Source organism: Staurois parvus, unplaced genomic scaffold (assembly GCF_062004578.1).
Source record: "Staurois parvus isolate SC_StPar_1 unplaced genomic scaffold, SC_StPar_1.0 ptg000652l, whole genome shotgun sequence".
NCBI lineage: Eukaryota > Metazoa > Chordata > Amphibia > Anura > Ranidae > Staurois > Staurois parvus.
In genome coordinates, this window is record NW_028318448.1 from 2,662,041 (window position 1) to 2,806,219 (window position 144,179).

Sequence of the window (144,179 nt, forward strand, 5' to 3'; positions counted from 1 at the left end):
TGCTGGGAGATAAGGGGGGGGTAAGCGTAGGGACTAAATGCAGGTGCTGGCAGGTGCCAGGGCTGATCCCGCTAACGCTGCATTTTTGTGGACGCTATACTAATGTGAACGCCGGTATAGTGCTGATCTGATCAAATATATTGATCCATTCCGACACTATATCTATGGAGGTTTATTGTGCATGAGCGTGCTCCTGGAAATCAAGGGGTTAAATGTGATGACTGGTGTACTGACGGGCAATCTGATGCTATCTGGGAGGGGCGTGAAAACCACGGAAGCGCAAATCATGTATATATATATATATATATATATATATATATATATATATATATGTGTGATTTTGCGCACCCATACCACCCTGTAGCAGTATTTCTGCTATAGGGAAGTCAGGAAGCGTTTACAGAAGCAGTTTGTGTTACGTCAATGCATTGCTTTAACTGACAAATGCGCGGTCATGCAACACTGCAACCAAATTAAATTTACGTCCTTTTTTTCCCACAAATTGAGCTTTCTTTCGGTGGTATTTAATCGCCTGTGCATTTTTTAATTTTTTGCGCTATAAAAAAAAAGGTTGACAATTTTGAGAAAAAAAACAATATTTTGGACTTTTTGATATAAAACATGTCCAGTAAAAAAATTTAAAAATCAAATTTCGTCATAAATTTCGGCCAAAATGTATTCTGCAACATGTCTTTGCTAAAAACAAATCCCAATACGTGTAAATTAATTGGTTTACGTGAAAGTTATAGCATCTACAAATGACAGGAAAGATACTGGGATTTTTTTTTTATACTAATAATGGCAGCAATCAGCGATTTATGATAGTGATCAGCGACTTATGGCGGGACTGCGGCGGACATTTTGACACTGGGGTCAGAACTGACTTGGGGTCACTGATATCCCCAGTGACACCAATACAGTGATCAGTGCAAAAAAAGAAAACACTGACACTGTACTAATGGCACTGGGGAGGAAGAAGTTAACTTTTTTTTAGGCACTGAAAGGGTTAACTGTGTGAGAGGAGTGTTTTAATAGGGGGCAAGGGTGTGTACTTCACAGGAGCATGCTGATCCCGAGAGATAAACTCAGCTCTCAGGATCAGTGTGCTCGGAACTGACAGGGAGCAGAGCTGCATTGTAAACAATGCAGCTATGCTCTGTGTCACTGTTTGCCGGCAAATGTAATGACCTGCCAGGACCTGGTGATTGACACCTGCGGCCACGATCGGCGCACGGGTAGGGCGGATGCGCGCCTATGGCATGCCCCCTACCTGTTTTGCAATATCACGTTTTAAAACGTGATCTTGCCTAGCAGTGCCACCTTGTGGCCATTTTTCTATAGTGGCTGGATGACAAGCAGTTAAAATACTCATAATAAAGGCTTTTTTTTTCTTGGAAAATAGGTGCAGGTACTCTCCCCTTCCAAGTCACTCTTTGTCTCTGCCCTATACCCACCTCCGAGCACCTTCTCTAGGTTACACCAACTGACCACGTCTCAATACTGCCCATTTTAGAAAATATAGAACCAAGTATTATTTTGTGGTGCTATGTAATTTGTATAAAATGTGTTTGTGATATCAAGAAAAGCAGTAAAAAATGTGCGGCCAGCAACAATATATCCCCCAGCCACAATAGCTTTTCCCCAGCAACAAAGACCCCCCCAGTAACAGGAGACTCTTGTAGCAACCCCCAGTAACAATAGATCCACCCAGCAACAACAGACACCTGACTGTAACAATAGATCTCCCAGCAGTCAGCATCAATAGACCCTCCAGCAGCCAGCAACAATAGACCCCTCCCAGCAACATAAGACCCCCCAGCAACAATAGATCCTGCCAGAAACAATAGACCTTCCCAGAAACAATAGATCCCTCCACAACAATAGATCCCCAAGCAGCCAGCAACAATAGACCCTCTAGCACATCCCAAGACCTCTTGCCTTTACATAATTCAGTACTGTAGATGACAGAACTTTGTTCCTCCAAATTCCCACTTTAAAAAGCCCTGCTCATAATACATTCATGTGTTCAAGTGCAAGGCAATCAAGTGGTTTACACTGTAACATAGTATAGAAAATGCAATGATTGTCAATTTAGAAGAAATTAATCTAAAAGCACTCTGACCCAACCTCTGCAGTAAGGGTCAATTCACAATATCTCACTGACCTGTGTTTTACTGCACTGGTAGAACAACAACAGGTCAAAACATGGACACATATCAAAATATTTTATATGTGTTCTGTTTACACCACAATGCTGATCTTACCTGCATTGCATCATGCCATTATTTAAAAAAAAATCAATTTAACATTCAATAAGCTGCTTTCAGAATAAATAATAGAACTAGTGGAAATATAGGGGTTGATTTACTAAAACTGGACAGTGCAAATTCTGGTGCAGCTATGTATGGTATCAGCTTCTAACTTCAGCTTGCTCAATTAAGCTTTGACAAAAAAAAACAAAAAAAAAACTGGAAGCTGATTGGTTTCTATGCATATCTGCACCAGGTTTTGCACTCTCCAATTTTAGTAAATCAACCCCGATATATCATAAAGTACTTGCATGCAAACCATTGCTCCTCAAACTTGTATTAACACTTGTTGCTAGACAGATACAGTGGTTGCTCTGTTGGTAAATTAAAATACAATATAAAAAAGTTTGCATGCACTGCTTACTGCAGCCATGTATTGTTAAATTGCCTGTCATAAAAGCAGCAAATGTGAAACCAGTCACTGACAGGTGTGCAAGGTTGAACAAACAGTGTTAAACAAACTACAATAATTACAATAAAGCCTTGGGCAAAATGTTAACTGTCAGCTAGCCATTGTTAGTATTTTCACATTTTGTTCAAACAACCCCTTTAGGAAAAAGTTCTCAATACATTTGTTTGCACAAGCTCAATGCCATGTATTTATTCTGATAACTCAAACACCTAGGAGGCAATTTACCAATAGGCATACATTTTACTCTGGCAAGCCAAACCTCTACTAACATTGGCAATCTCAAGACAAATTTATATAGAGGGTAGCCTAAAATAAAATTCAATTTGCTCCTAATATGAATCAGTAGGAGCTAGACTACAGCATTTACTTTGTAATCTCTGTGGATTGATGTAAACCAGTCACAGCTCATTTAAAAAAATTACCACCAATGTGATGATAATGAAGTTAAGTGTTCATACAATTAAATTCCTGAAAAGTAGCTAAATACACAGTTGAAATACATTTGGGGGCTGTTTTGCGCGTAAAAAATGATTTTTAAAGCCCAGCTCAGGGAAACTAGAAAATTATTACTTGCAGTGGGGTTATGCCTGCATTGCAGGGGTAATTTCTCATTTAGGTTTAGGACTTGTTAAAGTAGATTTATTTACCTGATCCTCTGCTCCTCAACTTTGCTAGACTGGTACCCACAACATCTTCTCTCCCATGTTCCAGCAGTCAAAGGTCTTGATGTCATCAAGACCAATGAATGTGAGACAATATGGGTCAGTCCACTGCCAGAGTGCAGGGAGTACCGCCTACCAGGGGAACAATGGATCAGGTAAGAAAAAGGGCTTTTACTCTTCATTAGACGAAACAAGCAATTATCCCTTGCAGTGTGGGCACAGCCCCATTGCAAGGGATAACTCTCTAGTTTCCTGGAGTTGGGTTTTAATTCTGTAAATTGTTAATCACAATAATTAGAGAATATATATAAAAATACAGATATTGAGGTATCCAAGTAAATCAGTGGTCTCCAAACTGTGGCCCTTTGCTTCCCTTGAAGCTATATTTCATCCACTGACACCAACAATGGGGAATAATTCCCACCACTGACACTAAAAATTATTTTCAATGGCCACAGTCCAGCCCCCCTAAAGTCTTAAGGACATTAATCTGGCCCTTTGTTTAGAAAGTTTGGAGACCCCTGAAATAAATTGTAGGAAAGAAAATGTGAAATTACAGCAAGTCATCAAAAACAGCTGCTAGTACATATTGTAGTTTTGTTCATATGGAGTCTTGTTGTTACTGGACAAAGCATCACTTTTTATTTTCCTCCACTTTTAAAAAAATAACTAAATACTGTAGAATTTTTTGTTAAAGAAAGCTTTTGCTCAGCACACCGCCTTTGTACTCCAAATGTATGGCTTGTCATAATACTGATAACCTGCAATGATGAATCAATTGCTTTGGCAATGTGCCTGCTCATGGGTTTGCCTTGGATAAACCAAAACATATAAACAAACAAAAAACAAAGTGCTGAGCACTAATGTAAGATGCAAAATGTATTTTGTTACACAGCTGAACTGTATTTATATTCATCTTTCTTTGTTTGAACATTTGCAGTTTCTTTACCAGTTGTTAACTGCTCCTGAACCATTTGGGTTCATAGTACTCAGATTAGTTAGAACAACATTTTCTGAGATTCTTGAAACATTATCGAAGTTGCTGACTTGCGTAGTCAGTGATTTCCTGCTTTCAGTGCTAGCTCTTCCTCGAATAAGGGGATCATCTTGATTTTTGTGGACACCAATGCAACAGCATGAAAAAGCTGCTTTGAATTCCTCCCTAAATTTACCTGTTGAGAAAAAAAGGATCTTAAATATATTCTTATTACTGAGCAATTCAAGTGCCCTAAATGGGTAGTTGTGATTAACCAAAGGAATTATTTCAGTTACTGTAGTGAACCTGTGCTTACTTCAAGCATTCAGAGGCTGCCATGGGATTTTTAGTTACATTCTTCTGCACATGACTGGGTGTCTGGAGTACACACTTAACTGGCCATGTAGTAAATAATATTATTTAAAGCTTCTGCTGTCAGAGCCACTTTTGCTTTTTTTGCATATAATAATCATTTTAGGCCAAAAGATTAGTTAAGCCCTTTTTTCTGAAAACAAAGACCCTGCTTTCTTATGTTACACAATTTTAACAGTTTATCAAGTGTAAATGTTCAGTAAAAAAAATACCTCAGTTAATGTAATTTACTAACAATTTTTTTTTTTGTAAACTACACTATATTTCTAAAAGTATTGGGACACCTGTGTTTACACACATGAACTTTAATGGCATCCCATTCCCACTCTTAGTGTGTTGGGTTCAGTATTGAGTTGGTCCATCCTTTGCAGCTATAAAAGCTTCAACTCTTCTGAAACGGCTGTCCTCAAGGTTTAGGAGTGTGCCTATGGTAATGTGTGACCATTCTTCCAGAAGCTCATTTGTGAGGCCAGGCACCGATGTTGGACGAGAAGGCTTGGCTCGCAGTCTCTGCTCTAAATCATCCTAAAAGTGTTCTACTGAGTTGAGGTCAGGACTCTGTGCCAGCCAGTCAAGTTCCTCCACCCAAAACTCACTCATCCATGTCTTTATGGACCTTGCTTTGTGCACTGGTGCTCAGTCATGTTGGAACAGGAGGGGTCATCCCCAAACTGTTCCCACAAAGTTGGGACCCTGAAATTGTCCAAAATGTCTTGGTATGCTGACGTCTTAAGAGTTCCCTTCACTGGAACTAAGGGGCCAAGCCCAACCCCTGATAAACAACCCCACACCATAATCTACCCTCCATCAAACTTGACACTTGGCACAATACAGTCAGCCAAGTACTGTTCTCCTGGCAACCACCAAACCCAGTCACGTCCATCGAGTTGACAGATAGAGAAGCGTGATTTTTCACTTCAGAGAACAGGTCTCCATTGCTCTAGAGTCCAGTGACAGCGTGCTTTACACCACTGCATGCAATGCTTTGCATTGCACTTGGTGATATAAGGCTTGGATATAGCTGCTGAGCCATGGAAACCCATTCATGAAGCTCTCCAGACACTGTTGTGCTAATCTGAAGGCCACACAAAATGTGGAGGTCTTTAGCTATTGACTCTGCAGACAGTTGATGACTTCTGCGTACTGTGTGCTTCAGCATGCACTGACCTCACTCTGTCATTGAATCTGTTGTTCCTAGTTGCTTCCACTTTGTTATAATACCTCTAACAGTTGACTGTGGAATATTTAGGAGCAAGAAAATTTCACAGATAGACTTATTGCACAGGTGGCAACCTATCACCTTTCACAAATGTTTGTAGAAGCAGTCTGCATGCCTAGGTGCTTGATTTAAAACACCGGTGACCATCAAGGTGATTGGAAAACTTGAATACAATGAATACAATGATTTGGAGGGGTGTCCCAATACTTTTTGTAATATAGTGTATGTAGGCCACCCCCTAAAGAGATGCTGGTAGATTGAGTAATTTCTTTCCTCCATTAAAGCACACACATCCAGGCACACAGCATTTTAGCACTCTTTATCTGTCTCAAAAAATAGTCTAGGGTTTTTTTTGTGTTTTTATTGTGGATGAACTTGGATAGGGATAAGGAGCATGGGATACCCAGGACCTGTAAAACTGTACAACCTGAGAACTGCTTAACTTTCAGCTCTGCACAATTCCTGGCTGTGTACAGTTTTGCTCAACTTCTGGTTGCACTGCACAACTCCTGGCTGTATTGCACAACTGTGAGCTGTACTACACAGTGTTTCGCTACACTTTCACAAAGTAATGTCCCACAGGATCTCTAAGTTGTCTGTGACCTGCACTCCTCCCAGAGTCGCAGAGCACCACCCTTTCACACTTGCAGCACTGAGGTTTTTTACTCAGCCACAAGATCTGGACAACTTAGGCTTTCTCCCGGCTCCCAGCTTCCTTCTGGTTCTACCCCTTGAGCTTTTTCATCACCCAGCTGGATCCTAGAATGGACTGGCAACAAAGCCCTCCAGCTATGCCTATCTGGGACCTTGGTGTCTTTAGGCTGGCTTCCTTCCAAACCTCTGCCCAGGTGGCAGTGCTCCTGCACAGATGTCTTTTCCTGCAGGATAGGACCCAGGAACACTCTCTATTGCTGCTCAGGTCTTAGACTATTATGGGCTCTCCCACCACCATCTGGGAACACCCCCCTGCTTTCCACTATGTTTTCAGAAATCTCTAGAAGACAGGGCAAAGCAACAAAGCAGTAGCCTGTGAAACATTGAGCAGCCCTAAGCAATCCACACCTGCTCCACTGATTACAGTGGAACTGAATTTAATTTTCCTAGCAGCCTACTCTAAACTAGGAGGATGCTACAAATATAAACAATTAGGTTTTTTCCAAGGAAATAGTGTAGCACCCTCCTAGATAGGTGCTAGGCTGGTTAGGTAAATTAGTTATTTTGGCTCTCCTGTAATCAGTGAACAAATCAGCAGCTGACTATTTATGTTGTCCCAGCCAATCCCTGGGGGAGGGTGTCCAGATGGTGGCTGGGAGTGAGCATAAATTGTCTAGGGCCTGGAACTGCCCTGTTCTTCCCCAATAGGAGAGGTTCCCAGATAGAAGGGCTACTGCCCTTCCTGGCAGTCCACCCGAAGTTCCTGCTTGTCTCATCAAGGTCCCAGCTGTGCACAGCTGGGGAGACTATTCTGCCAATTCTTTGAGAGTTGGAGGAGGATCTTTTCTGTAGGCTCCACTGAGGAAACTGTCTGCATATGTTTGAGAGAGGTATCCTAGTGACTGTTTTTGCTGTTAACTCCTGGTGCACTAAATTTAAGGCCTGCCTAACCTGAAACATTGCTAGCACTGGTGTCCTAGTACTGTCCACTTTATATCCTACTGCTCAAAGGACTGTTCTGAGAAGTAGAAATGACAAGTGTCTTCACATTCTTGTTCAGTGTTCTGGAGTATTCCATAGCTTCCCTAAGCCCCATCCAAGTGAATCTGCAATAAAACTTAACGAGGCAACCCTTAGACTGAGCCAAAGAAATGAATGTTGCTGTTTGCCTGGCTGCCATTTCACTAGTGGGAGAAGAACCTGGGACACAAATCAGCACCCCTTTCAGGGGTTAGTGCTACAATAGATAGATACCCAACTTGTCAAGTACTTGTCTGCTGCAGAGTCCACAGACAATACTGGTGACCAGGAGGGATAAGGTTCAGGTCATTTTTTTTATTTTTGCTTTGGTGAATGTCCCCCGTGGCAGTTCTCAGCCACTTTGCCTTTTTGACAATATCAAGGCCTGTAACTGGCCATAAGTTAGTGCCAAGATTTCTTCCCCATAGATTCTATAGGGTTTCATGCAGAGTTTGGGTTTTCCAGGTTTCAGGTTGGATTTGACAAGTGTTATATATGCTGAATTTAAAATGATTGTAAAGTTATAATTTTAAAAAACAAACATGTCTTACCTACTCTGTGCAATGGTTTTGAAATTAGCAGCCCCGCCAATGCCCCTGATTCCTCCTCTTTTCCGTGTGCCAATAAAGGAAGTCACTTCCTATGGTGGCACATGTGCAAGCTTTATCCCGAGCTGGGCTGTGTGTGTCAATAAAGACACACAGTGCAACTTGGTCCCGCCCTTGCTTCCTCATCACTAGATTACATTGACAATAGCTCCTGCTGCTCTCACTGAGTTCAGTAAGGAGGGAGAGAGAGAAAGCAGTCCTACTGCTGTCAGGCACAGTGCTGGATCAAGATTGGGCTCAGGTAAATATTTGAGGGGGCTGGGGGTTGCTGAAAATAGAAGGTTTTATAGCTTAATACAGAGAATGCATTACGTTAAAAAAACAAACAAAACCATTCAGCTTTTACAACCACTTTAACTTGATTTCAAAAACATTTTAGGTGAGCTTATTCGGTATTTACTATATTTGCTGTTGGTCTATGTCCTTTTCTACATTGCTCTTTTATTTATTAAATAAACTTGACACTGATATGCAAATTCTTCATCCTTTGTCTTTCATCTTCTAGTCATCCATTGTCATCTCCATTTTGACAAAATCTGTATTATGTTTTATACACTTAAATGAACATGAATAGACAGGAATAAAATAGTCTTACCACTTAGGAAATTGTATATTATGGGATTTGCAGCACTATTGGCATACACCAGCCAATGAGAAAATGTAAACCAGGCATATACTGTTTCTCTGTCATTTGTGTGGTCAAACATTCCAAATACTCTGCAAATAAAAGATGGCAAAGTATTACATCAATGCAAATTATTCAAGAGTTAAATTATCCAGTTAGTATTTGAACATAAAAAGGTGGAGGATAATCACACATGTACATTTGCTAAATATTTGTTGTTCACTTTTTAGTTTTATGTTTGCCAGGCTGTGCATGTTCTATAAATTTTTCAACCATTTCTTAAACTAGATTCAGTTCTTAAATGGTTATAGTTTTTAACTTCTTTTTAATCATTTTTTTAAATGTATGTTCCTTTTCCAGATATTATCATCCTGGAAAAATAGGCATATGGGCTAGGATCCCAAAAGCAAGAAGATATCATGTGGCTTTTTGCTATGTTGATACCAGACCATAAGAATAAGGGTGCAAGATTTTCATTCTGTGTCATGTCCCAGAACAATAAGTTGACAAAGGAGGAGGAGATTTATGTGGTGCCTACTTGCCTTCTCTTGGAAGGCAAGTAGTTTGCAAGGATTTACCTGGGAAACTGGTTTTAGGGGTTTTTTTTAAACCTGTAACAGGTTCATATGCACCTGGGTAACAAAATGAGCGCGATACACAGAAATAGTTAAAAAAAAGTTCATCTTCTTTCATTTTAAATATAATTTACAAAATCCAGGTCTCCTCTTCTTTCTTCAATATTTAAAATACTTCTCTTGACGGATTCCCCTCACTTTTCAACCATGGTTTGGAAAATCCTTAATACAGAATTCAGAGCTAACAGCACTTTACAATATAAAGGGAGACCATACAGTTGCCATACAGTTCAATACAGAAGGATTAGAAGAGCCCTGTTCATGGAGCATACAATCTAACAGGGAGGGAGAGAAAGTACAAAAGGTAATAGCTGTGGGGGGTGGGTTGAAGGAGGTGATCAATGAACAGTTTTTAGGTGGAGATGAGGTAGGCTTCCCTGAACAGGTTTTTAGAAATCACGTAATGGTGGGAGAGAACCAGACAGATTGGAATGGGGAGATCCAGAGGGTAGGAGAGATTCTAGAGAAGCTCTGGAAGTGAGCAGGTGAAGAGCAAGCTTGAGAGAAGGAGGTCTTGGGAGCAGCAGAGTGGACAGTTTGGATGATATGTCGAGATGGGGTTGGTGATGTAGCTGCACACAATGTTGTGGGTGGCTTTGTATGTCATAGTCAATATTCTGAATTATATACTCTAGGCTAGTGGGAGCCAGTGAAGGGACTGGCATAGAGAAACAGCAGCCACAGTTTGGTTAGTAAGTTAAAGTCTAGCAGCTTCATTCCTGAATTACTGAAGGAGGGATAGTTTTTGTAGAAGTAGGCCAGTGAGGAGAGAGTTGCAGTAATCAGGGCGGGAGATAACCAGGGAGTTAATTCATGGTTTTGTGGTTTCGTTAGTTAAGAATTTTGGAAATGTTATGAAGGTTAAAGTGGCAAAATTTTGACAATGATTGAATGTGGGGCCAGAAGGAGAAGCCAGAATCTAGGATTACACTCAGTACTATGGCATTTGTAGAAAGCCAATAATTGTGCTTTTAAAACATTGTCTATGGAAAATATTGGGTACTGACACGTGTCACTATTTCATGGGTGCACACAATATTAAAGCCTGACATGTAGGGTATCTATCTACTCAGCACAACCTCATATTTTGTATTTTACCAAAAGATTGTGTAGTACTGTATGTGCCCTAAAATTCACGCTAGTGTATTTTTTACTGAAGGATTGGAAGGGTCCTGTTCATGGAGCTTACAATATAAAAGAGAGGAAGAGGAGGTACAAAAGATAACAGCTGTGGAAGGTGGGCTGATGGAGGTGATCAATGTCCATTTTTTAGGTGGAGATAAGGTAGGCTTCCCTGAATAAGTTTTTAGGAATTGCCTAAGGGTGGATGGGGTAGGGGATAGCCAGACAGATTGGGGTAGGGAGTTTCAGAGGATGGGAGAAGTTCTGGAGAGGTCCTGGAGGTGAGTATGGAAGGAGGTGATAAGGGAACTAGAGAAAAGGATGTATTGGGAGCAAGGGAGTGAGGTCTGCTTTCATAAAATATGTATAATATGGGGGTTTTACATTATCTGTTGGTCTAAAATAATTTTTTTAACAAATTGAAAAATTGCTCTGGCACTGAAAGGGGTAAGGTTAAAATAAACAAATAAAAATACAAATTATAAAAAAGAATATCTATATCTATATATTTATGAATCATTTTAACAAGCTTAAAAACACTTCATGTGGTTTGTGATTAAATTTTCTAGATGATGCTATACCTACATGACCTGACTATAATACATAAATTAAAATATAATGATGAAAGCCTAGGAAAAGGAAAATTACACTGTCAAATCTTCCTTTGACCAGGAAATTTTCATTGGATTATATGGGATGGGTTGCTGTAAAAAAGAGCTTGGAAAGAGTCCATGGGGTCACCACTAGAGATGAGCGAAGTATTCAAAAATTTGATTCGGCTGATTCGGCGAATTCGAGGAATAAATTTGATTCGATGCGAATATATTCGCTGCGAATTTAACTTATAAAAGGGTGTTTCTAGGCTTCAGAGAGCCTTCATATTAGTGCAGAACACTGTACCTTTAATTTAAATGCCCTTGGAGTCTGCTGGGGAAGAGAAATAATACTGTCAGTCAGTATGACATGCAGATGAGTGCAGTCGATCTTAGAATCACCGCACACTTCACTCATTTGGGCAGTCACGGGGCCAAAACCAGAGTGTGGAGCCACAGTGTGGCGGTGGAGGCAGCAGCAATGGGAGGCCATACAGCACCCTATGACAAAAATGGAACCCACCAGCAGTGTGAGGAGACCTGAAAGTGGCACGTGGCAGAGTGTGGCGATGGAGACAGCAGCAATGGGAGGCCGTACAGGGACCCATGACACACTCTGGACCTGGCAGCAGCATTAGGAGGCGGTACAGGGGCCCATGGCAGATTACAGGCCTGGCAGCAGCAATGGGAGGCCCGTAATCTGCCAGCACCCTATGACAAAAAATGGAACACACCAGCAGTGTGAGGAGACCTGAAAGTGGCACGTGGCAGAGTGTGGCGATGGAGACAGCAGCAATGGGAGGCCGTACAGGGACCCATGACACACTCTGGACCTGGCAGCAGCATGAGGAGGCGGTACGGGGGCCCATGGCAGATTACGGGCCTGGCAGCAGCAATGGGAGGCCCGTAATCTGCCAGCACCCTATGACAAAAAATGGAACACACCAGCAGTGTGAGGAGACCTGAAAGTGGCACATGTTTGGGGCATGATTCATGGCGGATTTAGTCAGTTGTGTCAGGAACTGGTGTCTGAGGATGGACGTTGGTGCAGAAAGGCAGAGACCAACTGACTACATAGGTGGTTTTTATAGTACGTTATTTTGGCCTCCCTCTCAGCAGGTGTGAAAAAGGCCACCATTTTTGAACGGTAGCGAGGATCCAACAAGGTGGACAGCCAAAAGTCATCCCTCTGTCTGATGGTTATCATTCGGCTGTCGCTACGCAAGCAACCGAGCATGCTATGGGCCATTTGTGCCAAGGAATGCGAGGGACTCCCTGCCTCCATCTCCACAGCATACTGCCACGGTGCGTCTGGGTCCTCTGTCTCCTCCTCCTCCTCCTCTACCAGATGCTCCTGCTCCATGTGGCGTTGAGATCTGTGCGCCACGTCTACCGCACCCTGACCAGCCATTGTTAACAGCATTTGTTCCAGGACGTGCAACAGAGGAATGACGTCGTTCATCCCATAGTCCTGTCGACTCACGAATAGCGTGGCCTCCTCAAAGGGCCTGAGCAAGCGGCAGGTGTCACGCATGAGCTGCCAATGGCTGACATCTAAGTTACACAGGGGAGTACCTTTATCCGCTTGTAACATCAGGAAATCGGGGATGGCCTTTCGCTGTTCGTAAAGGCGGTCTAACATGTGTAGGGTTGAATTCCACCTTGTTGCAACGTCGCAGATCAGGCGATGCTGTGGAATTCCGTTCTGCCGCTGCAGCTCAAGGAGGGTGTGCTTTGCGATGTAGGAATGGCTGAAATGCATGCAAAGTTTACGTGACATTTTAAGGATGTCTTGCAGTGGGATGGTGGATTTTAGGAACCGCTTGACAACCAGATTGAACACGTGAGCCATGCATGGCGCATGGCACAACCTTCCTTGACGCAGAGCAGACACCATGTTCTTTCCGTTGTCGGTCAACATGGTTCCGATTTTCAGTTTGCGCGGAGACAGCCATCTGTCGATTTCTCTGTTCATTACACTCAGAAGTTCCTCCCCTGTGTGACTATGTTCGCCAAGGCATACCAGGTGCAGCACAGAGTGACACCGTTGCGCCCTGCACATGTGATATGCCGGTCGGGTAATGGGACTTGGCACGGGGGTGGCGGCTGAGGACACGGCGGAAGAAGAGGTGGTAGAGGCGGACATCTTTTGTGGACCAAGGACGTGCAAACGTGGAGGCAAAAGCGGCGTGACCTGTCCAAGTTGCTGGTGCGGCTGTGCCGGCACCACGTTCACCCAGTGGGCCGTAAATGACATGTACTGTCCCTGACCGTAGTTACAGCTCCACACGTCGGCGCTGCCGTGCACTTTGGCAGAGACCGACATGCTCAAAGACTGGCCCACCATCTCTTCTACATGTGAATGCAGGGCTGGCACTGCCTTTTTGGCGAAGAAATGCCGGCTTGGCACTCTCCACCGCGGCGCGGCACAAGCCATCATTTCTCGGAAAGGTGCTGAGTCCACCACTTGGAAAGGGAGGGACTGCAGCACCAGCAACTTGGACAGGAGGACGTTCAGCTTTTGCACCGTCGGGTGCGTGCTCGCAAACTGTTGTCTCTTGGAAACGGATTCCAAGAAAGACTGCTGACGGAATCCGTGAAGAGGAGTAGCAGGAGAAGGAGCATCTGAACGAGCGGAAGATGCCAACGAGCGACAACTCCCCTCAGCAGAGGTGTTGGAGCCTTGACTGGCTGATAGAGGGCGATTGACGTCGGGTGATGGAGCAAGTAACGGAGCGGGTGATGGAGCGGGGGCTGGGGCAGGCAGAACCGCCGTATCTTTATCACGGTTTTCCCAGGCCACCAAATGGCGACGCTGCATATGCTGCCGCAACGCTGTAGTCCCAACATGGGCCCCCTGGCCACGCTTGACTTTCTGGCCACATAGTCGACATACGGCTACGTTTACTTCCTCGGGCGGCTTGACGAAAAATTGCCACACCGCCGAGTAGGAAACTTTGCCCCCGATACTCCTCACTGGCTGACTGCTACTTCCTCCGTGCACACCGGCACCACTACTGGCCGTGGTGGTAGGCCGCAGTGGAGCTGGTGCTCTACTCCGTGGCCGTTTGCCTCCACTGACACTGCTGCGACCCTGCTGCCTCCTGGGCAACCCACCGACTGTTTTGCTCGCTGCCAAGCTGCCACCCTCTTCTCCTGATGATGCGGAAGCAATAGCCTGATGACGACGAGGCTGCCAAGTGCGATCAGCCTCATCATCATCAATTAGGGTCTCCGCCTCACTACTAGCCCCCTCGGCTGCGTGTGGGTCAGGAGACAGACCTGTTTCTAGCCCGGCTACCGAGCCACTCTCCTCGCCACTACCAATCGATGACGGCAGGGTTGTCGGTGGAGACACGACCGCTGGATGACACCGGGAGCACTGGCCTCTGGCTGCAACTAGTGCTGCCTCGACCCCTTCCTCTGCTGCCACGTCTGCTCACTCCTAAAACATTGCCTCCTCTGCCACTCCTCTGTCACTCCTCTGCATGTTGTCTGACATACTCTTTAATTCAACGATTCTGTGTCCCTGAGTAACAATTCTGTGTCCCTGAGTAACAATTCTGTGTCTGTCCCTGAGTAACAATTCTGTGTCCCTGAGTAACAATTCTGTGTCCCTCAGTAACAATTCTGTGTCTCACAGTAACAATTCTGTGTCCCTCAGTAACAAATCTGTGTCCCTCAGTAACAATTCTGTGTCTGTCCCTGAGTAATAATTCTGTGTCTGTCCCTGAGTAACAATTCTGTGTCCCTCAGTAACAATTCTGTGTCCCTCAGTAACAATTCTGTGTCTGTCCCTGAGTAACAATTCTGTGTCCCTCAGTAACAATTCTGTGTCCCTGAGTAACAATTCTGTGTCCCTGAGTAACAATTCTGTGTCCCTCAGTAACAATTCTGTGTCCCTCAGTAACAATTCTGTGTCTGTCCCTGAGTAACAATTCTGTGTCCCTGAGTAACAATTCTTTGTCCCTCAGTAACAATTCTGTGTCCCTCAGTAACAATTCTGTGTCCCTCAGTAACAATTCTGTGTCCCTGAGTAACAATTCTGTGTCCCTGAGTAACAATTCTGTGTCCCTCAGTAATAATTCTGGTCCCTGAGTAACAATTCTGTGTCCCTCAGTAACAATTCTGTGTCTGTCCCTGAGTAACAATTCTGTGTCCCTGAGTAACAATTCTGTGTCCCTCAGTAACGATTCTGTGTCTGTCCCTGAGTAACAATTCTGTGTCTCTGAGTAACAATTCTGTGTCCCTGAGTAACAATTCTGTGTCCCTCAGTAACAATTCTGTGTCTGTCCCTGAGTAACAATTCTGTGTCCCTGAGTAACAATTCTGTGTCCCTCAGTAACAATTCTGTGTCTCACAGTAACAATTCTGTGTCCCTCAGTAACAAATCTGTGTCCCTCAGTAACAATTCTGTGTCTGTCCCTGAGTAATAATTCTGTGTCTGTCCCTGAATAACAATTCTGTGTCCCTCAGTAACAATTCTGTGTCCCTCAGTAACAATTCTGTGTCTGTCCCTGAGTAACAATTCTGTGTCCCTCAGTAACAATTCTGTGTCCCTGAGTAACAATTCTGTGTCCCTCAGTAACAATTCTGTGTCCCTCAGTAACAATTCTGTGTCCCTCAGTAACAATTCTGTGTCTGTCCCTGAGTAACAATTCTGTGTCCCTGAGTAACAATTCTTTGTCCCTCAGTAACAATTCTGTGTCCCTCAGTAACAATTCTGTGTCCCTCAGTAACAATTCTGTGTCCCTGAGTAACAATTCTGTGTCCCTGAGTAACAATTCTGTGTCCCTCAGTAACAATTCTGTGTCCCTGAGTAACAATTCTGTGTCCCTCAGTAACAATTCTGTGTCTGTCCCTGAGTAACAATTCTGTGTCCCTCAGTAACAATTCTGTGTCCCTCAGTAACAATTCTGTGTCCCTGAGTAACAATTCTGTGTCCCTGAGTAACAATTCTGTGTCCCTCAGTAACAATTCTGTGTCTGTCCCTGAGTAACAATTCTGTGTCCCTCAGTAACAATTCTGTGTCTGTCCCTGAGTAACAATTCTGTGTCCCTCAGTAACAATTCTGTGTCCCTCAGTAACAATTCTGTGTCCCTGAGTAACAATTCTGTGTCCCTGAGTAACAATTCTGTGTCCCTCAGTAACAATTCTGTGTCCCTCAGTAACAATTCTGTGTCTGTCCCTGAGTAACAATTCTGTGTCCCTCAGTAACAATTCTGTGTCCCTCAGTAACAATTCTGTGTCTGTCCCTGAGTAACAATTCTGTGTCCCTCAGTAACAATTCTGTGTCCCTCAGTAACAATTCTGTGTCCCTCAGTAACAATTCTGTGTACCTCAGTAACAATTCTGTGTCCCTCAGTAACAATTCTGTGTCTGTCCCTGAGTAACAATTCTGTGTCTGTCCCTGAGTAACAATTCTGTGTCTGTCCCTGAGTAACAATTATGTGTCTGTCCCTGAGTAACAATTCTGTGTCCCTCAGTAACAATTCTGTGTCCCTCAGTAACAATTCTGTGTCTGTCCCTGAGTAACAATTCTGTGTCCCTCAGTAACAATTCTGTGTCCCTCAGTAACAATTATGTGTCCCTCAGTAACAATTCTGTGTCCCTCAGTAACAATTCTGTGTCTGTCCCTGAGTAACAGTTCTGTGTCTGTCCCTGAGTAACAATTCTGTGTCCCTCAGTAACAATTCTGTGTCCCTCAGTAACAATTCTGTGTCCCTCAGTAACAATTCTGTGTCTGTCCCTGAGTAACAATTCTGTGTCTGTCCCTGAGTAACAATTCTGTGTCCCTCAGTAACAATTCTGTGTCCCTCAGTAACAATTCTGTGTCCCTCAGTAACAATTCTGTGTCTGTCCCTGAGTAACAATTCTGTGTCCCTCAGTAACAATTCTGTGTCCCTCAGTAACAATTCTGTGTCCCTCAGTAACAATTCTGTGTCTGTCCCTGAGTAACAATTCTGTGTCTGTCCCTCAGTAACAATTCTGTGTCCCTCAGTAACAATTCTGTGTCCCTCAGTAACAATTCTGTGTCTGTCCCTGTGTAACAATTCTGTGTCTGTCCCTGAGTAACAATTCTGTGTCCCTCAGTAACAATTCTGTGTCCCTCAGTAACAATTCTGTGTCTGTCTCTGAGTAACAATTCTGTGTCTGTCCCTGAGTAACAATTCTGTGTCTGTCCCTTAGTAACAATTCTGTGTCCCTCAGTAACAATTCTGTGTCCCTCAGTAACAATTCTGTGTCTGTCCCTGAGTAACAATTCTGTGTCTGTCCCTGAGTAACAATTCTGTGTCTGTCCCTGAGTAACAATTCTGTGTCCCTCAGTAACAATTCTGTGTCCCTCAGTAACAATTCTGTGTCTGTTCCTGAGTAACAATTCTGTGTCCCTCAGTAACAATTCTGTGTCCCTCAGTAACAATTCTGTGTCCCTCAGTACCAATTCTGTGTCTGTCCCTGAGTAACAATTCTGTGTCTGTCCCTGAGTAACAATTCTGTGTCTGTCCCTGAGTAACAATTCTGTGTCTGTCCCTGAGTAACAATTCTGTGTCCCTCAGTAACAATTCTGTGTCTGTCCCTGAGTAACAATTCTGTGTCCCTAAGTAACGTTTCTGTGGCCCTAAGTAACGGTTCTGTGTCCCTAAGTAACGATTCTGTGGCCCTAAGTAACGTTTCTGTGGCCCTAAGTAACGATTCTGTGGCCCTAAGTAACGTTTCTGTGGCCCTAAGTAACGTTTCTGTGGCCCTAAGTAACGATTCTGTGGCCCTAAGTAACGTTTCTGTGGCCCTAAGTAACGTTTCTGTGGCCCTAAGTAACATTTCTGTGGCCCTAAGTAACGATTCTGTGGCCCTAAGTAACGTTTCTGTGGCCCTAAGTAACGGTTCTGTGGCCCTAAGTAATGTTTCTGTGTCCCTAAGTAACGTTTCTGTGGCCCTAAGTAACGTTTCTGTGTCCCTAACTCTCTCCCTCAATACAGCCAGGTCTGCCTCTCTTGAATGACTGGAGGCAAATGGAGAATTCTAAAATGGCTGCAATTTATAGCTCGACCATTACACAGTGCTGGCTGGCTGGCTGCTGATTGGCTAATGCGATCACATGTCATGAATGAATGCATTATGGGTCAGCGCGCCTTGTCTGCGCGCCTTCCCAGAGATCCCCGCTCCGTCGCCGCACATGTCGCCGCCATTTTTGGAAAAATTTCGATTCGCGCATCCGAAGTCTGCTAATTTTCGGATTCGTCGCGAATCGAAATTTTCCTAATATTCGAAACGAATTCCACTTCGCCAAGTTCGATTTGCTCATCTCTAGTCACCACATAGTGTTCGTGGCAGCACTGGACACAATATAGTCAGCAATCATGTGATTTGTGAGCTGCCTGTGAGTGCTTTCTGCAACTGATGCTATCATCAGGAAATGCAGCAAATTACACAGCACCCTCGTCAAAGTGCAGACACTTGTGATCATTCTGAGCACAACTCCTGGAGTTTGGGAGGGTTTAAATGTTCCCTTTGAAGCTTGTATTATTTATTTTTCCTCCTAACCACCAGCACCCCATTTGTCCTCCTCTTTGTATTCCTCCTCTGCTAGTCATGGGGTGATTGGGGACATTTTATCTTCTGCTGCAGCAGCACACACATTAAAATAACCATATGGACTGGTCACATTAGTAAAGTTCAACACCTAATACGTCCAATAGGAAGTACGACTATCTCTCCTTTTAGCATTGTCTTTCTTATTTTTGACGGTCCTCATTTAGAGAAGGACAATTGGCTGTTGGATTCTATGTTAAGATTTTCCTGGCACTTACCTTTCCCCCAGCCTTAGAATTTCCCTTCACCATTTGCTGCTGCCCTCCCTTTTTCCTGTATCGTGGAAGGGTGGGCAGCCTATGACCTTACATTTTCCCCTGCAATTATGCCTCCAGTGCAATGACTATAATTAAATAAATATATATGTAGCGCAACCCTCTTGAGGTCCACTGTGTGTCTGGATCCCTCTAAGCTTTGCACAGCCAGAAAACCCACATTTTTCACAGTTGCATCCACAGTCCGTGAACAGTCTATGAGCTTGGTTTTTGTCATTTTTATTAGGGGATATATAGTGAGGAACAGAAGTATTTGAACACCCTGCGATTTTGCAAGTTCTCCCACTTAGAAATCATGGAGGGGTCTGAAATTCACTTTGTAGGTGCATTCCCACTCTGAGAGACAGAATTAAAAAAAAATCAGGAAAATCACATTGTATGATTTTTAAAGAATTTATTTGTCTTGCACTGCTGAACATAAGTATTTGAACACCTAAGAAACAACAAGAATTCTGGTTCTCAAAGACCTGTTACTGTGCCTTTAAAAAGTCCACCTCTACTCCACTCATTAATTTAACTTAGTAGCACCTCTCTGAGCTCTTTAAAGACACCTGTCCACCCCACAGTCAGTCAGACGCCAACTACTACCATGGGCAAGACCAAAGAGCTGTCAAAAGACACCAGAGACAAAATTGTGGACCTCCACAAGGCTGGAAAGGGCTACGGGGCAATTACCAAGCAGCTTGGTGAAAATAGATCAACCGTTGGAGCAATTGTTAGAAAATGGAAGAGGATAAAGACGACTGTCAGTCTCCCTCGGATAAAAATAGTTTCAGAGGTTAAAAACTGGTGTATCTTAGAGATGTTGCGGAGGTGAAGTGTACAAGATTTGGACAGTGATTGGATTTGGGGCTGAAAGGACTGATGGGAGTCTAGGATTACACCTAATACCCTGGCATGAGGGGTGGAACTAATGGTTATATTATTGATCTTGATGGAGAAGTCAGGGGAGGGGGCACAGGCTGGTGGGAATAGTATGAGCTCAGTTTTAGAAAGATTGAGTTTGAGGAAGTGGAGTGACATCCATGCCGATATGTCACTTAGTAGGTTAGTAATGTGAGAGGAGACTGAAGGGGTGAGGTGAAGAGTAGAAAGATAGATTTGTGTGTCATCAGCATAGAGATGGTACTTAAAGCCATGGGAGTTTATCAAGTGACCAAGGGAGGAGGTATAAATGGAGAAGAGAAGGGGTCCAAGGACAGAACCTTGATGCATCCCACAGAAAGAGGAAGTGGAGAGAAGGAAACAGAGTTATAGGTAATGCTGAAGGAGCTGCAAAAGGTAGGAGGAGAACCAGGAGAGAGCAGAGTCTCGAGGGTCAAGATAGTGGGGTTTTTTGAGGAGGAGGAGATGGTCAACAGTATCTAAAGCCGCAGAGAGGTCAAGTAGTAAGAGTACAGAGTAGTGGCCATTGGTTTTAGCAGTTAGTAAATCATTAGTGAGTTTTAGTACAGCAGTTTCAGTGGAGTGTAGTGAGCAAAAGCCATATTGTAAAGGGTCAAGAAGGTTGTTGTCAGTGAGGTAAGAGCTCAGGCGATTGTAGACTAAGCATTCTAAGAGTTTAGAGGTAAATGGGAGCAGGGAGACGGTTCTTAAGTTGTTCAGGGTAGCCTTACTTATTCATGTAGGGGGAAGCTGGTATCTGGGAGCTCCCAAAAAGGTGCTACCCATGGCGAAGGCATGTGGTGCCTGGTATAGCTCAGGAGGGGGCACACGCTCAAGCCCCCCTTTCCTGCATGCCAAAATTAAGGGACTAGTGTGAATTTTAAGGGGGACTTCCCATTTTTTTTTTTTTTTATTTGTATTGGGATTCCACTTGAAATCCATACTAGACTGCAAGGGTCTGTATAATTTCCTGGAGGAGTTCAGACTTTTTTTTACTTTTTTGCATGGAGTATCCCCTTGACCCCCTCATGATCCAGGGTAAAATAACTCAGGCTAAATTTTGCAATTACATGTGTTAGTAACTGTATACATCATTGCAACTACTTAGTATATCCAGGTGGATTATACCTTGTTTGCTCAGGACAAATTGGGCTTTCTATTGGTGGCAAATGGTAACAGATATTTCCTATTTTTTTTTTTTAACTTTTATTATTATTATCGTTATTATTATTATTAGAAGTAGTAGTAGTAGTGGTATCAAAGGAAAACTTTTCTTAATGTAGCTGAATATTTACGACAATACCATAACTTACCACCAAAAAACAACCCAAAATAAATTATTTTACTCCTGAGTATTGCATATTATTTGTTGTTTCTACCCATGGTAAGGCCCAGAAACTATAGTGTACATTTTGTTTTTTGTATCCTACCTAAAAACCCCTAATACTGATAATATTGTAATATTTCCCATCCCTTTAATTCATGTATGACATTTTGGAGCTGACATGAAAGTTCCTCAAGCTCCAGAAATTAGGCCTTACAATTTGTTCTTCTATATTCTATTAGGCACCCAACTTAAGATTGTTGTTTTCAGGCTGCATTGTGTTTTATATGCATCCCCAATCATTGTAATTGATTAATATGCTTGTTTTATCAGTTAGTAAATAGATATTTATCCAAGATACACTATACCTTTTCAGAATATTTAGGATACTGATTGGTAAGTAGCAAATTGCAAACACTAGAAGAACAACCATAAGCATTCGAGCAGTTTTTCTTCTGGCCCGAATCTGTTTTATCTCAGCAGCCACTGCATTAATTCTTGGTTTACATGTTGGTTGTCCTTGACCTCTAGATTGCATTGGACATTGCAAGGGCTTCCACTTCCTCTGAACAATAGATGACGTTCCAGGAATCTGTTATGTAAAGCACACATACATGTTGATAAGTTAAAAATAGATTATCCAGTGGCAAAAAAACTTTACTGGTGTAAGCATGAAAAAATAGAATTTATTATAAATATAATCATCATTGTCATTCCATTTACCGTATTTTATTAAATTAAGTAGCTGAAGGTAAACATTCTTTTAAATAATTTACAGTACAGTTCACACTAAGTACAGCTCACACAAAAAAGAAAAGAAGGGGTAAGAGATAAAATTAGGAACTTAAAGAGAAGGGGAAACAGACAATATATTAATGAATTTAAAAATAGGGAATTATTGACAGCTGCAGCTGCTTCCCTTTCTGTTGTGCTATGCGGAAATAAATGTGTTGCATCTATTTACACTCAGTTTTGGAGCTTTGACAATCTCACAATCTGCAAATATTCTGCAAGAAATGAAAGGGGTACCCTTCTATAGCCCACATTCCCTGTAGTGTCAATATAATAGAGGCGGGAGCAAAGCATCCATTCAGTTCCCCCTCATGAATGATACAGCAATACATTAAATATAGACAAATAGAGGATTCTACATAAAATCAGCCTAGATAAAAACTCATTGGGATTAACCATGCTGTTAAATTAAGGAACATTGCTGAATCCTAATTATGAAAAGTAACCATCTAACAATGGCTGTTTTGCAGAAATGTCATTAGACTATACTTCTTTCAAAGTGGCATACTGTAATTCTAACAACTTTCAATCATGCATGTTCATATATATGGCTTTCATCTTGTACTCCTTTCAAAAATGGATGTTAGTGGTGGGAATGCTACATAAACCATATGCAGATCAATAACACAGTTAAGGAGTTATCAGGCTGGTTCTTCATAAATAGTTCACCTTAGATTCTTTTGCATTCCACTGTTCTCACCAAAGCTGTACTTATTCTGAAATAGCATCATTCATTCTATTTGATTTCTAACACTGGTCTTAAAGTAGTACTAACCCCCAAAACAAACATTTATTATATTGCAGCTTACCAGTTCTTAGATATGATGGCTGCTTTCATTTTCCTTTTTAGGCTTTATTTCTTATATTTTCATCTGGTGATCTGGCCAGTAAAAGTCTGTTGTTTTTCAAAAGAACAAGCTCTCCAGCGGAATATATCAGTTACAGGGATGAGACAAACTATTTACCACTTTCAAGGGTTCTAACAATGATCAGCTTTTATGTATCTATGTAGAACCTTTATCCCAAAAGGAAAAAAATGTTTGTCATATCTGCTTATAAAATGTGAGCTGTAGTTCAGCTTCAGTTTGTTTAGTGTATCTAAATCTGCTGTGCCACTATGCTCCTTCATCCAAGAGGATAATACAGGAGGTGGGTTAATGGCCAAATCACCAAGTAAAAAATGAGAGAAAAAGCCTAAGAAAATAAAAATGATGCTGCCACCACATCTACTGATTCGTAACTGCAATATATTACATTGTTGGTTTTGTGTTTAATACCACTTTAATTTTTTTTTTACCTCTTGCTGTTTTTTTCCTGCAACTCATAATGAGGAAAACACATAGTAATAATAATAATGATAATGATTATTATTAATAATAGTACTAGTAGTAGTAGTAACAGTAGCCATAGTAGAAGAAACCTTTCAACATATTAAGCCTTTTACTAAGTCAAAAATACTGTTTCTAGAATTTTCTCAACCTTTCTAATGAAAGCCACCTAGTCTTAATCAATGAACTCTTACAGAGTTTGCTAAAAAAAGATTTAGAATGACTGGATAGCAAAGCCATTTTCATTTTCATTTTTTTAATGTGTAAAGTGTGTGCGTGTGTGTGTGTTTTACAATAAAAGCAAAAAGCTAAGGCACTTTTGTTATTTTGATGACCCACGACTGGTTAGCACAGCCATGTTTAGTTTCTAAATGTGTAAATTGTGTGTCTGTGCGACTATATATATATATATATATATATATATATATATATATATATATATATATGTCCTCTCAGAATTGTGCCGGAAGTGCACACCGTGCACGCTCCCAGCACAGTTACCTGAGCCTAACGGAAAGCTCCCGATTGCTAATTGCATCTGTCAGGGATCCTCTCGATCCTCGCCGCGATGGTCCCGGCGCAGGCGCAGTGTGCCGCCCTGTGCAGGGACTCGAGCACTAGGTCCGGGCCGGCCGCGGCGTTCGAGTTCGCGCATGCGCAGTAGAAGCCGCGGCCGCCCGCTGGGCACCAATGGCAGCGCAGGGCGGGATATTTAAACGACCCTGAGCTGTCATTCAGTGCCTTCTGGTCTTACCTGTATCCTGTATCTGCGAACCTGTGTATTGTAAGTTGCTGACCCGGATTGTACCTGACCTTGCTGTATTTCTCCTGCCCTGACCCTTGCTTTGCCTGACCTCTCTCCTGAATGCCCCCTATTGGATTTGACCTGCTGTTGCTGACCTGGCGTGTGACCCGACCATTCTATGCCCGCTGCCTTGTACCTTGCCGTCCTCTCTGTTACCGACCCGGCCCGTCTGACCTTGCTCATCCATCCATCCATCCATCCCGTGCAGTGGGGTCTGCTGACCTCCTCATATCAGACTCTTCCCCGTGGGAGCCCTTGGCGCATACCACTACCACTGACGGACGCACCCAGTAGCCACGACCTGGTCTCAGGGGGCTCCAAGTCCATCCCCACCATCAGGGGCCCTGGTGAACAAGCACCCTGGGACTTAGACTCCGTGCGCTGGGGACGCCTATTCAGTGGAGTGCTAGTGGTACCGCCAGGCGGTCCCTTACAGTACCAGAAGGCCATGACTGAGTCTAGAGGAGGGCCCTCGCCGCTTGAGGAGATCTGCAGGCACCTGTCTAACTTGACACAGGCCGTATCGGCCCTGCAGGACAGATGTCAGCAGATTGAGAATCACTTCCAGACCTGCACTATATCCGTTTCTGCCCCACAGGCCGCGGTCCCCGCACCCCCGGCCGTAGCAGCCCCTGTGCCGGTTTCTGGGGCATCCGCCCCACTCCCGGCGGCCGAACCCCGAGTACCCTTACCGGAACGTTTTCACGGGGACCGCACACGCTTCAGGTCATTCCGTGAGTCCTGTCTTCTCTATTTTGAGTTGCAACCACGAACCTTTGTGACTGAATCCGTGAAGGTGGGGTTCGTCATCTCCCTCCTGCAGGGTGAACCCCAAGACTAGGCCCACCGACTGCGGGGAAAAAATGACCCTCACCTCAGTTCGGTTGACAATTTTTTTGACGCAATGGCCATCCTATACGATGACCCACAGCGGGCAGCTTCTGCTGAAGCTACTTTGTACACGCTCGGGCAAGGCCGCCGAGCGGCGGAGGAGTACGCGTCTGAATTTAGGCGCTGGATGGGGGACACACGCTGGAACGAGTTTGCTCTCCTGCATCAGTTCCGTATAGGCCTACCAGAAGGCCTGAAAAATGAGCTCGCCCGGGTGGAGGTGCCTGAGACTTTAGAGGACTTAATTGCACTGACTATTAAGATTGACCGTAGACTGCGGGAACGCAGGTTTGAGAGGTCCGGCCAGGGTCATGGAAATCCCTGGGGGTCATTTCAAGGTCCCAGTCAAGCACCTAGGCCAAACATCCAGAACCGGCCACCTGGAGATATCCCTGAACCTATGCAACTCGGCCTGGCACGGCCTAAACTATCTCCAGAGGAACATCAGCGCAGACGATCCCAGAACCTGTGCCTCTACTGTGGTGAAGCTGGTCACATGGTACGATCCTGCCCGCAGAAACTGAGTAAGTGCACCTCTTCTTCCTTGTCCATTGGCAATGTTAGTCCATCCCAATACTTAGTGGTGCCCCTTTCCTTTCAGCTTCCGGAAAGGACCGTGGAAGTATCGGCCATAGTTGATTCGGGGGCATGCAGCTGCTTCTTGGACATTAATTTTGCTCACCAGCAGGGTATTCCTCTCCAATTGAAACAGAAGGGGTTCAATATTTATTTGGCCGACGGTTCCCGGATAAAATCAGGGGTAGTGAACCAGGAAACCCCCTCCATCGCCACTGTCATTGCCGGCCAGCACCAGGAACTGCTCCGCCTGGATGCTATAGCTTCACCCCTCTTCCCAGTCATTTTGGGGCTCCCATGGTTACGGGCCCATAACCCCCAAATTGACTGGGAGACCGGAGTAATTTCGTTCCCTTCTCCATACTGTCGGGTATACTGCCGCACTTCGGGCCCGGGGGTCCCCCAAATCCTCCTGTGCTCTGAGGGGGAAACCGAATTAAAACAGGTAATCCCAGCAGCCTACCATGAGTTTCTAGATGTGTTCAGCAAGCGGGGAGCTGATACTCTACCCCCCCACCGCCCTTATGACTGTCCCGTTGACCTGTTACCCGGTTCAGAAATTCCTTTTGGGCGAATCTTCCCCCTTTCAGAGCTCGAATTGGGGGCCCTGAAGGAATATATCGAGGACAGCCTCCAGAAGGGGTTCATCCGCCCCTCCACTTCACCGGCGGGGGCGGGAATTTTCTTTGTTGAAAAAAAGGACAAAACCTTGAGGCCGTGTATCGATTACAGGGAGTTGAACAGGGTCACGATAAAGAACCGTTACCCACTGCCGTTAGTACCAGAGTTATTCCAAAGTTTAAAAACAGCAGTGGTTTTTACAAAGCTGGATTTGAGGGGAGCATACAACTTGGTTCGCATAAGGGAGGGGGACGAGTGGAAGACGGCCTTCCGCACCCGCTTCGGCCATTTTGAATATTTGGTCATGCCGTTCGGGTTGTGTAAGGCTCCGGCCACGTTTCAACACTTTGTGAATGATATTTTTAGGGACTTCCTGGATGTCTTTGTTATCGTCTATTTAGACGACATTTTGATTTTCTCCCCTTCCTTGGGGGAACACAGAATACATGTAGCGAGGGTATTGGGACGATTGCGGCAGCATGGGTTGTACGCCAAGGCAGAGAAATGTTGTTTCGAACAATCCAGCATTACTTTCTTGGGCCTGATTATCTCCACCGCGGGGGTCGCGATGGATCCCCAGAAAGTCGCTGCAATACTGGATTGGCCTGAACCCACGGACAGAAAAGGCGTCCAACGATTTATTGGTTTTGCAAATTTTTACCGAAAGTTCATCAAGAACTTCTCGGGTCTGGTCTCCCCCATTACTCAGCTAACCAAGCTGGGAACCCGGTTCAGATGGACACCAGAAGCTCAGGAAGCTTTTGAAGCCTTGAAGAAGTTGTTCACCTCGGCACCCATTTTGGGTCACCCAGACACCGCCCTGCCCTACATCCTGGAAGTGGATGCATCGGAGAATGCGGTAGGTTCCATCCTCTCCCAGCGGAAAGGCACCAAGGAATTGCTCCATCCTGTAGCATTCTTCTCACGGAAGCTTACCCCAGCAGAGAAGAATTATGATATCGGTGATCGAGAGCTACTGGCGATCAAAACGGCATTAGAGGAATGGAGGTACCTGCTGGAAGGTGCTGTGCACCCCATCTTAATATTTACTGATCACAAAAACCTAGAATATCTGAGAACCGCCAAGCATCTACGCCCGCGACAGGCAAGATGGGCACTATTCTTTTCTAGATTCAACTTCCACATTACGTACCGGCCTGGATGAAAGAACACTAAGCCAGATGCGTTATCACGTATGTACGAGGACGCCAAGGAGATCCCAGTACCCGACACCAACCTGTCCTCGGGTAACTTCTTGGCCCTTCAGTCGGACCTTCGTTCCAAGATAATGGAGGCATCCACAACCGTCTCTACCCCAGCCGGAGGGCTCCTCCAGAACAAGGGGGGACTCCTATGGAGGGAAGATCGGATTGTGGTGCCGGAGGAAGCCCGAACCCTGGTCTTGGGCCATTGCCATGACCATCCGATGGCGGGGAACTTTGGCCCAGAAAAGACCCTGGAACTTCTCCGACGCTCCTTCTGGTGGCTGGACATGGCTAAAGATTGTAAGGGCTATGTAAGGTCCTGTATCACCTGCCAAAAGAACAAGCCATCCAGAAACAAAGTTTGGGGTCTGCTGCGACCCTTACCGATTCCTGAACGGCCTTGGCAAAAGATCTCGTTAGACTTTATAGTCGAGCTTCCGCCATCACTAGACCACACGGCAATCCTGGTGGTCGTGGACCGCTTGTCCAAGATGGCCCACTTCATCCCGTTGAAGAAAACCCCCTCGGCAGCCGAGACTGCGTGAGTTTTCATTCGTGAGGTAGTAAGGCTGCATGGGGTCCCCGAAGACATTGTCTCGGACCGAGGGGTCCAGTTCACGTCAAGATTTTGGAGGGCACTGTGCAAAGCCCTGGACATCAAATTGTCCCTTTCCTCTGCATTCCACCCTCAAACTAATGGTCAAACCGAAAGGACCAATCAGACCCTGGAGCAATACTTGAGATGCTACACTTCGTTTACTCAAGATGACTGGATGCCACTTCTCCCCCTAGCGGAATTCGCGTACAACAACGCCCGTCACTCAGCGACGGGACAGTCCCCGTTCTTTGCCAAGTATGGTTTTCACCCCGTCTTCCTCCTGGATTTGGTCCCGGAATGCCCAGTACCAGCAACGCAAGATGTAGTAACGTTTTTCTCCACGAACAATAAGAAGCTTCAAGAGGCCATCAGTCGGGCCCAGGAAGACTACAGGAAGGCATTCAACAGGAAACGGAGGGGAGATCTGGTGTTGCGGCCTGGGGAGAAGGTTTGGCTAGCGACGTCCAATTTAAAGATGCTTTGTCCGTCGAAGAAATTGGGACCCAAGTTTATAGGCCCCTTCTGCATTAAACGGATGGTCAACGAAGCGGCCTACGAACTCGTCCTTCCTGACACACTCAAAATCCACCCAGTCTTCCATGTGTCCCTGCTGAAGCCAATAATCCCAGATGCCTTCCCTGACCGAGAATCGAGACCCCCGGAAGCCATAACGGTCGAGGGAGAAGAAGAATTTGAGGTGGAATCAATCCTAAAGTGCCGAAGGAGGGGGGGCCAGGCCCAATTCCTAATCAAATGGAAGGGCTATGGCCCTGAGGACAATTCTTGGGAACCAGCCCAGAATGTCCATGCACCTAGACTTGTCCGGAGGTTCTTTCGCGATCACCCGTGGTGGAGAGATCGGGTGGGCATCCGGAGGTTGCCCGTAGGGGGGGGGCAATGTCAGGGATCCTCTCGATCCCCGCCGCGATGGTCCCGGCGCAGGCGCAGTGTGACTCGAGCACTAGGTCCGGGCCGGCCGCGGCGTTCGAGTTCGCGCATGCGCAGTAGAAGCCGCGGCCGCCCGCTGGGCACCAATGGCAGCGCAGGGCGGGATATTTAAATGACCCTGAGCTGTCATTCAGTGCCTTCTGGTCTTACCTGTATCCTGTATCTGCGAACCTGTGTATTGTAAGTTGCTGACCCGGATTGTACCTGACCTTGCTGTATTTCTCCTGCCCTGACCCTTGCTTTGCCTGACCTCTCTCCTGAATGCCCCCTATTGGATTTGACCTGCTGTTGCTGACCTGGCGTGTGACCCGACCATTCTATGCCCGCTGCCTTGTACCTTGCCGTCCTCTCTGTTACCGACCCGGCCCGTCTGACCTTGCTCATCCATCCATCCATCCCGTGCAGTGGGGTCTGCTGACCTCCTCATATCAGACTCTTCCCCGTGGGAGCCCTTGGCGCATACCACTACCACTGACGGACGCACCCAGTAGCCACGACCTGGTCTCAGGGGGCTCCAAGTCCATCCCCACCATCAGGGGCCCTGGTGAACAAGCACCCTGGGACTTAGACTCCGTGCGCTGGGGACGCCTATTCAGTGGAGTGCTAGTGGTACCGCCAGGCGGTCCCTTACAGCATCCATGTGACTGCTGTGACAGTCTATCACAGCGAGGAAAGAATGTCACCAGCACACCAAGATTCTCCAATATGGGTCCAAAGCTTTAATAAGCAATCACATAGTTACAGCAAGAACAACCTTTCGGAGTTTCACAGGACCCCTTCATCAGGTATATGGCAAGTTGTGTTAACACAGAGAAACTAATTTAAAAAAATCCACCAATCAGTGCAAACAGAACATGCGCACCACAGGACTTACACTCAAGACAGCCAGTAGACAGTGCCATAGAAACATTAGGAATGAGACCAGCAGCTACCATGGGTCATGAGCGTTATATGCTCCTGACAGTATATACTGTTTACATTTGTTGCATTGTTTTGCATTAGCATTTAGTAAAAATCTGTGTTTAGTAATTCCTTAAATAGCATTTTAAAATGATAGGTGATCTATTCCCTGTTGATGGATTTAATAAAGTTTTATTTCATTATTGAATTGTATTGCACAATAAAATGTCACAGGTTTAACAGGAATATATTGTCATCCTGGGTCCAAGCTATTATAATAACAGGTTTTCATTTGAATACATCTTATCAAAAATCATAATGTCTAGAATTGTGGAATCCCTGGGGTGTTTTGTACAGAGCATGCTAAGTTGTTAGTAATGGAAGAAAAAATGTGAACATGGTATGTGATTTGTATTATTTGCTTTGTGCATCTGTGTTTCAATAAATACTACAAAGGAGATAAACATCTATTCTAACTTCCAAACATCTATTCTGTTTAGCATCAAAAACTATGTTAGCTTGAAATTCAAATACTCAAATAGGTTTTTCCAGACAAAAACACGACAGCATGCACTTGGGTGTAGCTCTGCCCCCTATTCACTTACAGAACCGGTTATATCTACTATAATATGATTAAGAAGGTATTATCTGCATACACAGAAAAGCTTTTCTACCATTTCTTCTAATGGAAGAAATTAAAGAATGGATCTCTTTCAAATAGGTTTGCTAAACTGTATCTATTCAAAGATGAAGATGAAACTTACTGTTTTGGTTTTAGTCGGTGTACCAGTAATCAGACTAGCCAGACACAAAACCCCACCAATGGATGATGCAATATCTTTTAGCAATGCCTGGGACAGAGAATGGATATGGAGCTAAAAAAGATTTATACTACTTTAGATAGTGCATCTAGGCCAGCACTGTCACTCATTTCTATAGCCATGGCAATTTATGTCTGTGTGGAAAAAGTAGAAACTGACCTTTTGGCTGCTGATTAAATCACTGGGTCACTGGGTCAAATTAAGATGGCCGGTGACTCCACTGGAGAGGCAGCTATAGATGCAATATGCTGTTCCCCTAGAGCCATGTTCTAGTCTGTTATGGCCAGAGGATCCTCATGGCTTAAGGCATGGACTGAAAACACCTCAAACTGGTACAGAATTCTGTTTGTTCCTCCCTGTTCAGTAATGTGCTGGAGTAAGGGGGCAAGTTGGGAATAATTCCTGATGCAAATACAGCAAAGGACAGAAAGCAAGGAAACAAAATATTTACTAATGGTAAGTCTTATAGGCCTGGGAAGGCTATAGCAGAGAAATGAACAATCATCTTTTCTTTGTCTAAATCTAAGTCCACTCCTTCCCACCAAGAGCAGCAAACCCCTTCTGAGTGTTTCTCTCCCCAAATTTGCGTAGTAAGTGCCAGGTTGTGGGAATTCACAAAAGTTTATGCAGAGCATGTTTAGGATCCATGGGTTCTGTCAATAGTTCAAGAAGGCCATTGTTGGGTTTTTTCTTCTCCTCCAATCCATTTAATTCCCACCAATGTTTCTCTGGGCAAGCAAAAGCTCCAGGCAAAAGCACCATATGCAGTATATCCAAACGTTGTTGGAAAGAAAGCCTTCTATACATGTATTTCCCATTCAGAAACATTTCAAGGTTTCTATTATTTCTTATTCATAAGCAAGAAGAAACAAATCAGGAAATATAATATACAGTTGTGCTCAAAAGATTTCCTACCCTGGGAAAAATCATGACATTTTAGCATTGACATTGAAAATATGACAGATTATGCCAAAAAAACCTTTATTAAAGAATAGTGATCATATGAAGCCATTTATTGTCACATAGTTGTTTGGCTCCTTTTTAAATCATAATTATAACAGAAATCACCAAATGGCCCTGATCAAAAGTTTACATACCCTGGAATGTTTGGCATTGGTACAGACAATCAAGGTGCTGCACACAGGTTAAAATGGCAATTAAAGGTTAATTTCACACATCTGTGGCTTTTTAAATTGCAATTAGTGTATGCATATATTAGTCAATGAGTTTGTTAGTTCTCATGTGGATGCACTAAGAAGAATAGATACTGAGCAGTGGGGAGCAGAAAAGAACTGTCAAAAGATCTGCGTAACAAGGTAATGGAACGTTATAAAGATAGACAATTATAGAAAAAGATATGGAAAGCTTTGAATATGCCAGTCAGTACTGTTCAATCAATTATTAAGAAATTGCAGATTCAAGGATTTCTTGATACCAAGCCAAGGTGAGCTAGACCATGAGAGATTGCAGCCACAGCTGCCTAAAGAATTGTTTGGGATACAAATAAAAACTCACAGGTAATCTTGGGAGAAAAGCAGGCTGCTCTGGACAAAGATGGTGTGGTTGTTTTTAAGGAGCATAATACGACAATACTTGAACAAAAATGAGCTGCATGGTTGACTTGCCAGAAAGAAGCCTCAACTGCACCAATGCAACAAAGTGTCTCAGATGTCTGTGTTATGAGCTGTAAACTACCTTATTGCCGCCATTTTCCAAGCAGGGTAGTTCCAAGACCTTTCCCCCTGCACTGTTCAAATCTCTGCAGATCTTTTAATCTGAGTGAGGACATCTTTCCTCTAGCATTCCTTGTTTAAACATATGATTCACCACATCCGTTAAATTTGGGAGGAATGACCTCCTCTTTTAAAAGGTCAGGATAGCTGTTCATCATTCCTTTTGGTATTAGAAAGGGGCTTTCAGCATCCACCAAGACACTTGCATCATGGCTGGTCAAGGTAATTCAGAGGTTTTATATGGTGAAAGATGGATCCAATAATTAATCTCAAGGCCCACTCTACCAGAGTCCACAAGGGCAGAATTCAGAGGTGTATTTCCAGAATTAATCTGCAGGGCAGCAACCTCCATGTATGGCACAATTCTAGCCTATTACAGTATTGACCACAGTGGAAATTGATTTTTCAGTTGTAAATTAAGCTAATGATATGTTTGTTGAATAAAATACTTAATCATTACCCCTGCAGGGTTTTGCACTGAGCATAGTTATGACGAGACAAATCATCTTATCTTATCTTAAGGAGAAATACCTTATTATCATTGTAACGCAAATTACAATGAAATTCTATAAAAACTCCACACATATGAGAACATACAACATCCTGAACATACACTCATGGGAACATTATGCCCCCATATAAAAACCTAAAAGGAGCACCTACCACAACAACAAGCCAAGTCACTTAAAGCTAGATAATATTATTAGAAATTACCATTTAGGGCCTTGGAAAGAAACTTTCCTTGATTGGGTTTGTCCTCACCTTTATATTTCTGAACCTCCTGCCAGGTGGCAGTAATTTAAAAAGATAGTTTCCAGGGTGGGACAGGTCATTTACTATTTTGCCTTTCCTGCTAACACAATAGGGCTTGTAATTTTTGTTTAAAGAAACTAACCTAAAGCCCACAAGCTTCTGCGCAGCTTTTATTATTTTCTGAACAGCAGTGTGCAGTTGGAATACCAGCCTAAAAGAATGAGAATACTGCCTTTTGGTGGGTGTTTCATTTATAGTATAACCAGTCCTGTGGTTAGGTTGGGTAGAGGGTGGAACTATACCCATGTGTATACTGTCATTAGGGATAGGCCTCAGGTTCAGACAAAACCCCTTTCTGCTTAAATATGACAACTTTCACAGAGCACCAGTACCAGCAGCCACCAACTTCCTAACAACCATGACTTATCCCCCTGCATATTCACTTGTCAGCTGAGCATTCTCCAGTGACAGCTGAAATGTAATCAAGGGGACAAGGGATGACTGACATTGCTAACCAAATAAGTTTTGTCAATATTTGGTCATGCCATCTCAAACTTACCCTGTCTTTGTTGAGATTTCAACTGTCAGCAGGGAAACTGTCATTTGTAGGAACAGGGAGCTGATGCATTATGTGGGTCTTATTGGGATTTTGTTTCACTGGGCGTTGGGCACTGTTCATCATGATTGATGAGGATCTGCATTGCTGGACAATGCAAGTGATGACAGCTTTACATTGCGAGTGAATGAAAGTATGCACATATGCGGCCTCACAGCAGGTGGGTATTGATGCCAAGAGGCATGTGCTCCTGAAACAGTTACCGGTCCCTACTTGGGATCAGGAGTTTGTGACTACTGTGACAGCCAATCACAATGGTCACATGTTCATAAACCCCGCCCTGCCTCCCTGCATCAGAAACCCCTTAAAGTGCTGGGAGGCCCAGCATTAAGAGGTTAATTTACTTGGGGTTCTTAAAACACTTTCTAAACTATCTATGTTCTTATTGAATATGGGATTTGATGCTTTACCCTATTTTATACATGTGGCCTTTTATGAGGCTATTATCATCACTAATTATTATATATTTTTTTAACACATCCCATGATTGTGTTTGCTTTTTGCTTTTTTATCACTGTTTTGCCCACCTGGATCAAATGTAATGTATTGAAGTAAATGGGAGCCCAAAAAAAGTTAATGATCATTTTCTATGCTAATAGGCAAGGGATTGTGAAATAGCAGGGGGTGGGCACTGCCTTGGAGACCCTCTTATTGATGAGGACAAGGGCATCTTCACCACAACCGTGGACCCATGGTTGTGGGAATCTATGAGCTTATCAGAATTTGGGTGCCGCCTTTAAAATAATTTTAAAAATGGGGCCCCCAAATACTGCCCTTCCACCACATGAATGTGAAAAGAGTGCATAGTACCGCTGCCCATTAACAAAAAAAGGGGAGTGAAAAATAAACACACATGCTGGCCAGAGTGAATGAAAGAGCAGCGCTTCCTGGACTGGATTGTCGTGGGACTGGGACATGGAGCCAGGTAAGATACAGCAGCCCCCCGCCCGCCCCTGTAATTAGTGTCCTTTCCTCGCGGCAAATACGCCCCTGCTGGCAGGCCGGATAAATGGCCGTAGTTTAAGGAGCCCTGGATTAGACCATTGTAATATGCATGTACATTGTATTATGTTTGGAGTGATTGGGTGGTTTATGCAGAAAATACAGTATATGCTTATATATACATGAAAAAGTCTAAAAATCTAGCGAAATGACTGATGAAAATAGATATATTTTACTAAATGTAACATTTCTGTCTTTTTATCCTTATTTTGGCTTCTATGCATTACTGTTGCAAGACCACTGATCCATAAAGGTAAAATCTACTCCAAATTAGCTAATATATCTTTACATTCCTTCAATATTGCATGCCTGGACCACTACTTACTTAACCGATTTTTTTCCTTTAGTGAATTGACTTTAAAGCCGTCTTATGCAGTATTTCTGGAAACTTTTTGGTTTCACATTTTTGTCATCGCTTGCAATATTTGGGAAAAATGTGTCAGATCACCTAAATGCCGCTTACAATCTGCTTTAGTGGATGGAACCCAATGCATCTTATTCAAGAGGAGAGAAAGTTCAAAGGCCGCCTGTACAGTTACTGACCACAGGCTATCGCAGCAATCATGTGATCGAAAGCTAGTCCTTTGACTTATTTTTGCACTGAAAGCTCATCACTGATATTAAATGCATTTTGTTAAAATAAGGATTTTACACTAATCTGTTTTCTTTTCTTTATAGAAACATTACCTTTTCAATAGACACATATTTAAAAATAACAAAATCTCACCTGCCGACACCACAATTTTCGAAAAATTTGCAAATAGGCTAAAATCATCAGACATAACGGAACCATATAAGTTATGAAGAAGAAACATATGTGATAAACTTTGGAGTAAATTTCACCTAAAAAAAAAAAGTGAAATATACATAAGTTCAGGGGAGAAAACATATAAGGGTCTATTTATAAATGTTTTCACCCAAGATTCACACAATATTAACCTTTGATTCACACATTTGCCTATTGCATTCTATTAGAAAAATGTGTGAAACTTGAGTGAACGTTGTGTGAATTCTAAGTGACAACAAATTAAAAGACCCCTTATTTTTTAACAACAGACTTCAACAATTCTGATAGAACAATTGTTTCAAACACATGGAAGAGTAGGAACCCATAAGCTGCCTCTAGATACATCAGCATTGGGAATGAGATTTAAAATATGTACTGGACCTTTGGGGCCATAGCCTCATTCACCAGCTTTGTAACTTCTTTACTGATATCTCTTTGTTGACGGTTGGAAAATTTAATAGAAACAAACTGATGTTGAGCTACTCACAATCCATAATTCACATATTTAAATTAGTATAATCAAAAAAGTGGAGACATTATATACAGTGAGACAATGTGCAAACAAAAAACCATGTGATAAGATCCTCATGGGGTCTTTATCAAGTATCTCAATCGTGATATGATCCTAATTGGATCAGCAAGTGAATGAAGAAGTGAAAAATGCACAACCACACAAATAACAATAAGCCATATGTGGAACCATATATACAATAAATAAATATAAAAAGTGAATAAATCCTACGCAGGATAGAATGGTGGTGGTGAATAATAGTGCCACTGGGACTTAAAGGTCCCGCATAAATATGGACTCAGCTGCAAAATAAACGCATAAACATGCAAGTGACAAACAAATGTGCATATAAAGAATGCAAAATATGATATGATAATCACGTATTAGGTGATATATCTATACAGATCTCAAGATGCAAATCGAAGAAAAAAACATATAATATGCAATAGTGGAAAAAAAGCTTCAAGTGTGCGGCAAACCGCACACCAAGGAATAACACACGACAAATATGAGAACCAAAGTCCAAAATGGTGCTATCCGCACCACTTTATCCAAACCCAGATGAACACTCGTGCCTGTGTATGGAGACTGTGGGTAACCACAAACAAGATCCAAAAGTGGCAAGATTAGCCTCTCACCTTATTGCTTCGACCTGTAAGGATCAAAACACTTATGGGATCCCAACATCAGATCCTCCAAGCATATGATTCCTCTGCTACTCAGACCTCTCCTTGCAAACGATCAAATGAGTTTTCCCACTCGTCAGTAAGCAGAAAGTGAAGGGTTAAACCTCTGCATCATCCAGTTTCTGTGCCCACAAGGAAGACTCCTTGACATCTAGCCATTCCACTGCCTCTGTAGCTTAGCTGTGTTGAAGAAGTGCATCTGACCCTTAGCAATAATTCTCAAATGAATAGGATGAGCATGCCGTACTGTATTTTTAAGCACTGCAACCGTTGTTTGACATCTAGAAATTTTGCTCTTTTATGCTACATTGCGAGAAGAAATTGGGGTAGAAGGAAACTTTCAACCCATTATATTGTATATTGGGATGTCCTCTAGCCAGGCATAACACCCGTTCTGAATCTTGACAAGCTAAAATGGATCTGGGTGAGTTTCCAGGCAAGACTCTCATGGGTGTGCAGTGGACTCGTTCTACCGCAAATAAGGAGGCAAAAGCATCTCTACCAAAAATATCAAGAAGTCATTTTTTTCAATAAAATAAGTGGGGTCCCTGCCCTCTGTACATTCGGCCAGGCCCACTATGTGAATATTGTTCAGCCTCAGGCTATTTTCAATGTCATTTGGTTTTTGCTGTGGGACAGGCGAGCCGTAGAACGAGTTTTAGCAAACAATACAGGTAATTTATCTTCTAGGTCACTAATGCAACTTTCAGCCGCACTAGTTTGCTCCTGTAATTCTTGTCATGCCGTAGTAATTAAACTTTCTCCTTCCATCAACTGAATTGACTAAAGCAGCACACTTACACACAGAACTTAGGATCTCCTATAGTGTGGGTTAATCATCTCCTTCAATAAGATCCGCAGCGCTAGCAGATTGCTCAATGCCAGGGAGCAAGATAGCAACCGAGTCTAGGCTTATAACCTGTGCAGAGTCCAGCTGCATGTCTGAGGTATTGTCAGCCTTCTCTGATGAGCCTTGCCCTTGTGTGCCTGTCATGTTTTGGGGGTAATAAAGAATGTCCCTTTTATTATCCTTCCCAGCTGGGTGGGAGTACTTACCTGGCTTACTGTCTTTTGGCTTGTCTGTACTTTGTGGAGCATGCTGAGGCAGAGCTGCAGCCATACCACAGACAGCATGGATTCATGAAAGACAGAAGTTGTCAAACAAATCTGATTTCTTTTTATGAGGAGGTGAGCAAAATCTTGGGCAGAGGGGTGGCGGTGTACGTGGTATACTTGGATTTTGCAAAAGCATTTGACGCAGTTCCCCACACAAGGCTAATGTGTAAGGTAATGTCTACAGGCTTGGAAAAATCTGTATGTAAATGGACAGAAAACTGGTTAAAAGATCGTAGTGGTTAAAGATTCATACTCTGAATGGTCTAGGCTTGTCAGTGGTGTACCCCAATACTCAGTGTTGGGACCCTTACTTTTTAATATATTTATAAACGATATAGGGTCTGGGATTTCAAATACCATTTCATTCTTTGCAGATGACACCAAGCTGTGCAGTGGAATAATGTCCTTACAGGATGTCCCCAACTTACAAGCTGACCTCAATGCACTGTTTAATTAGGCAACTATGTGGCTATAATGTTGATAAATTATTATTATTATTATTATTATAATACAGGATTTATATAGCGCCAACAGTTTGCTCAGCGCTGTACATTATAATGGGAGACAGTACACGAGACAGTACAGTAACAATATGATTCAATATACGAGGGGTTCGAGGGTCCTACTCATTGGAGCTTACAGTCTAGGAGGGAGGGGATAGTGGTACAGGAGGAAATAGCTGTGGGGGATGGAGTGGTAGGAAGAGTAGAGGCGTTCAGTAATTAGCTGAGGGTGGGGTAGGCTTCCCTGAAGAGATAGGTTTTCAGAGTGCGCCTAAAGGCAAGTAGAGTAGGTGATAGTCTGATGGATTGGGGTAGGGAGTTCCAGAGGATGCGGGAAGCCCTGGAGACGAGCATGGGAGGAGGAGACCAGGGAACTAGAGAGTAGGAGGTTTTGTGAGGAGCGGAGAGAATGAGTTTTGGGTGGTATTTGGATACCAGATTGGTGATGTAGTTTGGGGCAGTATTATGAACAGTTTTATAGATCAATGTTAGCATTCAGAATTTTATCCACTGGGCAATCGGGAGCCAGTGGAGGGATTGGCAGAGAGGGGTGGCGGATACGGAGTGGTTAATAAGGTGGATGAGTCTGGGCGCAACATTCAAGATAGACTGAAGCGGGGATAGCCTGTGGTGGGGTAAGCTGATGAGGAGGGAGTTACAGTAGTCAAGGCGTGATATAATGAGGGAAAGAATGAGTTGCTTAGTGGTGTCCGGGGTTAGGAACTGACGTATTTTGGAGATGTTGCAGAGGTGAAGTCTACATGAGTTTGTCAGCAATTGGACCTGGGGCTGGAAGAACAGATTGGAGTTTAGGATGATATCTAGTATTCTGGCTTGAGGGTAGGGACTGATGTTGGTGTTGTTGGTCTTGATGGAGAAGTTGGGGGGGGGGGCGAGGGCTGGGGGGAAAACTAGGAGCTCAGTTTTGGAGAGATTTAGTTTGAAGAAGTGGAGTGACATCCAATCCGATATGTCACTCAGTAGGCTTGTGATACGGGCGGAGACTGAAGGGGTGAGGTGAGGGGTAGAGAGGTAGATTTGCGTGTCGTTGGCATAGAGATGGTAGTTGAAGCCGTGAGAGTGCATCAGTTGGCCAAGGGAGGAGGTGTAGATGGAGAAGAGAAGGGGCCTGAGGACAGAACCTTGAGGGACCCCAACAGAGAGGGGGAGTGAAGAGGAGGTGTTATAGGTAACACTGAAGGAGCATTGTGATAGATAGGAAGAGAGCCAGGAGAGAGCGAAGTCTCGGAGGCCAAGAGAGTGTAGTTTTTTGAGGAGGAGGGGGTGGTCAACCCTGTTGAAAGCCACAGAGAGGTCCAGGAGTAGGAGCACTGAGTAGTGGCCATTAGCTTTGGCGGTGAGCAGGTAGTTGGTGAGTTTGAGTAGGGCAGTTTCGGTGGAGTGTAGGGGGCGGAAGCCAGACTGTAGGGGATCAAGGAGGTTGTTGTCAGTGAGGTGGGAACTCAGGCGATTATAGACTAGGCACTCTAGGAGTTTGGATGTAAATGGCAGCAGGGCGATGGGTCTAAGGTTGTTCAGGTCGTTGGGATCCAGGGAGGGTTTTTTAAGTATGGGAGTGATGTGCGCATGTTTTAGAGGGGAGGGGAATGTGCCAGTAGAGAGGGAAAGATTAAAGATGTGTGTGAGGGAGCGTAGGATGGAGGAAGAGGATGATCGTAGGAGTTGTGAGGGGACAGGGTCAAGGGGGCAGGTGGTGAGGCGGGTTTCAGAGAAGACCTTAGTGACCTCATCAGTGGTAGCAAGGTCAAAGGAGTGGAGTGTTGAGGGGGTTTTAGTGTGAGGAATGCTAGGTGGGGTGGAAGTCTGAGCAGTGGCGAGGTCAAAGGAGTGGTGTGTTGAGGGGGTTTTAGTGTGTGGGATGCTAGGTGAGGTGGAAGTTTGAGCAGTGGTGATGTCCCTACAAATTGCGTCGATCTTGTTTTTGAAGTGGTTAGCAATCTCGTGGGCGGTGAATGAGGTACTGGGTGGAGGTGGGGGCGGAGAAAGGAGGGAGTTAAAAGTAGAGAAGAGGCGGCGAGGACTGGAGGAGAAGGTATTAATGGGGGTAACAAAGTAGGCTTGAAAGGAGGAAGTGTAGGTTAGGAAGGATAAATGTAAGGTTCTGCACTTGGTGGAGAAGGATCTGGGAATTCTGGTAGATCACAAGCTTAATAATGGCATGCAATGCCAAGCTGTGGTTTCTAAAGTGAGCAAAATCCTCTCTCGTATTAAAAGAGGTAAAGACTCCAGAGAGAGAGATATCATATTACCCCAGTACAAATCATTAGTAAGACCTCATCTGGAATATGCAGTTCAATTTTGGGCACCAATTCACAAAAAGAGCTATGGAGAACTGGAGAAAGTACAGAGAAGGGAAACAAAACTGATAGGAGGCATGGAGGAGATCAGCTATGAGGAAAGATTAGAGGAACTGAATTTATTCTCTCTTGAGAAGAGGAGATTAAGGGGGGATATGATCAACATGCATAAATACATCAGTGGTTCATATAGTGAACTAGGTGTATAGTTATTCACCTTGAGGTCATCACAGTGGGCAAGGGGGCACTCTTTACGACTGGAGGAAAATAAATTTAATTTCCAAATACAGAAAGGTTTCTTCACAGTAAGAGCCATGCAAATGTGGAATAGACTCCTACAAGAGTTGGTTCTGGCCAGCTCAGTGGATTGCTTTAAAAAAGGCCTAACTTCTTTCTTGGATACACAGAATATAACTGGTTACTAATATTCATATGTAAAGTTGATCCAGTGAATATCCAATTGTCTCAGGGGTATCAGGAAGGAGTTTTTTTCCCTGCAGGAGAAAATTGGATCATGCTTTTCTGTTTTTTTTTGCTTTCCTCTGGATCAACTGTGGGTGTAGGATTATAACTTTTTTTTTTTTTTTAAGGTGGAAATGGATGGACTTTTATCTTTTATTCTGCAAATGAAAGGCAAGTGAACAATACCAACGAGATTCTAAGGCTGTTCTGAGGCTGATGGTGCTAGTTAGAAGTTGTAGAGGGGCCCAGGAAAGGAGCAATTATAGGATTAATGCAGGGAGCCCCGTGAAGCATGTTTACTTACATGCCATGGATAGACTCATCAACCTGCAACCTGCAGTCTAAATTGGGTATATGCTTATCTAAGGTGGATGGTTTCCATGCTTTACGTTTCCCACCCACATTTATTTTTTGTAAGGGGTTTCTTCCCTTAGTCTTTGAGGATTCTTCACTAACTCGTAAGGAGGCAGGGTAGCACTAATGTACTTATGGAACTAACTCTCAAGATGATTATACTGTGGGTGACTGTAATCAAACCAAAGTACTTCTGCTCTTCTGTTGGCCTTGCCACCTCAGTTCATGGTGGCTCTGGTCCTATGCCAGTGCCATTACAGTGTACTATGTATCTGTAGACTGTTTCACTATCTTGCACCTACAGATCTATCCATACATCTTATGTATTTTTCAGAGTCCAAAATTGTTGGTAGCAGCAAGGCAAGTCAGATAGCTATGCAGTAACTGCAAAATATGAAAAAAATATTTTCTACTCTACTCTACTGTACATTAGACCAGAACAAAAATTATACGTTCCCTTACTAAGCTCACAATATATAATATTCTCTGAACGGAAAGCTGAACTCTGCAAAGTGTGTTTTAGTGAGAAAAAGTTAATCCATACTCAGGGGTTATTTTTACATGTACAGTACACATGTTTGAACAACTGTAATTAAGACAAATGATTGAAGAGGATGAAAGAGACTTTCAATATTACAAATAATTGTCAGTTAGTGGTAATTAGTAACAATCAGGATTGTTTTTCCACTTTGACATTGATGGCCTCTTTCATACCTCTGCGAACCAGTTGTGCTCCATGTCTACAAATGTGCACCTCATATTTCCTTATGGAAAACTACTGAGTTGTGACCTAGAGAATTTGCCTTATTATGTTTCATTTGTTGAGAGAATGTTTTTTCTCCCCAATGTACAGGTCTTTGCATTCCTCACTACAGTGCATTGCATGTAGATAAAGTTATATAGTTGGTAAGATTGAATAAAGACACTGGCACATCGTGTGTGTGTGTGTATGTGTGTGACACCATCTGTCACAATCATGCACACAGGAAGAGGTGCAGTTCTCCATTTTGCTCCAGGTTTCTGCATTGCGGTATTTTTCTTGGACTCCTATGCAAACACCTGAAGGTGTAATATCGTGCATATAAGAGGCAGGCACAGGTTCTCGCTGTATTAAGAAGGTTTCATGTATCTCCTCATTCCCCTCCCTCAGGAATGCAAGCAGCGTATGATGCTGAGTCCTGCCTAACAATTCTTTTTCCAATAAGGTATTGGCTTGGCCGTGATAGAAAGATTGCAGTTGAGTTTGTCTTAGAAAAGAAGAGGTTTTTTTTTCTGTTGGGTTCAGTCAGAAAAGTGAAGTCTGTCGGCTCTGTACCATCTAGCTGACCAAGAGTCTTGTTGGACCATCGCAACTAATTGCAAGACCAGAAATCCCTTCTTTAGCTCACCAGACTGGAAACTGCTTAACCCCAGGCATTTATTTGGCAAGTACTTATTTACCTAAACTTCTTTCTGTTATCTGTTTGCTGTGCTGTTGTGCTCTGTATATTTATATATATATTGGTTACATCTTCTTTCTGTAAATATTCGTACTGCACCCTTTTAACCTTTTGGTAATAAATCTTACTTTCTGAAAGTGTTGAATTGTTTCTATAGCTCTTAATTGCAATTTATGAATCCCTGCCTCTAAAAAGAGCGCTACTATAAGTGTTTAACCCTCTGTATAACTGGTCTGTAGAGATAGTGGTATACTGTCGATTAACCAATCACCCTAGTGTATTGCTGAGTTTCCTCTTTCTCTGTATAAAAAGGAGGTGGTGGCAGTATGAAGGGTTAATTGAGAATTTAACCTGACGCAATAACAATCGCTCCCAGGGTGCCGGTACATAGATTGTGTCCAATTAGCTGGAAAATTGTTGTGCAGGGTGCAGCTGGGCATGGCATTGTTACGCACGTGACAGGTTTTAGATTGGCTAGTCCTTCGGTCATGAGTTTGGTGAGAAGGGCTGGGGTCTGACACCGTGCCCGTCACACCATCAACTGTGGAAGATAATTCCACATTCTTGCTGCTCTAACAGTAAGGAATCCCTTACACAGTTTAAAATTGAACCACTTCTCAAACTTGAGAAATGTTTTGCGTTCTGTTCTTTCAAATGTTCTTGTCACTGCAGTCAAAAATGAATGTCAATTTGACCTCACTAATGATTAAAAAGACAAGTATATTTACAACATTCTTACAATGAAAAATGTCAAACAACATTGTACTAATGCATGCCCAGCTTAAGGAATAACCCTTGCATAGACTACATGACACCAAGGGTGGATTTAGTTACCTAAAACAGGTTGCTTTTACAACTTTCATCTTGTTCTTGGACAAACAACATTTGACTTTACAAATCTATAGTGATTTGTTTGTGGTGAAGTATCTGTGCCTCATTGTGCGAATAGACATTATAGGTCTATAAAGTTCAAAAAAAGTGGCTTGGATAAGCTACAAAACATTTCAACATCACTGAGCAAGCCCAGCAAAATGTGACTGACAACTACTACAAGTTATACCAGGACCTGGACAAATGTAAACCTTCTCAGACAAGTGATTTAGCAGTACAGTAGTGGAAGGTCATTGCCAACAGAGCCTGTATACTTGTATTAATGATAATATTGACCCATAAAAACTGGTGGTCACTACAATCTGCCATAAATTGAAACTCTCAAATGCTTGACTGTCTTACAGCAGGATTAAAATGTTTAGCAAACACATCTCCTGCCATTGCCCTCTTTCTGGGACATCGGACATATTTTCCTGGACATTTTTTACATTGGATGCTGATATGAAGTACCGTCACAACTGCTGCAGAAGGAGAAAGCTATCTACCTATGCATTCTTTTCCTAACTAACTCCCTAACAGCAAATGCTGCCTGCTATTAACTTAAATCTGAAATATGATAAAATATTTTTTTATTTTTTGTTTATATCTCATTCCTTTAACTTTGCAGTATATAACTCAGAAAATATTAGACTGATAAAAATAATAAAATAAAAGTACTTACAATGCTTAGAATAACTAAGTAATTAGTCACTTACCTTCCCAGCGCTCATCACAGACAGTGAATAAAATTGTTTTGTTGGCTAAATCTGGAAACACACTGTTACACTCCATAACAATGGCCTGAGGAATCATAATAGCACAGGACACAATCCAAATAATTATAATGCTATTTCTTGCTCTCTTGGCAGTACTTTTAAACATTAATGGATGGCAAATTGCATACCATCTATCCAGGGCGATGCAACTGAGTGTTAACACAGAAACAGAAACTGACACAGTCTAAAAAAAAAAAAGAAAAAAATTAATAAACAATTTAACAATTTTTGATAGAAAAAAAAAATCAATGCTGCATATTTATAAACACAAAGGAAAACTGTCATGAACAAGACTTCATAATAATACATTTGTACATTTCTCCAGTTTCTCTGACAAAATATAACTTTGCTTAGTGTCCATTTGTTTGAGGTTAAATTTTTTTCACAGTGAGAACTATATATTCACAGCAATAATGACTTAACTTTTTATGATGGTATATAGCACTTTGCACTTTACATGGTGTGCTAAACAATGAATTGGAAATAATTTTACTTATTTATGAGGTGCGGCTGGAGGATCAATATACAGTGGGGCAAAAAAGTATTTAGTCAGCCACCAATTGTGCAAGTTTTCCCACTTAAAAAGATGAGAGAGGCCTGTAATTGGCATCATAGGTAGACCTCAACTATGAGAGACAAAATGAGAAAAAAAAAATCCAGACAATCACATTGGCTGATTTGGAAAGAATATATTTGCAAATTATGGTGGAAAATAAGTATTTGGTCACCTACAAACAAGCAAGATTTCTGGCTCTCACAGACCTGTACCTTCTTCTTTAAGAGGCTCCTCTGTCCTGCACTCATTACCTGTATCAATGGCACCTGTTTGAACTTGTTATCAGTATAAAAGACACTTGTCCACAACCTCAAACAGTCACACTCCAAACTCCACTATGGTGAAGGCCAAAGAGCTGTCAAAGGACACCAGAAACAAAATTGTAGACCTGCACCAGGCTGGGAAGACTGAATCTGCATTAGGCAAGCAGCTTGGTGTGAACAAATCAACTGTGGGAGCAATAATTAGAAAATGAAAGACATACAAGACCACTGATATTCTCCCTCTATCTGGGGTTCCACGCAAGATCTCACCCCGTGGGGTCAAAATGATCACAAGAACGGTGAGCAAAAATCCCAGGACCACACGGGGGACCTAGTGAATGACCTGCAGAGAGCTGGGACCAACGTAACAAAGGCTACCATCAGTAACACACTACGCCACCAGGGACTCAGATCCTGCAGTGCCAGACGTGTCCCCCTGCTTAAGCCAGTACATGTTCGGGCCCATCTGAAGTTTGCTAGAGAGCATTTGGATGATCCAGAAGAGGATTGGGAGAATGTCATATGGTCAGATGAAACCAAAATAGAACTGTTTGGTAGAAACACAACTCGTCGTATTTGGAGGAGAGAGAATGCTGAGTTGCATCCAAAGAACACCAAACCATAGTGTGAAGCATGGGGGGTGGCAACATCATGCTTTGGGGCTGTTTCTCCGCAAAGGGACCAGGACGACTGATCCACGTACAGGACAGAATGAATGGGGCCATGTATCGTGAGATTTTGAGTGCAAACCTCCTTCCATCAGCAAGGGCATTGAAGATGAAATGTGGCTGGGTCTTCCAACATGACAATGATCCCAAACATACCACCTGGACAATGAAGGAGTGGCTTCATAAGAAGCATTTCAAGGTCCTGGAGTGGCCTAGCCAGTCTCCAGATCTCAACCCCATAGAAAACCTTTGGAGGGAGTTGAAAGTCCGTGTTGCCCAGCGACAGCCCCAAAAGATCACTGCTCCAGAGGAGATCTGCATGGAGGAATGGGCCAACATACCAGCAACAGTGTGTGCCAACCTTGTGAAGACTTACAGGAAACGTTTGACCTCTGTCATTGCCGACAAAGGATATATAACAAAGTATTGAGATGAACTTTTGATATTGACCAAATACTTATTTTCCACCATAATTTGTAAATAAATTCTTTCCAAATCAGCCAATGTGATTGTCTGGATTTTTTTTTAATTTTGTCTCTCATAGTTGAGGTCTACCTATGATGCCAATTACAGGCCTCTCTCATCTTTTTAAGTGGGAGAACTTGCACAATTGGTGGCTGACTAAATACTTTTTTGCCCCACTGTACATATGTAGACATATTCACATATTTTTTATCAAATTATTGAGGTGTGTGAAAAGGAATATAAATTCAGTGAGTAAATGTTTATGCATTATGTGCTTTATTTTATATGCTGCTAAGATCTGATATAATCTCTGGGGAAATGTGCATTTCCTAAAACAGAGTCTACCATATCAGTTAATTGTTCAAGTATGTATTGAAAATATAAGAGAAGGGAGATGTGGTATTGTTTTTTGTTTGAAAGGATTCTAATCATGTGTTGTTGGTACAGTATGTGTTTAATAAAATTATGTTATTTATAATAACTTACAAAGCAGTTGACATAGAATTTTTTGTGCCTATAAGTGGTTATGTGATTGGTTGTACTTCAATGACATGCTGATGATTAAGGTCTGTTCAAAAGTGGTACAAGTCATTCTTCTTTCAACATTGTTTTACCTCTATAGCACCCATTTTGCTTGATTCATCAAAGGTCCATATTTTAACTACCTGTCTATCAGGACAATTCTTTTCATTTTTTGCATACATGTTAAAATCTGCTTTTTGCTAGAAATTACTGTAAAGCCTTCAAAAAGTATGTTTTCTGAAAGCAGAGACCCTGCAGAGTATTCTGGTAGTAGTTGCAATGCTTTATGTTCTATGATATTTGTGAAGTTATTTATCAAATGCAAAAAAAAGGAAAAAATACACTAAAATGAAATGTAGAGCAGACACACACAATATTATACCCAATTTTTGGTTAAATATAAAAGATAGAGTTGCATAAAATAAATAGATACAAAACATGTCAAGTCTAAAAATTATGAACACCTGTGTAATTGCGAAAAACAATTTACAAGCCATCAGATTAGAGATAACTCTGAACTACAATTTTTGCTCTCACGCCAAGGTTCTCAACGATACCTCAAACGTGTTGTACAATTGATGTTACATACATGTGCTCATCCGACATTGAACTTTTTTTATGGAGTGTGTAGGGGTGCTTTACATTTTTGTAAATTATTATTTTTTTTTATACAATTCTTTTTTTTCACACGTTTCCTAATTTTTTTGTTTACTTTATTGCTAGCACATAGGGGTCTTGGGGTCTTGTAAGCACCTTATGTGATAGCATGAGCAGGTGACAGATCCTCTTTAAAGGTCTATTAGAACCCAAAGGTCTCCCCTTCCCTCCAATGCAACTATTCCAGCATAGGTCATGCTGGAATAGCTGCATCCTCTACTATACTAGCCAAGGAATGACAGCTGTGACCCCAAAAGTGATGTAATACATATATCTTCCAGAATCATTGGTTGTAAGAGGGATCTGGGTACAGATGTCCCCAAGTTCCTCCTGCTTACTCTGGGAAAGCATTTTTCTTTGGTCTTAAGCTCCCCAGTGGAATAGGAGGGCTCAGGAACCAAAGCAGGTGCAGCCAGTGCCACAGGCGGGGGAGGGGGGGAATCCCTCTTTTAAAGCAACATAAAAGTGATCAAACAGCTCTAGGGTCACCAATAAATTTAATCAGAAGCCTTTTCTTAAATCCAATATCAAGCTCACACAACCTGTAAACTTGTTTATAAATATGCCTTGTAGACAACTAGTAAACTCATCAGCTCATCATATGCCGTTTTTATAGTCCCTTCAAATATGTTAGATTCATCAAAATGATCTTGATGAATAACATTTAATCTGCATCTGCTGGTCGACTCTGACAAGTACCCAAATTTACTCTGGTCTGATTGCAATCAAAAACTCACCTCTCATGCAGGTTATTATTATGCTAAATTATGGATTAGTACATAAAAAAAATATAAAATATGTAACAAGGCAATACATTCACTCCAGAGGGAAACTACCATTAAAAGTATATAAATGTATATATTAATGTTAGTAATATATACTGTGTATATATATATATATATATATATATATATATATATATATATATATATATATATATATAGTAAATTGTGAGCAAACCAGCCTGCACATTGAAAGGTGCAAGTCTAATAATTACTTATTAATTACTCTAATATATACACATTTAATATTTTGTTTTACAAACAGCAATTATCATTTATATATTTGAGCTCCCCCCTGAAAACTTCAGTTATGTTCTCTGTTGGTTTGTAGAGTATGTTCAGGTAGGAAACAGGAGATGTATCCCATTCAATACTTCATATTATCTCACTACAATACTCCTAAACAATCATGTTAAAGTTGTTTCTGGAGAGCATAAAACCCTAAAAAAGCAAGCAATGCAATGGGCTAAATGCAATGTCTAGTAATCCATAGGAATAATCCTTAATTTAATTTACTGAAGACAGGATTCTAATGGGTTTTGGGATTGTTACACTTAAAGGATTAGTTCACCCTTCATAACATGTTACATGTTACACTCATATTCAGGGTGTAACATGTTACTGTAGCACCGGCCCCCACACACCCCTCTTATCCACTATTTTGACCCCTCGTTCGCTGTCATAATTAAAAAAAAAAAAAAACACAGCCTTGCGGGGCTCCACCCACCTGTCCACATAATTCATTCACACAGTTCTGTGAATGGAAAACTGCAAGTACCGACAACCTTTGTGGCTGTCGACTTGTAGTACTCAATGAACTACCAGAGCACTGTTGAGCACTGTGGTAGTTCATTGATTCTTCCTGTCAGTGTGAAACTGCCTACCTGTATGACATATGGGCAGACAGCTTACACTGACAGTCTTTAGGAGTCCTGCATGGAAGGCATGCAATGCTTTCCAGGCTCCTACAAAAAAATAGGAAATGCACTTTTTTTTACCTGCAAAAAAAGTGCATTTATTATTATTATTATTTTTTAAGGGAACTTATCCTATATTTAATAGCTGCTTGCACTCTTTTAATAAATAGGCGTAATTGAATGATCAGTTATATATGGGCCAATACAATTACAAGGAAAAAAACGTGTGCTTTTGACTAAGATTGAGATTTGGGTTTGGCCAACTGGACAATATTGGGCAACATTTGCCAGTTTGCCTGGCTGAAGTCCCAGCTGCTGTATTTAAACAAACAGCCAGGGACTCTAGGGGGCATCATTGACCAAATATAGTCATGACTTTATTTGGTCAAATATATCACCCAGGATCCATGAGACTGTTGTTTAAATTGAAGCAGTGTTGAGGATCTGTAACTTAGCAGTGATAGTGTGGTGAGGCTATTCACCATTGTGGTGGGTTGGCATGATTGAAGACAGATTTACATGACTGGATAACGTGATTAACAATGGATTTATATCAGCTGATATTATTTAAATTTTTTTCTGTAGTAAAGGACTTTTTTATGGTGGGGGTATCCTTATTTTCTTTGAATGTTTTGTGGGAATGGGTAAGGAGCACTAACATGCCACACTACTTCTGGAAGGTGGTTGATATCTGGGGGCCCTCCTTTTTTTAAGGGGCAGTACATATAAAAAATGGCATGGGTTCTCCTTAAAATTCCAACTAGGCCCTTATCCAGGTATGCATCCTGCTTGGTCAAAAAAGACCTGCTGGACTAAATCTTTAGTTTGCTGAATGTTTTATTGCTAACTGGTTACAATGAACATGAAACACCATTCTGCTATGCAAATTGACTATTCATTCAGCTGAATAGAATGTCACTTTTTATTTCTAAGAAAGAGAAATTAAGTAGTTTCCTACCTGTTTCATGTTCCATTGATGCCATCAAAGGCCTTGCTCCTCATCTTCTGTCTTTGGGAATAGCCTATACCCTACAGATAAAATAAATAAAGAAAAGAACCCTGACAAAGCTTCTTCCTGATTACAGTTATGGTAACTACTACATAAAAACTGTTTTCTGTTTGTATAACCATTAGCTAAGCTTTGCCTTAGCTAACATATACATAAAGTGATTACCTACAACACTTGTTACTTCATTTTAGCACTTAATTCTATGGATGAGGAGTGAGACTTTGGTCTTCACCTAAGTTATCACACTTTCTGTATATGGAAAGTGAAAAGTGAGAAACTAGAGAGGTCCTTTCAGCTCTACATTACTCACATATACTTTAATTATGCTGCAGTATTTAGCTAGGATTGGAAGGAACAGTGGGTTGATGAGTCTTTCTGTATACCCAAGCAGGGAACGGAACCATTAGCAACTGTTTACTATACGCATACCACACCTTGCTTTTTATTGTTTTATAGATGTTATATAATTTTTATAATAGTTTCCCCAATCAACATTGAATGTAATTACTTGTTTACAATAAAACATCTCTGTATTGACACATATTATGATCATTTGCATTTATAACATAATTAGATTTTAAAATGTACAAAAATGTTGCATAGTGTTTGTACTAATTTAAAGCTGCCTGTCTTTGGCACTTTTAAAATATGTACCTCATTTTAAACCCAAATAAATCAATCATTTAACCATGAATCAAAGGCAAAGCCTGGAAAATACTTAGAACGTAAGTCAGAGGCAGAGCTTGATATTTACCACCACATCCCTTTTTACTATTAGTAAACTGGTATCTAGAAAATCTGGACCAGAGGAAGGTATGGGACTTTTGAGGTGGATAGTCTCTCAGAAAAACAGTACGCAATCCACAATTAGATGGAAATAAAAGTTACATTTTATTTATTTTTTTAATTTTGGGGCCATACAACGCTGATCTTTGTTACAAAGAACAAGTGCAGGCTACCAAGAGCCCCATGGTAAGAAAATAAATATTAGAAAAACCATCAACATAACAAAACACAATAAATCCAAATTGGAAAAACCTGCACTTGGTGCTTAACCTAAAAGTCATAAAAAGTACTCTCACAGCTGCACTCATAAGCCACCTAATACCAGTGCGTCAGATAAAATCTAAAACTAAATGCTGCACTGTGTACAGTGCAACATTTAGTTTTATATAACAAAACACAACCCTTTTAAAACAATTCACCCAGCAATGATAGGTACATAACTTTTGCTGGAAATTATTTTGAGTTACTCTTGAGTAATGTGGTTTCTACAGTTGTGCCACCATCTTAACTTCAACCATCATTGTCCTGAGTACAACTGTCCTATTTTGTCCCCCAAAGAAACCTTCTCAGAAGAACACATTGGGGTTGTCGATTCATCCGCAGCATTTTTTCTTTAGACAACCTACAACTAGATTAATTGGGGGGATTTGTGCTCTTGGGGTGGTGTGGTGTGGTCTGTCATAGCAAAATATATGTAAATCTTGCTGGGTGAATAGTCTTAAGAGGGTTGTGTTTTGTTGTGTTGAAGGATTTTCCAATACTTATGTTATTGATTTTAATACCATGGGGATCTTCATAGCCTGCACTTTTTGTATTTAACAAAGATCAGGGTCGTATGGCCCCAAACTTAGATGGAAATAAAGGTTATATTTTATTTTATTATTTTTTTAAATTGTGGATTGTGTACTATTTTTCTGAGAGATTATCCACCTCAAAAGTCCCATACTTTCTTATACTCCAGGTCTTCCTGAATACCAGTTTACAAAAGCCTAGAAAAATTCTGTGTAACCTATGCTAAATGGGGCCTGCTGATAATCAGACAGATATTAGCTTTGTTTCACTGAAGGATGATAACAGAGTTCTGAAATGTGAATATGTGTGTATTGAGATTGTTTTACAATCTAGCTACTAAAAATAGATTACCAGTATGTATTATCTATTGTATAAAATGCAATGCACTGCTTTACTTTTTAAATCATAGAAGAAAGCAATATATTGATCGAGAAAATAGCTATGGAATATGGTATGTTATCTCCAAGCTGGTCTTATCTGTAAAATAAAACTACTTGAATAATAAAATATTCATCTGTATTTACCTATCAAAAGATTTGGTCAAAATGAATCCAAAGAATGAAAATGTACGTAGCTCTAAATGTAGAATAATTTTAATGAAGAATTATCAGATGAAAAGTAAAAGTACAGTGGAAGATAATGAACACAGAAGTAATATCGAACCCAGCAAAAATACAATGAACACCAAATATTGTACAACTTTCCTTTCTGCCTGCTACATTTAGGTCATATAATATGTTCATGATGAGTATACCCTGTTTTTTGAAATGTATCCAAAGTAAGAAAGAATATGAAATGCTAGCGAAAAAAGAAGATAAAAGTGCAATAATCTGTTTCTATGGTTCTGTGAAGAAAAGGAAATATGTTATGTGTCTTCTAGGGTAAACATTGTATTAATATCAAAAAGATAATTACATATAATAGTATGTAATATAGCAAATTGTTTTACATTTATCATGGCATATTTGGGTTTCTTGGAACATACAGTGATGTTTATTTTTGTATGTGTCTTAAAGCATATGTAAAGGCCAAACTGTTTTTTTTATCCAATAGGGAAATACTAAAACCTCCATCTTGCATGTTTGTATTGGATGCCAATACTCCCCGTTTGATTAATGCTGTTAAGTGCTGCATCCCTGATCTTTGGAGCCAATGTTAGAACAATCCATCCCTATGTGGACAGCCAAAATAATAGAAATCAGATGCATTGAGGACCTTATTGCATCGTATAGAGATATTCATGACAGAATTTGGAAATCTTGGTTCTATTGGAATGAGTTCTCAACTACATCAGAATATGAAGCAAACATGCACACTGACTCTTAGGAACAACTGCAAAACATCCCCTTTTACTGTAAGTATGACCAGGGAGGGGGGTTGAGCTAGAAGAGAGATGCTTCCCTCTGAGCCTTGATTCACAGTTTTTGTCCTCTATCACTTTCCTATTCCTATCTCTTCTTACTTACTTATGTTATCTCTTACCTACCTTCTTCCATAATAACCTTTAAAAATTTTCAAACAATGGTGAGCATGATTTCATAACCAACCTCCACATCTGGTTTCCATCGCTCTGGATCAGGGGCGGACTGACCATTTAGAAACTCGGGCACTGCCCGAGGGCCCAGGGCCAGTAGGGGGCACCATGAGATGCCCCGGTACATTTTCATAGGCTCTTTTGAGTTTGGGCAAGGACACAGGGGTCCCATGATCCCCTATTGCCCGGGGGCCCCTGAGTTGTCAGTCTGCCCCTGCTCTGGATAGTCAACCTGGATAGTCAACCTATGCAAATTTTTGTATAAATTGGTTAATGTAATTATATCTACTGTTTGAATCTTTCTATAAACAAAGGCTATATAAAAAAAGCCTCCATCTAGTTATTTTTGTTGCCTGTGTCCACCTTGAGAGATTCCACTTTTTGTCTTGGAGACACAACAGGAAATGGTTGAAAATTTCTCAAAAGTGAACAAAAATCCCAATCTTAGAATGTTGTCACAGGAACAGGTGGCTCTACTGGAGGATTCCCCTCAAGTGGAGTTCTGCTGACAACTCAAATTTTTGATTTGCCCTCACTTTATGTATAGGACAATAGTCACAGTGGTGAAACTGCGAACTCCCCAATGGAGAAACAGACAAATAAAAACATAATGCAGGTCTACCAAAACAAGAAAAGACAGCTTATTAAGTCCCCCAGGGGATCCCGTGTACATATCACTTTTCCTCATCTAAACTCATGCAGGGTTTTGCTTAGCTGTGTTGTTATCTACCCAACTATCAGCTAACAAAATTCAACAGAGACAGAGTTCTTAGTGATAGCTCAGGAGCAATGGGGGCTTGACAGATAGTACACACAGAGACTGCACAGCTCCTGTCCACTCCTCCTAAACTGCCAGACAAAGGATCACAGAGCCTGGAGCTGCAGCTTTCTGTTTAGAGCACAGAGAGAGAAGAATCTGGCCAGGGGCGGACTGACAACTCCTGGTGCCCATGGGCAATAGGGGATCATGGGGCCCCTGTGTCCTTGCCGAAACTCAAAAAGGCCTATGAAAAAGGTACCAGGGTCATCTCATGGGGCCCCCTACTGACCCCGGGCCCTCGGGCAGTGCCCGAGTTTCTAAATGGTCAGTCCAACCCTGAATCTGGCAGCTTGTGTTATGCTATTAGAATCCCTAAAGAGCAGATTATGAGATTGTGAAGCAATTGTACAGACGATGAGATGTATGTACAACAAGCTGACCGAAGTGGAGAGAGGTTCATTAGGAAAGGATATAATAAGGATTGTATCAATAGAGAGATACAGAAAGTCAGGGATAAGGACAGGAATGTCCTGTTACAAGACAGGGAGAGAAAAACTAAGAAAGATTTTGGCACTATGGTTCTGATGGATTTTAATTCACAACATAAGAGAGTGGAAAAGATTTTTAGACACTACTGGTCAATCTTCCAGATGTCTCCAGGTTTATCTGTAGGAAACCTCCCACATTGAGTGATAATTGGTGAGAAGTGTTATCGATCCCTGAATAAGAAGCATGTGCAGGGGCGGACTGACCATTCGGGCATTCGGGGATTGCCCGAGGGCCCGGGGTCAGTAGAGGGCCTATGAGAGGATCACTGTCCAGTGACAGTGTGGGGAGCAGAGAAGGAGGCAGTCTCAGATCCCGACCCAGAAGTATCTCACCTGTCACTTCAGGTGGGGGCAGAGTGAGTCGGGAGATGAGTCCGGACACTGTGCTGGTGATGGAGCCGGTGGGCAGTGGGAAGGTGAGAGACATATAATCCATGGGTGTGGGGTGTTCACCGCACCCCCCCATAGATGATATGTATCAGGAACAAAGTCGGAGGTAATCGGTGCAGTGGAGGGACAGTGACAGCACTGATATCCCTGCATGGATTTATATGAAGAAGCTGAAAGACTTCCAGCTGCCTCCTTGAATCTATGCAGGGAGATCGGTGCTGTCACTGTCCCTCCACTGCACCGATCATCCCTCACTGTGCATCGGATTTCCCTCCTGGGCCCCCCCTCTTTGCTCCTTAGTCCCCCCCCCTTGTAGGTCTCTGATGCTTCTTCTTCTCTGACAGTGTCCAGCCCCTCCCCTCCCCTCCATCCTCCATGGCAGAGCAGAGGAGTGAGGATCTGCTCTGCCTCCCCTGTCCAGATCAGCCGGCAGCTCAGTGATTTATTCTCTCTCCCTCTCCCCCTCTCCCCCCCCTCTCTCTCCCTCTCTATCCCTCCCTCCCCTTCCTTTCCTCCATCCCCTCCTTTCATTCTTTCCTCCCTCCCTTCCCTCCCCTCCTTTCATTTTCTTCATTCCTCCCTTCCTTCATTCCTTCCTCCTAATCCTTCCCTCCCTTTTCTTCCTTCCTTCCTTCCCTCCCTTCTTTCCTTCCTTCCTTCATCCATTCCCTCCGTCCCTTTTCTTCCTTCCTCCATCCTCTCCCTTCATTTTCTCCCTTCCTTCCTTTCGCTCTCCCTTCCTCCCCTTCCTTCCTTCCTTCCTTCCTTTCTTCCTTCCTTCCTTCATTCCCTCCCTTTTCTTCCTTCCTCCATCCCCTCCCTTCATTCTTTCTTTCCTTCCTTCCCTCCCTCCCTCCCTCTCTCCCTTCCTTCCTTTTGCTCTCCCTCCACTTCTTTCCTTCCTTCCTTCAACTATTCCCTCCCTCCCTTTTCTTCCTTCCTCCATCCCCTCCCTTCATTCTTTCCCTCCTTCCCTCCCTCTCTCCCTTCCTTCCTTTTGCTCTCCCTCCCCTTCTTTCCTTCCTTCCTTCATCTATTTTATCTCTCCTTTTTCTTCCTTCCTTCCTCCCTCCCCTTCATTCATTCCATCCTCCATCCATTTTCTTCCTTCCTTCCTCAATTCCCTCCATCCCTTTTCTTCCTTCCTCCATCCCCTCCCTTCATTCTTTTTTTCCTTCCTTCCCTCCCTCCCTCTCTCCCTTCCTTCCTTTCGCTCTCCCTCCACTTCTTTCCTTCCTTCCTTCATCTATTCCCTCCCTCCCTTTTCTTCCTTCCTCCATCCCCTCCCTTCATTCTTTCCCTCCTTCCCTCCCTCCCTCTCTCCCTTCCTTCCTTTTGCTCTCCCTCCCCTTCTTTCCTTCCTTCCTTCATCTATTTTATCTCTCCTTTTTCTTCCTTCCTTCCTCCCTCCCCTTCCTTCATTCCATCCTCCAACTATTTTCTTCCTTCCTTCCTCAATTCCCTCCCTCTCTTTTCTTCCTTACCTTCATTCCTTCCTCTATCCCCTCTCTTCATTTTTTCCTTCCCTTCCTCCTCGTCCTTCAATCACTCCTTCCTTCTTTCCCTTCCCTCCCCTTCCTTCAATCCTTCCTTTCTCCATTCCTCCCTCCCTTCATTCCTTCCTTCCTTCCTTCCTCCGTCCCCTTCCTTCATTCTTTCCTCCCTCCCCTCCTTTCATATCCTTCCTTCCTGCCTCCCTCTCTCCCCTCCTTTCATTTCCTTCCTTCCTCCCTCCCCTCTTTCCTTCCCTCCCTTTCCTTCATTCTTTCCTCCATCCATTTCCTTCCTTCCTCCATCCATTCCCTCCCCTTTTCTTCCTTCCCTTCTCTTCCCTTCCTTCCTTTTTTTATTTATTCCCTTTTCTTTCTTGCTTCCTCCATCCCCTCTTTCCTTCCTTCCCTCCCCTTCATTCATCCCTTCCTTCCATTCCTTCTTTCGTCCATCCATTCCCTCCCTCTCTCCCTCCCTCCCTTTTCTTCCTTCCTCCATCTCCTCCCTTCATTCTGTCCTCCCTCCCTCCCCTCCTTTAATTTCCTTCCTCCCTCCCTCCCTTCCTTCCTTCCTTCCTTCCTTCCTTCCCTCCCCCTCCTTCATTCCTTCCTTCCTCCATCCATTCCCTCCCTCCTTTTTCTTCCTTCCTTACTCCCCTCCTTCCCTCCCCTTCCTTCATTCCTTCCTCCATCCATTTTCTTTCCTTTCTTCCTCCATCCATTCCCTCCCTCCCTCTTATTCTTTCCCTTCCTTCCTCCATCCCTTCCCTTCATTCTTTCCTCCCACTCCTCCTTCCTTCCTTCCTTCCCTCCCCTTTCTTCCTCCAACCATTTCCTCCCTCCCTTTTCTTTCTTCCTTCCCTCCATCCATTCCCTTCCTTCCGATATAAGAGGGTACAGGTTCTGTTTATTCATCCCAGTCTAATGAGAGCCCAACATATACTTGTGCTCCCTACTGAAACTGTCCACTGCCCCCACAAAATCATTGTGAAAAAAATCATACAGAAATATATTGTAAAAAATAATTACAGAATTAGATAATAAAAATTGAAAAAATTTGACACCCACGCCATTGCTCTACTGACACCATCCACTGACCACCCAAAAGCATTTTGAAAAAAAAATGATAAAAATAATAAAACATTAATTTGTAAAAATATACAATTGTAAAAAAAAATAATAGTAATAATAATAAAAATGAAGTAGTAATGACACGACCTACTGACACCATCCTACACATACTACCCAAGCCATACACTCCACACTCCTCTCCCTGTACATACTACCCACTGTCATACACTCCACACTGTACATTCCCTATTTAATATTACCTCATTCTGCACTATATAAGTCATCTCAGACACTATTTAACCACACCCCTTTTAAGCCATGCCCATGGGCGGACTGAAAACTCATGGGGCCCCCGGGCAATAGGGGATCATGGGGCCCCTGTGTCCTTGCCCAAACTCAAAAAAGCCTATGAAAAAGGTACCAGGGGCATCTCATGGGGCCCCCTACTGAACCCGGGCCCTCGGGCTGTGCCTAAGTTTCCAAATGGTCAGTCCGCCCCTGGCCATGCCCAATTTTTAGCACAATTTAAAACACACCCCTCCTCTCTCATCCCTTCCTCTCTCACTCCTCCTCTCTCTCTCTCTCTCACACCCCTCCTCTTTTTCACCCTCTCACTCCCCTCTCTCTTTCACTTGCCCCACATGGCAGCCATCTTTAAACCTGAAAGTGGCCAGTGGCTTCTACGGAAAGAATTCAATTTCTTGTGTTTATGTGATTTTAATAAGATTTGTTGAATAAAATTTGTATGATTTTTATAATTTGTGTACTGATATATGTGCCTTAAAGGTTCCAATCCAAACCTATTTTGTTAAATGCTTCTATTTGGGCACTTGGTATGGTTTATTTTGAACGTCAAAATACTCAATACTATTGAGCTTCATGTTATGCCTCATGGACAGGAGATGCAAGGAAGTCTCACTAATTGGACACAGCAAATAATAAATTGGATGGGTTTTTAATGCTTCCCTTCTCTATACAAAACTAAAAATACACTTTATCTCTAATAGTTTCCCTTCACTTTACCTATGTTATACAGTATATACCCTTCTATGTACCTCACATTAGTGATTAACCTGAACTGAGTACTACAGCACACATTTGGGAATGCTCTAGTCATCCTGTTAGCTGCACCATACTGTGCTTACACAGGCTATTCTCCATGGATCCCAATTCAGGATTCATCTACTTGTAAGTCTGCATGAAGACAGCTTCTTCAATAGGGCCTAGAGGGAAAAGACTAAGGAAGCTCAGCTAAATTCAGTCAAGTCATGTCAGAAAAGGACAGAAATGCCACACAGCTCAATGGTTTGTAGGAGAGAGTATACATGCATTGTTTGAATGCTTTTTCTTATCAGTTTAGTTCACTATTCAGAAGGATAAACTCATGCCTACTTCCAACAAAGCATTGGAATATTAAAGGCTTACATGTATTGCACCCCGCCTACCCACCCACCCGTGTCATTATCTAAAAAATACATACTACAGTATACATTTTGGGGTGTGCTAAAAACCATGCTTTGCTTTCAAACTGGTAGACTGGTATAATATCTATGTTAATACATTTAAAAGTATTTTCTACTTTCAGGAATAAAATGGATGAGCCAATAATATAAATAGTAATTAATAAGAGCACAGAAAACATTTTTCCTAAGACTCTCCCTAATGATTTTTTAGGTACTACAAATATTATCACATTATAAAAAAAAAGAATAAACTATACCTGGAGATAAGGAATTACTTTGCAGAGTGGTTTTCCAAAAAACCAAGTTTCAGTTATGTCAACTACCAAAGTTGCTGGAAGACAAGTGATAGTGACAAGAACGTCTGCAAGAGACAAGTTGACTATAAAATAGTTGGTGACTGTCCTCATGTGATGATTCTTCCACACTGCAACACAAACTAACATTGTATATATGTGTTAAAATATATTAGGAATATGTAAGTAACATTAATTTTTATGGAAATATATCACAATCTAATGAAACATTAAACACATAGCATATCATTTATAAAGATTTTCTTTGCTTGCTTAAAGCTAAATATTTGCTTCTGTAATATTTGCTTAATGAGAGAACATCAAGGGTTTTATAAATTACCACTTCCTGCCCAGCCACTATATATAATGTAAATGACAGGGCCAGAGCTTTCTTGTTCCAGGAGGACATACCCGTACATCCTCCTCTTCTTGCCACTCGTACTCGACTCTGGGGCCATGCATTAGGGAGATCTGTGATCGCTGTGTCCACTGGGCATAGCGGATCACAGATCAGAGTATAAGGCTAATTTCATTAGTCCTGTACCATGTGATTGGTGTTACCCATCACAGCTATCACACATGTAAACACAGGCTGCGATGCTGTGAGAGGGGAAAGCACGCGTAGTACAGTGCTGAGCACTGTAATACACATTGAAAGTGTAAAACAAATAAACAAATAAAGAAAAAAATGCACCTGTCATAGATCATTAACACTAGTGCAGTGGTTAGTAATCAGAAACACAGTATACCATCTCAGCATACAGTGTCTCTGATCATCCATCAGAGCAGTACACTGTCACCATAGTGACAGTGTGCTGTTCTGATGACAGTCATCTTTTTTTTCTTTTTTTAAATGTAAAAAATAAAATTAATAATAATCAAAAGTGTAAAAAATAATAATTACGGCTTCATCACACTTGCAGTGCAAAAAGTCTGCATTCAGATTTCTCTTTAGAGAGCATTAAACAGTTGCACCACAACCACATGTGTTGTACTTGGTTGCTGGGCAGTTACAAAGAGGCCTCACTCACTTGAATGGGCTGCGCTCAGCATGCAGTAGTGCCCATTAAGCATGAAAGGGGGTATAATTTCTACTGTGTACACCCCTAGCCACTGCTTTCCTAACTAATGGGGGAGCCATTGAGGGATGGTAAAAATGCAGCTCAACCATGGGGTTTTACAACCCCCCAACCACAAGGGTAATTGAGCCCTTGCTCACTCACCATGCCAGTGCAGTCAATCACAGAGTCCCTGAATGCCACCACACCAGTCCCATTTTCACCACATGGGGATGCACAAGTGTTCTGTGCAATCCTATGCTGGCAGGCCCATTTATATCTATAGGGACACAGTGTCTGCAGGGGCACAGCTGCTGCTCCCAGTGGGCAGTATACCGTGTCCAGGGGGGAGCAGTGTGCAGTATACAGCAGTGATCAGTATACAGGGAGGGAGTAATATATGGGGGGAAGTGGGCGGTACACAGTGGGGGGAGCAGTGAGCAGTATACGTGAGGAGGAGCAGTGAGCAGTATACAGGGGGGAGCAGTATACAGTGAGGGGAGAGCAGTGAGCAGCATACAGTTGGGGGAGCAGTGAGCAGTATACAGGGGGATAAGTATACAGGGGGGGCAGTGGGCAGTATACAATGAGGGGGAAGAAGTGAGCAGTATAGGGGGGATCAGTGAGCAGTATACAGTAGCAGTATAAATAAAGTGAATAGTATAAACCTGTCAATTTTTCTCTTGCCACCTCTAAATGCCTGCAGGAGGGAGAGGAGCAGTGGGCATTCAGTGGCGGCAGGAGAGAAATGGATCGGTTCCTCTATGTGCTGCCCAGTCTCCTCTCCTATCCAGGCAGCCCCAGCCCACCGAGTAAATACCCGGTGTGCCCTATGGCCGGTCACGGCCTAGTAGTGTCTGTGCAGTTGCTGTATTCCAATAGACATAAATGGAAATGCCGGTATGGGGATCTACAGAACACCTGAAACAAAAAAATTCATCTTTAAATCTCAACAGGCCTCTAAAATACCTTTAGGCATTTTCTCTCGAAAATGTGGTCAATTTATGGGTTTTTCTGTTGTTCTGGTGCTTCAGGACCTCCAAAAATATGATAGTCAGGAAATTAGATATATAATTTATGCCCTAGAACATCTGAAGGTACTCCTTAGATTTTGGGTCCATTTATGTGGTTAGGCTGTAAAGTCCCATACTTAGGAGGCATACAGTAGTTCAATGTGTTTTGGGGTGTAATTCTAAGTATTCACTGCTGTGTTTTAGAAGTATTTTATTAATTGACAATCTGTGTAAAAAATACATTTTTATTTTCTTTCCGAATCCTTTAAAAATATGTGACAAAAAATGACATTTTCAAAAAACTCATTATGCCTCTAAGAAAATGCCTTGAGGAATTTTCACGCACAACCATTTCTAGGTTTTACAGAGAATGGTCTGAAAAAGAGAAAATATCCAGTGAGTGTCAGCTGTGTGGACAAAAATGCCTTATTGATGTCAGTGCTCAGAGGAGAATGGGCAGACTGGTTTGAGATGATAGAAAGTCAACAATAACTCATGTCAATATGGACCAAAATCTCTGAAGAATGTTTACAACACCATGTGAAATCTATGACACAAAGAATTAAGGCAATTCTGAAGGCAAAAGGGGGTCCAACCCGGTACTAGCAAGGTGTACCTAATAAAGCGGCCAGTGAGTGTAAATACAACCAAAAGAAAGCTCTGTCCATTTAAAAAAATATAGAACGTACATATATAGAATTCATTTGAGTACAGTGTTGCATGACTGAGAATATGCTGAACTCTGAAAAAAGTGTACACAAAAGTGTACTGAAAAATGAAATAGCCCTGCAGACCAGAAGGAAATGTAAAATCATCTTATAAAGTGTAAAACAAAACTATGTTGACAGTTATATGTTTAAAAATAATATACAGCATTGTAGATTATGTAGAATAAGACGAAAATACACAATACTGAAAAAAACAAGAATCTGATGACGTGCGCAGAAATGGCAGAGTATGCTTCTCTGTTTATCAATAATTAATTTGTTTACTCTTTTGGATAAAATTGCTTAAATGTGAACTCCAGGTAAACAGATAAATATACGGATGATATATATGTATATATATATATATATATGGGAGTTTTTTTGAACCTGCTAAAGGATATTTATAACTATTCAGTCAATTACAACGCTCTGCTCCACAGCACAGCCCTGTCTAGCAGGGCCAATGACTGCAGTGTGAAAAAAGAAACAGCACATTGATGAGCTTGTCTGTCTGTTAGGGCTCATGTACACTGCAGCTGATAAACTACCGTTCAGGAGCTTTTCTGCATTTTTTTCAGCAGCCCCTGAACTCTCCCTAATGTTTTCCTATGTGTCCATGTACACATAGTCGTTTACAGTCATTTACAGGCAGTTGAGTTTACAGTTGTTGTTTTTTAGCGCAGCAAAATTGCGTTCAGGAGTAGATTTTATTGGCGCTACAAACGCCAAAAGCTTGTAAATGCGGTTAGCCGCATTTATAGGCATTTGCATTTAGAAGCATTTTGGCATTTTTTGACTGGTCCATATCCAAGGCACAATTCACTAAGCGGTATCTTACCACATCCGAGTATGCGGTAGGATACAGCATAATATTTTAAAAAAAAACCCATTTGAATCCACTAAAACAAATCTACTAAAATACTGAATTATTTTATCAAGTCATGCCGTATTTTAGTACTGAAAAGCATGCATTAATGTTTCAGCTGTCAGCGGGGTTCCCATTTTAAAAAACGGTGTGGGGTTCCCCCCCCCCCATCAATACCAAGCCCTTCGGGTCTGGTATGGATTTTGAGGGGAACTTCCACACCAAAATTGAAAAATAAATGGCGTGGGGGTCCCCCCCAAAATCCATACCAGATATCCGAGCATGCAGCCTGGCAGGTCAGGAAAGAAGGAAAGAAGGAAAATAAAAGAATGTCCCTCAAAGTAGATCCAACGTCAATCACGATGCCTGCCGCTCCGGAAAAAAAAAAAAAGGCTCCACTCCTGACACTGGTCCCTGGCCGTGTGCCCCTTAGCTGGTATGACAGTTCTTAAATATATAAGGGGTGGGGCCACCCAGTGACATCACTCGTGTGACCCCACCCCCATGTGACATCATCGACCGGGGCATGCTGTTCACTGACATCACACGGGAGCGGGGTCACATACGTGTTGGCCCCACCCCTTACATATTTAAGAACTGTCCAACCAGCTCAGAGGCACACAGCCGGAGGCCAGCGTTGGGAGCGGTGCCTTTTTTTTCCGGAGCGGTGGCGGTGGGCATCATGACTTACGTTGGATCGGCTTCGGGGGACATTCTTTTATTTTCCTTTTTTTAATAAAGGACTTGTCAAAGAATGTCTTCTGTCTTTTTTCACACTACAGCTCACTCCCCCCATTCCTTACCTGCTGGGCTGCATGCTCGGATAAGGGTCTGGTATGGATTTTTGGGGGGAACCCCACGCCATATTTTTTTTTTACATTTTGGCTTCCCCTCAAAATCCATACCAGACCTGAAGGGCTTAGTATGGATGGGAGGGGGGGACCCCATGCCGTTTTTTAATTGCTGGTAATTCTTTCTTTTACATTCAGCTGTCAGTGGGGAATCCCGCTGACTAGAGATGAGCGAATCGAACATGGCGAAGTGGAATTCGTTTCGAATATTGGGAAATATTCGATTTGCGCCGAATCCGAAAATTAGCCAACTTCGGATGCACGAATCGAATTTTCCCAAAAATGGCGGCGACATGTGTGGTGACGGAGCGGGGATCTCTGGGAAGGCACGCAGACAAGGCGCGCTGACCCATAATGCATTCATTCATGACATGTGATCGCATTAGCCAATCAGCAGCCAGCCAGCCAGCACTGTGTAATGGTGGAGCTATAAATTGCGGCCATCTTACAATTCTCCATTAGCCTGCGGTCATTCAAGAGAGACAGACCTGTCTGTATTAGGGACAGAGTTAGGGCCAGAGAGACTTTAGGGCCACAGAATCGTTACTTAGGGACACAGAATCGTTACTTAGGGACACAGAATCGTTACTCAGGGACACAGAATTGTTAATCAGGGACACAGAATTGTTAGGAAGAACAAAAAAGAAAAAAGAAGCGCACCAACCTTGCGCATTACCTCAGTAACCAAAATTTATTAAATAAAAGAATGGTACTCACAAACAGCGAATAAAAACAGGCATGTCAGTCCTCAAAGGGACTTTAAAGGCAAGATGCAAATGCGAATCCCATCATGGAGGAAGCCACTCAGTACAGCTGACGCGTTTCGAAGGACAATCCTTCTTCCTCAGAGCTTTTGGTACACAGAATTGTTACTCAGGGACAGACACAGAATTGTTACTGAGGGACACAGAATTGTTACTGAGGGACACAGAATTGTTACTCAGGGACACAGAATTGTTACTCAGGGACACAGAATTGTTACTCAGGGACAGACACAGAATTGTTACTGAGGGACACAGAATTGTTACTCAGGGACACAGAATTGTTACTCAGGGACACAGAATTGTTACTCAGGGACAGACACAGAATTGTTACTGAGGGACACAGAATTGTTACTGAGGGACACAGAATTGTTACTGAGGGACACAGAATTGTTACTCGGGGACACAGAATTGTTACTCGGGGACACAGAATTGTTACTCAGGGACACAGAATTGTTACTCAGGGACACAGAATTGTTACTCAGGGACAGACACAGAATTGTTACTGAGGGACACAGAATTGTTACTGAGGGACACAGAATTGTTACTCAGGGACACAGAATTGTTACTCAGGGACACAGAATTGTTACTCAGGGACAGACACAGAATTGTTACTGAGGGACACAGAATTGTTACTGAGGGACACAGAATTGTTACTCAGGGACAGACACAGAATTGTTACTGAGGGACACAGAATTGTTACTGAGGGACACAGAATTGTTACTCAGGGACACAGAATTGTTACTCAGGGACACAGAATTGTTACTGAGGGACACAGAATTGTTACTGAGGGACACAGAATTGTTACTGAGGGACACAGAATTGTTACTCAGGGACACAGAATTGTTAATCAGGGACAGACACAGAATTGTTACTGAGGGACACAGAATTGTTACTCAGGGACACAGAATTGTTACTGAGGGACACAGAATTGTTACTCAGGGACAGACACAGAATTGTCACTGAGGGACACAGAATTGTTACTCAGGGACACAGAATTGTTACTCAGGGACACAGAATTGTTACTCAGGGACACAGAATTGTTACTGAGGGACACAGAATCGTTACTGAGGGACACAGAATTGTTACTCAGGGACACAGAATTGTTACTCAGCGACACAGAATCGTTGAATTAAAGAGTATGTCAGACAACACGCAGAGGAGTGGCAGAGGAGGCAATGTTTCAGGAGCGAGCAGACGTGGCAGCAGAGGAAGGGGTCGAGGCAGCACTAGTCGCAGCCAGAGGCCAGTGCTCCCCGGTGTCATCCAGCGGTCCTGTCTCCACCGACAACCCTGCCGTCATCGATTGGTTGGCTCGGTCGTCTTCCTCTTCCCAGGTCACCTCTGACACCTACAGCCAACGGTCGGTGGGTACGTCAGACACAACCGTTAGTTGGCATGGCCCGGGAGCAAGCCCACTGAAATCACGTGTCCTCTACCTGCCCCTGTCCTTTGGTGTTCCCTCACCAAGCGAAGTATCGCATGCTGTGGGCTCAGCCCCACTGTACAGTGAGGAAGAGCTAACAGAGGGCGGTCAGGAACGGGGGGAGACATCCGCCTCTTCAGCAGCCAGGCGAAGAAGTACTGGCGAGGAGAGTGGCTCGGTAGCCGGTCTAGAGACAGGTCTGTCTCCTGACCCACACGCAGCCGAGGGGGCTAGTAGTGAGGCGGAGACCCTAATTGATGATGATGAGGCTGATCGCACTTGGCAGCCTCGTCGTCATCAGGCTATTGCTTCCGCATCATCAGGAGAAGAGGGTGGCAGCTTGGCAGCGAGCAAAACAGTCGGTGGGTTGCCCAGGAGGCAGCAGGGTCGCAGCAGTGTCAGTGGAGGCAAACGGCCACGGAGTAGAGCACCAGCTCCACTGCAGCCTACCACCACGGCCAGTAGTGGTGCCGGTGTGCACGGAGGAAGTAGCAGTCAGCCAGTGAGGAGTAGCGGGGGCAAAGTTTCCTACTCGGCGGTGTGGCAATTTTTCGTCAAGCCGCCCGAGGAAGTAAACGTAGCCGTATGTCGACTATGTGGCCAGAAAGTCAAGCGTGGCCAGGGGGCCCATGTTGGGACTACAGCGTTGTGTCAGCATATGCAGCGTCGCCATTCGGTGGCCTGGGAAAACCGTGATAAAGATACGGCGGTTCTGCCTGCCCCAGCCCCCGCTCCATCACCCGCTCCGTTACTTGCTCCGTCACCTGACGTCAATCGCCCTCTATCAGCCAGTCAAGGCTCCAACACCTCTGCTGAGGGGAGTTGTCGCTCGTTGGCATCTTCCGCTCGTTCAGATGCTCCTTCTCCTGCTACTCCTCTTCACGGATTCCGTCAGCAGTCTTTCTTGGAATCCGTTTCCAAGAGACAACAGTTTGCGAGCACGCACCCGACGGTGCAAAAGCTGAACGTCCTCCTGTCCAAGTTGCTGGTGCTGCAGTCCCTCCCTTTCCAAGTGGTGGACTTTCCGAGAAATGATGGCTTGTGCCGCGCCGCGGTGGAGAGTGCCAAGCCGTCATTTCTTCGCCAAAAAGGCAGTGCCAGCCCTGCATTCACATGTAGAAGAGATGGTGGGCCAGTCTTTGAGCATGTCGGTCTCTGCCAAAGTGCACGGCAGCGCCGACGTGTGGAGCTGTAACTACGGTCAGGGACAGTACATGTCATTTACGGCCCACTGGGTGAACGTGGTGCCGGCACAGCCGCACCAGCAACTTGGACAGGTCACGCCGCTTTTGCCTCCACGTTTGCACGTCCTTGGTCCAGAAAAGATGTCTGCCTCTACCACCTCTTCTTCCGCCGTGTCCTCAGCCGCCACCCCCGTGCCAAGTCCCATTACCCGACCGGCATATCACATGTGCAGGGCGCAACGGTGTCACGCTGTGCTGCACCTGGTATGCCTTGGCGAACGTAGTCACACAGGGGAGGAACTTCTGAGTGTAATGAACAGAGAAATCGACAGATGGCTGTCTCCGCGCAAACTGAAAATCGGAACCATGTTGACCGACAACGGAAAGAACATGGTGTCTGCTCTGCGTCAAGGAAGGTTGTGCCATGCGCCATGCATGGCTCACGTGTTCAATATGGTTGTCAAGCGGTTCCTAAAATCCACCATCCCACTGCAAGACATCCTTAAAATGTCACGTAAACTTTGCATGCATTTCAGCCATTTCTACACCGCAAAGCACACCCTCCTTGAGCTGCAGCGGCAGAACGGAATTGCACAGCATCGCCTGATCTGCGACGTTGCAACAAGGTGGAATTCAACCCTACATATGTTAGACCGCCTTTACGAACAGCGAAAGGCCATCACCGATTTCCTGATGTTACAAGCGGATAAAGGTACTCCCCTGTGTAACTTAGATGTCAGCCATTGGCAGCTCATGCGTGACACCTGCCGCTTGCTCAGGCCCTTTGAGGAGGCCACGCTATTCGTGAGTCGGCAGGACTATGGGATGAACGACGTCATTCCTCTGTTGCACGTCCTGGAACAAATGCTGTTAACAATGGCTGGTCAGGGTGCGGTAGACGTGGCGCACAGATCTCAACGCCACATGACCCCTGTGGGGGCAGGACAGGAAGAAGAGGAGGAGGTAGAGGAGGACATTGGTGCTCAGGAATTATTGAGTGAAATGGGTGGTTTTTCCACTCAGCGGACAGGAGTGGAGGAGCAGGAGCATCTGGTAGAGGAGGAGGAGGAGACAGAGGACCCAGACGCACCGTGGCAGTATGCTGTGGAGATGGAGGCAGGGAGTCCCTCGCATTCTTTGGCACAAATGGCCCATAGCATGCTCGGTTGCTTGCGTAGTGACAGCCGAATAATAACCATCAGACAGAGGGATGACTTTTGGCTGTCCACCTTGTTGGACCCTCGCTACCGTTCAAAAATGGTGGCCTTTTTCACACCTGCTGAGGGGGAGGCCAAAATAACGTACTATAAAAACCACCTATGTAGTCAGTTGGTCTCTGCCTTTCTGCGCCAACGTCCATCCTCAGACACTGTGGGCCCTGTGCGCTCGCGTTCCGCTTCAATTTAAGCTGCTTACGCTTCGCCACTCTGCCATGGGCCCCTGTACCGCCTTCTCTTGCTGCTGCCAGGTCCAGAGTGTGTCATGGGTCCCTGTATGGCCTCCCATTGCTGCTGTCTCCATCGCCACACTCTGCCATGTGCCACTTTCAGGTCTCCTCACACTGCTGGTGGGTTCCATTTTGTCATAGGGTGCTGGCAGATTACGGGCCTCCCATTGCTGCTGCCAGGCCTGTAATTTGCCATGGGCCCCCGTACCGACTCCTCATGCTGCTGCCAGGTCCAGAGTGTGTCATGGGTCCCTGTACGGCCTCCCATTGCTGCTGTCTCCATCGCCACACTCTGCCATGTGCCACTTTCAGGTCTCCTCACACTGCTGGTGGGTTCCATTTTGTCATAGGGTGCTGGCAGATTACGGGCCTCCCATTGCTGCTGCCAGGCCCGTAATCTGCCATGGGCCCCTGTACCGCCTCCTCATGCTGCTGCCAGGCCCGTAATCTGTCATGGGTCCCTGTACGGCCTCCCATTGCTGCTGTCTCCATCGCCACACTCTGCCATGTGCCACTTTCAGGTCTCCTCACACTGCTGGTGGGTTCCATTTTGTCAAAGGGTGCTGGCAGATTACGGGCCTCCCATTGCTGCTGCCAGGCCCGTAATCTGCCATGGGCCCCTGTACCACCTCCTCATGCTGCTGCCAGGCCCGTAATCTGTCATGGGTCCCTGTACAGCCTCCTATTGCTGCTGTCTCCATCGCCACACTATGCCATGTGCCACTTTCAGGTCTCCTCACACTGCTGGTGGGTTCCATTTTGTCAAAGGGTGCTGGCAGATTACGGGCCTCCCATTGCTGCTGCCAGGCCCGTAATCTGCCATGGGCCCCTGTACCACCTCCTCATGCTGCTGCCAGGCCTGTAATCTGTCATGGGTCCCTGTACAGCCTCCTATTGCTGCTGTCTCCATCGCCACACTCTGCCATGTGCCACTTTCAGGTCTCCTCACACTGCTGGTGGGTTCCATTTTGTCATAGGGTGCTGGCAGATTACGGGCCTCCCATTGCTGCTGCCAGGTCCGTAATCTGCCATGGGCCCCCGTACCGCCTCCTCATGCTGCTGCCAGGTCCAGAGTGTCTCATGGGTCCCTGTACAGCCTCCCATTGCTGCTGTCTCCATCGCCACACTGTGCCATGTGCCACTTTCAGGTCTCCTCACACTGCTGGTGGGTTCCATTTTGTCAAAGGGTGCTGGCAGATTACGGGCCTCCCATTGCTGCTGCCAGGCCCGTAATCTGTCATGGGCCCCTGTACCGCCTCCTCATGCTGATGCCAGGCCCGTAATCTGTCATGGGTCCCTGTACGGCCTCCCATTGCTGCTGTCTCCATCGCCACACTCTGCCATGTGCCACTTTCAGGTCTCCTCACACTGCTGGTGGGTTCCATTTTGTCAAAGGGTGCTGGCAGATTACGGGCCTCCCATTGCTGCTGCCAGGCCCGTAATCTGTCATGGGCCCCTGTACCGCCTCCTCATGCTGCTGCCAGGCCCGTAATCTGTCATGGGTCCCTGTACGGCCTCCCATTGCTGCTGTCTCCATCGCCACACTCTGCCATGTGCCACTTTCAGGTCTCCTCACACTGCTGGTGGGTTCCATTTTGTCATAGGGTGCTGGCAGATTACGGGCCTCCCATTGCTGCTGCCAGGCCCGTAATCTGCCATGGGCCCCTGTACCGCCTCCTCATGCTGCTGCCAGGCCCGTAATCTGTCATGGGTCCCTGTACGGCCTCCCATTGCTGCTGTCTCCATCGCCACACTCTGCCATGTGCCACTTTCAGGTCTCCTCACACTGCTGGTGGGTTCCATTTTGTCATAGGGTGCTGGCAGATTACGGGCCTCCCATTGCTGCTGCCAGGCCCGTAATCTGCCATGGGCCCCTGTACCACCTCTTCATGCTGCTGCCAGGCCCGTAATCTGTCATGGGTCCCTCTACGGCCTCCCATTGCTGCTGTCTCCATCGCCACACTCTGCCATGTGCCACTTTCAGGTCTCCTCACACTGCTGGTGGGTTCCATTTTGTCATAGGGTGCTGGCTTCCCATTGCTGCTGCCAGGCCCGTAATCTGCCATGGGCCCCTGTACCGCCTCCTCATGCTGCTGCCAGGCCCGTAATCTGTCATGGGTCCCTGTACGGCCTCCCATTGCTGCTGTCTCCATCGCCACACTCTGCCATGTGCCACCTTCAGGTCTCCTCACACTGCTGGTGGGTTCCATTTTGTCATAGGGTGCTGGCAGATTACGAGCCTCCCATTGCTGCTGCCAGGCCCGTAATCTGCCATGGGCCCCTGTACCGCCTCCTCATGCTGCTGCCAGGCCCGTAATCTGTCATGGGTCCCTGTACGGCCTCCCATTGCTGCTGTCTCCATCGCCACACTCTGCCATGTGCCACTTTCAGGTCTCCTCACACTGCTGGTGGGTTCCATTTTGTCATAGGGTGCTGGCAGATTACGGGCCTCCCATTGCTGCTGCCAGGCCCGTAATCTGCCATGGGCCCCTGTACCGCCTCCTCATGCTGCTGCCAGGCCCGTAATCTGTCATGGGTCCCTGTACGGCCTCCCATTGCTGCTGTCTCCATCGCCACACTGTGCCATGTGCCACTTTCAGGTCTCCTCACACTGCTGGTGGGTTCCATTTTGTCATAGGGTGCTGGCAGATTATGGGCCTCCCATTGCTGCTGCCAGGCCCGTAATCTGCCATGGGCCCCCGTACCGCCTCCTCATGCTGCTGCCAGGTCCAGAGTGTCTCATGGGTCCCTGTACGGCCTCCCATTGCTGCTGTCTCCATCGCCACACTCTGCCATGTGCCACTTTCAGGTCTCCTCACACTGCTGGTGGGTTCCATTTTGTCATAGGGTGCTGGCAGATTACGGGCCTCCCATTGCTGCTGCCAGGCCCGTAATCTGCCATGGGCCCCTGTACCGCCTCCTCATGCTGCTGCCAGGCCCGTAATCTGTCATGGGTCCCTGTACGGCCTCCCATTGCTGCTGTCTCCATCGCCACACTCTGCCATGTGCCACTTTCAGGTCTCCTCACACTGCTGGTGGGTTCCATTTTGTCATAGGGTGCTGGCAGATTACGGGCCTCCCATTGCTGCTGCCAGGCCCGTAATCTGCCATGGGCCCCTGTACCGCCTCCTCATGCTGCTGCCAGGCCCGTAATCTGTCATGGGTCCCTGTACGGCCTCCAATTGCTGCTGTCTCCATCGCCACACTGTGCCATGTGCCACTTTCAGGTCTCCTCTCACTGCTGGTGGGTTCCATTTTGTCATAGGGTGCTGGCAGATTACGGGCCTCCCATTGCTGCTGCCAGGCCCGTAATCTGCCATGGGCCCCTGTACCACCTCCTCATGCTGCTGCCAGGCCCGTAATCTGTCATGGGTCCCTGTACAGCCTCCTATTGCTGCTGTCTCCATCGCCACACTATGCCATGTGCCACTTTCAGGTCTCCTCACACTGCTGGTGGGTTCCATTTTGTCAAAGGGTGCTGGCAGATTACGGGCCTCCCATTGCTGCTGCCAGGCCCGTAATCTGCCATGGGCCCCTGTACCACCTCCTCATGCTGCTGCCAGGCCTGTAATCTGTCATGGGTCCCTGTACAGCCTCCTATTGCTGCTGTCTCCATCGCCACACTCTGCCATGTGCCACTTTCAGGTCTCCTCACACTGCTGGTGGGTTCCATTTTGTCATAGGGTGCTGGCAGATTACGGGCCTCCCATTGCTGCTGCCAGGTCCGTAATCTGCCATGGGCCCCCGTACCGCCTCCTCATGCTGCTGCCAGGTCCAGAGTGTCTCATGGGTCCCTGTACAGCCTCCCATTGCTGCTGTCTCCATCGCCACACTGTGCCATGTGCCACTTTCAGGTCTCCTCACACTGCTGGTGGGTTCCATTTTGTCAAAGGGTGCTGGCAGATTACGGGCCTCCCATTGCTGCTGCCAGGCCCGTAATCTGTCATGGGCCCCTGTACCGCCTCCTCATGCTGATGCCAGGCCCGTAATCTGTCATGGGTCCCTGTACGGCCTCCCATTGCTGCTGTCTCCATCGCCACACTCTGCCATGTGCCACTTTCAGGTCTCCTCACACTGCTGGTGGGTTCCATTTTGTCAAAGGGTGCTGGCAGATTACGGGCCTCCCATTGCTGCTGCCAGGCCCGTAATCTGTCATGGGCCCCTGTACCGCCTCCTCATGCTGCTGCCAGGCCCGTAATCTGTCATGGGTCCCTGTACGGCCTCCCATTGCTGCTGTCTCCATCGCCACACTCTGCCATGTGCCACTTTCAGGTCTCCTCACACTGCTGGTGGGTTCCATTTTGTCATAGGGTGCTGGCAGATTACGGGCCTCCCATTGCTGCTGCCAGGCCCGTAATCTGCCATGGGCCCCTGTACCGCCTCCTCATGCTGCTGCCAGGCCCGTAATCTGTCATGGGTCCCTGTACGGCCTCCCATTGCTGCTGTCTCCATCGCCACACTCTGCCATGTGCCACTTTCAGGTCTCCTCACACTGCTGGTGGGTTCCATTTTGTCATAGGGTGCTGGCAGATTACGGGCCTCCCATTGCTGCTGCCAGGCCCGTAATCTGCCATGGGCCCCTGTACCACCTCTTCATGCTGCTGCCAGGCCCGTAATCTGTCATGGGTCCCTCTACGGCCTCCCATTGCTGCTGTCTCCATCGCCACACTCTGCCATGTGCCACTTTCAGGTCTCCTCACACTGCTGGTGGGTTCCATTTTGTCATAGGGTGCTGGCTTCCCATTGCTGCTGCCAGGCCCGTAATCTGCCATGGGCCCCTGTACCGCCTCCTCATGCTGCTGCCAGGCCCGTAATCTGTCATGGGTCCCTGTACGGCCTCCCATTGCTGCTGTCTCCATCGCCACACTCTGCCATGTGCCACCTTCAGGTCTCCTCACACTGCTGGTGGGTTCCATTTTGTCATAGGGTGCTGGCAGATTACGAGCCTCCCATTGCTGCTGCCAGGCCCGTAATCTGCCATGGGCCCCTGTACCGCCTCCTCATGCTGCTGCCAGGCCCGTAATCTGTCATGGGTCCCTGTACGGCCTCCCATTGCTGCTGTCTCCATCGCCACACTCTGCCATGTGCCACTTTCAGGTCTCCTCACACTGCTGGTGGGTTCCATTTTGTCATAGGGTGCTGGCAGATTACGGGCCTCCCATTGCTGCTGCCAGGCCCGTAATCTGCCATGGGCCCCTGTACCGCCTCCTCATGCTGCTGCCAGGCCCGTAATCTGTCATGGGTCCCTGTACGGCCTCCCATTGCTGCTGTCTCCATCGCCACACTGTGCCATGTGCCACTTTCAGGTCTCCTCACACTGCTGGTGGGTTCCATTTTGTCATAGGGTGCTGGCAGATTATGGGCCTCCCATTGCTGCTGCCAGGCCCGTAATCTGCCATGGGCCCCCGTACCGCCTCCTCATGCTGCTGCCAGGTCCAGAGTGTCTCATGGGTCCCTGTACGGCCTCCCATTGCTGCTGTCTCCATCGCCACACTCTGCCATGTGCCACTTTCAGGTCTCCTCACACTGCTGGTGGGTTCCATTTTGTCATAGGGTGCTGGCAGATTACGGGCCTCCCATTGCTGCTGCCAGGCCCGTAATCTGCCATGGGCCCCTGTACCGCCTCCTCATGCTGCTGCCAGGCCCGTAATCTGTCATGGGTCCCTGTACGGCCTCCCATTGCTGCTGTCTCCATCGCCACACTCTGCCATGTGCCACTTTCAGGTCTCCTCACACTGCTGGTGGGTTCCATTTTGTCATAGGGTGCTGGCAGATTACGGGCCTCCCATTGCTGCTGCCAGGCCCGTAATCTGCCATGGGCCCCTGTACCGCCTCCTCATGCTGCTGCCAGGCCCGTAATCTGTCATGGGTCCCTGTACGGCCTCCAATTGCTGCTGTCTCCATCGCCACACTGTGCCATGTGCCACTTTCAGGTCTCCTCTCACTGCTGGTGGGTTCCATTTTGTCATAGGGTGCTGGCAGATTACGGGCCTCCCATTGCTGCTGCCAGGCCCGTAATCTACCATGGGCCCCTGTACCGCCTCCTCATGCTGCTGCCAGGTCCAGAGTGTCTCATGGGTCCCTGTACGGCCTCCCATTGCTGCTGTCTCCATCACCACACTGTGCCATGTGCCACTTTCAGGTCTCCTCACACTGCTGGTGGGTTCCATTTTGTCATAGGGTGCTGTATGGCCTCCCATTGCTGCTGCCTCCACCGCCACACTGTGGCTCCACACTCTGGTTTTGGCCCCGTGACTGCCCAAATGAGTGAAGTGTGCGGTGATTCTAAGATCGACGGCACTCATCTGCATGTCATACTGACTGACAGTATTATTTCTCTTCCCCAGCAGACTCCAAGGGCATTTAAATTAAAGGTACAGTGTTCTGCACTAATATAAAGGCTCTCTGACGCCTAGAAACACCCTTTTTATAAGTTAAATTCGCAGCGAATATATTCGACTCGAATCGAATTTATTCCATGAATTCGCCGAATCAGCCGAATCAAATTTTTGAATACTTCGCTCATCTCTACCGCTGACTGCTGAAACATTACTGCATGGTTTTCACTACTAAACAACTGCATGACTTGATAAAATAACTTGTGCGATATTTTAGTAGCCTTTTTTTGTGAATGTATTATTTTTCAGTGCATTCCGGGCAATTGGGAGGGTCTCCTGAGGTTATCTTTTAAAAATGCTTCTAAACGCAAACGTGCATAAACGTGGCTAAACGCAGTAGGTAAATGCGGCTAATCTGACGTTGTTAACCTTTGTTTTCTAGCAGTCAGTTTCCAGCAGTCAGAAAAGTTTTTCAAACGCCCTGCGTACATGAGCCCTTAGTTTGCTCTCTTCTCCTAGCAACGTGCTCCTTGAACTAGCTTTTTTATGCTAAATTCTACCCTCCACTCACCCACTATAGGCTCCACTGTACGGACTGTATAGTAGACTGCAAAGGACTGACACAGAGTCTCTTCCAGGTATTTACACTGCTTATATTAAAAATACATTTAATTATGTATTAATGATTACAGAGCTGCATTAATTTGTGTCTTTTATAACTTTAATATAAGCTCACCTTAAGCTCAGTAACTTCAAGAAACAGAGGATTGATTCTTCCTTAACATTCATAGGAGAAGCACTGAAGTTCTTATCTCTCAGCAGCTCAGTTTGCTGGATCCTCCCAGACCACCTGCTCTACAGTATATTTACATTAGAGATTACAAGACATTCAGTATGGAGCAGGGTGAGCTGAACACCCTAAAGCTAAAGGGGTTGATTTACTAAATATGGGTGGGCTGTTCACTTTGCAAAGAAATTTGCCCCAGAGCGTAGTGATTCTTGTGAAGTTTCACTTTGCAAAGAATAGCCAATCACATGCAAGAAAAATACAAAAAATACATTTTTGTTTGCACTTGATTGGATGATGGATGTCAGCAGAGCTTCACCTCATTCACTAAGTTCTGGGGAAATTTCTCTTGCAAAGTGCAATGTCCCTTGTAAAGTCAACATCCTATTTGCCTTTAGTAGATCAACCCCAAACACTTCAACGCTTCTGTTATGGCATTTGCGGATAAATTGCTGCACAGTACCTGCAAATACATAGGTCAGTGAGAACTTATTTTAAAGCTTGTTTACAGTTGGTTAAGAATATAAAAACACCTAAATGTCAATAGCTTAGCCAAAAGTTTACTTTACGCTAGATCTCACTATTTGAATTGATCAATATTATCTTTTTATCTTCTACACGTACTATACATATCTAATTTTGCCAGTGCGAATATTACCTTGTGAATATTAACTCAAGTGTAGTGCTTTTCATCAAGTGCACACATGCCAGGGAAGTACATTTTCAGGGATTTTGTCCCACTTTCAGCATCACCATTAAAGAACATAAAATGTCCAGCCTCCTGGCTATCCAGACTTCATAGTCCCTGAATCTCTCTTCGTACACACTGTTTCAGTCAATTTAAAAAAAATATATATCCACCTAGACTGCACAGGTTCCTGCCTAATTAAACACCATCTTCTATTATCCCTCAGTTGCTGACCTGGTAAGATCTGGACACCTCTTCTTGAGGCCCAGATAGACACTGTCCTAGAATCTCTATCCACACACATTGCTTCTGCATCATCGTGTCTCCAGGTGAAAGGAGACCTTAACTATAGACAGACCCTTGGCCACAAGGGCTTTGCATAGCTGCCAAATCAGGCTGCTGGTCTCCACTAAGATGTGGACAGCTTCATCCCACTCAAAACTCTTTGAATCTCCTGGACTCCAGAACCCAATCCATGGATTGCCCCTTTTCTCCACTCAAAATAGTCATCTTAGAGCCCCTCAACCTGCACCTTTGGTGACCAGCTGCAAAACTGTCACACCAGGTAAATGGTAGCAAGTAAATTGTAAATACACAAGAATTACATTTGATTATTTCTGTAGTAGGCATCCTTTCACTTGTAGTTTTCTACTGACCAATTTATTAGAAAAGCAGTAATTACAGTGAAATGGTATTCAAGGAGTTGAAACATGAATAATAGAAAACATGTGTTGAACTAGAACCTATGTGGCAGTTACCATGCATGCTGATCAAAATTCCTGGCCTCTTGCTGCTGAGGTCCAATGGCCTGAAATTGTAATTTCCCTAAGCCATCCCCAAAAGGTCTGTTGAGTTAGTGAACCTGCCATGTTAAAATGCCATTTAACCAAAAGTTATTTTTAGAAAGTCAAGCTTTCCTATACACAAAAACAACCTTTATTGAATTACCAGGTGGCCATTTGCATCTCATCTTCTCAAAAACGTATAGATATTCTTTGCTGTTGTGAATGAAAAGTCCTCTTATTTGAAAAGCTGTTTTATATAAAAAGGAATTGTTGCTAATCTGGTGGTCTTCTATTAGCAGAAGTCCTAGGAGATGTTCCCATCTCTTGCCTGTGCTCGACAGGAAAATCATTACTTAGAAAAACAGACACGTGGGTGGTGTGCTACTTTGACTGACAACTGTTAGCTGTAAGAATAGAGAAAGATAAAGCTATGAGCAAGCTGTGAATATTTTCATTTATTTTGTACCAACCTAAATTAAATACAGTTATGAGATAAGGTTAATAAGTTCATCACTATGCAGCATTGTGATTTAGTTTTCTTCCCAATGAGTCGTGATAATCTACAAAGCTGTGAGGAACATTGTAGCTTGTAGCTATAGCTACAGTATATATTCAAGGCTACAACAAAATGGTGCCAGTCCAAACACTGTATTGGCATGTAGGTAAACCTTACTTCAGTAAAAACATGCTCTCTCTCTCTCTCTCTCTCTCTCTCTCTCTGTTTATATATATATATATATATATATATATACACAGACAGTATATACACTACTGTATATTGCCAAAAGTATTGGGATGCCTGCCTTTACACGCATATGAACATTAATGGCATCCCAGTCTTAGTCTGTGGGGTTCAATATTGAGTTATCCCACCCTTTGCAGCTTTATCAGCTTCATCTTTTCTGGGAAGGCTGTCCACAAGGTTTAAGAGTGTGTCTATGGGAATATTTGACCATTCTTCCAGAAGCGGATTTGTGAGGTCAGGCACTGATGTTGGACAAGAAGGCCTGGCTCCCAGTCTCTGCTTTAATTCACCCCAAAGGTGTTTTATCGGGTTGAGGTTGGGACTTTGTGCAGGACAGTCAAGTTCCTCCACCCCAAACTCGCTCATCCATGTTTGTATGGACCTTTCTTTGTGCACTGGTGTGCAGTCATGTTGGAACAGGAAGGGACCATCCCCAAACTGTTCCCACAAAGTTGGGAGCATAAAATTGTCCAAAATGTCTTGATATGCTGACACCGTAGGAGTTCCCTTCACTAGAACTAAGGGGCCAAGCCCAACCCCTGAAAAACAACCCCACACCATAATCTGCCCTCCACCAAACTTGACACTTGGCACAATGCAGTCAGGCAAGTTCTGTTCTCATGGCAAAGCCAAACCAAGACACGTCCATCGGCTTGCCAACAGTGAAGAATGATTCATCACTCCACAGAACACATCTCCACTGCTCTACAGTCCATTGGTGGTGTGCTTTACACCACTGCATCCGACGCTCTGCATTGCACTTGGTGATATAAGGCTTGGATGCAGCTGCTCAGCCATGGAAACCCATTCCATGAAGTTCTCTATGCACTGTTGTTGTGCTAATCTTAAGGGCACAAGACATTTGAAGGTCTTTAGCTGTTGACTCTGCAGACAGTTGGTGCCTTCTGCACACTGTGATCTTCAGCATGCGCTGACCCCACTCTGTCATTTTATGTGGCCTACCATGTGGCTGAGTTTCTCTTGTTCTCAGTTGCTTCCACTTTGTTATAATACCACCAACAGTTGACCATTCAATATTTAGTAGCAAAGAAATTTCATGGATGGACTTATTGCACAGGTGGCAAACTATCACGGTACCACGCTTGAATTCACTGAGCTTCTTAGAGCGACCCATTCTTTCACAAATGTTTGTAGAAGCAGTCTGCATGCCTAAGTGCTTGATTTTTTTATACCTGTGGCCATGGAGATGATTGGAACACCTGAATCCAATGGTTTGGAAGGGTGTCCCAATACATTTGGCAGTACAGTGTATATGCATATAAAATGTAACAATGGGAATAGATAATTTTACTAAATTCCTACTAACATTTAGGGCATATTCACTGAAAAGCCATTAAATTGCAGAGCAGATGGAGAAATTCACCAATGCGGCTGCACTGTATTATTGGCTGTGCTAGCGGCAGTATGGTGCACGTTTCAGCGCATCACACAGCTGAGCTCCTGCGTTTCAGCTTGGTGCACTGCAGTATAATGCAGCATGTCAACATTTTACCGCAGCATACAGCAGTGCAGAACTAGACTGTATTTCAGTGTTAATGGGACACATAGGAAACAATTAATTCCTGGGTGTGCCTGCAGTGACAGAAATTTTCAATGTGGTAAAATGTCTGTCACCACAGAAAATGTAATTGGCCCTTTGTTTGATTTGTATGTAGCACTGAGCTGAAGTAAGCCAAGCTGTGTCTATTTGGTAAATTTCCATAGGCGCAGACTGTTATTTTTTTAATTTTCTGCAGAATGTGGTTTAGCATGCTCCACCCGGCTGTGCTTAAACAGTAAACCTTTACAAATGGATACATTTGCTGTGTTTATGGACAGGCAACTTGCCCATTCACACCAGAAGCAATGGGATGCATTTTTGATTGCGCTCCAATTGCACAGACAGTCCAGACTCCAGGTTATCCTATGGGCATTGTTCACACTATTACAGTGCAGTGCAGTGAAAAAAGTACAGAAATCTGCATTTTTCTGCACTGCACATGCACAGAAATGCATGTGCATGCAAAAGCAGAAAAATGCACTGCAATCCAATGCAGTGCACTTAAAAGCCTAAAGAACTAAAAAAAATGACAACTTACGAAAAAATGCACTGCAAATGCATATAATAAAAGAGCTTCAAATGCAATTCTGTGCACATGCAACAATGTTCAGTAAATGCACAGTTTCTGGTGTGAATGGGCCCTAAAATTTACACAAAATAACACTGAACACAGGAAAGTTCAGACCCCGTGCACACTAATATGCAAAAAATAAACAAACTTTATTAGTACCACTGTGAACTGCAGTAATCCACATTCTATTGGTAGAGTTCAGACTGTAACAGTAAAGGATCAGCTCAGAGAAGAATCTAAAAAGTTTACTTAACAATCAGCAAGATACAAAAAATGTTCCACAGAGATAGTGCATAAAAAGTTAGTCAATTGTACTCCTGCTGCTTTAGAACAGACAGAATTCATTATTATTAGGAGAAAGCTGAACTGCCCTGAGTTTGTTTTGAGCAGGGTTTCAGCAAACCTCAAAGCAGTTTGAATGGCAAACCTGAACCCCACTGATATCAATGCGAGACAAATCTGTCAACAATTCTAATTTTCTGGGCATTTTCTGGGAAAAAGGAGTATAAAATACATGTGGGGGAAGGTGGACACTGCCCTGGGGGACATGTACCAATGCAAAAAAAAGTTTTAAATTCCATTAGGCCAACACAGGTGATTTTTTTAAATGCCTAAACTGAAATACTAAAATGCACTATTCTTTTAACCACTTGCTGACTTCGCTATAGCCAAATAGCGGCTACAGTGCAGTCGTCCAGTTTTGGGAGGGCGTCATATGACATCCTCCCAGAACTGCGCCCCCCGGCACTCTCGCTCTTTGTGCGCACCCGGTGCTGTCTGTGATTGCTGTGTCCTCCGGACACAGCTGATTGCATGTCATGGTAAAGGGCCAATCATAGCAGCTGTTTACCACGTGATCAACTGTGTCCAATCACAGATGATCACGATATAAACATACACAGTGTGAGGAAAGCACTGCTGATAACCGGCAAGTGTGAAAGAAGATATCTACACTGATAATCAGGGCACTGATTATTAGTGTCCTGATTATCAGTGCAGCTCCAACAGTACCCATCATTGCTGCCTATCATTGTCAATCAGTGCCCAGCAGTGATGCCAGTCTATGCCCATCAGTGCTACCAATCTGTGCCCATCAGTGCTGCCAGTCAGTGCCCATCCGTGCTGCCAGTCAGTGCCCATCCGTGCTGCCAGTCAGTGCCCAGAAATGCTGCCAATCAGTGCCCATCAGTGCTGCCAGTTGGTGCCACCTATTATTGCTGCCTATCAGTGCCCTTCAATGCTGTCTATTAGTGCCCATCAGTGCTGCCATCAGTGCCCATCATTGCCGACTATCAGTGCCCATCAGTGCCACATATCATTGCAGCCTCATCATAAAAAATTTCATATGGGTAGAGTGTTGCATGACTGCCCAATTGTCATTCAAAGTGCAACAGCAATGAGAGCTGAAAATTGGCCTAGGCAGGAAGGAGGTAAAAGTGATTGGTAGGAAAGTGGTTAAATAACATGCCTAGGGGGTTCCTTAACCCTGCATGTGAAGGGGCACAACTCTGTAATGTACAGAAAGTGCTACAGCACCAGTGATAATTTCAAATGAAGAAACATCATTACAAGGCTGGCAAATAACATTTTATTCCCCTCTAAAGGTCTGCTATATATTTTGGGAGACCTTTGGAAGGGCCAGTGTGCTGTTTTCTTTGTAAATGTCACTTTTGCTGCAGTACATCCAACAGCAAGCATGAATAAATGTGCACCAAGTCTCGCATAATTCATACCATGCAAATATTTTTTTAAAAATGCATAAGGTCCTCTCAAAAAATCTATACCAGATCCTTGATCTGAACATTCAGCCTGGCTAGGGGAAAGAGTGATGATGCACTCCCCCCTCCTCAACCATACCAGACCACAACATGGGGGGTGCCTTGCTAGGGGCCTAGCAAAGCACCTTTTCCTCATACCCCATCTTGAAGAGGACAGGGGGGGATTGGGCGATGTCAGTGGTTGCTAAGGATGCAGCAGGTGAAAGCACCAGTTGTTTCCTTAGCAACCATTGATAGCTGGAAGCTGTTATATTCATCCACACTGAAAGCCCTAAATGCTTGGCATTTGAATAAACATCTGAACAGCTATTGTTTGCTCCAAATTTGTGTTCCAGAGAACACTGGGCTCATCCCTAATTAAGGTGAAGATGCTGAAGAACTAAAAAAATCACTGACAATGAGTGACAGGTTTTCTCCTGATATCTGATGACATGCTCTGGGCAATATGGCAGTATGCAAAGAGACAAATACAGGGTGTCTTTTAAAATCCTGCATTTAAATGTAGCTGACAAAGTGGAAAAGGCTTCTTTATACACTAGAGCAGGGATTAAAATTTCAAGTCCTAAGCTAATAGCCAGGCCTTAGAGTTACTCACCACCAACAAACACACACAGACAGAGACACCTGTACACACACACAGACATGTACATACACACACACACACACACACACACACACACACACACACACACACACAGAAACATGTACACACAAATACATGTACATACACACAGACACATGTACAGATACACACATGTACATACACACAGGCACATGTACAATTGTACATGCATACACAGACACACACAAACACACACACATGTACACGTACACACACACACCCATAAAAAGTTGCAGTACTTCGTTGTTCACTCACAGATCCGGGTACTGCACTCTAGGAGGAGGCAGAGAGCACAGCATACACTCCTTGCTTTGCTTTCACTGCACTCAGCTATTGAGCAGTCTGACGGCTCCCAGTGCCAATGACAGATCCTGCCCTGCTCAGCAAGACGGCCCTGGGGGACACACTTGCCCCCACCATAATTTCCACTCGCCATTGGCGAGCAGGCGAGTGGAAATTTCAAGCCCTGCACTAGAGAGTAGGTTTTTGATACACTCATACTTTTAAAGTGAGATTGCTTAATTGGAGAAACTCTAATCAATAGGTATCATTAGTCATTTGTTACTACCTGATAAATCACAAAGGGGGGTTTCTTTAGGCTGGAATACTTTTAACCATAAGGTCTTTACCGCTGATCATAATGGGTCAGCCTGGGGCACATAGCCAATGTAAGATGAAAATTAGCTTACATGCATGCTTACTATGCCCCCTTGTATTTTTAAAGTAGAATTCCGGGCAAAAACTCTGTTCCATGTCCTTGCTGTGGATCTCCCACCTTCACCAAATATGTCCTCCCATCTTCTGGTTCACTTAGCAGTTGCTCTGAAATAAGCTGATGATTTTCAAATAAAACTGGTATTCCCTGTTGTTTCCTTTTTGTAAGACCGGTGGCTGCTATTCTTCCTATTCCCCCAGCCACTAGCCTTGACACATTCCCTCTTTAGTCCTTCCTCCAGGAAGCTGTGATGTATTTCCTTCCTGCTCACTGTAGTAGGAGGAGTCAGACTCCTGGTGTATACCTCCCACCTAGGCAGTGTTCTAAGAATGACAGCTCAGGACACTCTGGGTCTGTCCCGCCTCTCATAGCTTCAGCTAGGAGTCTCTGCACCTCCTCCATCAGTAACAGTGTATATACTATATATACAGTTGCAAGAAAAAGTATGTGAACCCCTTGGGGTTACGTGGAGTTTTGCATGAATTGGGCATAAAATGTGCTCTGAACGTCATCTAAGTCACAACAATAGAAGAACACAGTCTGCTGAACATAATACTACACAAACATTAGATGTTGCCATGGTTTAATTGCACATAACATGTAAACATTCACAGTGCAGGGAGGAAAAAGTATGTGAGGTCCTAGCTTAATGACTTCTCCCAGAGCTAATTGGAGCCAGGAGTGAGCCAACCTTGACTCCAATCAGTGTGATGATATTGGATGTGTTGCTGACAGCTGTCCTGCCCTTAAAAAACACACACACCTGTTTTGGGATTACTGGTTTCAAGAAGCACCGTCTGATGTGAACCATGCCTCGCAGAAAAGAGCTCTCAGAAGACCTACCATCAAGAATTGTTGACTTGCATGAAGCTGGAAAGGGTTACAAAAGTATCTCCTTGAGCCTTGATGTTCATGTGTCCACGGTAAGACAGACTGTCTACAAATGGAGAAAGTTTAGCACTGTTGCTACTCTCCCTAGGCGTGGTCGTCCTGTAAAAATGACTGCAAGAGCACAGCGCAGAATGCTGCATGAGGTAAAGAAGAATCCCAGAGTGTCAGCTAAAGACCTACAGAAATCTCTGGCACATGTTAACATTTTTGTTGACACATCTACAATAAGGAAAACATGAAACAAGAATGGAGTACATGGGAGGACACCACGGAGGAAGCCATTGCTGTCCAAAAAGAATATTGCAGCACGTTTGAAGTTTGCAAAAGAGCACCTGGATGTTCCACAGCACTACTGGCAAAATATACTGTGGACAGATGAAACCAAGATTGAGTTGTTTGGGAAGAACACACAACACTATGTGTGGAGAAAAAAAGGCCCAGCACACCAACATCAAAACCTCATCCCCACTGTGAAACATGGCGGAGGGAGCATCATGGTTTGCGGCTGCTTTGCTGCCTCAGGGCCTGGACGGATTGTTGTCATTGATGGGAAAATGAATTCCAGAGTTTATCAAGACATTTTGCAGGAAAACGTACGACCATCTGTCCCCCAACTGAAGCTCCGCAGAGGATGGGTGATGCAACAGGACAATGACCCAAAGCATACAAGTCATTCAACAAAACAATGGCTGCAACAGCACAGAATACGCCTTCTGGAGTGGCCCAGTCAGAGTCCTGACCTCAACCCGATTGAAATGCTGTGGCATGACCTTAAGAGAGCCATTCACACCAGACATCCCAAGAATATTGCTACACTGAAACAGTTTTGTGAAGAGGAGTGCTCCAAAATGACTCCAGATCGTTGTGCAGGTCTGATCTGCAACTACAGGAAACGTTTGGTTGAGGTTATTGCTGCCAAAGGAGGGTCAACCAGTTATTAAGTCCAAAGGTTCACATACTTTTTCCTCCCTGCACTGTGAATGTTTACATGTTATGTGCAATTAAACCATGGCAACATCTAATGTTTGTGTAGTATTATGTTCAGCAGACTGTGTTCTTCTATTGTTGTGACTTAGATGACGTTCAGAGCACATTTTATGCCCAATTCATGCAAAACTCCACGTAATCCCAAGGGGTTCACATACTTTTTCTTGCAACTGTATATATATACACATACATGCACACACAAATGTATATCAAAAAAATGTGCACCACTAAGTGAGACAAAGTAGTGAAACACTTGTGAAACCTTCCAAAGAAAATTAATAACACTCGTGCTCAAGAAAATATAAAATCCTGAAGTGATCCACTCAGTGAAAATCCTACCCACGCGTGACACTTCTAGTGAGTAAGGCAAATATACCCTTACCAACAGTAGGAAAACCAGCACCTTTATAGTACAATTTGTAGAAATCCTCCAAAGGAACTTTCTCCTCCTCTCCTCCTTCACTTGTTACTAGAGTAATGCTGTAATACCATCCTCATTCACAAGCCTTGATCACAAATTTGCCAGGCTCCAATGTAATGGAAATTAACCATGACGTAACTCCGTATATATTCAAAGTAGTACCATTTTAATGAATCTGCTTACATTTAAAGTTAATTAGAATTGTGGTTTGGAACAAAGCCCCACTTCATGGGGATTACCAGGCTGTTCACACACGAGGTATCCAGCGATTCCCCCAACAAATATGGCCGCTGTAACACTTCCGGTTCCTGCTCCTTGCGTTTGACGTCACTTCCTCTTGACGCGTTTCGTCATATCCGGGACTTAGTCATAAGAGCCCTCTACATTTTTGACTTATTGATTACCGAGACACTGGACTTTTATGATTTTTGTCAGTTTGCGTATATAATTATCACTGATATGGGGGAGGTCTTGGTGTTTTAATAGAGGTGGAATATTTGTTGAAAGAGGGAAGATTCTTTTTTGGACTAATTTATTTCATTTTGTGTTTTTGACACATTTTTGGTGCGTTTTGCTGGTTGCTGGGCAGATTAAAAATGCAAAATGCATAAAAAAAGTAACACGTGTATGTTTTTGAAAGATTTTTGCTGCACTTTCAATGCATTTCAGGCCTGGTTCACACCAATACAGTCTGTGTTTTGTCCGTTTTGCTGTGCTTTTCTTTGCACAATCACAAAGCATTTATCCTGTGGAAAAGTGCACTGCGATCATGGCAAAATGCCCCGAATTTTCAGGTGCCATTGAAATGAATCACATCTGAACACGTGATTGCACATTTTCACATTTTCACAGCGTGTTTTTAAATCGTGGCCAGAATCCAAGCGATTCTGCTCATGATTTGAAATGCCCTAGTGTGAATGAAGCCTTAATCTGCCCAGCAACAAGTTGGCCAAAAACAAAATGTAAAAAACACAAAACGCATCAAAAATTTGCATGCAAAACGCACTGAAAAAAGCACGGCAAAATTGGCAAAACACAAATTGCATTGGTATACACCAGGCCTAAAATGCATTGAAAACGCTGTAAAAAAGCTTTAAAAACACACCCTTGTTACATTTTTGATGTGTTTTGCGTTTTTAATCTTCCCAGCAATAAGTTGGCCAAAAACAAATTAAAAAAAAACGCAAAAGGCATAAAAAAAGCATAAAAATTGCACGTGAAAAAACGCAAAACACACTCCAAAAAGCACTGCATAACGGATAAAACGCAAACTGCATTGGTGTGCAGCAAGCCTGAAATGGATTGAAAATGCAGCAAAAATACATTAAAAATACATGCTTCAGTTATTGCTTTTTTTAGTCACATGACCTATGAAAAAAAAAGCAGCCTAAATGTGGTCAAATCAGGGGTAAAATTGCAGGTTCACCATGGCAAAATCGCAGGGAAAATCACAGCAAAATTCTGGGTAAAATCACTTCACAATCGCTGGTAAAATCGTGGCAAAATTTTAGATAAAATTGTGAACAAATTCTGGGCAAAATCACGGCAAAATTCTGAGTAAAATCATGGCAAAATCACGGGTAAAATTGCGGCAAAATTGCAGCAAAATTCCAGGTAAAATCTTGGGTAAATTTGAAGCAAAATCGCTAGTAAAATCATGGCAAAATCATGGGTAAAATTGCAGCTAAATTGCAGGTAAAATCATGACAAAAGTGCAGCAAAATGCATTTGTTGGGCAGAAAAACGTGTCATGATTGTGGCAAAAATGCTCTGCGTTTTCAGGTGCCAATGAAATGAATAGCACCTGAACAGGCAATCATTTGTTTTCACATTTTCACAGGACATTTTTAACTAAAAGGATTATGACGATTCCACCTGTGATTTGGAACGCCCTAGTGTGAATGGAGCCTTATTTTCTGGTGCTTTGTTTGTTGTGTTGTGGCCGGGGATGTGATCACATGGAAGCATACAAGCAGCTGTGGCTGTTATAAAAATAGGAAGAAGAATTCTAAGATTTATTTCCAGCAGACAACAGTGGATTAATAATCTAATTGTTGGCATATTTATTCAGAGTTTAAAAACAGAATATCAGGGAAATGAGCTCCTATTCTATTGTGACCGGAGGGGGAGTGATCACATGTGAGGGTAGCAGTGGCAGCTGGGGAATGTGTGGGCATGTTTTCTGTTGAAGTTGGCAAGTACACATTGTACAGGCCTATTGTACCCATGCACATTCACTGCAATTCCCAAAGGTTGATGGGAAGTGTAGTTTCCTGAGAGGAGAGGATATGATGTCATCCCTGCTGTTACACTTGGCAGAGCAGATGCTGTTATTTTTTGAATTACAGAGATGACTTCCTGAAAATGCAATTAGACTTCTCTCTTCAATGGTAAGGCATTTTGCCTATCCCAGAGTTCCTCTTTAAATGGTCAATGTTTTGACTGAAGTGTATCTTTAATTTGCCAACTGGAGTCCTTAACCATACTCATACTTGATAAACAAGAATTATTTATTTTCTTAGAACATCCAAAGATTTTAACATATGCTTTTTTTTTAGGATATTAGTTATTCAGTCTAGAGTGCATGCTGGGCCTTTTTGCAGTAATTTAGTAAAAATGTTCACAAACGTCTGCTGAAACACTTTTTGACTGACAGGATGATATTTTCCTGCATTCCAGTTACAGTCCCCTTTATTTACATGTTGGCAGCCTTCATAATCTTCTTTATCTCTTGCCCATAACAGTATATTTTCTTATATGTATACAGCAGACACTTCTTCAACTTCATTTTCGGTTCTGGCTCATTTAACAAATACAATACGAGTAACTCAACTTATGCTGTTATCTGTTTTTCAGTCACATACGCTCAGAAAAAAAATGTTCTCCTGTTTTCCAGATGTATTATGGTTTGCTATATTTTCCTTGAAGGAAAAGACACAAAAGATAAAATAAGTAAAATTTAATTTGCATTCCTGCTTTAATAACATCCCTCTGATATATATACATTTTTAAAGCCCCAAACCAGATGAACTATTTATTAAGGGGATCTATCATTAAAGATTAGTGCTTTTATTGGTAATCTCTCTAGAGTCACTGACACAGAGCAAGTACAGAGATAAGGTGGTTTGACATGTTTATTGCTTGTTTAAAGTATGTGATTCAAAAACGCAAGCAGACAAGTGCAGACATCTAGCTTTTCCAGAAGTAGTAATATACTGTACAATGCTCAAAAAAATTAAAGAAACACTTTTTATTAGAGTATAGCATTAAAGTCAATTAAACTCCTGGGATATTGATCTGATTAACTAAGTAGCAGAAGGGGTTGTTAATCAGTTTCAGCTGCTTTGGTGTTAATGAAATTAACAACAGGTGCACTAGATGGGCAACAATGAGACGACCCCCAAAACAGGAATGGTTTTACAGGTGGAGGCCACTGACATTTTTTTCCCTACTCATCTTTCTGACTGTTTTTCATTAGTTTTGCATTTGGCTAAGGTCAGTGTCACTACTGGTAGCATGAGGCGATACCTGGGCCCTGCAGAGGTTGCACAGGCAGTCCAACTCCTCCAGGATGGCACATCAATACGTGCCATTGTCAGAAGGTTTGCTGACTGTTTTTCACTAGTTTTGCATTTGGCTAGGGTCAGTGTCAACACTAGTATGATGAGATGATACCTGGAACCTACAGAGGTTGCACAGGCAGTCCAATTGCTTCAGGATGACACATCAATACGTGCCGTTACCAGAAGGTTTGCTGTGTCTCCCAGCACAGTCTCAAGAGCATGGAGGAGATTCCAGGAGACAGGCAGTTACTCTAGAAGAGCTGGACAGGGCCATAGAAAGTCCTTAACACATCAGCAGGACAGGTATCTGCTCCTTTGTGCAAGGAAGAACAGGATGAGCACTGCCAGAGCCCTACAAAATGATCTCCAGCAGGCCACTGGTGTGAATGTCTCTGACCAAACAATCAGAAACTGACTTCATGAGGGCGGCCTGAGGGCCCGACGTCCTCTAGTGGGCCCTGGGCTCACTGCCTGGCACCATAGAGCTTGATTGGCATTTGCCATTGAACACCAGAATTGGCAAGTCCGCCACTGGTGCCCAGTGCTTTTCACAGATGAGAGCAGGTTCACCCTGAGAACATGTGACAGACGTGAAAGAGTCTAGAGAAGTCATGGAGAATGTTATGCTGCTGTAACATTGTTCAGCATGATGGTTTTGGTGGTTGGTCAGTGATGGTCTGGGGAGGCATATCCATGGAGATGCATAGACCTCTACAGGCTAGACAATGGCACCCTGACTGCCATTAGGTATCGGTATTAAATCCTTGGACCAATTGTCAGACCCTACGCTGGTGCAGTGGGTCCTGGGTTCCTCCTGGTGCATGACAATGCCTCCTCATGTGGCGAGAGTATGCAGGCAGTTCATGGAGGATGAAGGAATTGATACCATTGAATGGCCCCCATGCTTGCCTGACCTAAATCCAATAGAACACCTATGGGATATCATGTTTCGGTCCATCCAATGCTGCCATATTGCACCTCAGACTGTCCAGAAGCTCAGTGATGCAATGGTCCAGATCTGGGAGGAAATACCCCAGGACACCATTCGTCATCTCATTTGGCGCATGCTCCAACATTGTCTGGAATGCATACAAGCACGTGGGGGCCATACAAACTACTGAGTACCATTTTGAGTTGCTGCAATGAAATTTCATCAAAATAGACTAGCCTGATGCATCATTATTTCACTTTGATTTGCTGGGTATTTTTAAACTCGGTCCTGTGCAGGTTATAATTTTCATTTCCATCAAACGATGTGGCATTCTTATGTTCCTAACACATTACCCAGTCCATATCAGTATAGATATCCAGCATGATGTTTTCCCCATTGAGATCTGATGTGTTTTCAAAGTGTTCCTTTTTTTTTTTGAGCAGTGTAATATTAATCCCAAAATTACTCTCATTACACAGCCACTTTAAGCAGTATTAAAACCAAAATAAACCCCCTCCCCCCCCTTCCTCCATCCCCCCCGATCCCATCCCTAATATAATCCGAAACCACTAGGTTCACATTAGTATATACTTGTCTTGCAATGATATGAAAACATGCCCACATCGTCCCCAGCCAACTGGTATGGAAACATATATTCAGATTATGTATACCTCTACTTACCACCTCATTCAAATGTGATCTACAATGTTTTTTACGTTGAACTTTATTATATTTGTTTAAAATCCTTTCAATAAAAATCTATTTGAAATAAAACCAAAATAAAAAATGTGTTATATTGCAGCTTACCAATCATTAAATCTGGTGGCTGCATCAGTTTTCCTTTCTTTGATATTTTCCCTCTGTTTTCAGTTGATGATCTAGCCCAGCAATGGGCAAACTACGGCCCGCGGGCCGTATACGGGCCGGCGGACCTTTTAATCCGGCCCGCGGATGTGGCTGTCAGGATGTGTGTAGGCGGGGCAGCGTGACGAACGTGAGGGGAGGGGAGCTAGGCTCCTCTCACAGTCCGCCCTGAAGACCGGAACAGCGCGGGAACACGGCGAGAGGAACGCGCGGAGCAAAGGTAAGTGAATTGACACAGGGGGGACTTGGCTTACTACTTGGGGGGGAATAGTACTGTGGGGGATGAAATGCTATATGAGGGATGAATTAATATGGGGGATGAAATACTATAGGGGGGATGAATTACTATAGGGGGGATGAAACACTATATGAGGGATGAATTAATATGGGGGATGAAATACTATATGAGGGATGAATTAATATGGGGGATGAAATACTATATGAGGGATGAATTAATATGGGGGATGAAATACTATATGAGGGATGAATTAATATGGGGGATGAATTAATATGGGGAATGAATTACTATAGGGGGGATGAATTACTATATGGGGGATGAATTACTATGGGGGATGAATTACTATATGGGGGATGAATTACTATGGGGGATGAATTACTATATGGGGGATGAATTACTATGGGGGATGAATTACTATATGGGGGATGAATTACTATGGGGGATGAATTACTATATGGGGGATTAATTACTATGCTTACTATGGGGGAATATTATTATACTTACTATGGATGACACATACACATCATTCATCTACTCTTGGTCCGGCCCCCGGGTCCAATATATGAACCCATTGCGGCCCTCAAGTCAAAAAGTTTGCCCACCCCTGATCTAGCCAGTAACACACCTCTTGTATTAGTAAGACTTCAATTTGGAGGAATGAGCTCACTACACAACAAACAGCAGCATTGTCAGTCTGGGAGGGATGGGAATGTTACATTTATTAGCATATTTGATTACAATAATAAATTGAATCCAAGCTTCAGCTAATATTTTATAATCAGTTACAGCAAACATTTTTTTTTCCTTTTGGGAAAAAGGTTTTACATGGTGGTAAATGGGATTGTCTTAGTTATTGGCTAAATCACTAGATGAAAATAGAAGAAAGAAAGCCTAAAAATGAATATAATGCAGTCATCACATTTAAGAATTGATAAGCTGCAATATAATAATTGTTTGCTTTTGGGTTTAATACTGAATGTTAAAACATTAAGTAGGAAACCTTCTCAATGAGAACACAAAAAGCAAAAAGTTTACAGAGGTTGTTACCTGTCTCCAGTTCACTTAACCACTTCAATACCAGGCACTTTTACCTCCTTCCTACCCAGGCCAATTTTCAGCTTTCATCGCTTTCACATTTTGAATTGCGTGGTCATGCAACGCTGTGTAAAGTAAATTTATATAATTTTTTTCACACAACTAGAGCTTTCCTTTGCTGGTATTTAATCACCACTTGTTTTTTTTATTTTCTGCTACATTAAAAAAAACAATTATCAAAAAAACACATTTTTCTTTGTCTCTGTGATAATATTTTGCAAACGAATAATTGTTCTTCCTAAATTTAGGCCAATATGTATTCTGCTACATTTCTTTGGTGAAAATAACCCAAATCAGTACTTATTATTTAGACTGTAGGAAAGTTATAGAATCTACAAACTATGGTAAATATCTGGAAATCGATCAATCTAATTTATTGAGGCCAAAAATTATCAGGACAGTACAGATTTCCCCAAAATGACACCTTTTTGCAAGGTATACAGTCCGAGGTATTTAGTAAGAATTTCTTTTTGTACAAACTGTAACAAGTGCAGTACAGCATCATCAATACAATTAGTGTAGATCAGGGACACTGATTAATTAATTACTTCTTTCAATTTTATTTATTTATTTTTTACTTCCTTTTTTCATTTTTTTTACAATTTTTTTTCATAACACACTGTAACCAGAGTAGTATAATGTTACCATAGTAACATTGTTCTACTCTGGGAAAGTGATCGGTATTTTTTTTTACACAGTATAATTGCTTATAGCAAAGAATTTCTTTGCTATAAACAAGCATTTGAATGAAATCAATTAATTCAGGGTTTTTGTTTTGTGATCAGCTGTGAGTGGCCACAGCTAATCACATGACTGGGCTGTGGTTGGCCCAGTCTGTACATGTGATCACTGTGACCAATCACAGCTAGTGACACTAATTGTATACAATGGATGGCATGAAAGGAAGTCAGCCATTGTTTAGATTCGTCACAGCAGGTCACATGGTACTGGCTATGGGCTGGAACACAAATTTGTCATTGGCTGTGTCCGAGGGACACAGCTGGTGACAGATCTCGCCACAGTGTGGCCCCGTCATATGATGCCCACCAGGATCAATGAATCTAGCTCAGCTGTAATTTTGCTATTGGCCAGGCTGGAACAGGTTAAAACTAACAAAAAAAAAAAGGGGGGCTTTAAAGGATAAGTTCATCTTTGGAACATGTGACATGTTCCACATGTTTTTGGGGTGTTCCAGCATCTTCAGCCTCTCCCTTTGATCCCACCTTACTGTGAGAGCAGGCTGGGGATCTATCCTCCGCACCCGGCATCACAATTTGAAAACAGTGCAGCCATGTGGATCTCCACCCACACAGACCCATTATTCATTCATACTGTCAGCAATTGCTGCTGACAGCTTGTAGTTCTCAGTGAATTACAAGGGCACTGGTGAGGGCTCTCATAGTTCATTGATCTTCCTGCTCTCAAGTAACTGCCTGCTCATATGAGGTACAGGCAGACAGTTTTCCTGGGCTATACAGGGCCTACTAGACAGGGTTCTCTCAAAGCTGATATCAGTCACACCCCAGTCAAGGAGTCAAGAAGCAAATTGAGTAATGCGTAGTGCAAGGCCCGCCACATGCTTATGTGTATGGCCAACAAATGCGTAAAAACAATATAGAAGATGCTGCACAGCATAAGGCTTGTAGTGTACCAACTTTCCTATGCTATGTTTTAGACAAAAATAGAGCCTGGGACTACACTGAAGAGATTGTGGGGGTAAAATGATCCTCATTGTTGGTGTTTGTGGCAACAACAGTAGTCAACAGCATTAGTGTTAGGGCTAATGACAACCTCCAGCAATAACCCCTGGAAAGTATTGGTATTTGGGGTAATTATTGTAGTCAAATAGCTTGTCTCACTTATACATAGGGAAAAAACAAGCTGTATTTTATGTATTGCAATTACACCTGTGAAATGAAACAATAGAATGCTGGGGACTTACTGTAATGTCATATAGATTGTAAGTTCGAAAGAGCAGGGCCCTCAAACCGCTCGTGTATTGTATTGTTACTGTATTGTCTCATGTACTGTCCCCCACTTTAATGTACAGCGCTGAGCAAACCCTTTGGTGCTATATAAATACTGTATAATAATAATATAGGGAAACCAGTTTGATATATGCTACTGTATTTCACAATGTATGATATCCACAGCAAGTGTCAAATGGTTTAGAAGAGTGTCAAAACATTATAATGGGACTTACAAAAGGAATAGGGTAGAGATCAACTACAGTAGCTGTCTCCATATCGCTTTGCTTTTTTCATGGTAGTGACCTCGTGACCATATCAACCTTTTCAGCTACATAGGAAAAGTGTTTACGGCTAGGGCTCAGGGGATGCCTTTCAGTGTCTGCTGCTAGAATCAAATGTGGTGGTGGGGATTAAGAGCAAGATTATGGCACAGGCTGTGTGAGGCAGTGCATGATGGAGCAAATGTTTCATAGCATTAGTTCCGTCTTCACAGCAGCCAGGGCTCTGGCTAAAGACAGACATCAGCTGGCTCTGGCTGTGTATGCACTGTGAGTTCACCAGCTGCTGGAGAATAGTTTAATTGCTGCTGTCTTCTAACAATCATGGATGGGAGCAAAACTAGCTAAACAGCAAATTTTCTGTTAGTTAAGCATCAACATGTTTCAGACCATACTCCTGACTAGCCATGTGTTTAAAGGGTAACTGCACTTCCATGGAAAATATAATCTAGCATATACAATTGCTACACAAGCCTTTTTTGTCATTTTATGTTATTAAAAATCACCTTTCCTTTTCAACTTGTAGCACTGTAATTTTCTGTAAATTAATGCAACATGGCAACCTGGAGGTGTTCTGTACACAGCTAGTGTACAGAATTCTTCCAAAAATGCAATTTCCTGCTTGTGTTGTTGGCTCACTGATTGCCCCAGAAGTATGCACTAAGATACAAGTCAGATTTTAGACATCTCCTGCAACATAAATGTAAGAGTGGATAAGATGCTCCCCAAAAGGATATATCACTTTTAAAGGGATGCAGACACTGCAGCTTCCCTCATTGGAACACAGAAAGTACATCTGCTGATTAATAATGAACCATATCTTATTAAAAAAGGAGTATGCGATCTGTCTGGTTAAAGAAACAGCTATTTCCTCACAGCAACCAAAGGTAGGAATCTGCTACAAAGTTTGTTAAAATACCTGAAATGTACAATAATCACCCAGGGGGAATTTTTACTTCTTAACAAAAGTGGAGGTACTCTTTAAGGTTTAGTCTGAACACAGGTTGTGACAAGACCTTGGCTGTTTCGACATTCAGACTAACACCCGAATATTTACCCATTTAGCAGGAATTCCAGGTCATGTAAACAAAGGATCCAGGGATAGTTAAAAAAATGGTGCCAGGACTCCGCCCACCCAATTCATACTTGGTCCTTCAGGTATGGTATGATGTTTAGGAGAATCTGCATAAAAATCAAAACTATGGTTCCCCCTTCAACATTACAATCCAAAAAAATGTATACAGTAAAGAAGGACACACGGTTTGTGACCACTCCTTTAATGAAGAAACCCTCCCAAAAAATGTCCTATGATGAATAAACACAGTCAATCATATTACTCAGCTAGGTAAAAGCATGTCATTCATGATGCCCTCTACCTGCTGAACCACTAACAGATAACAAATGCTGCCCACCAATGCACATCTTGTCCCATCACTTCACTCCCACTGAATGACAGGTTCAGTGGATCACAGTTCTTAAATAAACTAAGGGGCAGGGTGTCTTAAGTGACATCATTGACCAAATCATAGTTGGTTACTGATGTCATCGGGTTGCCCATGATGTAATTCTCCAAAACATGGTTAAATCCTTATTTGGTCAATGACATCACTCAGGACACCCTTTGTATATATGTCATCAGCCAGACCTGTCCTTTGGGGGAAGTCTACCAACCATGTTGAGGGCATGTGGCCTGGTGTGGTTCAGGAGCACATGCTTGTCCCCTTTTTTTCCTGGACCATAGGCTTTTTTTCTTTATTTTTGCATAGAGTTCCAAAAAGTCGAGTATAGAATTTGAGGGAAACCATATGCCATTTTGTATTTTTGTATAGGTTTTCCCCTAAAATTAATATCAAACCTGAAGGATCTGGAATGAATTAGAAGAATTTTAGAAGAATTTTTTTTAACTATCCCTGGCTCCTTTGTTTACTTGGACAAGGATTTCAGACCATGTAAGTAAATGGGGCTGGTGACTTCACTGAATGTTAAGGACTAGGTAGTGCCTGCACCCATTGGTCTCCTTAATCATTGACAGCAGGAAGCTATCATGTATAATATCAGAAGTAAAATTGTTGTTACCATTCAGCTCCTGCCAAACAAGTAAATATTCAAGTGTTAGTCCAAACACCTGAACAACCAAGGTAGGGTCCAAACTTGTGTTTTGACTGCACCTTAAACCATCCCTCTTTACTCCCACTTTTTTGTGAGATCTGCTCTCCCCTACTAACTCCATACGATTTTGACAAACATTTTGACATAATTGCATCATCAACTTATAGGCATATCCAAATATAGTGAATTCACTGCAAAACCATGTTAGTGCTAAAAACATACCTAGGAGTGAACTAACACAACAAAGAGACAAAGAGTTCTACTAAGGAAACTAAAGCTCCAGACAGGCTATAACAGATTAATAAAGGACAAGGCTAGATTTATGGACCAGATGGGAATTGAGAACAAGGTTTCCAAAGGAGGAAGCACACAACTGCATATCTAGTAATCAGACTTCTAACAGCAAGAGTAGCTCCAAAAGTGTTATAGCAAGGGCTTATGGGAAATGGCTTATATAGACACATCAGAAAGAGAAACAGTGTGCAGGAATTATCATAGGAACAAGATGAATGGCAGAAGAGATAGCCAGCAAGGTTTACAAATATAGAAGTGTGAGAACTAAGAGGGCTGCATAATAAATATGTGAAAAGCATTGCAAGGTAGAAGGAGCAATATAATAGGGGCAAATCCAGATGGATCTTTACCCAAAAATGCTCTATAATTTATTTTGCCGGTTTGAGATCCCAAAGAACACATAGCTGCATTTTTAGCCCTTGTATTTACACTATTAAGTTTTACATATGCCTTTAACTCAATGAAATACATAAACATTAACAATTTAACCTTCCCTGACCCATGCACATTTAGTTTCTGCTCATTCCCAGAAGCCCTAACTGTAGTTAAAACTATTAGTGAAAGCACAACCAAAGCCAGACTGTCTGTCAAATGCTGGTCTGCCATGCTCAGTGATGAAACTGAAATTTCACTTGTTCACCTCCGCTAGAAATCCAGTGTTTTCACTTAAAAAGATATTGCTTTGCCTAAAGTGCTAAGTGCTACAAAACATTTCTGTACTTGCTGAATAGGTGTCATGACATGTAAGAAGAGGTGTAAGAAGAGGCCTGCATAGAATATTTCTCCATGGTTCATCTTAAAATGAAAAAGACTATTATAAAAATGTTGCTTTGTCTTCTAATCAAAAAATTTACTTGCTGACTGTCATTGTAAGCATTTAAAATCTGGTGATAGGTTAGGGAAGACTCTTTCCAACACATCTATAGATTGCTAAAAGGTAAAGCATTTTACATGGTACAGTATATTCTAAATCAAATTGGCTCTCTATGGACTCATCTTTTAAACATGCTGACTCTTGTCTTATGTAAACTATAATCAATAAATCTCCTGGGGAGAATCTGTTAGGAATATTAGTGGCAACGCATCTTAAAGACAGACAGCAATTCCTTTTAGCAAACTATATGCAGTTACTATAAATATGGTTAAAAAAATTATTTTAAACCCCATCATTCCTTTAGGGTGATGTTTTATAGATCACAGACTCTGGTCTGAGGAATCCCCTGGAAATCCCTAATCAGTTTCAGGAAAACTGAGCACCTTTGCCAATGTAATTACTTGCTTGTCATCCCCACACATTCATATGTGCATTCATATAGTTGCTGTATTGTATGTATTACATGTAATTATTAAATGCTGGTTGCTGGCTTAATTGATGATTTGGTGGAGCCAGAATTTTCAAACCGCTTATTTACAATTGCATCCTTACAAAAAAAACATTGCTTCAGATTTCTCAAAAAAGTCTGCAATGAAGAGCTGGTGAACAAGTTGTGGTGCACCAAGATTAAGTGAACATGTGTACATTGGCAGTGAACTGAGAAACATTTTCTAGTTATAGGACAATTTGTTGACATTTTTAGGGGCAGTCTAGTGAGCTTTGTTATATATAATGGCTTCTTCTATTTTTTTCGGGAGTCCAGTAGCCAGGGGGCACAGCCAAAACTACTGTCTACAATGACACCCAGTGTGGAGTTTTAGATGTTCTCATTCCATTTTTCACATTCTGCACTGTATATAGTAAATTGAAAATACAACAGTGAGAGTGGAATCTTCTTGTAACTGCTGTGGTAGTTGCACAGACATGAATCAAAGTTTTCAGTGCAAAGGATTTAAGTCAAAGGATGAAGCCAAATATTTCATTCTAGAGTCTCCAAATGATAAAAAAAAAACATTAGTTTGAGCAACTCTTTGGCATCCATCAAAAGCTAAAATATAAATTTTGGCTGTATACTCCTCTAGTCATAGTCTAGTTTATATGCATTTGCAAAAGTATGGTGTCAAGTCAGATGTGTATATTCTCTTTCATTATTTAATATGTATAAAAGAGCCCCCACCACCACACACACACTTTTGAAAACTAGGGGACTAATGTACCAATAAGAAACTTACAGTATTATCAAATTAATTAAGTTGTGCATGCTATGAATATACAGTATATAAACTTCAGAAAAAAAAAACAAGAAAGTATAGCACTTATGTGACTGTACTGACCCTGGCATTTGAAATCCCAGTTTCAGAAAATAAAGTAAAAGTGATAAACAAAATGAAAGAATGTTGACAGAATAATTATAATAGAACTGAGTGCTCCCCTTTCCTCCTTTACCCTACAATTGCTTTCACTTTTCATACAGGTGACACAGTTGAAGGCAAAACAAAAATAAACTTTGCAATCTTTAACAATACACAGAGTGTTTATGCAAAATGTATTTCTGCATTTATTTTATTATTGATCAATGTACTATGTTTCTTTATCGTACATCACGTGACACAGAGCAGGCTATTCATGACTATGTGGCTTATAGGCCACCTATAGATGAATGGACACTGGCTGGCCAATCAAAGAGGAGGTCCTCCCCTATATAACCCCTCATATACAGGAAGTTTTTTCTCCAGTATATGTAAGGTGGCTGGTCACTGAAAGTGTTGCTGTGCTCTTGGAGCATACCTGAAAGTACAGAACAGTTCCATTAGAGAATCAGGGACTTTAATCTGATCCATTTGGAAGGTTATGAGCTAAAATAGATAGTACCCAAACCTCTCTGGATAAGGAGAATAATCCTTGAGGTTTTGCCTGTAACGCAGCCTTACGGCACTGGACCCCATGCAGATGGAACCCTGTGCAGTTTTAAATCTGACCAAGGTGCTTTCAGCGGGGTGCTATTTGGATCCAAGGCAGTAGATCCTCAGCATGAGGACTGAGTCCTTGATGGTCTGTATGACAATGCCTGCTGTGATGGGTGAAGGTTTGTGCCTGACGTTGGTCAGGGACCTGCGGTGGGACTGGTAAGATATCTTGTTTTTTTCTCTCTGTAAAGAGAAACAAACAAAGCTCCAAATTGGAGGGAAAGGGAGAGGTATTGTGACTGAGTTTCCACTAGGGGGAGTGCTCACTGTTGTTCCCGAGATATGTTTTGTTTTCGGCCCCTAGAGGGAGTGCGGCCAGAAACAGAAGTTGGCCATATTTTGTTTATCTGGAGGCCAGGACACATGTGGGCTGCTGCTGCTGAGAGATCTCCTGTGGCCAGGACACAGAACAGGCTATTCTGTAGGACCACGTGAGTACTCCTCTGAGGGGAAAGCATGGACCAGTCAGTCAGGACACATAAGGCAGCATTTGCATTGAGTGTTTTTACTTCAGCACACCACTTGCATAGATGTATCATTGTGATCTGTGTTACTAGTAGAGGTGCACAGGTTTGCGCTATCTGAAGTGTTGTCTTCCAGAAAGCAGAGTGGGGGAGGTGCAGAAGGAAAGGGCACTAATGTACCACTACCAGATCCTGAGGAACCTAGCTGAAGGTCTGCTGTAATATCCTCTCCTGACAGGCCAGAAGCAACTGGGCAGTCTGTGCCGCTGCATCTATCTGGCATTGTGGCTACTGCTGGGGCTTCTGCCTCAGCATATGTAACCAAGGATGATCTTGCTTCAGTCTTAGCGGGTTTAGAATATAATATCACTGGGATGATTGCATCAGTTTCTCAGGGGAGTAAGAAGCAGGATAGATCCCGGTCTCTAGACCCACCAATCCTGGAGCAGGAATAGGTGGAGCCTAAGGATGAGTAAGAGCTGGAGGAAGGTCAGGCAGTAGAATTTCTGTCTGAGGAGTCACAGCCTGAGGAGAAGCAGGAGGTCTCTGCCTCCCAGTCTCATGTTTAGTCCAAGACCTTATTGATATGGTACGGTCTGGATTCAGGCTACCTTCGATAGAAACCTCTAAGGTTACTTATTCTTCCCTGGGCTCTTTGAAGCCTTCACAAAGTACTCAGGCCTTTCTGGTGTATCCTCTTCTAAAGGAAATTATGTATGCTGACTGGGACTACCCAGACAGAGTTTTTGTGCCACCAAATATGTGTTCTGTTTTGTACCCCATGGAACAAAAGTTTGTTAAGAAATGGGGGTTGCCTGTAGTGAATTCAGCTGTTTCCTCCCTGAATAAATCTACATATCCTGTAGAAAAAGTACAGGTTTTCAAGGACACAGCAGATAAGAAGATGGAGTCTCTTCCTAAGGCCTTCTTCTTCCTGGCAGGTTCTGCCGTACAGCCGGCTGTGGCAGCTATTGGCATTTGCCTGAGTCTTTCTGACCTTGTCAAGCAATGGATTGTATGACCATCTGTGCAGGGGGAATGCTCAGCTGAGGATTTGGAGGATGTTCCATGTACTTTGTGTTTTGCGGTTGATGCCAAATTTCTCGCTTGGCCTTCTTATCAGTGCACATGCACAGGGTTTTGTGGCTGAAGAGTTGGTCAGTAGAACTGCCATGCAAAAAATTGTTGGCAAGTTTTCCCTTTCATTGGGAATGGCTGTTTGGGAAAGATTTGGACAAATATATCAAAAAGATTTCAGGATGTAAAAGTACTTTTCTACCCTCTAAGAGGAAATTCAAACACCCTTCGTTTAAGGTTTCAGGGGCTTCGGTTGCTGTTCCTTTATCTACCAGGCAGTTGTTTCACCACTCACAGGTCCCAGACTCCAGGGGTAGATCTCAGAATCAAAACCTAAGGATGCCCTGGGTACAAAAGTCGTCTAATACAGATCCAAAGTCTGGAAGATAGGTCACCAATTGTGAGAAGGTACCACTCACAGAACAGGATGCTGTTCCAGGGACATCTGAGGTGGCATCCTGTTCTGTGAGTGGTACCTTCTCACAGTTGGTGACCTATCTTCCAGCAGAGCAGCCCACAGGATTCCTCTCTACTGCCTCCTGCACCCTGGTCTGGAGGTATCTGTTTCCTCAGCAGTAAGCCAATTTTATTGACCACATTCACACATTTGGGCTATACTACCCACTTTTTCCTTCATTTACATTGGATGTATGACTATGAACAATGGTTTTAATTCCCTTCAAGTGGATAATAAAATCCTTCTTTTTTTTATTCTGGATGACATTGTCATCATCCTTGCTAATTTTTAATACTTTACTAGTCACTATTAATTTGGCTCTATACCAATAGCGCTCAGTATCAGCTACTATTCTATTCAAAGAGATCAAGGTCAGAATGCATAAGTGTAAGGAAGGCCATCAGCTGGATATCCATCCTGACAGGGAGCATACTGTATACAAGGGCATATCAACTGCGAGGCAAACAAGGCGATTTCTTAGGGCAGCAATATTTAGGGGGGCAGAACCCCCCTCCTGAAGGAGGGACCTTTTGAGCAGTAGCGGACAGCAGGAAGATCGATGTGGGGGAGGGCAGTTGCAGAGCGACAATCGTGCACCTCTCCCCCCAGCAGCTGACGAGCCAGGACCAGAGGAATACCTGGAGCAGGGAGAGAAGCAATGAAAGAGCACAAAGGAGGTGAGCTATGTTGTCTTCTGTGGGCTCTCCCTCCTATCATCCATCCAGCAGATTACACTGACATCGTATGGGACTGCACACACCTTCCCCCCTTCCTGGTGCACAGAGATCAGCAGCCCTTGGAGAGGGGGTAGGGGTGGATGTGGTCCCATAGGATCTGAGGAAGAGGGGGGAGAGGGGGGGAAGAGAAAGAAAGGGGAGAGAGAGAGGGAGAAGGAGAGAGAAGAGAGAGGGAAAGGGAAGAGAGAGAGAGGGAGAAGAGGGAGAGGGAAGAGAGGGAGAAGGAGAGAGGGGGGGGAGAGAAGAGGGAGGGTGGGAGAGAGAGAGGGAAGAAAGAGAGAAGAGGGAGGGAGGGAGAGAGAGAGGGAGGAAAGGGAAGAGAGAGAGGGAAGAGAGGGAGGAAAGACGGGGGGGGGGGGGAAGAGAGAGAGATGGAAGAAAGAGAGAGAGAAAGGAAAGAGAGGGAGGGAGGGAAGAGAGAGGGAGGGAGGGAGGGAAGAGAGGGAAGAGGGAGACGTGGATAACGAGAGAGAGGGAAGAGAGAGGGGGGATAAAGAGAGAGAGAGGGAAGAGAGAGAGAGAGAGAGAGAGAGAGAGAGAGAGGATATCATTGTATTATACCATTGATAAAGAATAATAAAAAAGTGACCAGCTCATTCAGTTGTAATTCTGATCATTATTTTAATATAAAGGAACAGTTACATGTGCTGGACATAAAGTAGGCATCTATCATGGTTTATTTATTTATGTATTTATGTATTTTGTAGGGTGGAAGGGTTGCTTATTTAAATTATTTAAGTTTAAATTGAAACAAATGAACAATAAAAATAGATATGTGACTCTGCAGGTCTGTGAAATTCTGCAAACCTGATTTTATACCTGTGCTTTATTCCATGCTCCCATAAAAAAGGTAATTCATAAAATGCACACGTATCCCAGCTTATTTACAGTAATTGCTCCTTTCATCCACACGGACTTCTGCAGGGGAACTTTACAGCAACAGGCTTACCTACTCAAATACATATTGACAGTGTTCAGTAAATGCACCCTTGGTACACATACAGAGAAAGAAAGATAATTATATATCCACAACACTAGATGGCTCTGTGTGATCACTGATGAATCAAGGAACTGCTGCAGTTCAGTCCACATGTTAGAAACAAATGAATATGAAAAATCCACATGGCCAGCGGTTTGTCTGATCCATATTTGTGATTCTGCTTTGCTGTCTTGTGTTTTTCTTACTTTATTGATTTTTTTAAAATGCTACTATTATTCAAAATACTGCATTTTAATAAATGAACTGATTACCTTACATAGATGTGGATAATACTAATGGTCCCCAACTGTGACAAAGTAAATTGTGAATCTTAGTAAAGTTCACTAATTCTATAGCCATAGCTTTGCTTCTTCAAATTTAACTCTAGATTTTGTTTTCTTATTTTTAACTGAAAGAGAAACACGTGTGAAGCAAAGAAGAAAGAACGTTGTGTGAATTTAGTTCATATATTTTATTTAAACTCTTAGCATCGTGTGAATGGTAAGGTGTTCATTGGATTGAGTCTTTTGGGTCAGCTAATGTCAAATCCAATCTGCAGATATTCACTAATCATTCTGATCCAAATCAGATCTTGTTGTGTGCCTACAGTTAGCTTACAGGTTTTGTAATGTATTTTTTATTTCTTTTAAATGTTAGCATTTACAGGGGCTAATATTAAGACCCATATTCACTTAATTTGGAATATGAGTCAAAAAATACAATTTTACATCTTGGTGCATTCGGCACAGAAAATACAGGCAACTAATATTAAAAAAACACAGGCAACTGATAATATTAATAACTATTTTAAAACAAATATCTCATTATTTCTGTTCTCCTAATATAAATAGTAAAATTATTCATTGAAAGGCATGACATTTGAATTTATATGAACTAAGTAGACTTATTTTACTTAGGAAACATATTTGAGTGTAATAATAGTGTCCTTCTTAGAGTGCGTTCTCCTAGCAGACATTGGGGGAGATTTACTAAAGCTGGACAGTGCAAAATCTGGTGCAACTGTGCATAGTAGCCAATCAGCTTCTAACGTAATCTTGTTCAATTAGAGTTGAGTTCCACCTAAAGGGCAAGCTCTGCTTGTCTGCCTTCTCCATCCTCTGCTGCCATATTTGACACCTTTTGGGGGGAAGGGGAGCAGGTACCTGGTTTGGATAGGTACCCTCTCCTGCTGCTGGCTCAGTTTGCTGTGGCAACTGACCCAGAAGTTCGGTCTCCCTCCTTCCTCCCGTAACCTTCTGGGACACTTCACAGGTCCCAGAAGACTGTGGCCCATTCAAAAAGTGCAGCACTTTGTGCATGCACAGTAGGAGACCAGCTATGAAGCCAAAAAGGCTTCACTGCCAGTTTCCCTTAGTCAAGATGGCAGTGCCAGAACCCAACAGCCGATTGAAGAAATGGCTCAGATGAGGAAACCGCTAGATGCTTGGAGAGGCAAGTGTCCTAATATTAAAAGTCATCAGCAACAGTATTTGTAGCTGCTGTCTTTTAATTTTTTTTTTGGTGGGGGGGAGGTGCAGAATGAGTCTTTAAGCTTCAGAAAAAACTTGGAAGCTGATTGGTTGCTATGCAGAGCTGCACCAGATTTTGCACTCTCCAGTTTTAGTAAATCAACCCTTCTGCAACATGTTTATATTCAGCAAGGAAACAATGCTAAAGCTGGATAGTGCTCACAAAATACTTTGATGCTTTTAACTACATCCCAGCTCACATGCATTTCTGATTTGATTGACAAATGTGTGTATTCCTGCTTTCTAAGAATATGCCTCAGTGAACCACAGATAAAATATTTTATCAACAGATCTTATTGAGAATTTAGTTTATACCTCTATTTCACCTTGACAAAAAGTGATTAATGTATCTAGCAAATCTTTCAAAGAGCTAGAGAAGTCAATAATTTTAATTACAAACCACAACTATCAGCACTATTTTCTACAAAGACGACTGCCTAAGTCGTCAGAAAAGCCAAGAAAAATGATTGCACACGCTCTAAATGTACTTGGGCGAATTGCTATATAAACCCAAATGAATCTCCTGCTAGGAAACAATGACAGTGCTTTACAGGTATTTACAGGTATTTCTTGAAATCCAGTAAAAAATTAACAAAACCATCTTTTAAGATTGCCCGAAAAAAAATGTATTCAGTTCAAGAGGCTAATGAACTGTCTAGTGGGAAATTATGATACAAGTTTAGATTTAAAGATGACATCAACATGCACCTGGATAATCATGAGTTCATCAAAAGCATGAGAAGTAGAGCTTTGGTGGATTTCAGCACCACTGTGCAGTGGACAGGGCCATCTCAGATCAACTAAATTGTAGCTTGTAATGAATCAGATATTTTCCAATGAAGTTCAAAAGTCTGTATAAGCTGTTTTATGACAGAATTAAATCTTTTATCAAAATAATTCTCACGCACAGGACATTCAATGCACTTCTATTAAAAAGCAAGGTATATTGTGATTGCTTGTTATAAGTTACTGCACTCTACAAAGCTTTGGGGTGCCCAGTTAATAATTCTAAAATGCATTATTAGAAGCAACAGAAATTATACATTGACTCTTTACTTACCTAAGATATTTCCAATAAGAGCAATAATAAATACTGCAATATATCCAGCAATAAGGACCCATTCATATTCCTTTGGGTGTAGATATTCCCTCCAAAGAAAGTGCAGAAACTCATCATCATAATCAGAAGATAGGTTCAGAAGTGGTTCCTGTGTTACATTTGTTTCTAGTGTAGATCGATTCCTAAAAAGATAATCATCAACTTTAGTTCCTGGCATTCTTCCAGCGTGTGATCGCTTCCGATAGAACGCATAAAGAGCTATAAATTCCAGTGGACGAATCAACTTATATTGGTGCACACAAAAGCATCCTTTTATGGATATCAGAATCCATGTCAAAACAAAATGCTGCAGAAGTAGGATTGTGCTCAAAGTTAAAGACACATAACTCTTTTCCTGTAGTTTCCCTTTACAGATATCATTACTTTACTTAACATTTTTATCCCTTTGCCTTGAATGAAACAGCATAAGCACAGAGGGAGAATAGAATAGCGTGCTTCAATCTCAGTGTTTGAATCCATGTCAATGGGTCCTGTGCAGAAGTGCTCACTCCCCCTGCAGTCCCTCCCCCTCCATCCTTACGGTTTAGAGCTTGGCTGCCTGTTGTATGCTACACAATAAAGATCATTGATTCTCTCTATGAATGGTATAATTCATGCTAGCAGCTAAATTCTGCTGCAATCATTGTGCAATTAATTTCCCATCCAGGTTAGCTAATCAGTAACTCATTTCTAATAACTGTTTAACCTAATCTGTTCGAAGGGTTGTTTTTTCCAGGTTCAGCTCTATGACAACTACTCTGTTCCTGCTCCAAAAACTGCTGCCAGTCCACTCCTGCTCCTTGATTTGTGTGCTGCAGACTGCAGAGAACTTAGGGAGTGTGCCCGTGATACGGCTGTTTCTGACTGGGAGCTCTGATAGGTTGAGCAGAGATTTAGTTTTTTTGCCCTCAAAAGCTAGTTAGAATTACCTGAAATTTGCTGTAGTGTTATTGTCAAAGGTAAAATGTAGAAAAGAAATCACTGACATGTAATGTAGTGGACTTTACTAATGTGCGCAAAGTATAACAAGCTTTTAGTATACATGTATGAACTCACTTAAAGAACAAGATACAGCTGATCTTCAAAAGATAGTTTAATAAAGTACCTTGTTTAGTGTAAAGTGGAACCTTGACAAATTACTGAAGGTGAGAATGGCAGCTGTTTAAAGCTACTAAGTCATTTCTGTCAATATACCTTGCCATTCAGCTGTGGTTCTATCTGTCAGTCATACTGCACCACAGGACACAATAGTGACATAAGGGCTGATGGGAAGAACCATTTAGCGCAGCAGAGTACAAGGCATCCATTGTAGCATAAAGCATGTGGGATATGAAGATTCTGCCAAAGGCTTGAAGTGCTGGAGAACAGTGTGGTTGATTTACTAAAGGCAAATAGGTTGCTCACTTTGCCAGACCTTCTTGTATTAACAGGTATATAGGGGTTGATTTACTAATGGCAAATAGGCTGTTCTTTTTGCAAGGGAATTTGCCCTTATCTTGGGGAATGTGGTGAAAATTCACTTTGCAAAGAATATCCAAATTACAGTATTTTTGCTTGTGCATGATTTGCTGGTGAAAGTCAGCAGAACTTCACTTCATCCACTAAGCTAAGGAAACATTTCCTTGCAAAGTGAAAATTCCTTGCATATTTTTCTTTGTTAATCACTTCCAGACCGGACACTTTTACCCCCTTCCTGACCAGGCTAATTTTCAGCTTTCAGTGCTCTCACATTGTGAATGCCAGTTACTCAGGCATACGACACTGTATCCAAATGAAATTTTTATCATTTTTTTCACACAAATAGAGCTTTCATTTGGTGGTATTTAATCACCACTGGGGGTTTTATTTTTTTCTAGAAAAGTGGAAAAAGACTGAAAATTTTGAAAATAAACATGTTTTTCTTCGTTTTTGTTACTAGATTTTGCAAATAAATATACTTTCTTCATTAATTTAGGCCAAAATCCATTGTGCTACCTTTGTTTGGTAGAAATAACCCAAATCAGTTTGTATTATTTAGTCTGTATTAAAGTTATAGAGTCCACAGACCACGGTATATATATTTGATATATTTGAAAATGTATCAATCCTGATGTACTGGCTACCTATATAGTTTCTCAGGGCCCTAAAATGCCAGGACAATACAAATACCCCCCAAATGACCCCTTTTTGGAAAGTAGACAGTCTGAGGTATTTAATGAAAGGCAAGGAGAGTTTTTTGAAGTTGTAATTTTTTGCAAATTTTTTAAGGGGAAATGATGAAAGTAAATAATTTTAATTTTTTTTTCACAAAGTTGTCATTTTAACAAGTTCTTTCTCTCACACGGCATAGGCATACTTGCAGTTACACCCCAAAACACATTCTGCTACTCTTCCTGAGTATGGTGATACCAAATGTGTGAAACTTTTTCACAGCCTAGCCACATAGAAGGGCCCCACATGCAATAAGCACCCTTAGGTGTTCTAGGGGCAAAAATTACACATCTAATTTCTTGACTGTCTATCACAGTTTTGGAGGTCCTGGAGCACCAGGACAAAGGAATTACCCACAAAATGACCCCATTTTGGAAAGAAAACACCCCAAGGTATGTTTTAAGAGTCATGTGGAGTCTTCTGAAGACTGCATTTTTTGCCAAACGTTTTTGGAAAATGTGAAAAGAAGATGAAAATGTATTTTTTTCTATGCAAAGTTGCCAGTCTATGAGATATATCTATTACACAACATAGGCATACTTAAAATTACACCCCAAAACACATTCTATAACTCTTTCTGAATATGGCGATACCAAATGTGTGAGACTTTTTTACAGTCTGGCCACATAGGGGGCTCCACATCCAATAAGCATCTTTTGCAGTTCTAGGGGAAAAAATGACACATCTAATTTCTTGACTACCTAATGCCATTTTGGAGGTCCTGGAGCATCAGGACAATGGAATTACCCACAAAATGACCCCATTTTGGAAAGCAAACACTCCAAGGTATATTTTAAGAGTCATGTGGAGTCTTCTGAAGACTGCATTTTTTGCCAAAAGTTTTTGGAAAATGTGAAAAGAAAATGAAAATGTTTTTTTTTTTACGCAAAGTTGTCAATCTATGAGATATTTCTATTATACAACATAGGCATACTTAAAATTACACCCCAAAACACATTCTGTAACTCTTCCTGAATATGGCGATACCAAATGTGTGATCAGAGATACCGTGAGCTGGCAGGCAATGTTTTGTGAGTGTGTGTGTAAACTGTGTGCAAAGACTAAAAAGTACTCACAGTTTGCTGTAATGGCTCTCAGGTGATCATGACTGGTATGGTGGTGATCAGGACCCGTGGGTTTGGCAGCGATCAGGATCCAATGATGTGGCGGCGATCAGAACCCGCTGGTATGGCGGGGATCAGGACCCACTAGTTTGGTGGTGATCAGGATCTGCTGGGGTGGTGATCAGGACCTGCTGGTATGGCTGTGATCAGGATCTGCTAGTGTGGCGGCGATCAGGACCCGCTGGTATAGCTGTGATTGGGACCTGCAGGTGTGGCGGTGATCAAGACTTGGTGGTATGATGATCAGGACCTGGTAGTGTGGAGGTGATCAAGACCTGCTGGTGTGGAGATCAGGGACACTGGGACGCTATGCAGTGATCAGGGACACAGCTGGGCCGCTGTGTGGCGATCAGGGACACTGACGATCAGGGACACTGACAATCAGGGACACTGACGATCAGGGACACTGACGATCAGGGACACTGACTATCAAGGACACTGACGATCAAGGACACTTGTGATCAGGGACGCTTGTGATCAGAGACACTGACGATCAGGAACGCTTGTGATCAGGGACGCTTGTGATCAGGGACACTGACGATCAGGGACACTTGTGATCAGGGACACTTGTGATCAGAGACACTTGTGATCAGGGACACTTGTGATCAGGGACATTTGTGATCAGGGACACTTGTGATCAGAGACACTGACGATCAGGGACACTTGTGATCAGGGACACTTGTGATCAGGGACACTTGTGATCAGAGACACTGACGATCAGGGACACTTGTGATCAGGGACACTTGTGATCAGAGACACTGACGATCAGGGACACTTGTGATCAGGGACACTTGTGATCAGGGACACTTGTGATCAGAGACACTGACGATCAGGGACACTTGTGATCAGGGACACTTGTGATCAGGGACACTGGCGATCAGGGACACTGGCGATCAGGGACACTGGCGATCAGAGACACTTGTGATCAGAGACACTGACGATCAGGGACACTTGTGATCAGGGACACTTGTGATCAGGGACACTTGTGATCAGAGACACTGACGATCAGGGACACTTGTGATCAGGGACACTTGTGATCAGGGACACTGGCGATCAGGGACACTGGCGATCAGGGACACTGGCGATCAGAGACACTGGCGATCAGAGACACTGGCGATCAGGGACACTTGCGATCAGGGACACTTGGGATCAGGGACACTTGCGATCAGGGACACGGACGATCAGGGACACTGGCGATCAGGGACACTGGCGATCAGAGACACTGGCGATCAGGGACACTGACGATCAGGGACACTGGCGATCAGGGACACTGGCGATCAGGGACACTTGTGATCAGGGACACGGGCGATCAGGGACACTGGCGATCAGGGACACTGGCGATCAGGGACACTTGTGGTCAGGAACAGTCAAGGACACTTGTGATCAGGGACAGACAATCAGGGACACTTGTGGTCAGGGACAGACAGTCAGGGACACTTGTGGTCAGGGACAGTCAGGGACACTTGTGATCAGGGACAGACAGTCAGGGACACTTGTGGTCAGGGACAGACAGTCAGGGACACTTGTGGTCAGGGACAGTCAGGGACACTTGTGATCAGGGACAGACAGTCAGGGACACGTGATCAGGGACACTGTGATCAGGGACACTGTGATCAGGGACAGACAGTCAGGGACACGTGATCAGGGACAATTAGGGACACTTGCGATCAGGCTTGCTCTTGCTCAGGCTATCTGGCTCCTTCTCTCACAGACAGAACTCCATGTGAGGAGAAGGAACCGGAAGCCGCACCATGCGGCTTCTGTTTACATTTAGACTGTGTCCTTATTGGACACAGTTGGTCACATGGTACAGGACGATTTCATTGGTCCTGTACCATGTTACCTGATCCCCTGTATGTGAGGGACCCGGCAATCTCTGGGCACGCGCGTGCGCGGTCAAGGGGGCGGAAGCCGCACCATGCGGCTTCTATTTACATTAAGACTGTGTCCTTATTGGACACAGTTGGTCACATGGTACAGGACGGTCCTGTACCACGTCAGGTGATCGCCGGTATCCGAGGGACACGGCGATCACCAGGCTCGCGGGTGCGCGCTCTAGGAGCCGCGCACGAGCCTCGGATGCGGGCGGCCGTTTATAAACGGCCACCCGACCCTGCACTGCCACCGTCCGGCCGTTTATATACAACGGCCGGTCGGGAAGTGGTTAATCAATCCCAGTGACATTTAGCCTTGCTTCAACTGCGAGGAAAGCATTTATAAGTTTCTTTTGCAGGAAACAGAGTTGTTTTAAAGGGAATCTGTGATGTTAATTAATGAAAACTACCACTGCTGACTTGCTTTTGAAAATTGCAGTCTTTACAGTTGTCATTCTGATCCAGTTTTTATTACCTAATGAGTATGCAGAGCTAGAGTTGAGACTTTTCAGACTATACTGGCTGCATGCTAGTTTTGCGTAAGAGTCTTGTTATGTACTGAAGTGAGGATCAAGATGTCAGTCCTGGGGTCTGTATTATTAAAAGTCAAGTATAGCAGCTCTCACATTTTTGTTCTCAAAGGTTAATTTTAAGTTAACTGCCATTGTATCATCTATATAACCTTGAATCGTTTATTATTATTTCATTTTTTTTGTGTGTGTGCAGTAAGTTTAGCACTTATTGTTTTCACAGCATCCTGCTAAATAACTTGAATTCACTGTCAAATTGACATGTGCCTTTTACTATTGTTCCCTCTACGTTTATTAGTCTTGAAAATAGAAAGAGTAAGTACTTGTTTATCTTTTTCAAAGTGCTCATTTGCAATGTGATTATTTCTTTCTAGAGTCTAATAATATCAGTTCTGGATAGCTGAGCTTAGGTGGGATAGTACCTATTATCCATGTAATGCAGGGGATGATTTATTGAATCAGAATTTCAGTGAAAACCTCAATATGGTGGTTTACAAACACAACAATGCTCTAGCAGTTTCACCACTTTCCAACAAATGTTAATCATAAAAATTAGAGAATGGATCTAGGCAGCTTAACACCAGCAGTTATTTGTTATTAGGGATGAGCAGATGGTTTGAACCAAACTCTGGCTGATTGGATGTCTGGACAAACTCTTGAACTTTTGCCTGCTCAGCAGGAGCTGAGCATCATCAATTTCTACTGCTACTGTATATGACATCTTCCCACTGTTAATGGTTTCTATAGAAGCAGCAGGTACTGGCAACCATAGAATTCCTAGCAACTGTCACTGTTACATTGGCTTACATGGTCAGGAATCCCCTGCCACATAATCAAAGGGGCAGGGATAACAGTGACATCTCTGCTAAAATATGGTCACTGGCCATATTTAAGCAATGGCATTAACCAAATATGGATATTTGGTTAATGATGCCCCCCTCTCCAATAAGAAAGCTCATGACAGCTCAGGGAGCTGTCATTCAGGGAGCAGTACCATTGGGATCATTCATATGTGCTGGGTCCCTCAGGTCTTTAGTTTTTGTAATAAACGACTTGTCAAACATTTGTCTATATTTATTTTTCCGGTTACTTTTCTTTTTTGCTAAATGAGTAGGGGTATGTACCCCTTTTTCATTCACATATTAAGGAGGGAGGTATCTGGGGCCTTCTTTTTTTAAAGAGGTCTTCTGGGTTCCTATAAGCCCTCTGCCTGCAGACCCCAGCAACCACCAGATCAGGGTTTTGGGGAAGAGGCCCTTGCCCATGTTGAGGACATGTAACCTGGTATGGTTCAGAAGGAACAAGGCTTTATGCTTGTCTCCCCTTTCAGGCATACAGGCTGTATGCCTGGTTTAAGGGTCTGGTGTGGATTTCCTGGACACCTCACTTTTTTTTGCTTTTCTGCATAAGGTATCCACCTAAAATCAATTTAAAGGGTTTGTTTGTTTTTTGAGGGAAACTATGCAATTTTTCTTTCCTTTTTGCTGTAGCAAAAAAATATACATATTCAAATTATATTATATATAAAAATTATATAACATTATATGACATCTCATTGTTTGCATCTTTTTTTTAAACAGCACACATCTCCTCAAAAAGGTCCTCCAAATAGTTTGGGGGTGGTGTCTTTTGAGGGGTGTGCACTTTTTTATTTTAAAAAAGTAGAAGCCAAAAGGGAACTGTCCTTTGCTGGCAATTTAAAAACATTTTTCTTTTGTTAATGTCAGTGATTTTAAAAAAATAACTGCTCCCTGCCAGATTGAATTACAAAAACAAATTGCACTGATACACATTTCATAGCTCCCCTATTTCCCCCAATGTATTTTTACCTCTGCCTTTTAGCACAGAAAATTGGCATTTTTGATTTGACAGATTCACCTCCCTGACTTGATTTCAGTGGGGTGTGGGTTCAGCATCCAAACTTCTTTGAAGCTTACTGAACCCTGCTTGAACTAAACCCAAGGAACCCAAGGCAATCTGGCTTATCCCTATTTGTTATATATGTGTATAAATGATACATTAAATTTACATTTACATGTATTTACAGTATAAAACAGGGTGGTGATAGGTTGCTTGTATCTGTTTCTTCAACATAACATTGAACATGAACATTGAAAATTCAAAATGATGCCTACCCACCTTTCACTGTACATATCTTTTAATGGATAAAATGTTCCAAGGATCCTAGCTCTTAACAGGGAACTACTAATGCTTGGAATGCTGTATAGAGTGCCATATGCTTCAGTTAAATGTTCCCAGACCCACCACAGTACTGATTGCATTCTGTAAGATTGGGTGATATACTGTAAGGATCTGGATCACCTGCTGGTGTCACTGTGGTTCGCAGAGTGGAAGATTGTATTTCTAGTGTCCATCAGCGGGTGTCTGCCATCATCCAAAAGACTGCAGTAATTAGTCTTCACATGATTCTGGCTGCTGGCTTCTGGGAAGGTATTTAGTTCCTCCTCTGCAACATCATAGTGCTTCAGAGTGTTGCTCTGCTAGCCAGATACTGCTTGCTAATTTATCCCGACCCTGCTCCTGAACTTGCTCTTGCCCTGCATCTTGTACCTGCTCCTTTCTTTACTGATCCCAGTCTTGGTCACATGGTAAACATAAAGGCAACATTTCAGAGCCATGCAGGGGCCCCTTTGTAAGGCAAGGGGCCCTACATGGCTCTGAAATGTAGCCTTTATGTATATCATCTGACCATGAAATAAAGCTTTGGACCCATTTGAGGAATCTTTGGTGTGCTGGTGACATTTCTTCACTTGGATTGTCTGCGGTACCCAGCCTGTGGTCATTACAGCACCGAGCAATACTGAATAGCCATTTGCAGGAATGTGTACATTGGGAATAGTGCGCTTGGACCTTTCCTGATTGTGCCTTGCATCTCCAGTGTTACACTGTTTATCAGTGTTCCTCATATTAGGCTGCCTGTTAGGTATTTTGTCATTTGGTTTGTTTCACTTCATATCCTCATGTTTTCTGGATATACTGTTTGCTGGTGTTTGGATAGGTCTGTTTAACTGTTGATAACTTGCTTAAATCATATATAGGCTGGTCTCACTTTCCTAAGTGTAGCCATGCAGATCTAGTCATCCCTGCAATCTGTATCTGTGACATAACACTGAAGCCCACTAAAGACCAGATTATCTGCACTTGGGAACTAGGAGGTATTTGTCCTGAGTATTTGCTGTCCTTTATGTTAAGATGCATCTAGGGGTGGCTATTTGTCATGTAAAATTGGCATTGAAGGATAAAGATCTATGTCACCAGATTTTGCAGGATTTTTATTTAGAGAAATGTAAGGTTTCACTCCTGCCTTTAACATATCTCAGGATGAGTCTTTGGTATGGTTTTTGGAAGATGACACTTCTACTTTAACTTTGTTCAGGCTCTGCTCCTAGCTTGGTCAGGGATGCTATCACCAGTTTCAGTTGATTCACACCAATTGAGATCTGCCTCTAAACATCAATAATCTCTTGCTTCATTACCCTTAGCAACCACAGCTGCTACTAATTGTTCCTTACCTCCTGTATACCAGTACCATGTTTCTATTAACTGCAATTCACCAGAATTTAACCCATTGAGGGCTCCCCCTACAGTTCCATTACCCATGGTTACCTCTCAGACATCTTTCTCTGCTTCTGCTTCTACATTTTTAATTTAACCTGCACAACGATCTGGAGTAATTTTGGACCACTCCTCTTCACAAAACTGTTTCAGTGTAGCAATATTCTTTGGATGTCTGGTGTGAATCGCTCTCTCTTAAGGTCATGCCACAGCATTTCAATCGGGTTGAGGTCAGGACTCTAACTGGGCCACTCCAGAAGGCGTATTCTGTGCTGTTGCAGCCATTGTTTTGTTGAATTACTTGTATGCTTTGGGTCATTGTCCTGTTGCATCACCCATCCTCTGCGGAGCTTCAGTTGGCGGACAGATGGTCGTACGTTTTCCTGCAAAATGTCTTGATAAACTCTGGAATTCATTTTCCCATCAATGACAACAATCTGTCCAGGACCTGAGGCAGCAAAGCAGCCCCAAACCATGATGCTCCCTCCGCCATGTTTTACAGTGGGGATGAGGTTTTGATGTTGGTGTGCTGTGCCTTTTTTTCTCCACACATAGTGTTGTGTGTTCTTCCCAAACAACTCAATCTTGGTTTCATCTGTCCACAGTATATTTTGCCAGTAGTGCTGTGGAACATCCAGGTGCTCTTTTGCAAACTTCAAACATGGTGCAATATTCTTTTTGGACAGCAATGGCTTCCTCCGTGGTGTCCTCCCATGTACTCCATTCTTGTTTAATGTTTTCCTTATTGTAGATGTGTCAACAAAAATGTTAGCATGTGCCAGAGATTTCTGTAGGTCTTTAGCTGACACTCTGGGATTCTTCTTTACCTCATGCAGCATTCTGCGCTGTGCTCTTGCAGTCATTTTTACAGGACGACCACGCCTAGGGAGAGTAGCAACAGTGCTAAACTTTCTCCATTTGTAGACAGTCTGTCTTACCATGGACACATGAACATCAAGGCTTTTGGAGATACTTTTGTAACCCTTTCCAGCTTCATGCAAGTCAACAATTCTTGATCGTAGGTCTTCTGAGAGCTCTTTTCTGCGAGGCATGGTTCACATCAGACAGTGCTTCTTCAAACCAGTAAACCCAAAACAGGTGTGTGTTTTTTAAGGGCAGGACAGGTGTCAGCAACACATCCAATATCATCACACTGATTGGAGTCAAGTTTGGCTCACTCCTGGCTCCAATTAGCTCTGGGAGAAGTCATTAAGCTAGGGCCTCACATACTTTTTCCTCCCTGCACTGTGAATGTTTACATGTTATGTGCAATTAAACCATGGCAACATCTAATGTTTGTGTAGTATTATGTTCAGCAGACTGTGTTCTTCTATTGTTGTGACTTAGATGACGTTCAGAGCACATTTTATGCCCAATTCATGCAAAACTCCACGCAATCCCAAGGGGTTCACATACTTTTTCTTGCAACTGTACCTATAGTGTGACATATATAGGAGGGTTCATCTAAGATGAATAGGATTTGCATAACACTGAAGATTTTGTTATGAATGTACTGAAAACGGATTGAGATTATTGTCCTTCCAAACTATAACTCTTTGAACTTGTTTATGTCACTTTATCATGTATATTTATCATGTTAGTTAGTCAACTATTTTGATATGAAGTAGTCAATAAATGTATTATATTGTCACAAACCTGTGGTAGCGAGCCCTTGTAGACTCCCAACTCAGGGTTCCCCAGGGCGCGGAGTCTAAGCCCCAACCTGCTTCTTCACTACAGCCCCTGATGTTGGGTATGGACTTGCAGCAAGCTGGAACCAGGTCGCGGCCCTTAGGTATGCCCTGCTGAGGATGCGGAGACCAATTGCGTGAGCAGAGTGTAATCCAGGAGACAACAGGGAAGCCAATAGACAAGCCGAGGTCAGGATGAGTGGAGATCAGCACAGTCAGTGGACGAAGCCCGAGTCGGTGCACGGGTAGTCAGATACAGGATACAAACGAAGCAACAAACAGGAGTTCAGAGAACTAAGAAGTTGCACAGGCCAAGTGGGCTAGACTGAGCATGTCTTATACAGACAAGCAAACTAGGAGTTGGGCCAGGAAGTGATGGAAGCAAAGGAAATAAAACCCAGAGAATAGCAGACGACACCCATAGGTGAGCACAGACAAACCACACATGTGAAAGGAATCAGGAGCAGCACTGCAGCAAGGAGGTAAGAATACACAAACAAGAAACTGCATGTTAACATGTGACATATATATTTACTTGTCAAGTTATACATTTGTTACATTTATTTATTTTATAGTGCACTTTATTTACAGTAGTTGTTTGCAACTGTAATTATAAAAAAGGGTGTTTAGCAGTATGGTGATATGGCTCTATTTGTATGTGGCTGACTGCATCAAAAATGTGTAGACAATGCCAGCAGAAAATAACACAATAGGCATTACAAGACACATACCAGGTGAAGCGTGTCTCGTTCTCACTTAATGCCAAAGTAGACTAAACAGACAAGACAGCTTATAGTCATAATTATAATATGAATAAATATATATAAGGGATTTGTGGACCTATGTAATATGAGGTATGCTGCTGGAAGACACAGGCCTGAAATAGGAGAAAATCAATTTGTAACCCTGATCTTTTGCATGATGAGCAAGATATAAGCATGAATAACAACTTTAGTTCTTGACAGGATAATAGGATTCTATTCAAAAGTAATAAGGATCCATGTCTCTATAGTAGCAGGGGTCATGAACAAAAGCAATGGAAATGATGAATTATGGAGTGTTTTTCTTGGAATGATGACTCGGTTATAGCTGGGATCAAAAGTCACCATATTCAAGATGGTGGCAAACTAGTTGTAATGCTGGGTCCTTGGTGAAGTGGCCATGGTGGTTGTCTCTGAAGATCAAGTGCATTTGACAGAGTCAGCTCTGACAGTGATGTGGAAATTGAATTCCATCCTTGGAGCCTTAGACAACCCATGTCTAGTTAGTGAGGTCTTCAGGAACACTGAGGGTGTACATTTTCCAGATTTTTATGGCTATGAAAGGGAAACCCTGACAATAGGGGATTTTAGCATCTATAGGATCAGTTAGCAGTGGCTAAAAGTGTCTGTGTTGCTGTAATGTGATCCAAGTCGGGCATGGAAAAATATGGGCTCCATCAAATTCATTATGTCTCTTATTTAGAGCATTTTGTGTTATTTAAATAAATGGGAGCGTATCCTACAACTGTTGAACCTCAGCTGAAAAAGGTGACATCTTGGACTAGGCCAGTTTCAATTTGGTGGGAGGAATGTTCATTGAGGATACTGTTAAAGTCGGTTTTCATGATCTTATTTAGATCTACTTTGACCCATGGCCTCTGGGAGAACTTTTAGTCCACTCTATTTCTGCATCCTGTGTTGTCTTTGTCCTCTAGGTGACATTGAATATCTTGGATAGTAGTACTTTTGGAGATGACTTAGATATGGAGTTTTCAAACTTCTTGTTTCATGGACTGATGTTCATTTTTACACGTTTTCACTCTGTAAAATTTTGCAAGTCTGTGCAGAGAAATGTAATTTTTGTATGGCGCGTTTTCATCACTTCTTGTATAAGTCTTTCCATAAAATATAATCATCTTCTATTGAGTCTAATGAGTATGGGTATTCAAAATATGACTGTCAGTTTTATTGACCAGGGTCTTTTTGTACTCCATCTAGATCTATTTGATTCCTGGGATCTTGAGCTGCTCTAAGGTTTTGAGTCTAATTCAGAAGCTAGAGTTGGACAGTGGATTTCTAAGTCAGGAATCCATAGAAAAAGAAAAACTGTGCTGAGAAAATATAGAGGCTGTTGATGATGACCCCTCTCACAAACAATTGCTGTCATTTGTATTCATTAAATGCCTTTCTAATCTATATTGTTATTCTATATTGTGAATCAGAGATTTTTTTTATATAATTGTATTTTTATTGAAATTTGCAATTTTTCAAGACAGTAACATAATAAGTGAATGTAGATAATTGCCGTACACCAAAGGGAATGTTCAGTATTCACAATAAGATAGAAATGAAAGGTATCAAGATGAACAAATGCTCAGAAGCTATGATACATAATGTGACAACAGTTTTTAAATCAAATCATATACTGTAGATACTGTATTAGAACATATTACAAAGGTGCATAGCTTCTCATCAAGGTTTCTATTATATAGTCAAATTATTGACCTAGTAGTGACCAATAGGAATAAAATGAAGGCGTGAGAAAATGTAAAAAGATTGCCCGCTGTTAAAAATTTAACCATGCGAGGGAACAAAACCATGAGGAGCACACCAGAGCAAACAAGATTAATTTTTCTATAATAAATGAGATGAAGTGGTGCCATAAAGTGAACACCTGACTTTATGGTTAAGTTTAGTGAGTAGTGCAACACTATTTATTTATTCATATATTTTTTAGTTTTGTGGGAACACAATTTGGTGTTTGCAGCTACTCTTAGTTTACCATATTAGGTTTGGCAGCGCAAGAGGATTTTTTCTTTATTTATACACTATGTCAGGTCCCCTCGATTTGAATGTGGCTAGTGTTTGCTTAGCAGGAGGCAGAGGAAGCAGACTCTTTGAGGAGCTCGGGATTCACGCACCCTCCACTTCTTGCTGTGGCGCATGTGCCCTGAGTTTTTTAGCCAAATATAGTCATGCATTTTTTTAAAGAAGTCAGCAATGGCAACAATTATATTTATCTCATTACTGGCTTCCTTTAAAAATAAGGCAGCTATGCCAGTTCATATATATTTCTTCCCACATGCCTATTTTAATTGCATATACGTATTATCCAGTTAGACTACAGTGTTGGCTACATAATTTGTAGTCTATTGTTATGCCATTGTGATATGAATAATTTCATGCACTGCCTATTTGTCAGTATACCAACAATGGCAGGCCACTGCAATGTGATGCCTAGCAACAAGTGTCCTTCTGAAATACTAATGGTAAACAACACAAGAAAAAATTATTTTCAAATCAACAGAATCCAAATATAATGTCTGAGAGCTACAATATGCTTTTATTTATATACCACATATTTATGTTTTACCTTTCAGCTAAAAGTGCTTTGTGCTAACCATAACTAATATATTTAATGGATACATTCATTGCAGTTGTGTAATTGAAGTGTAGGTATGTAATTGAAGTGTAAGCATATAATACTTTTTATCTCCATGCCTTTGGGTGGAATAGTGATGGTTGGGGGGCCAGTCATTTGACATTACCTGGGTATTTCACAGCACAAGGAGAATTCTACCCTTGCCATTGCCATGGTGATCTACCAGATTAAAATTTTACAACTATCATTCCAATGTGGCTTTGAGGCATATGCTCAGGGCTATTTAGGACCATTTTAACCAAGAATGAAAGGGAAAAAGGGAATAACCAGTTTCAAGGCTCCCCTTTCCTCATGGAACTGTGGCAGTGACAGAGGTTTCAAGGCTCCCCCACGGCTGCACATGGATACAGGTGGCTGACATGTGAGGAAACAGTCAGGTGACCTTTTTCCATTGGTCACCCACACCTGCACATGGACTGAAAGGAAAGTACATGTGACTGACCTTTCCCTATAGATCACCTATGAGTCAGGTGACCTTTAGGGAAAATTCTAGAATGTGTAAATTCCCTATATAAAGGCTGTCAGAATCCTCCTGGGTGCCTGTTGCATCGGGGTACACCATCTGCGGTACATCATCTATAGCTCTCTTACAAAAAGCTGAGCTCAAGGGGGGTCAATCATGAGGACTCTCATCTGCAAGATTCTGGAAAAAGCCAATGAAGAAGGGGCAGAAGAATAGCTGAAGAAGTGCTTGGACTTACCGCTGATGGGGTCAACACACAGAAGCTCCTCTGCCGCAGCTGTCATCGCTGCTGAGCCCCCTGGAGCCACCGCAATCACTACATCCAGTGTGGAGGTTGGCCTGGTTGAAGACTTACAAGAAGAAGCAGGAAGAGACAAAAGACATGGGTTTGCAGTTAAATTTATTTTTTCCTCAAAGATCATCCATGTTTAAGCATTGTGTCTGTCAATTCAAATATGAATATAGGTTATAAAAAGTCAATTGCTTTTCTTCAACGATTTGCAGTGCATGGCCTAATACATGTAAGTATAACATGAATGTGTATTTTGTGCAGAGGCACACCCTGTATCTAAATGTTTTTTAAAAATGGCTTTAGCTAACCAACTAAAGCTGGAAAAAATGTGGCTTTGGCTCCTGGACTATCCAGACCAGCAGACGGTCCATCTGCTAATTGAGGGTTTTAGCTTTGGCTTTGTCTTACCCAGTTTTGGTGGTTCAGATTGTTCTAAGGTTGATCATTTAAAATCAGTAAATAATTTACATAATATAGTGAGGGAAAACATTTTTAAGGAATTATTTGAGGGCAGAGTTGCAGGTCCATTTAATTATCCTCCATTTCAGAATTTCCATATTTACCCTTTAGGTGTTATCCCCCAAAAAGAAGAAGGCTCTTACAGATTATTACATTACTTCTCTTTTCCCATAGAAGCCTCATTGAATGATCAAATATCGGAGGAATTATCCTCAGTATCATACATATCATTTAACGAGGCTTTGGAAAAAATTCTATCTTTGGGAAAAAATGTGCTGTTAGCAAAAGCAGATATCAAATCAGCTTTTAACCCACTAGGATTTTGTTGTTTAACCCACTAGAATTTTGCTTTGATTATACCTTTTTCTTTGATAAATGCCCCCCTATAGGGTACTCATTGTTCTGCTTTTATTTTGAAGCTATTTTTACGTTTTTTTGAATGGGTAGTATCCCTACAATCTGGTTCTAATTTCCTCATACATGATTTTCTTTTCATGGGCCCTGAGGATTCTCCGCATTGTCTCCATTTTGGTCTGTATGCCAGCAATTTAGCATTCCCTTTGCCCATAAAAAGACAGTCTAAACTACAAACTATATTGATTTTTTTAGGCATCAATATCAAAACGGATACCTTGGAATTTAGCTTACCAAATGTAAAGGTTAAAAAAATTACAAGATCTACTAGTTTCCTTCAACAGGAAAAAAAGGTACATTAAAAGGAGATGCAATTACTTGTGGGACTTCCAGCTTTTGCAAGCCGAATAATGCCAGTAGGTAGGATTTTTTCCAGATGTTTGTATTGGTCCATAGCAGGTTTAAAATCCTCACCTCTGCCCTTGTGAATCCTGTCCTCCACCCTGCTGACCACCTGTTCACTGCACTGACTCTTGTAGACTCCCCTGATGACCTCTCATCTTCTGCTCTGCTGACCCCCTGCACACTGCCCGGCTGATTCCCTGTCCTCAGCCATGATGCCCCCTGTACACTGCCCTGATGACCCACTGTACACTACCCTACAAACTAATGACCTTATCATCCACCCTGCTGACCCCCTGTACACTGCCCTACCTACTTCTCCACCCTACATTGTTACATAGTTGGTGAGGATAAATAAAGACATCAGTTCATTCAGTTTAACCTGTGTGGATGAGTGTATGAATTTATGTCTCTAGTACTTCTCATATCCCTGTATATTGGTTAGGTTAAGTTTTTTAAATTGTTAACACTTCCCTCTGATACCACTGATAGTGGAAGGGAGTTCCACATCTTTACCGTTCTAATGATAAAGAACCGCTTATGCAGTTTAAGGTTAAATAATGTCCTCTTGAGCGACCTGAAACTGAATAGTTTTCTCCCTATGCTATCCCTATGCTTAAATATTTGTATATTGCAATCACATCCCCTCTTAAGCATCTCTTCTCCAGGGAATGTAAGCTTAAAGTATGTAGCTGTTTCTCATAACTGAGGTCCCCCAGCCCCCTAATTAGCTTTCTTGCTCTTCTCTGGACTCTCTCCAGCTCCAGCACATCTTACCTGAGGACTGGTGATCAGAACTGGACGGCATACTCAAGATGTGGCTGTACCAGAGTTTTGTAAAGTGGTAGAATTATAAATTTATCTCCTGCGTATATCTCCTTTTTAATGCACGGTAGTAATCTGCTGGCCTTGCTTGCTGCAGCTTGGTATTGCATGCTATTGTTGAGCATACCATCAACTAGGACCACCAGATCCTTTTCCATCCTTGATTTCCACAGAGGTTCTCCCTCTAGCTTTTAGATTGCATTTATATTTTTAGCTCCAAAGTGCATTACTTTACATTTATCAATATTAACACTCATTTGCCAGTTACCCACCTTTCTAATTTGTTGAGGTCTTGTAAAGTTTCAATATCTTATGCAGTTATTACCGTGCTTAACTTCGTATCATCAGGAAACACCAAGAGTGAATTATTTATAACAAACTCTATATCATTTATGAACATGTTTAACAGAACTGGTCTCAGGACAGAGCCCTGGGGCACCCCACTCATGACTCCAGAACATTCAGAAGATACTCTGTTTATCACTACCCTTTGGATGTGCCCCTGTAATCAGTTTTCTATCCAGCTGCCTACATTATTGTCAATGCCAACAGACCTCAATTTGTAAAGTAAGCATGTATGAGGTACCATGTAAACGGCTTTGGCAAAATCTAGATACACTGCATCCACAGGCCTTCCTTTATCCAGGTTACAGCTCACTTTCTCATAGAATGTTTTTCAAGTTGGTCTAGCAAGAGTGATTTTTTTTATTTTCATCAGAAAATTCTTGCATATGGGCCATTATCAACCCCTCACATAGTTTACAATCTATTGATGTAAGGTTGATTGGTTTATAGTTTTATGGAATGTATCTCGGTCCCTCTTTTGAGAATTGGTATCACGTTAGCTTTCATCCAGTCCATTGTTACCATTCCTGTCAGTAATCTGTCCTTAAAGATTAGGAATAATGGTCTGGAAATTATCTGGTTACATTCTATAAGGTCTCGGGTCCTGGTGATTTGTTCACATTGTTTTTCCAGTCTTTTAAGAATACTAGCTTCCATTAGCAACAAGGGTATACGCCTTACTGAGGAGTTGCTAACACTATATTCTTGTCTATTATACTCCTTCTTTTCCACATTGAATACTAAGGAAAATAATATATTTAATACATTTGCCTTCTCCCTGTCAATTGAAACCGATGTCCTCTGACAATTTTTAATGGGACCCATACAGTCTGATTTTGCCTTTTTACTATTTATCTATTTTTAAGAATTTTGGGGATTCTTTTTACTCTCCTCTGCTGTGTGTCTTGTAGTCTATTTTTGCAGCCCTGATCATGTGCTTACATTGTATACTGCATCCTTTGTAGTGCTAGAATGTTGATGGTGTCCCCTCACACCTTGCCTTTTTACACTAGAATTTAGCCACCCAGGTTTAAACCTAGTACTTTTATTTTTGTTGTCCATTGGTATACATTGGTAATGCCATTAATTAAGATGTTCTTAAAGTACTATCACTTTTCCTCCATGTTTTTTGCTTCTAGCATATCTTCCCATTTAACATCAAGAAGTATGGACCACAGTTTGGTAAAGTTATCTCTCTTGAAATTTAATGTACTGTATATATTTATGTCTGCATTTCTTATGATTAACAGTAAACGTAATTTCTCTGTGATCGCTGTTGCCTAAGTTGTCCTTTACTTCAACATCTGCTGTGAGCTCTGGGTTGTTTGTAATTAGTAGGTTGAGCAGAATCTTGTTTCTCATTGAGGTATCCACCAACTGACACATAAAACTGTCCCGCAAGACATTTAAAGTAGAGCTCCAGTCTCATTGTAAAAAAAGAAGTCAGCAGCTAAAAAACAGCCACTCAGCTTTCCCTCGATCCTGCGGTGTCCTCCCCGCAGCCTGTTTCACCAGCCATCTAGGGTTTCCGGTGCCAGCATCTTCGTTGTGGGCACCCGGCTATGAGAGCCCACTGTGCATGTGAGAGTTGCGCTGCACTGTCTGAATGGCCTGTAGTCTTCTGGGACCTGTCATGTGTCCCAGAAGACTACGGGGAGGACAACTTCCTCTTCCAATTGCCTAGCAAATCGCAGCAGATGTGGGAGCGGGTACCTGTCAATTTTGGGTACCCGCTCACCACATGCTCCCCAAAGGTGTCAATCCTTAATTGGGAGAAGGGGAACAGTCTTTAAAACTGAACTTCCCCTTTTGCGTGGAGCTCAGCTTTTTTTTGTTTTTTCCCTATTTGATCAGCTTTAAGAAGTGCCAAGCCTTAGAGAAGTGAGTAATTCCATCTGCCCAGTCAATATCTGGATAATTAAAGTTCTCCATGATGATAACATTGTCTTGCCTTGCCTCTATATTGTAACTGTGAAAGCAGATTGGCCTCCTATTCATCCTTTAGGTTAGGAGGCCTGTAGCATCCTCCCACTATTAATTTCCCTTTTGTTTCATCACTTTGTAGCTCCAGCCACAAGGATTCCTCCCCCTTCATTGCCCCATTAGTAATGTCATCTTGACTGACATGCATACACCCTTTTTACCTACCCTGTCCCTTTTGATACAGGGAGTACCCCTGGACAGTTACAAAAAAGTCATGTGAGCTGTCACTCCCAAGTCGATATCCTCTTCATTCATCAGTAGTTTCAGTTCCTACATTTTGTTCACCAGACACTGCCCTGCTGACCTTGCAACCACTGACATTTTTTCTGCGCCCTCACATCAGACATCAGACTAGATCCGACCCTGATTTCCATCTCAGTGTCCTTACCATTCTGTGAATCATACCTCATAGAATTTGGTTATAATAGCCAGGTTCTCTGTTTTCATTTACTCCAGTTTTTATAATTATAGCACATATAACTCAGTCACTAAAATTACAAATAAACCTAAACATGGTGTAATACTACCTCTATAGGGGTTACTGATGAATTTGGGTCCCCCTATAGTCTAGCACAGCCAGTCAGTTAGCATTTCCCACACAAAAAATCAGTCCTTGAGCATTGGTTTTGTTTTATTGAGGAGATTACAACTTGGATAGGGTAAGGGGAGTATAGGATACCCAAGGCAACTGAAATCTGAAGAGAACTTCCTGAACTATTCACAACTTCTCTTCTCTGACACAGTCTCTGTTGGAGTGCTAGCCAGCAGCTCCAGTTGTACTACCCCAGACCCTAGATGAACTCTTCTTCACCCAGCAATCTAGAGACTTTCTTCCTGAGCAGGGGATCTGGCTCCTGTTCCTTTAACCGCTTCCTGTCTGCCCTATAGCAGAAGTACTGCTACAGGGTAGCACAGGTGTGCAAAATCATGTATATATACGTGATTTTGAAGCTCCGCACGGCGCCCTACCCCCCACCACCAGTCACGACCTCAGCTGACAATCACCGGGTCCCGGCCAGTGATTTCTCTCTCCGGCGGCCGGTGATTGCTGAGCATTTCCGAAAAGGGAGAACAATACAATTCTCTCTCCTGTCAGCATAGCACAGCCATGCAAAGCAGTGTGCTTACAGTGAAGCACAGACACAGGACACAATGTAAAACAGCACACAGATAACCCTTTGATCGCCCCACATGTTAACCCCTTCCTGCCCAGTGCCATTAGTACAGTGTCAGTGCTTTTTATTAGCACTGATCACTATATTGGTGTCACTGGGGATGTCAGCGGCACCAAGTCAGTTCCCCCCAGTGTCAGAATGCTTGCCACAGTCCTGCAGTCCATCTATAAGTCGCTGATCACTGCCATTAATAGTAAAAATTAAAAAAAAAATACCAGTATATACCGCCATTTGTAAACTCTATAACTTTCACATAAACCAATTAATTTACACGTATTGGGATTTTTTTTTAGCAAAGACATGTAGAAGAATACATTTGGCCTAAATTTATGACAAAGTTTGATTTTTTAAATATGTTTACTGGACATGTTTAATTGCAAAAAGTAAAAAAATATTGTTTTTTTCTCATAATTGTTGGTCTTTTTTTTTGTTGCACAAAAAATAAAAAACACACAGCCTTCCACCTCAAACTCACATCTCAGAGAGTTCAGCCCCTTGCCAAGCCTTTCGTTGGGGATTAGCTAAGGTCCCTCAAAAGTTCAGCCAACCACTCCTCAGATCCACCCACTGCCTCAAGGCCCTCCTCCAAAAGTCTCAGAGCAGGAGGAAATTCCAAAGGGGCTGGCCTGCAGAGTCTCTCAGCCCTGACCAGAATTTGACCCCTCTGACTATCTCACCTGAGCTGCTAATCAGCTCCTCACTAGCCATTAGGGTCTAGCTTCCCCTAGCTAAACTAGGAGGGTGCTACAATGGTAATGCATTTTTTCTGTACTTTTAAAACTGCAGGTTTCTATAAACTAATAACTAGTGATCCTGAAATAAACTTCCCTCCTGTTATAGGGAGACAAGATTCTGTCCCTGTCTAGCAATGGTGATCTTGTACTTTCACCTTGAAGTCATTCACAGTTCATAAAAACTGCAAACTAATGTGATTGCTCCTGCCATAGAAACCAACTACCAATAATGCACTTCCTAGCCTTTGAATTGTGGTCTGGTTTTGTGCACAAAATCACCATATTGTTAAGTCCACCAAGGCATTACATACTCAACCCCTATTGCCATTTATGCTAACAATTTTAATCAGAAACGTCTAAAACCTATAAGAATGATATCAGAAAAAAGACCAAGTACAGTATATGTACATATATATATATATTTATATACACACTATATTGCCAAAAGTATTGGGACACCCTCCAAATCATTGGATTCGGTGTTACAATCACCTCCATGGCCACAAGTGTATAAAATCAAGCACCTAGGCATGCAGGCTGCTTCTACAAACATTTGTGAAAGAATGGATCACTCTCAGGAGCTCAGTGAATTCAAGAGTTGTACCGTGATAGGTTGCCACCCGTGCAATAAGTCCATCCATGAAATTTCCTTAATACTAAATATTCCACGGTCAACTGTTAGTAGTATTATAAAAAAGTAGAAGCAACTGGGAATAACAGCAACTCAGCCACAAAGTGGCAGGCTATGTAAAATGACAGAGCGGGGTCAGCGTATGCTGAAGTGCACAGTGCGCAGAAGTCGCCAACTACCTGCAGAGTCAATAGCCAAAGATCTCCAAACTTCAGTTGGCCTTCAGATTAGCACAACAGTGGTAGAGAGCTTCATAGAATGGGTTTCCATGACTGAGCAGCTGCATCAAAGCCTTACATCACCAAGTGCAATGCAAAGCATTGGATGCAGTGGTGTAAAGCATGCTGCCACTGGACTCTAGAGCAGTGGAAACATGTTCTCTGGAGTGACAAATCACGCTTCTCTGTCTGGCAATCCATTTTCTACATATTTTTAATTCTCAAAAATTTTGACACCACAGAGGGGGAAAAAAATTAAAAAAAACCCTTGAAGTCTAGCCAGTCTTTGGCAGTTTCATTAAATCCAAAAATAGTCTTTGAACCTTATTCACCCCCTTAATGTATTTCATGTATCATGTTTCCACTTTCTTTTCTTTCCTCCAGACTGAACATATCAAGTTCCTGAAGTCTTTTTCATCTTTTTAATTTAGAAACATTGAACTGCTGGTCCCACTGCTTTGACCAATCTTCCAGCAATACCAAATCAAGTTCCATGTTACAGACACCTCCAGGGATATTAACCATATTGCAGACCTTTGTGTCATTAACAAAACAAACAAAAAACTTACCCACAAAACCTTTAGTCAGAGCACTCAAACTAGATTAATAGAACAGGACCTAGTACAGCTTTGCAGTAAACCACTAGTGATGGGTCTCTGTTCTGAATGAAACCCATTTTCAACCACACTCTGGTATCTATCCTGTAACAAATAGCATGTCCACTGATTCACCCAAGGGTTAACATCTAGTTTTTTTATTTGATCATTATGTGGAACTGTATCAATTTCTTTGCTGAAATCAGCTATGTCCACACCACCACCCTGGTCCAAAACATTAGTAATGTAGTAAAAAAATTAAATCAGAATAGTTTGACATGATCTGACATGATCTGCCCTCAGTAAAGCAATGCTTCTTGGAGTCCAACAAATTGTGATCAATGGTCCTTCTTTTTTTGGAGTAATTCCTTTAACTTGACTACAATATATATTAAACTCACTGACCTGTAATTGCCAACTCTTACCTTTCTACCCTTCTTGTGGCTAGGTACAATATTAGCTGCCCAATAGTCATGGGGAACTCTTCCTGTTAGAAGAGATTGATTAAAAAAAACAATTAATTGTCCAACAGCTATATCTTGAAGTTCTCTTAGAACTCAGGGATGAATACCGCCTGGATCCATTGCTCTAAATAAGACCAAGTTTCCCTGCTACTTCTTTTTCTATCCTAAATCCTAAAAAAATAACCATCATTGCTATAACCAAGGAATAAGAGGGCAGTTTTCTGAATTCATTACATCTGTGAGGCCTAAAGCGAGAGGCAGAGGTAAATGAGGGAAAGATACAACAGTTGCATGGTATGATTTCATTTGGGGTCAGGAACTTCTTGCAGTAAAGTGGAGGGAACAGCCATCCTGGTCAACTGAATGGTGCAGCCTGACAGTTCAGACCAAAGTTTTTCCTGGGGATGCTCCACATAGCTCAGCAGTCTGGGCCTTTTTTCTGCACATATACTGCTGACAGCACTGTAGTGGTTTGTAATCCTTGCCTGCAGTGTATCATGTGTGGTAAATGTACCAGCCATTTGGGTACCACATGCATGAGGAGACAAATGAATCTTCAACACAACACTCAGTGGAAGGAACACATCAATGATACTAATCAGTAGCAAAAGACCTACAAGTTATAATAGGTCATTGTGAATGTTTGTTATTCTTTCCTCTCTGGGCAGATATCACACCAATCTCTGGTTTCCTCCTACTCTGTGTCAGACTGGGCTTTTAAGTCTCCTGTGCTGATGGACCACTATGCTACTCTATATATGAACTCAGAACCATAGAGAGACTACCATAGTGCAGTATTTTTAAAATCTTCCAATACGTATTAAAAATGCACTCACATTATTATTATTATACAGGATTTATATAGAGCCAACAGTTTGCACAGTGCTTTACAATATAAGGGAGACCGTACAAGTACAATACATTTTAGTACAGAAGGAATAGGAGGTAATACACGAGTAAATACTGTAGGTAACTTACAAACGGTAAACAACAAAATTTCAAATTGCATCAGCGTCCTCACTCACCACCAGTACTCGGCTCCTGTGTCGTCTGGCTCCTCCCCTCCCTTCCTAATGAGCGAGGATGCTGATGCGATTGGAGGTTATGTTGTTTACTATTTGAAAGTTATCTATTTACTCATGTGAGTGCATTTTTTTTTTGTTTACAAAAGTTTTTATGTGAGTGCATTTTTAATGAATTGAGAATTCATTTTTATGGGTGTTCTGGTTTCCTGTATTGGCCATGACATCGATATTTAGTATATACAGTACATTATTTGTTAATATATATTACCAGTGGGTAATAACTGTACTTTATTTGATGAAAATTTCCCCAAGGTGACCTTTTGCTATGTAAACAAGGATGTTAGGATGTAAGCTTTTTTGAGATCTGAACTTTATTGAAATAGACCTTTGTGAACCGTTGGGTGATATGGAAATATTTAAAGGCTATGTTCACCATACAAAATGCACTTTTTTGCAGATAAATACAGTTGCAAGAAAAAGTATGTGAACCCCTTGGGATTATGTGGAGTTTTGCATGAATTGGGCATAAAATGTGCTCTGAACGTCATCTAAGTCACAACAATAGAAGAACACAGTCTGCTGAACATAATACTACACAAACATTAGATGTTGGCATGGTTTAATTGCACATAACATGTAAACATTCACAGTGCAGGGAGGAAAAAGTATGTGAGGCCCTAGCTTAATGACTTCTCCCAGAGCTAATTGGAGCCAGGAGTGAGCCAACCTTGACTCCAATCAGTGTGATGATATTGGATGTGTTGCTGACAGCTGTCCTGCCCTTAAAAAACACACACCTGTTTTGGGTTTACTGGTTTGAAGAAGCACTGTCTGATGTGAACCATGCCTCGCAGAAAAGAGCTCTCAGAAGACCTACGATCAAGAATTGTTGACTTGCATGAAGCTGGAAAGGGTTACAAAAGTATCTCCAAAAGCCTTGATGTTCATGTGTCCACGGTAAGACAGACTGTCTACAAATGGAGAAAGTTTAGCACTGTTGCTACTCTCCCTAGGTGTGGTCGTCCTGTAAAAATGACTGCAAGAGCACAGTACAGAATGCTGCATGAGGTAAAAAAGAATCCCAGAGTGTCAGCTAAAGACCTACAGAAATCTCTGGCACATGCTAACATTTTTGTTGACACATGTACAATAAGGAAAACATTAAACAAGAATGGAGTACATGGGAGGACACCACGGAGGAAGCCATTGCTGTCCAAAAAGAATATTGCAGCACGTTTGAAGTTTGCAAAAGAGCACCTGGATGTTCCACAGCACTACTGGCAAAATATACTGTGGACAGATGAAACCAAGATTGAGTTGTTTGGGAAGAACACACAACACTATGTGTGGAGAAAAAAAGACACAGCACACCAACATCAAAACCTCATCCCCACTGTAAAACATGGCGGAGGGAGCATCATAGTTTGGGGCTGCTTTGCCCCAAACCATGATGCATACAAGTAATTCAACAAAACAATGGCTGCAACAGCACAGAATATGCCTTCTGGAGTGGCCCAGTCAGAGTCCTGACCTCAACCCGATTGAAATGCTGTGGCATGACCTTAAGAGAGCAATTCACACCAGACATCCCAAGAATATTGCTACACTGAAACAGTTTTATGAAGAGGAGTGGTCCAAAATTACTCCAGATTGTTGTGCAGGTCTGATCTGCAACTACAGGAAACGTTTGGTTGAGGTTATTGCTGCCAAAGGAGGGTCAACCAGTTATTAAGTCCAAAGGTTCACATACTTTTTTCTCCCTGCACTGTGAATGTTTACATGTTATGTGCAGTTAAACCATGGCAACATCTAATGTTTGTGTAGTAATATGTTCAGCAGACTGTGTTCTTCTATTGTTGTGACTTGGATGACGTTCAGAGCACATTTTATGCCCAATTCATGCAAAACTCCACGTAATCCCAAGGGGTTCACATACTTTTTCTTGCAACTGTAGAGGTGTGTATACTGTCTTTTTCTTAGGAGTCTGTAAAGCATTGCATCCCCAAAAGGCAAATTTCGGGGGCAATGTCAGGCTCCTGTTGACTGTCAGTGTAGCTGTCTGCCCATACCTCTGATACGGACAGGCAGTTGCTTCAGTCCAAATATCTCAATGAGCTACAAGAGCATTCCCCAGAGCCCTGGAAGCTCATTTGAGAACTACAAGCCATTAGCCGCAAAGGCTGACAGTACTTGTAGGCATTTATTCACAGAACTCTTTTCAATTTGTGACAGCGAGTGCGTTGAGGAGATACCCGCCCACTTTCACTGGAAGGATGGATCGAGAGGAGAGCTGCGGGTGTGGAAACATGTTACATGTTCCACCCTAAAAACAGGTGAAACTTGTAACATGCTCCCAAAGGCGAACTTACCCTTTAATCATAGAAATCAATAGATAGTATAAGGTGCAATTATATATAAAGTGTATACGTACTAAAAACCAAAAATATTTGTGAAGCACTTGCTTTTGTGAGAACAATCACCGACAGGGAGGAGGGCTGCTTTGTTTACCAACAGTGCTCCTCCCTGTCAGTTTGGGCACACTACTCTGGATTGGCAGCCCACAACTTCTGCACCCGTACTTACCCCATTCACTGCCCAACCTGGAATTCAGGTGGAAATAGCAAATTTAAATTCTCCCCTTGATTTTTTGGAGCTGATTTTCACAGAAGATCTGTATGCATTGATTGTGGATCAAAGCAATTTATATGCACCCGTACTCCCCCTCTCTGTTGGGGTCCCTCAAGGTTCTGTCCTCGGGCCCTTTCTCTTCTCCATCTACACCTCCTCCCCTGGCCAATTGATACACTCTCATGGCTTCAACTACCATCTCTATGCCGATGACACGCAAATCTATCTCTCTACCCCTCACCTCACCCCTTCAGTCTCCGCCTGTATCACAAGCCTACTGAGCGACATATTGGATTGGATGTCACTCCACTTCCTTAAACTAAATCTTTCGAAAACAGAGCTTCTAGCTTTCCCCCCAGCCCGCGCCCCCCCCGACTTCTCCATCAAGACCAACAACACCACCATCAGTCCCACCCCTCACGCCATAGTACTAGGTGTTATCCTAGACTCCAATCTGTCCTTCCAGCCCCAGGTCCAATCGCTGACAAACTCATGTTGACTTCACCTCCACAACATCTCCAAAATACGTCCGTTCCTAACCCCGGAAACCACTAAACAACTCATTCAATCCCTTATTATTTCACGACTTGACTACTGTAACTCCCTCCTCATCGGCTTACCTCACCACAGACTATATCCGCTTCAGTCTATTTTGAATGCTGCGGCCAGACTCATTCACCTTACTAACCGCTCTGTATCCGTCACCCCCCTCTGCCAATCCCTCAACTGGCTTCCGATTGCCCAACGGATAAAATTCAAAATGCTAACATTGACGTATAAAGCTGTTCATAATACTGCCCCAAACTACATCACCGATCTGGTATCCAAATACCACCCAAAACGTACTCTCCACTCCTCACAAGACCTCCTACTCTCTAGTTCCCTGGTCTCCTCCTCAAATGCCCATCTCCAGGACTTCTCCAGGGCTTCCCATCCTCTGGAACTCCCTACACCAATCCATTAGACTGTCGCCTACTCTCCTCACCTTTAGGCACACCCTGAAACCTATCTCTTCAGGGAAGCCTGCTCTCAGCTAATTACTGAACTCCTCCACTCTTTCTACCACTCCATTCCCCACAGCTATTTCCTCCTGTACTACTATCCCCTCCCTCCTAGATTGTAAGCTCCAAAGAGCAGGGCTCTCGAACCCCTCGTGTATTGAATCTCATTGTTACTGTACTGTCTCGTGTACTGTCTCCCATTATAATGTACAGCGCTGAGCAAACTATTGGCGCTATATAAACCCTGTACAATAATAATAATATGCACAACAGTTTATTGCCGCTAACCCAAATTCAAACCTTGCCAGACCATTCGCATGGAAACCCATTACTGTTTCCAAATGTAAAGTTTTTTGGTCCTAACCCTCAACATGGGCAATTCTAAAAAAAATTAATTGCGGTTGTATTGGTCCACAGACCCAGGGGCGGACTGACAACTCATGGGGCCCCTGGACAATAGGGGATCATGAGGCCCCGTGTCCTTGCCCAAACTCAAAAAAGCCTATGAAAAAGGTACCAGAAGGGCCCCCTACTGACCCCGGGCCCTCGGGCAGTGCCCGAGTTTCCAAATGGTCAGTCCGCTCCTGCACAGACCTGATTCATCATATGCCCGCGTTCTCTGCTGCCATGGCCAGGCATAGATATAAGCGTATAATGCATTTTATGCATTTCAATGACAACACACTCTGTTGTCCTTGGGGGGACCCTGAATTTGACTGGCTTCACAAAATTCGGCCCCTCGTAAATCACCTTAACCAAAAATATGTAGATGTCTATACTCCTCAGCAAAACATTTGCGTTGATTAGTCCCTCATTAATTTTTCTGACCGCCTTGCATTCAAACAATTTCTCCCCAACAAGCGTGCCAGATATGGTGTCAAGATGTATAAGACCTGTGAGAGGGCAACAGGCTATACATATAAGTTTCGGATTTACGAGGGAAAAGATAGTCACGTGGAGCCCCCCGGATGCCCAGACTACATGGAGATCAGTGGCAAGATAGTTTGGGACTTGGTGTCATCCTTTTTCCTTATGGGGTACCACTTATACGTGGACAATTTTTATTCAAGCGTGCCACTATTTAGACATTTGTACAATCTTGGAATTTTCGCATGTGGCACACTGCGACCTAATCGCCGGGGCTTCCCCCAACGGCTTGTAAATACCCATCTTAGAAAGGGGGAAAAAGCCTGCTTGAGAAATGAGGATGTCATTCAGCTGCAGCACCGACTTGTTTATTTTGACAGCAACATGGTTTTGCTCTCAGGATATACATAAGTAGGTGTGTGCAGTGCTGTTGGATGACATTTTTCATCCGCAGTTAAAAGAGCATATATTTCAAAGCATTCGCCATATATATTTTATAATATTTTTTGGCACATTTCATGTGTGCCCACCATTAGAAGTGGGTGGATGCAGGGCGCTATATTCTAATGGTGGGCATACCACACATGCTGCATAAAAAAAAGAACATGGCATATACACCCAACAAGGACCAGCGACGTACTGGTATATCACTGGACTTTGAGTGGTTATACCAGGATGATGCCTGCAGCTGCCTGCAGGCATCATCCTGGTATCGTTTTTTTCAGCCGGCGATGGGCTTTCATGTAAAAGCAATCCTAGTGGGTATTTAGCTGCAGGATTGCTTTTACAAGCAGTGGGAGAAGATGTCCCCCTCCCCTATGGCCTTCTCGGGCAGTCCCGTGCTGACCACAGAGCTGTTGGAGACCACAATGATACCAATCATCTCTATAGTCTAAGAAATCAGAAGCTACAAGCATTTAATCACTTCAGTTTCGCAGGATATAAACAGTGCCATTTGTAAATTGGGAAAGCATCTGATCACACCGATCTTGGTGAGATTAGATAATGTAAGGGCAGAGGAGATATCTAGAGTCTGATAGACCCCAGATTTCTCAAAAAAGAATATATGACAATGCCCATTGAAATTATAGGGGATATTTGCATTCCCTGTGATAGCATTAAAAGTGCTAAAAAAAATGAAAGGGACAGTGCAGTGTAAAATTAATTAAAAAAATCAAAATAACTAAAAAAAAAGCACCCTTGCCCCCCGCTCGCAAGCTTTGACCCTGTGCCAGTATGTAAACAGCGGTTGCACCATGCATGTGAGGTATCGCTGTGAACAACAGATCAAGGGCAGTAAGTCTAGCACTAGGCCTCCTCTGTAAATCTAAAATGGTAGCTTGTAAAGGCTTTTATAGTGTTGCCAATGGATATTAAAAATGTATGCAGTTTGTCACCACTGCACAGAGCATGCGCAGTTGTAAAGCATGTCATGTTTGGTATCTATTTACTCGGCATACCATCATCTTTTATATTTTACCAAATAATTGGCCAATATATTGCATTTTTGTGCTTTAAAAGTAAAAAAGGTTTATTTTTTTATTTTTGAAAAATGCATGAGTACTATGTGACATAAATTGCAGCACCCACCATTTTATTCACTAGGGTGTCTGCTTTAAACAAATATATAATGTTTGGGGGGTAAAAGTAATTTCCTAGCAAAAAATCAGACTTTTTTCATGTGAACAAAAAGTGTCAGAAAAGGCTTGGTATTCAGGTGGTTAAAAGAGTGAGTGATATGTGGCATAAACTTCTAATGATGGGCATAACATGCCCCAACCCCCATACCTTTTTGGAAAGTAGACACCCCAAACTATTTGCTGAGAGGCATGTTGAGTCAATAGAAGAATTCATTTTATTACCACAAGTTTTTGGAAAATGATAGAAAAAATTGTCACTTAAATGATTTATTGCTCACACATTCCATGGGTATATGTGGAATTACTCCCCAAAATACATTCTGCTGCTTCCCCTGAGTATGGGGATACCACATGTGAGAGACTTTTTGGCAGTCTAGCCATGTACAGGACCCCAAAATCCAATAAGCACCTTCAGGCTTTTAAAGGGCTTTACAGTATTTACTCATTACACTTCCTGACTACCTATCACAGTTTCGGAGGCCCTGAAATGCCAGGATAGCACCAAACCCCCCCAAATGACCCATTTTTGGAAAGTAGACAACCCAAGGAATTTGATAAGAAGCACGGGAGAGCCTGGTAAAGGAAGCGGCGGGAGAAGGGGAGTGAGATCCTCTTCCAGTGGCTTCTTAGTTGCTAGGATTACTACATTGAAAGGAATTACACTACACTACAAAAAGATGTTTTGATCATTGCTGCACCTGCAGAGATGACTGAGATATCACCCCTCTTATCCACTAACGTACCGATAAGTGACTGGACGAAAAGTGGGTAAAGGAGAAGTATAGCCAAAGCTTTTTTGGCTATACATCTTCTATGAATTACAGGAGTGCTGATAAAGCCTGCTGTTGGCTGACATCACAAAGCAGGTCCAGGCTCTGAAAAGATCCTGACCATATGTTTGAGATCCACCCACAAGCCTAGACCAGCACCTGGCTCAGCCTATCTGCGATCCACTGAGAGCCTGAGCCAGCTGCTCCTTCCCCTCTGCACCACAGCCAGCTGCTCCTTCCCCTCTGCTCCAGTGAATGCTGGAGGGGCAGAGCAGAGAGCTGGAGACTAACCATAACAGCTATTTCCTCAGAGCAGAGGGGAGAACTGAGTGATCAGTGATCAGTATTTGATTGCTCAGTTCTCAATGCAGAGCCGGTAGGGGAGAGATGCAGCATTGGATTGATGCATCCACCTAGGTGAGTATAATGGGGGTTTTTTTGTGTGTGTCAATAAATAGTAGCATAGAGAATATCTGACAGAACATTGCATTTAACAGATCTAACATCACCTAATAAAGCCAGACCCCGGCAGTAATTGCTTTTTAAGACTTTTGTGGTTTCTGGCAAGTTATATAACATGTTGCCTTTTTATATCTCTTAGGGATTTCAATGATATATGTTAACCAATTGGTTGTTTTACTGTATGTGACATTGCTAAAGCCATTAAAGCATTTTGGACTCTTTACCCCTTTGGCTTGGTGCTGCAGTTGTATTCTTATACTTTGACAGAATGTAAATAAGTATACATTATGGAAATGATGAGCAGGGTAAGTGCTGTTAATGAATTTCCACAGAGGGGAGTTCAGGCAGGACTGACAACTTTTCCTAGGATCTAATAGTGCAGCAGTGTCAGTGCTGTCAGCCAACTGAAGGACATTAGGAGATGACTGCATCTCTGGCAAGATCACAGTTGTTTTTATTACTAGTAGAGTTTTTAAAAAGACAAAACATAAGGAAGTGTGCATGTATTGAAGAGTTGCGATGTACTGTATATGTTTTTGGCTTTTTGGCCATGCATATATTTTTTTATAAAGTACATTTCCAATATATTTGACTGGCTTGCACACTTTTGTACAATTAGGAAATCAGTGATTTATGCTTAAAGCGGAAATCCAGCCAAAAATGGAAAGATAAAAATGAACAAAATAAATGGATAAATGTAGATTCTTTTCTTTTCTGCTTTCAAATGTTATATCATCTGTATTCAACAAAGACCTCCTAAAGCAGACCTCCAGGCAAAAATAAAGTAAAATGAATAGCCCATTAAAATTTTTTAAAAAATATATATTTTGTTTCATTAATTAGTTTCAATTCAAAGATTTTCCCTGAAGTACCTTTTTCCTGTCACTACATGATGGCTACCATCATTTAACCCACTTCTCCTGACCTCAGGTCATCCTTGATCTAAAAGGAGAAACGAGTAGAAGCACAGTGTGCCCCATGTCACTCTGGTTGCTCTTCTTGTCAGCATTGTTTGGCTTTTTGTGTCACTACTTCCTTACACACTCCAACTTCGCTGTACAAGGATTGCCAGAGGCTGATACGAGGTCAAATTCAGGTACTTACACTGCTTGCATGTACAAACGCATTAGATGATATAATCATTATTACAGAACTACATTACTCTGTGCCTCTTATATCTGAATAGCATTCATCATTAAGAATAGAAAAACGTAAAGAATGCGTACATATCATGTTTTGTAATTATTACAAGAATGAGCAGACAATGGTGGCTAAGTGGTTAGCACTTTTGCACTTTTTATTCTAGCAGGGCTGGGGGTTGTGTTCACCTGCAGCCAGGCACACTATTTGCACAGAGATTGTATATTCCCCGCAGGTTTACAAAAATATAATAGTGTGTTAAATAGTGCCTGACTGGGCATATAGCATAGGTGTGACGGGGCCAACAGACTGCAAGCTGCTTTGACAGAAAAGACTAGTGTGCATGCTTCTATGTAATTTGGCAATATAGTGTATCTTGTGCAGTATTTTCCATAGGTATTGGGACATCTGCCTTTACACGCACATGGACATTAATGGCATCCCAGTCTTAGTCCTTAGGGTTCAATATTGAGTTGGCCCACCCTTTGGAGCTATAACAGCTTCAACTCTTCTGGGAAGGCTGTCCACAAGGTTTAGGATTGTGTGTATGGGAATGTTTGACTATTCTTCCAGAAGTGCATTTGTGAGGTGAGGCACTGATGTCAGATTCGAAGGCCTGACTCGCAGTTTAAGCTCTAATTCATCCCAAAGGTGTTCTATTGGGTTGAGGTTAGGTCTGTGCAATCCAGACAAGTTCCTTCACCCCAAACTTGCTCGTCCATGTCTTTATGGACCTTACTTTGTGCATTGCTGCTCAGTCAGGTTGGAACAGGAAGGGACCACCATCCCCAAACTGTTCCCACAAAGTTGGGAGCATGAAATTGTCCAAAGTGTCTTGGTATGATGAAGCCTTAAGAATTTCCTTCACTGAAACTAAAGGGCCAATCCCAACCCCTGAAAAACAACCCCACACCATAATCCTCCCTCCACTAAACTTTACACTTGGCACAATGCAGTCAGGCAAATACCATTCTCCTGGCAAGCGCCAAACCCAGGCATGTCCATCGGATTGCCAGACAGAGAAGCGTGATTTGTCACTACATAGAACATCTCCACTGCTCTAGTGTTCAGTGGAAGCGTGCTTTACACCACTGCATCCTCCATTTTGCACTGAACTAGGTGAGGTAAGGCTTGGGTGCAGGTGCTTGGCTATGGAAACCCATTCCATGAAGCTCTCTATGCACTGTTGTTGTGCTAATCTGAAAGCCACACTTTGTGACTGAGTTGCTGTTGTTCCCAGTTGCTTCCCCTTTGTTATATTACCACTAACAGTTGACTGTGGATAATTTAGTAGCAAGGAAATTTCATGGATGGACTTATTGCACAGGTGGCAACCTATCATAGTACCATGCATGAATTCCCTGAGCTCCTGAGAGTGACCCATTCTTTCACAAATGTTTGTAGAAGCAGTCTGCATGCCTAGGTGCTTGATTTTATACACTTGTGGCCATGGAGGTGATCGGAACACCTGAATCCAATGATTTGGAGGGGTGTCCCAATACTTTTGATAATATAGTGTATATTAACCTGTATACATATGGGATATAAATAAATAATATGTTGTTAAATATTGATTTTTGGGGAAATCATGCTTTTTTTTTCTTGATTTTTGCATGGGCTCCCCTCTTAAAATCCATACCAGACCTATATGACCTGATATGAACTATAGGGGAACCCTCACACCAATTTGTTCTAGTGTGGGAGTGCCCCATTAATATCTCTACCAGACCCTCTGAAAATATTATCCAAAGAAAGAAACCTGGTGTTTTTTGGTGCTCCATGAATGCATCAGATAATATCTTTATAAAAGTATCAAATGTTTGTTACGTATACAGTTAAAAATATTGTAGGATTATAAAAAATGATGTAAAAGCTTCTTACATGTTATAAAAAAAAGTGCTCCTTACATACGTATTTGGGTACTACCTCAGGATGATTGGGGAGTACTCATTCTTTTAAATGTTTAAATATGCTTTGACATAATTGAGGTGACACAATCACCTCAAACATAATTTTTTATAATCATAAAATCTTTTAAACGAAATGTAATAAACAAACATATTGTCTGATGCGTTCATGGGACACCAAGGTACTCCAGGTTTTTTTCTTTGTTTCATTTTTTGTCTGGTATAGATGTTATTGGGACACACCCACACTAGAAAAAATGGTGTGGAGGTTCCCCTAATGTTCATATCAGGTCCTTTAGGTCCGGTATGGATTATAAGGGGGATCCCATGCAAAAAAAAAAAGCATGAGTTCCCCCAAAAATCTATACCAGACCCTTATGCAAGCATGTAGCCTGAAAGATCAGGAAAGGGCGGTGAGCAGCCCCCCCCCCCCCAAAGCTATACCAGGTTAGGTAACCTCAACATGGTGGGGCTACATTTCTCCATGTTGAGGAGGACCCTGGCACAGTGATCATAGGTGTCTGGGGGAAGTGGACTTATTGCACTCTGGAAGCCCCATTTAGCAATACTTGGGCACCCAGATACTGGCCCCTAATGATGAGAAATAGTAAGGGATATTTAGGCAAAAATGTCAATACCTTCTGTCACCCTCTTCTGCTTACAGAATTTGGAAAGATAATTAACCATACCCAGGAATAATTACTCCTCATATATAGGTGTAGGCATTTGTTGTACAGCTCTTACTTTTGGATATTCTTTCAAATTATTGGAAGTTAGCAGATGTCCAGTGTATGGAACCTTCGTCATTTTTATTTGGAGCAAATAAAAATTTAATGTGATTTTCTTTTGTCTAAATCTGTCAAAGAATTGTATCATCCCCTCAAAAATTCATACTAGACCCTTATCTGAGCATGTAGTCTGGCTTGCCAGGAAAGGGAGGGATGAGTGTGCCCCACTCATGAATCATAAAAGTCCACATGCCTTCAACATGTGGAATACCATTCAAGGGGGAATTCCTGACAAAGCCCCCTGCACAGTGTTGATGAGGACAAAGGCCTTTTCCCCACAACCCTGGCCCTGTGGTTGTGCAAATCTACCAATGGGGAGATTATCATAATCTGGAAATACCCATTAACAATAAGGGACACACAGGTAATGAACCCTGTATGCCCAATGCCCGATGTCCCCCAGAAAAAAAAGCCACTGACCAAACGCAAGAACTTGCTGAATGACAGTTCCCTGAGTTGTCATCAACAATAAAAAGGAAGGGGCAGGGATAATGGTGAAAACATTTCCTAAATATAGCCATATGGCCAGGTGCCCATATTTAGGCAATTTTGTCACCTTCTCATCATTTGATCATTATCTTTTGTAGCAGATGTCATCACTTTCCCCAACTATTATTATATAATCTGTTATTGTTTTAATTTACGGGGATTCCTCTAGATCATAATTTCACTTTTGTTTAAAAACTTTTGGAGCAAGACTGCCCCTAATCCTGAATCCTCTCACCTTGATGACCATTCTACCATAGGTATTTCTTATTGATGATGCTTAATTGGTATCCAGGGCTCAGGGTATTCCTTAATGCCATTTAAAGGAAGCTGTGGTGTGTGAAATACTCCCCTGGGTTTTAAGTTAAGTGATAGTATTAAGGAAAATATGTGGAGAGGTGCATTTTTAAATTTGCAATCTTTTTTGCCTTGTCTAGAGGATTTCCTACCTAAAAGCAATAACACTGATAAGGAAGAGGTTCACTGGAGGTCAGTTAGTAGGTCTTGTTGTTTACCTGAATCTGTATTAGTATCAGGGAATATCTGTAAACCAGCTGGCTCAGAAATATGGACATGTGAATAATCATAGTCTTACACATGAATCTGCATATAGAATCACGGCTAGGTACTGTACATGTTTGCATGCAAAAACAGTGCGTGTGTGCTGATGCTTGTGCATGCCCACAGTCAGTACTGGTGTCTAGGGACCTAGCCTAGGAGAGGAAGAGGCGCCCCAGAGAGAGGGAGAGAAAGCAAGCACTTAGTTACAGAGTGAGGTTCATTTCCAGTATCCATTAGTAACTGTGTAAATGTCACTGGGAGTGAGGTGCCAGGTATTGCTGGGTTGGTGGATGCCAGTGCAGGCTCTGCAGCACTGTTTTCTTAATGCTGTGAACCTGGGAGTTGGTGTTCTCTAACTGTGATAGTGTCTGTATTGTTCAGAGTTAACAGTACAGTCATTTAGCCTGGGACTGCTAGGTGACTTGCTTCTAAGTCTGGAGTTGTGCTTTAATTCTGATTTTGCATGATAGCAAACTCCTGCCTAGAACCTAGGCAATTAACGAGTGTAGTTCTAGTGTCCCCCACTACGGTGCCTTAGCCCCACACACATATGATTATTGAAACATCTGAAAAATGGAAAATCTGAATGTTCCTGCAGAACTAAACAGTTTCACTCCAACTTACTCATAGAAGGAGAATAGCGGGGTGAGAAAACACTCTTATCAAAGCTTAAGCTCACACCAAATGCAGTTGGATGTATTTTGGACTGTATTCCAACTACATAGACATTCCAAAATCCAGGTTATCCTATCGGCATGGTTCACACCATTACAGTGTTGTGCAGTGAAAAAATACAACAAGCTGCATTTTTCTGTAGTTCAAATGTGCAAAAATGCACAAACACATATGCAAATGTGCGCAAATGCACCACAACGCATCACATTTCACATAAAAACCCAACTAAACAAAGAACAGATGAAAAATGAGTGTCAACTGCATGTAAACATGCATCAACTGCATATAATCAAATGCAGGCAAATGTGCATGAAAAAAGTACAGTAGACACTCTGGTGGATATAGGCTTGAACACAATATTCATATGCTGCAGTAAATTTTTATATGAGTTGAAAAAATTACTCATGAATGTTGCTGATACATAGGAACAGATGTGAGTTACAAACGTACAGCTTAATTACATTATTTGTTCCATCTATTTCAAATGTAACTAATA

General features: G+C 42.8%; 1 protein-coding gene across 1 annotated transcript; it reads right to left on the minus strand.

The window, feature by feature from the left end:
- Positions 1-2,880: 2,880 nt before the first annotated feature.
- On the minus strand, positions 2,881-107,169 carry HCRTR2 (hypocretin receptor 2). The gene is made up of 7 exons (XM_089694113.1): positions 106,346-107,169; positions 59,623-59,801; positions 44,633-44,876; positions 35,598-35,713; positions 21,650-21,873; positions 8,828-8,949; positions 2,881-4,555 (listed from the first exon to the last, which is right to left on the minus strand). Exons 1-7 carry the CDS (start codon positions 106,560-106,562, stop codon positions 4,329-4,331), a joined length of 1,329 nt encoding a protein of 442 aa, XP_089550239.1. The 5' UTR covers positions 106,563-107,169; the 3' UTR covers positions 2,881-4,328.
- Between the last annotated feature and the right edge of the window lie 37,010 nt (positions 107,170-144,179).

Excerpts from the sequence above, each read along its gene's own strand:
- HCRTR2 (XM_089694113.1), bottom strand. The coding sequence starts at position 106,562 with ATGCCAGGAACTAAAGTTGATGATTATCTTTTTAGGAATCGATCTACA. Across the intron at positions 44,877-59,622 it reads AAGTAATTCCTTATCTCCAG|ACTGTGTCAGTTTCTGTTTC; the intron begins GTATAGTTTATT and ends TTTTTTTTTTAG. Across the intron at positions 4,556-8,827 it reads AATATACAATTTCCTAAGTG|GTAAATTTAGGGAGGAATTC; the intron begins GTAAGACTATTT and ends TTTTCTCAACAG.